This window comes from Curcuma longa, chromosome 16 (assembly GCF_044706935.1).
Source record: "Curcuma longa cultivar G26 ecotype Majalengka, Jawa Barat chromosome 16, ITB_CL_G26_1.1, whole genome shotgun sequence".
Lineage (NCBI taxonomy): Eukaryota > Viridiplantae > Streptophyta > Magnoliopsida > Zingiberales > Zingiberaceae > Curcuma > Curcuma longa.
This window is the reverse complement of record NC_133876.1, coordinates 8,616,035-8,757,470: the sequence shown is the minus strand read 5'-3', so window position 1 is coordinate 8,757,470 and position 141,436 is coordinate 8,616,035. Positions and strand designations below refer to the sequence as shown.

The 141,436-nt window shown below is 38.2% G+C and overlaps 14 protein-coding genes, 1 long non-coding RNA gene and 5 pseudogenes across 24 annotated transcripts in view; 9 read left to right on the top strand and 11 right to left on the bottom strand.

Moving 5' to 3' along the window:
- The first annotated feature begins 307 nt into the window (after nt 1-307).
- On the top strand, nt 308-976 carry LOC141847136 (uncharacterized). The gene is made up of 4 exons (XM_074735114.1): nt 308-456; nt 540-609; nt 687-794; nt 890-976. The coding sequence occupies exons 1-4, from the start codon at nt 341-343 to the stop codon at nt 974-976; spliced, it is 381 nt and encodes a 126-aa protein (XP_074591215.1). The 5' UTR covers nt 308-340.
- A 25,014-nt stretch (nt 977-25,990) lies between these two features.
- LOC141847345 (putative lipid-binding protein AIR1) lies at nt 25,991-26,471 on the top strand (annotated as a pseudogene).
- A 5,659-nt stretch (nt 26,472-32,130) lies between these two features.
- On the top strand, nt 32,131-32,937 carry LOC141847007 (CASP-like protein 1E1). The gene is made up of 2 exons (XM_074735006.1): nt 32,131-32,459; nt 32,598-32,937. Exons 1-2 carry the CDS (start codon nt 32,131-32,133, stop codon nt 32,935-32,937), a joined length of 669 nt encoding a protein of 222 aa, XP_074591107.1.
- Nucleotides 32,938-33,183: 246 nt separating this feature from the next.
- On the bottom strand, nt 33,184-33,941 carry LOC141847006 (CASP-like protein 1E1). The gene is made up of 2 exons (XM_074735005.1): nt 33,652-33,941; nt 33,184-33,529 (listed from the first exon to the last, which is right to left on the bottom strand). Exons 1-2 carry the CDS (start codon nt 33,939-33,941, stop codon nt 33,184-33,186), a joined length of 636 nt encoding a protein of 211 aa, XP_074591106.1.
- Nucleotides 33,942-35,779: 1,838 nt separating this feature from the next.
- On the bottom strand, nt 35,780-37,903 carry LOC141847005 (leucine-rich repeat extensin-like protein 7). The gene has a single exon (XM_074735004.1). It carries the CDS (start codon nt 37,901-37,903, stop codon nt 35,780-35,782), a length of 2,124 nt encoding a protein of 707 aa, XP_074591105.1.
- Nucleotides 37,904-42,512: 4,609 nt separating this feature from the next.
- Nucleotides 42,513-43,670, bottom strand: LOC141846872 (senescence-specific cysteine protease SAG39-like; annotated as a pseudogene).
- Nucleotides 43,671-43,916: 246 nt separating this feature from the next.
- LOC141848024 (uncharacterized) lies at nt 43,917-45,278 on the top strand. Of its 4 annotated transcripts, none has more exons than XR_012603451.1 (5): nt 43,917-44,234; nt 44,533-44,627; nt 44,719-44,771; nt 44,852-45,033; nt 45,164-45,278. It is a non-coding gene; the product is annotated as an uncharacterized LOC141848024 (long non-coding RNA). The 4 variants fall into 4 exon arrangements; XR_012603453.1 differs by having other exon boundaries at nt 44,526-44,627; XR_012603450.1 differs by lacking the exon at nt 43,917-44,234 and having other exon boundaries at nt 44,241-44,627.
- Nucleotides 45,279-46,106: 828 nt separating this feature from the next.
- Nucleotides 46,107-48,337, bottom strand: LOC141848079 (uncharacterized). Of its 3 annotated transcripts, XM_074736194.1 has the most exons (4): nt 47,727-48,337; nt 47,463-47,619; nt 46,541-46,621; nt 46,107-46,400 (listed from the first exon to the last, which is right to left on the bottom strand). In XM_074736194.1, the coding sequence occupies exons 1-4, from the start codon at nt 48,275-48,277 to the stop codon at nt 46,386-46,388; spliced, it is 804 nt and encodes a 267-aa protein (XP_074592295.1). In that variant the 5' UTR covers nt 48,278-48,337; the 3' UTR covers nt 46,107-46,385. The 3 variants fall into 3 exon arrangements, 2 of the variants coding, with proteins under 2 accessions (XP_074592295.1, XP_074592296.1); XR_012603459.1 differs by lacking the exon at nt 46,541-46,621 and having other exon boundaries at nt 47,463-47,597; XM_074736195.1 differs by lacking the exon at nt 46,541-46,621.
- Nucleotides 48,338-49,054: 717 nt separating this feature from the next.
- On the bottom strand, nt 49,055-57,800 carry LOC141846873 (uncharacterized). The gene is made up of 22 exons (XM_074734897.1): nt 57,599-57,800; nt 56,045-56,124; nt 54,367-54,453; nt 54,230-54,280; nt 54,015-54,132; nt 53,850-53,906; nt 53,645-53,709; nt 53,370-53,453; nt 52,279-52,329; nt 51,971-52,033; nt 51,784-51,830; nt 51,598-51,667; nt 51,455-51,517; nt 51,159-51,248; nt 51,040-51,078; nt 50,763-50,912; nt 50,589-50,666; nt 50,421-50,506; nt 50,188-50,236; nt 49,727-49,807; nt 49,550-49,643; nt 49,055-49,401 (listed from the first exon to the last, which is right to left on the bottom strand). The coding sequence occupies exons 1-22, from the start codon at nt 57,747-57,749 to the stop codon at nt 49,343-49,345; spliced, it is 1,713 nt and encodes a 570-aa protein (XP_074590998.1). The 5' UTR covers nt 57,750-57,800; the 3' UTR covers nt 49,055-49,342.
- A 7,658-nt stretch (nt 57,801-65,458) lies between these two features.
- On the top strand, nt 65,459-68,624 carry LOC141847768 (RAN GTPase-activating protein 2-like). Its single transcript, XM_074735852.1, has 2 exons — nt 65,459-65,565; nt 66,775-68,624. Exon 2 carries the CDS (start codon nt 66,807-66,809, stop codon nt 68,433-68,435), a length of 1,629 nt encoding a protein of 542 aa, XP_074591953.1. The 5' UTR covers nt 65,459-65,565; nt 66,775-66,806; the 3' UTR covers nt 68,436-68,624.
- An 823-nt stretch (nt 68,625-69,447) lies between these two features.
- Nucleotides 69,448-79,358, bottom strand: LOC141847473 (lysophospholipid acyltransferase LPEAT1-like). Of its 4 annotated transcripts, none has more exons than XM_074735525.1 (9): nt 78,750-79,358; nt 76,817-76,918; nt 76,677-76,714; nt 76,064-76,128; nt 74,887-74,955; nt 72,410-72,543; nt 70,445-70,585; nt 70,169-70,232; nt 69,448-69,800 (listed from the first exon to the last, which is right to left on the bottom strand). In XM_074735525.1, exons 1-9 carry the CDS (start codon nt 79,275-79,277, stop codon nt 69,781-69,783), a joined length of 1,161 nt encoding a protein of 386 aa, XP_074591626.1. In that variant the 5' UTR covers nt 79,278-79,358; the 3' UTR covers nt 69,448-69,780. The 4 variants fall into 4 exon arrangements, with proteins under 4 accessions (XP_074591626.1, XP_074591623.1, XP_074591627.1 ...); XM_074735522.1 differs by having other exon boundaries at nt 69,448-69,729; XM_074735526.1 differs by having other exon boundaries at nt 69,608-69,844.
- Nucleotides 79,359-81,735: 2,377 nt separating this feature from the next.
- Nucleotides 81,736-82,958, top strand: LOC141847475 (uncharacterized). Its single transcript, XM_074735528.1, has 4 exons — nt 81,736-81,879; nt 81,949-82,000; nt 82,086-82,153; nt 82,566-82,958. The coding sequence occupies exons 1-4, from the start codon at nt 81,736-81,738 to the stop codon at nt 82,956-82,958; spliced, it is 657 nt and encodes a 218-aa protein (XP_074591629.1).
- A 465-nt stretch (nt 82,959-83,423) lies between these two features.
- Nucleotides 83,424-84,795, bottom strand: LOC141847474 (uncharacterized). The gene is made up of 3 exons (XM_074735527.1): nt 84,681-84,795; nt 84,507-84,582; nt 83,424-84,421 (listed from the first exon to the last, which is right to left on the bottom strand). Exons 1-3 carry the CDS (start codon nt 84,720-84,722, stop codon nt 83,661-83,663), a joined length of 879 nt encoding a protein of 292 aa, XP_074591628.1. The 5' UTR covers nt 84,723-84,795; the 3' UTR covers nt 83,424-83,660.
- A 2,633-nt stretch (nt 84,796-87,428) lies between these two features.
- Nucleotides 87,429-89,966, bottom strand: LOC141847003 (uncharacterized; annotated as a pseudogene).
- A 3,051-nt stretch (nt 89,967-93,017) lies between these two features.
- On the bottom strand, nt 93,018-98,066 carry LOC141847002 (leucine-rich repeat extensin-like protein 7; annotated as a pseudogene).
- A 398-nt stretch (nt 98,067-98,464) lies between these two features.
- Nucleotides 98,465-110,673, top strand: LOC141847937 (PH, RCC1 and FYVE domains-containing protein 1-like). The gene is made up of 9 exons (XM_074736047.1): nt 98,465-98,749; nt 100,476-100,562; nt 102,457-102,546; nt 104,498-104,578; nt 104,727-104,921; nt 105,000-107,135; nt 107,811-107,957; nt 109,684-110,045; nt 110,313-110,673. Exons 1-9 carry the CDS (start codon nt 98,693-98,695, stop codon nt 110,443-110,445), a joined length of 3,288 nt encoding a protein of 1,095 aa, XP_074592148.1. The 5' UTR covers nt 98,465-98,692; the 3' UTR covers nt 110,446-110,673.
- Nucleotides 110,674-111,719: 1,046 nt separating this feature from the next.
- Nucleotides 111,720-114,990, top strand: LOC141847665 (mitochondrial fission 1 protein A-like). The gene is made up of 5 exons (XM_074735727.1): nt 111,720-111,885; nt 112,046-112,175; nt 112,338-112,459; nt 114,607-114,670; nt 114,743-114,990. The coding sequence occupies exons 1-5, from the start codon at nt 111,793-111,795 to the stop codon at nt 114,823-114,825; spliced, it is 492 nt and encodes a 163-aa protein (XP_074591828.1). The 5' UTR covers nt 111,720-111,792; the 3' UTR covers nt 114,826-114,990.
- A 1,457-nt stretch (nt 114,991-116,447) lies between these two features.
- On the bottom strand, nt 116,448-123,514 carry LOC141847936 (ATP-dependent RNA helicase DEAH13). 2 transcript variants are annotated; one of them, XM_074736045.1, is made up of 15 exons: nt 123,431-123,514; nt 123,116-123,212; nt 122,955-123,018; nt 122,777-122,842; nt 122,647-122,696; nt 122,488-122,548; nt 122,051-122,407; nt 121,579-121,824; nt 120,911-121,141; nt 120,403-120,516; nt 119,159-120,325; nt 117,579-119,064; nt 117,320-117,505; nt 116,782-116,865; nt 116,448-116,664 (listed from the first exon to the last, which is right to left on the bottom strand). In XM_074736045.1, exons 1-12 carry the CDS (start codon nt 123,462-123,464, stop codon nt 117,622-117,624), a joined length of 3,930 nt encoding a protein of 1,309 aa, XP_074592146.1. In that variant the 5' UTR covers nt 123,465-123,514; the 3' UTR covers nt 116,448-116,664; nt 116,782-116,865; nt 117,320-117,505; nt 117,579-117,621. The 2 variants fall into 2 exon arrangements, with proteins under 2 accessions (XP_074592146.1, XP_074592147.1); XM_074736046.1 differs by having other exon boundaries at nt 122,777-122,839.
- Nucleotides 123,515-128,393: 4,879 nt separating this feature from the next.
- On the top strand, nt 128,394-138,924 carry LOC141847423 (cysteine-tryptophan domain-containing zinc finger protein 7-like; annotated as a pseudogene).
- Nucleotides 138,925-140,096: 1,172 nt separating this feature from the next.
- LOC141847982 (cyclin-P3-1-like) overlaps nt 140,097-141,436 on the bottom strand; it is a 4,276-nt gene continuing 2,936 nt past the window's right edge. Inside the window, exon 3 of the mRNA XM_074736089.1 lies at nt 140,097-140,665. Within this exon, the coding sequence (XP_074592190.1) occupies nt 140,395-140,665 (271 nt within the window). The 3' untranslated portion in view covers nt 140,097-140,394. The remainder of the gene's footprint in view (nt 140,666-141,436) is intronic.

Here is a 141,436-nt window from a genome sequence, read left to right as displayed (position 1 = left end):
AATCACCGCGAATTACTAAACCGCCGCAAATCAAATTTAAACCGCCGCTAAAAAATTTGTTTTTGCGGCGGTTAATTGAACCCGCCGGGAAACCAGGTAATAGCGGCGGTTTTTAAAACCGCCGCTAAATAACCGTCGCTAAAAATTTGTTTTTGCGGCGGTTAATTGAAACCGCCGGGAAAACGGATAATAGCGGCAGTTTTAAGAACCGCCGCTAAATAACCGCCGCAAAATCATGATTTTTTAGTAGTGTGTAATGTCGGGTAAGTTGTAAATAATACATCACTTGCAATTTCTCCCTGTTGATAACTTATTTAATTGATGAGCTAATTATTTGTTTATGTGCAGTTGTCATTGGATTCTCACTGTCATTGAACCCTACACGGAGATTGTTTATGTGCTGGATTCTCTAAGTCATCGAATGCGCTATGAAGATTGGAAATATATTGTGGAAATGTGAGGTCAAACTGGGTAATTTGATTGAGCATTTCATTCACATGTTAAAACACTAATATATCATATTTTATTAACGTATGTAGGGCCTTGAGATTGTTTAATTCAAACAAGGGAAGGAAAGGTCGGAAAAAACCTGTGTGGGAAATACTACAGGTATGTGTAATTATGTTTGATATGGTCTTGATGTGTGTATTTGTCTTTTAACTGATAGTGGAGTCCAATTACCACAGGCTCCTCGACAACCAGATGAGAAACAATGTGGTTATTATGTGATGAGATTTATGAGACAGATTATTGCAGAAATTGAAATTATTGAAAGAGATGGACTACGATCAATAGTAATTGTTTAAATCACTTCAAATAAACCATTTATCATTTTGCAAAGTCAGTGTTGATTGTTTTTCCAATTAACTTAATCTATATGTGTTCATAGTTCAAGGCAGCTGAGTACACTCGGGGAGAAATTGATGAGGTGCGTTACGAGGTAGCAGACTGTATACAAGATCATATTTATGAGTAGGTATGGAATGCTGATCTCCATAATTCCATTTATTTGCAATAAAGATATTTATTTGTGATTCAAAGTTCATTGTAATGGTATAATTCTTAGGTGCTATTGTGCCCATATTTTGGATAAATTAGTATTATCTTTTGGCAAGTTGGTCTTTGGCATATGGACCTGCTGTTACTTGGTGATGCAGTTGTTGCGATTCTATTCTGCTGCTAATGTTGTGATGCACCTGGACATTATTCTGTTGCGTTGAAACATTTGTTATGGACCTGCTGCTGTTATGGAGCTTCTATGTTGGAAGTTGTAACTTGAATTTGTACCTTTATGTTATGGACCTGATGCTACAACTTTTGTATAAGTTGTATGTTATGGACATGTGTTATGAACTTGTATGTTATGAACCTGCTGTAACAATGGTTTTTGTATAAATATAAGTTGTATGTTTTGTATGTGATTTAGTAAATTTTGTAGTCAATGGTTTTGTATTTACAAAATATATTGGTTTCTTATTTACTGCTAAAAAAAATCAAAAGACAACGTTTTTTAAAACGTTGCAATACCCAAGCAATTTGTAACAAAATTACAACGCTTTTTAACCGTTGTAAAATGTGTTGTCATACCTATTAAAAACAACTGTAATATTTACAACACTTTTTCTGCGTTGCGAAGGTGTTGTCGATGTTAACAAAGACAACGTTTAAAAAGCGTTGTCGTTGAGGGACCCCTTTTACAACAGGGCCTCTTACAACGCTTTTTAACCCTCAAAGACAATGCGTTTTCCACATTGTCTATTAACATTTTTCTAGTAGTGGCGGCGCAGCGGATGACGAGAGCTAGCGATGATTTTCAGAATCGCCGGATGAGCTCTTTCTTTGTTGCCACCGGCGTAGTAATTGGGCGGAGGAACCTTCGGCGGAGCCGCCGCCTCCAAGTTGCCTCCGCCGTTGTATTGCATTCCGTCGAAACCACCGCCGTTCGGCCTCATTAAGCACTTCTAGTCAACGAATTGAAATTAAAGAGAAGACCTGTCCTGTGGCGAGTTTAAGAAGTTAATACAAGACCTAGCTATATATATATATATTTTCGAAGGTGTTTACCAACTAAGTTATCGGACACCTTCAACTTCACTCGTACGTCTAAAGTCAAACTATAATTTTATATTTAAATATTGTTTTTTTTCTAAAACAAATTAAACAATATTTTAACAAAATTTTAAATGCGATAATGCTCATAAAAATGCATGCCACTTAGCCCATTGTCAACCCTGACCTAGCTTTTGTAATGCGGGTCGAGTTTACTTTTGTTCACTTGTTTTTTTTAACGTTATCCAATAATTTTTTTTATGTGCACTTGTGCCATTTTTTTAATTATAACTGCATATCTAACTACTAACTTTGAGAATGATTGATTCAATTTTATAAAAAAATTTCATCGATTATCAAAATAAATTCAAAAGCGCTCGAATTATGGGAAGACAAATAGCTCAATGTTCTTAGTCCCAACCTGCAGGAGAAGAAATTCATCTTGCAGTGTGTTATCGTCGAGACTTGAATCACAGTCTAATTTTCTTAGTCCCAATATTTCATTAGAGGGAATTCATCCTGTAACGCGTCGCAGTTGGAACTCAAACCTTAAATGCTCGAAAGACTACGTAGGTCTTTTATCATTACGTTGTAGTCTGGAGAGTATGCGCCACTTATTTATGTTCTTTGGTTAGTGTGCTAGCACTATCAGAAAAAAAGGGCTTACCGGTGGTTTAAAAATCATTTTGCGGTGGTTTGAAACTGTCGACGGTTCATTTCCCGGGGGTTCACCAAACCACCGCGGATAACGGTGTCCTTAAATAATTTAGCAGCGGTTTTAGAGAACCGCTGGAATAACCGCCACTAAAATAGAATTCTCAGCGGTCTTCCTAGCGGTTCGTTTAGCGGCGGTTCGAAATAATTTCTCGGCGGTTCTTTTTGCGGCGGTTCGAAATGAAAACCGCCGGCATTATTGCTTTCTCGGTGTGCCGGCGGTTCTCGTGGCGGTTGTTTTAACGGCCGTTCGAAATAATTTTCTGGCGGTTCTTTTAACGGTGGTTCAAAATAATTTACTGACGGTTCTTTTAGCGGCGGTTCGAAATGATTTTCCGGTGATTCTTTTAGCGGCGGTTCGAAATGATTTCCCGATGATTTTCCAAACCCGTCGGGAAATGATTTTTCGACAGTTTTGGCTTTGAGTGTGAAATTACAGAATTTTCAGCATGCGGCGGTTCTTGCAATAAATGGAAAAATTAAACCAAAAATTATAATAAATAAAAAATTTTACTTGTATTAATTTCTTGCAAAACTAATGAACAAATATGAGTCATTACACACGAACATCAAAGTTGTACTAGAGAATAAAAGTAGTTTGCTTGGTTACAAAATAAGCAGTTACAAAATAAGCAATTTGCTTGGTTATAAAAAATCTGAAAAATCTCTCTAGTTTTCTCAGATGTCAGATCAGAGAAATAGATCCCTCGCTTTTCTTTTAATCAAATTGCAAATTCGTTACTTTTTAAAAAGTAGTCATCCTTGGAGAGCTCTTTAAACTTGTAAAGTAGTCATCCTTGCACAAATTAAAAAAAACTGTATAAGCTTCTCATAGAACATGTCCATTAACATTATCAATACAGTTTGCATGACGTAAATGTACTTTAAAGAAGATGACAAAAAAAAAACACACAAATAGACAAGCGATTAATCTCAAGAGGCTGACTGAAAGATGAATGCAGATTTGTTTGAGAGAAACAAAATATGAACTAGGAAAACACACCCAGAAAATATTAATTTCTTGTGAAATGTGTTTGGATGAGTTTTTTGTATTATAATTCTGGAATGATTTTTCCTCTGAGGGATGGGAGCAGGATATGGAGATAAGCCTTAAATAGTATGTTAACCATAACAATACAATATGAAGGGCTACAACTTCAAACACCCAAAGTTATACTTCTTGGAGAAACCAAAAGCACTACTGGGCTACTTAAAATCAAATTCGAGTTCCATGAGTGATATCAGCTAGCAAAATTTAGTTAGCAACTATAAATCTAATGATCTTAAACAATATCACTGAAATCAGACTGGGTTTAAGTAGAATGTGAAGAAATGGCATGGAATCTCAGGCCAGGAAAAATTTTATTTATTAAAAATTAGCTTAAGTCATTAATTTTTATAATTAATTTAAAAAATTAATATTATTTTTTACATGGGTAAGAATTAATATTTTTTTAGTAATATTTATTGAAGGTGATAATTGATACGAGTGAAATAAAAAGAAATGAAATAGTCAAGTAACAAAATAATATTTCTATAAAAAAATTATTTTCTGAAAAATTGATTTTTAGAAAATCCTGTTCCCTTTATTTCTCTTTATTTCCATCTCAAAAGAAAATGAAAATTAAAAAATATTTTATACGCAATAAACCATTTCTAATATATATATATATATATATATATATATATATATATATATATATAGGAAAATGATATCCTGTGCGACGTTGCGGTGAACGCCCGTGCGACCTCATCACTTTGTAATTATTCATTTATATCCTAGCTCGATATAAATATATAATTTTGCAATTATTCATGTGTTGTATGATGAATATATTATATATGTCCAAACAAACATGAAACCTGAACCCTTTGTTTCATATTTTTCCATAGATTGAATCAATTCTGATTGAGTTTGTTCAGAAACCCACATTGACTTGATCCAATCACACACCTAGATAATCCATTCTGAACAATGATCCTTTGCCACTATAAAACTTCATCATCCAGGGAAAAGATTGTCTTGTGTTTTTGACACAAAGTTTCTTCGTATTAAACCCAAACTGGCCAGTATTAATTCATTATTGAATTCTTCCATAGTGATTTGGTTAATAAATGTTGATGGATCAAGGATTAAAATTGTATTATTAGATTTTGTTCATAGAAAATTTTTTCTGATACGGCCGAGCCGAGTGCCGAATGGCCGAACCGCCGAGTGCCGAGCTGAGTGGCCGAACCACCGAGTATGAGTGGCCGAACCACCGAGTGCCGAGCCGAGTGGCCGAACCGCCGAGTGTCGAGTGGCCGAGGCCTGCGTTCAACGCAGTTTCCTTAAAACAGATTTGTCCCTCACGACGGACGTCTATTTCCCAGGATACAACGACCGGATTGTTTCGTCTACACCACAAAGCTATCACCATCAGAGAGGGGGAGCAGAGGAAAAGGAAGCAGTGATCGAGAAAAATTAATTTTTTTTTACTGTCATCGCTGCCTCTTTTATAACCTTGCACCGTTGGAGATTAATAGATTAATGACCTGACTTGATTCGAAAAGTTTGTAATTATGATCTGCTTGGACAAACTATGCCCTGACCGGTCTGACATTCGACGCGCGCAGGTCGCGCTCATACACAAGTTGTCTTGCGGGCAATGCAATCCGGGCCCTAGATTTGCACTCCCCCTACATGCCCACACATGAGAGAGAGCCCCTCCCCTTGCATTTGTTCACAACATTAATGCTTGTGATACAATAAAAACCAACCAAATAGCCCCTCAACTACCAATGTGGGACTAAACTCCTCCATATGAGGGTCTTCTCCATCTTTCCATTTCCATGTTTCCATTCACATTTCCAACAGATTGATCCAGGTTGCAATTAGTATATGGCACTTTGTGAACTGTGGTTTATTGAGTCTGATTCCGGAAGAAAAGGAAATAGCATAATATACTGGTATGCTGTCAGCTATGGACACAAATTGAACTTTTTACTGAGTTAGTATGGTTTTTGTATGGTAAACTTCTTCCTTATCTTCTTGCCCTTGGAGAGTTAGTAGTAAGTAGTGAGTATAGTACTAGGCAAATGACCACATCAACATGAACTTTAACTAAATGAGAATTTTCCATGCATTTGGAGAGAAAATTTGAAATATTTGTCATATTCATAACAACGAGCATAAGTAGTTACGAAGAGAGCAATGAGGATAAGATGTACATCGCACAAGGCATAGTTACTGGCAACCAAACTACAAGATTAAGTTCTTTTAATACTGAATTTTGTTACTAAATGATTACATGTGTATGCTTATATCTAAACAAATGAAGTTGCTTTTTCAATATTCTCGCTTAGAAACATGCATGATGCAAGCTTTCACTTTTATTCGATTTAACTAGTTCAGCTGATGTGGTTGTAATTTGTTTTCTTAATTTCAGAGGGAACTACTACAAATGGTGATTTTCTTCTTCCTTTCAAATCTGGTGCCTTCTTAGCCAAAGCACCTGTGGTTCCAGTTATTCTTAGGTATCCTTACCATAGATTTAGTCCAGCATGGGATTCCATATCAGGGGTGAGGAATCAGCAACCCACTTGTTGATTAATATTTTCCCTTCATTTTCAGCTTATTTAGTACATCTGCAAGATGCTTGGGAAGAGATTTTAATGATTTTGCTAGAATTTTTGTAGTATTAACTCAGAGTTTGTGTGCTTGTGTTTGGAGGGTGAGCCCCTGATCCAATGGCTTTGTTGATTGCAAGTCGATTGTTCAACAATAGTCTCCCATCACCTTGCTTGCAATTTAATAATAAATTTGAAACAAGATGTGTATATATATAATTAAATATATGATGAGTGATTTTTTATTTGATACTTGGACTATCTACACCTTTGCACCCGTCTTGGGCACTTAGATTTGGGCATCTACACTTTAAGTTAAATTCAATACCTCTACTGAGCATGTAACATGTGTAAGTTTTTTTTTTTTAATATCCATTTTAGACACTTAGACCCTTGCTTGTATCAGATACTTGTACCCAAGTCCAAGCCATGTAGATTTTTACCTTGTAAATTAAATTATCACTTTGAATTGAACTTACAATATACCAGTATGCAAGTAGTTTGGACCAAAAGTAATAATTGGATGTTATCATCTAAGTCGATGCCAAAAGAATCGTTACCCTTGAAGTGGCATGTGTATGTTATTCCAATTGCAAGCATTCTAATTTATAATGGTTTAAGTCAACTATTCTATAGCTATTTATAGCAAATGTAATGATATAGTGATGACTGTATATAAATATTGTTACTGCCAAAGCAACATAGATGTTTTCCTTGTAAATGGAATTATCACTTTGTATTGAACTTACATTATACCAGAATGCAAGTTGTTGGCATCAAAAGTAATAATTGCATGCAATCATCTAAATCGACGCCAAAAGAAATGTTACTCTGTAAGTGGCACGTGTATGTTATTCGATTGCAAGCATCCTAAGTTCTAATGTTTTAAGTCAACTATACTGCCACTTCAGTACTTTGACACTCAAATGAGCTGTTACCAATTGGTATCAACTAGACTGGTTTCAGTCAGTGTCAACCTACTAGCTCTCCATCTACTACATAGAGCTTGTTTTTACTGCAAAAGCCCATGAAATTGCAAATTATAAAACTAAATTCACTGAGACTTGAATGAAATGACACAAAAACTTAATTACATTATTTGATCAGTACCTTAATTTGTTAGTCAAAACCTCTTTGCTATTTATTTGGTGTCCCTATGTATACTTTGAGATGCGTCTAAGGCCCAGCTTTAATTATGAGTGCCAATGATTTTTGACATTTCAAATAGGGGTCCTTATTGGAATCCCCTTGTGTTCCCTTCTAATCAAACTGCTTTAGATTTGTATTCCCATTGGAACTTTGGCTTCGTCTGCTCCTCTTTGGGCATTGATCTTTCTTGCTTCATCTATCATAGCTTTGTTGTAGAACTCGTTGCCTTGTTTCTTAATCTGTCTTGTGTGTTGTTCTTAGTCAGCATTATTGTTCTCGAAGCTGCATAGATGCACATGTTTTTCTGATGGTTTTTGTGTTCTAGATTTCCTTGACATTCTGCTGGGTTTTGAGCATTGTATTAATCTGTATGAATATACAATGTGAATGACTTGTTTACAAATTCCACATCAATATTGTTTCCGCAGAACATCTGTTCTCATAGTGATTTATTATGAAGTAGATTTTTGTTTGATGATTGTTCATTCAACACGCCAAATGTCACGATGTAAGAGTTTTAAAAGCCATCCTATTTCATTGTCATTTTAACTGCACGGAAGCAGGTCACCCAACTCCATTTCGTGTTTCATGGATGTCAGTATTTTTTGTTCCTTTTGAAGTTACTACTCCATTAGCATCTTTAATAAACTTAGATGATGTTAGATTCATCCATGTTCATGTTAGTTGCCTGCAGCCTCTTAATTTACCCACCTGCTTATCTCTCATTTTATGGAAATTTGCAGGTACGCCATGTTTGTTTGCTTCTTTGTCAATTTGTAAATCATCTTGAAGTGATCCATCTGCCTGTTTATTATCCTTCCGAACAAGAAAAGGAGGATCCCAAACTCTACGCTAACAATCTGCGGAAGCTAATGGCAACTGAGGTATGCTTGGTCCCTTTCTAAGGCAGATACACTCAAAGATGTACGACTTGGCATGATATGAAAGTCCACTTTAGTTCTTTACATACTATAGTGGCCCTTTCTCTGAACACACATCAAAGATGTAGTGTTCTTCCACCTTTTTTTAAATAAATCTTTGCTTATCCTGATGTATCATTTTAATGGTGTCTAATTGCCGGTTCATTTTCTCCAGGGAAATCTAACGCTCTCGGATGTTGGACTCGCTGAGAAACGAATCTACCATGCTGTGCTGAATGGTAATAGTCTACCTCTTATTTTACGTTGGAAAGATGATTGAGAATTATTGAAAACCTATTACAAGACTTGTATCAATGAATCGACTCCATTGTTCCATATGTTATACTATCAACTACTATGGTTACATTTCACTTTCTAAATAAAAGATCAAGTGCTTATTCACCATTCTTCTACAGAATTCCCAAACAAATACTGTGTTTTATGCTGCCAATTTAAAAGTATGTATAAATGGAAATTATTCTAAATCCTCTGCTATTTTTAACCATCTTGTGTTCCTTTTTGTTTCATGGCGCGAGGTGATCGTTGCCAGACTGCATCACCAGAAACTAAACCATCTATCTGTTCTTATGCAGGTCTGCTTTTCCCAAGCTAATTGGGATTCTCTCCTTGTAGACTTATTTATTTATTTTTGTATAATCGATAGCAACAACCTTACGACATCCCACCCTTATCGCATCTTCTGCTCAGCCCTCAAACTACTGCAGCACCCACAAAAAATCTAAGCTAAAAAAGAAAAAAAAAATGCTTGAGGCGAAAATTCATGGTATATTTTTTCCCTTTATATTTAGCTTTTTATTTTGGCAGCCCATTCTTTTAGATTCAAGTAGCATCCCAGACACCCAAATAACTGTTTGGCCATCCTATAGTTGTATCCATATCCAATAGTTGTGCTTGTGCACAATAGAAGTTACTGACAAACCCAGATCAATACAATCTATCAATCGACACACATAACACACTTAGCTACATCCCCCAATCCAGATCTTTAACCAGGAAACGAAGCCAACTCACATCGACGACTGAAGAACCAACTATCGCGCACTCACATCGTTAATTCAATTCAATAGAAGTGACAGCCAATCCCAGTGAAATATAAATACTAAAAGCTAACCCCTCCGGCTATGCCATACCCTTAGTTGCTGCTTGCTTTCCCAGACCCATTAGATCCGAGGAAAGAGCAAGTGGATTTCCCCACTTTAGGCTAAAGTTTTTTCATTTCTTGAAGAACCTGCTCAACCAACTATCAGCTAAGATTCTGCTCGTGAGACTTTGAGTATAAATATACAAGTACTTGAACTATCCTATTGGAGTCTCCTACCTACTCTTGTCTACTTCCTATTGACTGGGCTCACCCCAGCTCCTTCAACCAGTGCTCAGGTGCTCTGCTTCAATTCCAATAGTGTTAGTCTAACATTCGTTGACAAACAAGAGTATAATGATAAATATATAGATTAACCAATTCAAATATCATCCTGCAAGCAAAAGCAATATTCACTAAATTTTTCATTTGTGGAACAGCAAATGTGGAACAGCAAATTTCCACATGATCAGCAAAAGCAATATTCATCCTGCAAGCAAGCAAAAGCAACAGAATAGAGCAGAAATTCCATGATCAGAAGTTAAGATTCTCAAGAGCAAGCAAAAGCTCTTGAGAAAAGAGGAGGGAAGCAATATTTCTAATTTTATAATTATATTTCATCCTGCAAGCAAGCAAAAGCAAAAGCAATATTCACATGATCAGAAGTTAAGATTCTCAAGAGCAGAAATTCCAACAGAATAGAGGAGGGAAGAAGCATCTTACTCACCGTGAGGAGGAGGACGAGGAGGAGGTCAGGGGCGGCGTGGCGGAGTATGCTAGGGTTTGCGAGGGTTTCGCACGCGCGCGAAGGAGGACGAGGAGGAGGTCAGGGGCGGTGGACGAAGCCTTCGAATAGCCGCCACGCGATCGTTCGCTAGGGCTTTGCTCGCGCGATCGGGGACGGGAGTTGGGTTAGAGGAGGAGCGGAAGGGGAAGCCTTCGAAGCTTGGGAAGCGGAGAGGAGCGTTCGCCAGGGTTGGAATCGCCGCCGTTCGCTCGCGTGGGGACGGGAGTCGGGTTTCTTTCGCTCGCGAAGGGTTGCGGAGGGGTTTCTCGCGGAGGGTTGAGGAGGGCTCGCGGGTATCTTAACCCGCGAATCAAGAAAAACCTAAGATTTTCTTGATTTTCTTGGTTTTCTTTTGCTATAGATGCCGATGCTGCAATATATAGCAAGAACTAGCTATAAAGATCATGGAAATATGACTGAATGAAGTGTGAGTGCACAGAATCCTGCAGAAAGAAAAATACAATTGCCCTTCATATTTTCTTTGTACAAAAAAAAAGCATCTATATCATTTGGCCTTAGCACATAACTAACATTAAAAGGGTAGACATTCAGTAACAATCTAACTAGTCATATGGTATAAATTAAGTTGAAAATTGTTATTTGAGGTTGTAACAGACGGAATTACTATTCTATTTAACAAGTATTGGCTGATAAAAATTGCAGATTAGAAAATCCAGCTCTTCTATAATTACTTTGCCTTTTTCAGTGCTATTTGTCATAGAAAGAAGGCAGACAAGGCCTCAATTGGATGCTACATGCCAAGATACGAGAAAACCACATGAAAACACAAAGGACTTATTAAGTGGGGATACTCATCTTCGGTTGATATATCCATGAACTCAATAAAATATCCATGCACTTTTGTAATAAAGAGAGAACGACGTAATAGAGATATTCAAGTTCTCAATTAGCCAAATGAACGATACCTGAGAAGAACGACAAACTAATAGGTCAGGAGTCAAACCTAAAGCCCTTAGTTCTCGTACACTGTGTTGCGTTGGCTTTGTCTTCTGTAAAGTAAATAATCTAGTCTCATGGGTGTTATTGTCAGCATATAAGGGCAAACAACAAGCAATTATGTTAGGGAATTTTGAATCTTGCATCCACAAAATTATTGTTGAACTAGTTTATATTTTGGGGGAATTGTAATGTGAGAACCTTGAGTGAAAGTCAAAGTGACAAAGGCAAGTAGGATATTTACTTGCTCACCAACTACACCAAGTACTGGCACAAGGCTCACATGAATGAGGCAGAAATTCTCTTTACCTGAAAGGAACAACTTTATTATGTACATGATAACAACAATGACATAAAAGAAAACTCAGAGAGAAAAAAAAGAAAACATTATGAATTTGATGGGGCTGTGAAAAAAAGTATGCACAACATCCAAATTCCTTTGGGATTACCTACAGAAAAAGATAACTGGCGTAAAAGCTTCAATAAATGGCATTGACTCAATATCACCTGAAACACATCTAGTTTCATTGGTTCAAGTATATTTTATTGTAAATGTTCGACAATGTTGAAAGTAGTCTTCACTGTTGCAGAAAAATAACTTTGCATATCCTACCAACCGTTCCACCCAATTCAATCACACAAACATCAGCTGCCCCTTCTTTGCCATCAACAGGTACAGATGCTACTGATTCAATCCAATTCTTTATCGCATCAGTGATGTGAGGGACAACCTATATTTGTGGTTAGAAATTGATACTTGTATTAATTAAGAAGTTGGGGATGAAAGATATTCAAACAGAACAAAAAGAAGGCTCGAATATATTTTACCTGCACAGTCTTCCCGAGATAGTCACCCTTCCTTTCTTTCTCAAGGACAGACTGAAAAAACATAGTGCATGCTAATTTACCAAGACCTTCAGCATAAAGCCACAGAAGACAAACTCCAAAAGGGGAGAAGGACTTGCCTAATAAATCTTTCCAGTGGTAATATTATTATCTCTAGTAAGAGTAACATCCAGAAAGCGCTCATAGTTTCCAAGGTCCAAATCCACCTGCATGTAAAACACATTAGTAAGTTAAATACAACAACAACCAAGTCTTATTCCATTAGGTGAGGTTGACTCCATTAGCAAGTTAAATATTAGGCAAAAACAGTATAAAGAAGACACAATACGAAGAATTATTCAAGAAACAACGATTATTTTGAAAGTGTCAAAGAGAAAAGGTAAAAAAAAAAAAAAATTCAAAGAACTCTTTACATCAGAGCAAACAGAGGTTAATAAATCCTATAATTATACACAGAAGAATATCAAGTTGTTGATAGAATGGGAGCATCTACACCTATTCTTCTTGCTACTTAAAGATTACAAGTTTTCTTGCATATAAGAAACCGTCAGTGATGCAACAGATAACTATTGATTCTGTTGATTCGAACACGAGTACTGAAAACAATGATGCAGTGGATAACTATTAATTCCATTGATTCGAATATGAATACCGGAAACAATGATGCAACGGATGATTATTGAATCCATTGATTCACACATGAATACCGAAAATAATTTTTTAAAGCCTATCGATTCAATCGAATAATACTAGGAGATAAGCAACTAAACTCAACGTTTAGGAAGAAACAGCCCGAGTACAAATATTATTGATTAAGAATAACTCGTCAAAAATAATAAAAAAACTAAAATTCTTGAACGGCCTTCCATTTGCTTTAGCAGAAGCGCTGGAAATAGAACACTCAAGCTATGGATCTGCTTGAGATGAGACAGTCAAAGAAAGCATTGGCGAGCGTCCTCACGTACAGAAAAGAAATAGCAGCGAGCTAGACTTGCTTCTTTTCTTCTATCGTTGATCTTTTCTTTCTATATGATGATTAAAAGGAATAGATAGAGTAGAATCAATCACTCCTATCAGACATCTATTTAAGCACTCCTTGGGCCTTAGGCCTGTGTTGAGAGTCATTCTTCTTCAGTGTCCCAGATGTCAAAGCGGAATCACAACTGTCTCACGAAAGAAGGGTCTCAAGCAGTGTTTGAATGGTCACTCCAAACAATGAATTTTCGGCATATATTTGTGTCGCTTTGCCTTTCCGTGCGTAGAGGGGATATCTTAAGTATGAATCTGCTGGTGGAAGGCTTGAAGGTTTAGCGTAGCCCAGAAGAACCTGTTGGAGGCGCTCTTAGGTTCCTAGGAGATTGGGGTATAATTTGCGGCAACGAGAAAATTAACTAATAGTAGATTTGTTGTTATCAATGAGAAAATGCGGTTTTGATGGTATATTTTATTCTATAACTTTGCTAAAGTTAATACCAAATTCAAAGTCTATGATAGTTGTTCTTTTTCAATAATTTCTAGTTTTAAGTTATTGCCCATGATCTGTTTTATTTAGATTTGTCTGGTTGTTATAAGTTGATGGATAAATAGATTGAGATGGTTCAGAAGGAAATTTGTATCATAATAATAACAAGAGCAAGCTCTCTTTGAAGTTGCATGTTTTTTGTAGGCAAATTTTTTTATTCCATTATTTGTTTTGGTCTGGTATCTAATTTTGTGCACGATTGAGGTATGGAACCATGAAAAAACATACAGATATTAGTTGGTCATTTGTATAGTTTATTGACTTGTTGGATAGTAGATTTATAATTTGATTCTCATTGTTTGTTTTGGGTGTACTTTTCTATGTACAGAAAATTATGGCATGCTCTGATGACATCAGAGTTTGCTCGACCAGATGTGTCTTGTTCCTTACAGTGGAGGATGTAAAATGCAAGATGATACAAAGAAATTTCTCAAATCTAAGCAATTTTTTTTCCTTTGTGAATACTCTAGCATACAGATATAAAAATTGAACTTATTCTTTGTACAGTCTTAAATTAAAATCATCTGAAACCAGTTTATTCATTTAAATTGGACTTATTTGTGCACCTTTCTCCAACATTCGTTTGTTCTTTTCCCATGATTCCAGCTCTCTCTATTTCTTATTTTTAGTTCCTTTTCTTTTATTGAATATCTTTTTTTCTCCCATGTGAAACTGTTGCATTGCCTTTATTTCATTGTAGTAATTTCTAGGCAGGGGTTCATTGAATCTTTTTTTATTTAATTTCTGCACAAAAATTACATGTTCTTCTTCTTCTTGTATTTAAAAACAATTACTTTGCGATCTAATTCCTGCGTGTGGTTGATAGGGGTGAGTATTCGATTAAAACCGAACCGAACCGAACCGAATTAACCGAAAACCGAATAAATCGATTTTTTTCGAACCAACCGAACCGACCGAATTTCCCAATAAAAACCGAATAAACCGAACCGATATTTTATCGGTTAATTCGGTTTTCAACCGAATTAACCGAATTAACCGATTTTTTGTAAATATTATAAAAATTTTACTAATAAATTAGAGATTTATACATTTATTTACTTAATATTTATAAATTATTTTTTAAATTTAATTAATTCGGTTTATTCGGTTTAACCGAATAAGAAAATTTAAAACCGAAACCGAACCAAATTAACCGATTTTTTTAAAAAAAATAACCGAACTTCCGAAATAACTGAACCGAATTAAAAATTCGGTTCGGTTTATTCGGTTTAACCGAATTTTTGCTCACTCCTAGTGGTTGATATGCTTCTTTCTATTTACTTTTCATTGCCATCGTGAAATAATAACTTTTTAGCTTGTTGCTTATTTCTCAGGCTAATTTCGACACTGTCATGGCGCCACGAAAAAGAAGAGTCGTCACCGCTACCACCCCGGCCGCTGCTGTTGCCGCCCCGGCCGCCGCCCCCGCCGCCGCTGCCCCTGCCGCCGCCCCCGCCGCCGCCCCCGCCCCCCGGTCGCCGCCCCGGCTGCCACCCCGGCCGCCGCCCAGCCGCTGCCCCGGCCGCCGCCCCCGCCGCCGCCCCCGCCGCCGCCCTCGCCGCCCCGCCTTCTTCTTGTATATAAAAATAATTACTTTGCGATCTAATTCCTGCATTTGGTTGATATGCTTCTTTCTATTTACTTTTCATTGCCATCGTGAAATAATAACTTTTTAACTTGTTCCTTATTTCTCAGACTAATTTTTGCGTTGCCGCCGCCGCCGCCGCCGTTGCCGCCGCCGCCGCCGCCGCCGCCGCCGCCGCCCCTGCCCCCGCCGCCCTCGCCGCCTCCGCCCGCGCTGCCCCCGCCACCCCGCCCCCACCGCCGCCCTGGCCGCCTCGGCCTCACCCGCCGCCGCCCCCACTCCTGCTGAGCTGGACCCCTTTGCACTTAATACTCCCCCACTTAAAACTCCCCCATGGCCACTTAAAACTCCCCCACGGTCACTTAAATCTCCCCCACGGCGACGGTTATACCAGTGGCCATCCGATGAAGAAACATTATGACTCTTAGGACCTTAACACCAACCTGAACATATATTTAAAACCTTAATATTAATTCTTAGGAACTTAACATCAACTCAGGACCCTTTGGGCTAAAACTGTTCTAATTATTTATATTATCAATTTTGGAAACTATTTGTTAGATATGTCATCTTCTCTCTGGATGCTTCCTTTATTTTTTTTTTTCTGGACACTGATCTTGTTGCTAGGGGTGAGTATTCGGTTAAAACCGAACCGAACCGAATTAATCGAAAACCGAATAAACCGATTTTTTTCGAATCAACCGAACCGACCGAATTTCCCAATAAAAACCGAATAAACCGAATCGAAATTTTATCAATTAATTCGGTTTTCAACCGAATTAACCGATTTTTTGTAAATATTATAAAAATTTTACTAATAAATCAGAGATTTATACATTTATTTACTTAAAATTTATAAATTATTTTTTAAATTTAATTAATTCAGTTTATTCGATTTAACCGAATAAGAAAATTTAAAACCGAAACCTAACCGAATTAACCGATTTTTTTAAAAAAAATAACCGAACTTCCGAAATAACTGAACCGAATTAAAAATTCGGTTCGGTTTATTCGGTTTAACCGAATTTTTGTTCACCCCTAGTGGTTGATATGCTTCTTTCTATTTACTTTTCATTGTCATCGTGAAATAATAACTTTTTAGCTTGTTGCTTATTTCTCAGGCTAATTTCGACACTGTCATGGCGCCAAGAAAAAGAAGACCACCCCCGCCGCACCGCTACCACCCCCGCCGCCGCTGCTGCCGCCCCGGCCGCCGCCCCGGCCGCCGCGCCACCGCCCCCGCCGCCGCCTCGGCCGCCACCGTCGCCGCCCTCGCCGCCCCCGCCTTCTTCTTGTATATAAAAATAATTACTTTGCGATCTATTTCCTGCATTTGGTTGATATGCTTCTTTCTATTTACTTTTCATTGCCATCGTGAAATAATAACTTTTTAACTTGTTGCTAATTTTCTCAGACTAATGGCGGCAAGGGCGGCAGCAGCTATATCGATGGAGGCGGTTCCAGCGACGGCTGCGACGGCTTCGGCGACGGATTTAGCAGCAGTGGCGTTGTCGTCGGCTTTGACAGCAACAACGACAGCAGTCATGGCGGTGACCATCGCCGTCACGGCTTCGTCACTCATTGAGCTAGACCTAGAAAGGAAATGCAAAAAGAGTTCTTCGCATTTATATATAAATGCGACCGAAAATTCGATCGCTAAATCCGATTAACGATCGATTAGCGACCGAAATCGCATTCGGTCGCTAATTAGCGATCGAATTTTATTTCGGTCGCTAATATTAGCGACCGAATTTTATTTCTGTCGCTAAAATTAGCGACCGAATCTGATTTCGATCGCTAATTTTAGCGACCGAATTCGATTTCGATCGCTAATATTAGCGACCGAAATCAATTTCGGTCGCTAATTAAGCTCTAGTGAAATCATCAAGCATCCGGGTTCGGTGGCGGCGGCGGCGGCGCCATCGTTGAATTTTCGGTGGCGGCGCCGGCGGCAGCGGTGGCGGCGGAGATTCACGCCGCGGCCGCCACCGAACCCGGATGCATCAAGATTTCACTAGAGCTTAATTAGTGACCGAAATTGATTTCGGTCGCTAATATTAGCGATCGAAATCGAATTCGGTCGCTAATATTAGCGACCGAAATAAAATTCGGTCGCTAATTAGCGACCGAATGCGATTTCGGTCGCTAAATCAATTTACGACGAATTTTTTAACGATTCTTTTTTTCGGTCGCTAATCGGTCGTTAATCGGATTTAGCGACCGAATTTTCGGTCGCATTTATATATAAATGCGAAGAACTCTTTTTTCGGTCGCCGTCGCCGCCACCGAACCCGGATGCTTGATGATTTCACTAGAGCTTAAATAGCGACCGAAATCGAATTCGATCGCTAATATTAGCGACCGAAATCGAATTCGGTCGCTAATTTTAGCGATCGAAATCGAAATCGAATTCGGTCGCTACCGATCGAAATCGAATTCGGTCGCTAATTTTAGCGATCGAAATCGAATTCGGTCGCTAATTTTAGCGACCGAAATAAACCGAAATTAGCGACCGAAATAAAATTCGGTCGCTAATTTTAGCGACCGAAATAAAATTCGGTCGCTAATTAGCGACCGAATGCGATTTCGGTCGCTAAATCAATTTACGACGAATTTTTTAACGATTCTTTTTTTCGGTCGCTAATTACTGTTTATCGGATTTAGCGACCGATTAGCAACCGAATTTTCGGTCGTTAATTACTGTTTTTTTTGTAGTGTATAAATGCGAAGAACTCTTTTTGCATTTCCTTTCTAGGTCTAGCTCAATGAGTGACGAAGCCGTGACGGCGATGGTCACCGCCATGACTGCTGTCGTTGTTGCTGTCAAAGCCGGCGACAACGCCACTGCTGCTAAATCCGCCGCCGAAGCCGTCGCAGCGACCGCTGGAACCGCCTCCATCGATATAGCTGCTGCCGCCCTCGCCGCCATCGGCATCGCCGGTTCCCACGCCGCCGCCGCCGCCTCCGCCGCCACCGCCGCCGCCGGCGCCGCTGCCACCGTCTCCGCCGCAGCCGCTTCTGCTGCTGCTGCCGTTCCAGCCGCCCCCGCTACTCCAGCCGCCAACCCTGGCTTTGCCCCCCCCCATCCACCACCCCCCCCCCCCCCCCGTCGCGGCCGCAACCGCGGCCGTGGTCGTGGTCGTATCGGCCGCGGCACCATCGCCGCCACCGCCCTCCGCTACGCCCTCACTGACGCCTTCAGTGCTGCCCAGGCACCGCCGCCGCCGCCGCCACCGAACCCGGATGCTTGATGATTTCACTAGAGCTTAATTAGCGACCGAAATCGAATTCGGTCGCTAAAATTAGCGATCGAAATCAGATTCGGTCGCTAATTTTAGCGACCGAAATTGGATTCGATCGCTAATTTTAGCGACTGAAATAAAATTCGGTCGCTAATATTAGCGACCGAATTAGCGACCGAATGCGATTTCGGTCGCTAAATCAATTTACGACGAATTTTTTAACGATTCTTTTTTTCGGTCGCTAATCGGTCGTTAATCGGATTTAGCGAACGATTAGCGACCGAATTTTCGGTCGCTAATTACTGTTTTTTTTGTAGTGTATAAATGTGAAGAACTCTTTTTGCATTTCCTTTCTTTTTTTTTTGATGAAGGTAAATATATATATCATCAAGCAAATAGCACAAAATATACAAGGTGAACCAATGACGCTATCTCATGTCATGTCTGACGAACTGTCAGATCTGAGTAAGTGTCATGGCCAGACATGTAAGTGCTCTCATGTGTACCATCAATATCAACATCACTCATGCTCTATCTAACATGTAGGTGCCTCAGCCTGGACAAACATCATGTCATGTGGGATGTTCCTGTACCTCCAGATCAGTGCCTCCACATCTCAGCAGCCTGCTGCTGTAACAGCCAGCATCACGTCAACATCAGATCCGCTACAGCATCACTGCACCCAGCCCTACGCATCAACAGCCTCTAAACAGTAGTCACAGCCTGTAGTAGTAGTCGCCGCCTCAATAGCTCCCCAGCCTGCTCACAACATCCAGCATCCTCCTCCATCCCAAAGGCGTCTCCTATCAAGCAAGGCCTCCTCCAGGAAGAATCTGCACACTTTTAGCAAGTGGCCAGCTGTCAACGGATTTGATGTGTCTTTACCGTAGCCGTGTCTACGGACAAGATGAGCCAAATCTGGTGGACTCATTCACACTCAAAGGCTTTTTGGCAAAGCCTCACCCTCAAAGGCTTTTTTGCATTTCCTTTCTAGGTCTAGCTCAATGAGTGACGAAGCCGTGACGGCGATGGTCACCGCCATGACTGCTATCGTTGTTGCTGTCAAAGCCGGCGACAACGCCACTGCTGCTAAATCCGGCGCCGAAGCCGTCGCAGCCGCCGCTGGAACCGCCTCCATCGATATAGCTGCTGCCGCCCTCGCCGCCATCGGCATCGTCGGTTCCCACGCCGCCGCCACCTCCGCCGCCACCGTCGCATCCGGCGCCGCTGCCACCGTCTTCGCCACAACCGATGCTGTTGTTCCAGCCGCCGCCGCCCCCGCTGCTCCAGCCGCCAACCCTGGCTTTGCCCCCCCCCCCCGGCCGTCGCGGCCGCAACCGCGGCTATGGTCGTGGCCGTATCGGCCGCGGCACCATCGCCGCCACCGCCCTCCGCTACGCCCTCACTGACGCCTTCAGCGCTGCCCAGTCGTCGCCGCCGCCGCCGCCACCGAACCCGGATGCTTGATGATTTCACTAGAGCTTAATTAGCGACCGAAATTGATTTCGGTCGCTAATATTAGCGATCGATATCGAATTTGGTCACTAAAATTAGCGACCGAAATCAAATTCGTCGCTAATTTTAGCGACCGAAATAAAATTCGATCGCTAATTTTAGTGACCGAAGTAAAATTCGGTCGTTAATTAGTGACCGAATGCGATTTCGGTCGCTAAATCAATTTACGATGAATTTTTTAACGATTCTTTTTTTCGGTCGCTAATCGGTCGTTAATCGGATTTAGCGACCGATTAGCGACCGAATTTTCGATCGCATTTATATATAAATGCGAAGAACTCTTTTTGCATTTCCTTTCTAGGTCTAGCTCAATGAGTGACGAAGCCGTGACGGCGATGGTCACCGCCATGACTGCTGTCATTGTTGCTGTCAAAGCCGGCGACAACGCCGCTGCTGCTAAATCCGCCGCCGAAGCCGTCGCAGCCGCCGCTGGAACCGCCTCCATCGATATAGCTGCTACCGCCCTCGCCGCCATCGGCATCGCCGGTTCCCACGCCGCCGCCGCCTCCGCTGCCACCGTCTCCGCCGCAGCCGTTCCAGCCGTCGCCGCCCCCGCTGCTCCAGCCGCCAACACTGGCTTTGCCCCCCCCCCCATCCACCACCCCCCCCCCCCGTCGCGGCCGCAACCGCGGTCGTGGTCGTATCGGCCGCGGCACCATCGTCGCCACCGCCCTCCGCTACGCCCTCACTGACGCCTTCAGTGCTGCCCAGGAGCCGCCGCCACCGAACCCGGATGCTTGATGATTTCACTAGAGCTTAATTAGCGACTGAAATTGATTTCGGTCGCTAATATTAGCGATCGAAATCGGATTTGGTCGCTAATTTTAGCGACCGAAATCGATTTCGATCGCTAATATTAGCGATCGAAATCAATTTCAGTCGCTAATATTAGCGACCGAAATAAAATTCGGTCGCTAATTAGCGACCGAATGCGATTTCGGTCGCTAAATCAATTTACGACGAATTTTTTAACGATTCTTTTTTTCGGTCGCTAATCGGTCGTTAATCGGATTTAGCGGCCAATTAGCGACCGAATTTTCGGTCGCTAATTACTGTTTTTTTTGTAGTGTATAAATGCGAAGAACTCTTTTTGCATTTCCTTTCTAGGTCTAGCTCAATGAGTGACGAAGCCGTGACGACGATGGTCACCGCCATGACTGCTGTCGTTGTTGCTGTCAAAGTCGGCGACAACGCCACTGCTGCTAAATCCGCCGCCGAAGCCGTCGCAGCCGCCGCAGCCGCCGCTGGAACCGCCTCCATCGATATAGCTGCTGCCGCCCTCGCCGCCATCGGCATCGCCGGTTCCCACGCCGCCGCCGCCACCGCCGCCACCGCCGCCGCCGCCGCCGCTGCCACCGTCTCCGCCGCAGACGCTGCTGCTGCTGCCGTTCCAGCCGCCGCCGCCCCCGCTGCTCCAGCCGCCAACCCTGGCTTTGCCCCCCCCCCATCCACCACCCCCCCCCCCCCCCCCCGTCGCGGCCGCAACCGCGGTCGTATCGGCCGCGACACCATCGCTGCCACCGCCCTCCGCTACGCCCTCACTGACGCCTTCAGCGCTGCCCAGGCGCCGCCGCTGCCACCGAACCCGAATGCTTGATGATTTCACTAGAGCTTAATTACCGACCGAAATTGATTTCGGTCGCTAATATTAGCGATCGAAATCGAATTCGGTCGCTAAAATTAGCGACCGAAATCAAATTCGGTCGCTAATTTTAGCGACCGAAATAAAATTCGATCGCTAATATTAGCGACCGAAATAAAATTCGATCGCTAATTAGCGACCGAATGCGATTTCGGTCGCTAAATCAATTTACGACGAATTTTTTAACGATTCTTTTTTTCGGTCGCTAATCGGTCGTTAATCGGATTTAGCGACCGATTAGCGACCGAATTTTCGGTCGCTAATTACTGTTTTTTTTGTAGTGTATAAATGCGAAGAACACTTTTTGCATTTCCTTTCTAAGTCTAGCTCAATAAGTGACGAAGCCGTGACGGCGATGGTCACCGCCATGACTGCTGTCGTTGTTGCTGTCAAAGCCGACGACAACGCTACTGCTGCTAAATTCGCCGCCGAAGCCGTCGCAGCCGCCGCTGGAACCGCCTCCATCGATATAGCTGCTGCCGCCCTCGCCGCCATCAGCATCGCCGGTTCCCACGCCGCCGCCGCCTCCACCGCCACCGCCGCCGCCGGCGCAGCTGCCACCGTCTCCGCCGCAGCCGCTGCAGCTGCTGTTGCCGTTCCAGCCGCCCCCGCTGCTCCAGCCGCTAACCCTGGCTTTGCCCTCCCATCCACCACCCCCCTCCCCCCGTCGCGGCCGCAACCGCGGCCGTGGTCGTGGCCGTATCGGCCGCGGCACCATCGCCGCCACCGCCCTCCGCTACGCCCTCACTAACGCCTTCAGCGCTGCCCAGGCGCCGCCGCCGCCGCCACCACCGAACCCGGATGCTTGATGATTTCACTAGAGCTTAATTAGCGACCGAAATTGATTTCGATCGCTAATATTAGCGATCGAAATCGAATTCGGTCGCTAATTTTAGCGACCGAAATAAAATTCGGTCGCTAATATTAGCGACCGAAATTAAAATGCGATCGGTCGCTAATTAGCGACCGAATGCGATTTCGGTCGCTAAATCAATTTACGATGAATTTTTTAACGATTCTTTTTTTCGGTCGCTAATCGGTCGTTAATCGGATTTAGCGAACGATTAGTGACCGAATTTTCGGTCGCTAATTACTGTTTTTTTTGTAGTGTATAAATGCGAAGAACTCTTTTTGCATTTCCTGTCTAGGTCTAGCTCAATGAGTGACGAAGCCGTGACGGCGATGGTCACCGCCATTACTGCTGTCGTTGTTGCTGTCAAAGCCGGCGACAACGCCACTACTGCTAATCAGCCGTCGCAGCCGCCGCTGGAACCGCCTCCATCGATATAGCTGCTGCCGCCCTCGCCGCCATCGGCATCGCCGGTTCCCACGCTGCCACCGCCGGCGCCGCTGCCACCGTCTCCGCCGCAGCCGCTGCTGCTTCTGCTGCCGTTCCAGCCGCCGCTGCCCCCGCTGCTCCAGCCGCCAACCTTGGCTTTGCCACCCCCATCTACCACCCCCCCCCCCCCCCCCGTCGCGGCCGCAACCGCGGCCGTGGTCGTGGCCGTATCGGCCACGGCACCATCGCCGCCACTGCCCTCCACTACGCCCTCACTGACGCCTTCAGCGCTGCCCAAGAGCCACCGCCGCCGCCGCCACCGAACCCGGATGCTTGATGATTTCACTAGAGCTTAATTAGCGTCCGAAATTGATTTCGGTCGCTAATATTAGCGATCGAAATCGAATTCGGTCGCTAAAATTAGCGACCGAAATTGGATTCGGTCGCGAATTTTAGCGACCGAAATAAAATTCGGTCGCTAATTTTAGCGACGGAAATAAAATTCGGTCGCTAATATTAGCGACCGAAATAAAATTCGGTCGCTAATTAGCGACTGAATGCGATTTCGATCGCTAAATCAATTTACGACAAATTTTTTAACGATTCTTTTTTTCGGTCGCTAATCGGTCGTTAATCGGATTTAGCGACCGATTAGCGACCGAATTTTCGGTCGCTAATTACTATTTTTTTTGTAGTGTATAAATGCGAAGAACTCTTTTTGCATTTCCTTTCTAGGTCTAGCTCAATGAGTGACGAAGTCGTGACGGCGATGGTCACCGCCATGACTGCTGTCGTTGTTGCTGTCAAAGCCGGCGACAACGCCACTGCTGCTAAATCCGCCGCCGAAGCCATCGCAGCCGCCGCTGGAACCGCCTCCATCGATATAGCTGCTGCCGCCCTCGCCGCCATCGGCATCGCCGGTTCCCACGCCGATGCCGCCGCCTCCGCCGCCACCGCCGGCGCCGACGCCGCTGCCATCGTCTCCGCCGCAGCCGCTGCTGCTGCTGCTGCCGTTCCAGCCGCCCCCGCTGCTCCAGCGCCAACCCTGGCTTTAAAGCCCCCCCCCCCCCATCCACCACCCCCCCCCCCCCCCCCCCCCCCCCCCCCCCCCCCCCCCCGTCGCGGCCGCAACCGCGACCGTGGTCGTGGCCGTATCGGCCGCGGCACCATCGCCGCCACCGCCCTCCGCTACGCCCTCATGACGCCTTCAGCGCTTCCCAGGCGCCGCCGCCACCGAACCCGGATGCTTGATGGTTTCACTAGAGCTTTCTTTTTATAGGTGTTGCTTCTTTAGCTCTTTTTTTGGAGATGATAGTAGGTGATAGCTAGACCGACTCGATTGGCAGGAGTTGGGTCATTAACTCTATTCTATGTCTTTATCTGATATAGCGAACAGGAAGATTTCACTGCGAATGACTGGACAACCTAACCTAACTATGATTCAATTACTTCTGTGGTTGGTCTCTTTCTGACTAAGCTATCGATTTTCTCTATCAGATGGGTCACATTCCTTGTATACAATGTTATCAGATGTACGGGGTGGATCACTAATTCGATCTCGGAATGCATTAACTCATGTTCTCCTTTGTTCGATTTTCGCTACCGCTAGCTAGCTTAATAAGGGGGAAGTTCAAATCTACAAATGAGATGTTCGGTCAGACATCAATGTCTGGTAAGATAAGGTGGTTCACCCAAGCCAATATGCTTATCGTTTCACTTGGAATAATTGTTTATCAGTCATTTTCGAAGTAATGGACCGGTGGGTGGGGAAGGAAAAGGTAGGCTTAGAACCAGCTCTAGCAAGAGAGCGAAGGTGCATGCGGAGTCCTCAGGTAAGGATTGAACCAAGTGATTGGGAAGGTTGTTATACCGTTGAAAGAGGGCGCCAAGTCATACTCATTTTTATACTACAATATGAGATGGTCCAGACTCATTCGCAATATAGGATGACCATTGAAGTCATTTTCTATTTAAGCGAAGGGTCAAAGGGAAGAGTTATAACCTGCCCTTCGCCGCCTACAAAGAAAGGCTCGGTGGTCGATTGATTAAGTCTTAATTCTGTCTTTATAATTTATAAAAGGGCTTGGTTTTTTGGTTCGGTTAGATGAATTAGGTAATAATCAGAATCAAGGTCTTTGGGGCAGGCACTGTAATCTCTTTTTGAACCCCGTGGGAAATCGACCACTGGTTCACTTCACTTCAATTCAACCTGCGAGAAAGGAAAAGCTCAAAATCGCAATAGGCGCAGGAGAGGAGGACGGCCGGCTGGCTTTGCTTCCTTTAGGTCTGGTGGCAGGCTTGGAAGTGGGATTTCTAAGGACCTAGATTGAATTGATTTGCTTATCGAAACTATGCTTTTGAACTCAACCTGCATATTTATGTTATGCTTGCCCGGAAAGGTGAAACTTCAGTAATTCAATTCTGGAATCTATTTTTGCCTTTTTTCGAACCTCAGCCTAGAAATATCCATCTTGGGTTAGGCTCCTAACTAGGTTCGACGGAGAAAGAACCCCATCGAAACTAATTCAATCATCTCCTTCACGTCACTGTCGTAGGTCGTGCCCTCCTTTGTAAGTTCGTTGGATTAGAACTTATATTATAGTAAGTGCGGCAGATATAAATTCCGCCATACTATAAAGAAATTCCCAATATATGTTAGGGCCAACGTTATTCAACCCTTACTATATATTTAGGATACGAAAGATCTATTGATTTAAATGGCAAATTACTAGTATTACGTCAATGGTGTACCTGATATGGTAGTTTTCTTTCCCTGCGATAAAAGAGCTCTTTCATTTCATAAAGGCAATATTGATGGACTAGACTCAATATCTACGCGGGTCAAGGTACATTCTTCCTTTAAAAAGGCTGAATCCAAAACAAATATACAGTAAGGCTGCGCGAGCGAAATAAATCCCTTCATTCTCAATACATACCCATTTCCGTACAGGGCACTGTCGGCAAAGACTCTCATCCATTGAGAGGCGTACAGGAGGAACCTTCTGATAAACTCAAGCCTATAAGAGGAATTCCTTTGCCGTCCTCTTCAGTTCACAAGGAAATTAACGAGAAGAAGATGAGGCTTTCAGCAGCGTTCCAGCTTGCTCTCTTCCTGACTCTCAACCTCACCTTCTTCAACCTCGTCGCTCCCTGCGGCGACTGCTGCCCGAGGCCGCACGAGTGCCACCACAAGCCTCCTAAGCCCGGGCCGCCTGCGCCATGGCGCGCGGCCGACTCCGACGCCGACGCCTCCGAGGCCACCGAGTCCGGCGCCAACGCCGCCGGCGGAGGCGAAGTGCCCGAGGGACGCGCTGAAGCTGGGGGTGTGCGCCAACGTGCTCATTGGCCTGCTGAACGTAACGCTGGGCACCCCGCCCAAGGAGCCCTGCTGCACGCTGCTGCAGGGGCTGGCCGATCTGGAAGCCGCCGTCTGCCTCTGCACCGCGCTCAAGGGAAACATATATCCTCGGCCTCCAGCTAAACCTCCCCATCAGCCTCAGCCTGCTCGTCAACTACTGCGGGAAGAAGGTGCCCACCGGCTTCCTCTGCTATTAAAGCCAGCCACTGCATGCATCGATTACTATGACATATGGTTCTCTTTGGGAAAGATCGCAGTGAATAATCTGATCGTGTATTCAGTTGAATCTGAGATTGCGAACGTTGAGCTTTTCTTTTGATTAAGAATCAATGTGGTTCTGCCCTTCTAAGTTGAATCTTTCAGGAAAAATAATTCTTGTAAGTTGAGTTTACTTGTCTACGAATCACTGTGGTGTGCTTTTAATTTTTTTCTTATTTAATCAAATCCTAAATTATTGCACACGTTATTATTTTGGTTGATGCATGTTTTGGTTAAATATCGCGGATGGTCAAGCCATCAATCAGCGAACTATCCGACGTGGATGGTCTTCGGGTTGGATGAAGGGGCGGATCTTTATCGGCCGAACCAAAGAAGAGATTGGACTGACCAAAGAAGAGGTTGGATTGATGCTGGAATTCGGCAGGCTAATCTAAACCAAATTAAGAAAAGGTTGGACTAATGCTGGGGACCCGACAAGATTGATGCTAAGGGACTCGATAGATCACTCTGACGTTCAAGTTAGGATTTCAGTGAAGATAGTATAAAACGAAGAAGAAAATAATATGAACAGAGTTTTAGATATTGAACCTCAAACACAACAAGGGGAGGATCCTTTTATAATATGTATTGGGTTCTTCCACATTGAATGAGGTGATGTCTTCTTAACCGCCTGTAGCCATCTGTCGAAAAGGAAAATTTCCTTCGATAATTATTCTCGTTTGGCCATATGTGCAGGAGAAAGGGCACTGGAGAGAACCAGGTCTGACAACTTTGTATTCCTCTTGGTTTTATGTGCAGAAGAAGGGATATCGGAGGGCACCGCGTCTGATAATTGCCATTGAAATCTTCTCCTATTGGTACATTCTCACACTAGTGTTGACCTGTAGGAATAATCATCCTCTCCACTGGTTGGCTACGTAATGTGCATGTATATCAAAAACCTGAAACAGGCACCTCGGATGAGACAGAACGAGATGGAGTGGCTGAGATCTTGAGATGGTCAGGATGAGACGACGAGAGTAGCCGTGATGAGTCCTGTCCGAGAGAAATACGACTGAGACAAGATTGATCGAGATGAATATGGTTGAGACAAGATTGATCGAATGACCAAGATGATTATAGTCGGGACAGTTGTAGCTGAGATAAAATTGATCGAGATGGATGTGACCTTAGGGTCCTAATTAGGTGGCTTAAAACTGAGCCTACGTGACATCCCTATTATAGTCTGAACTTAAGGCGCAGGTCATCTGATGTCTATTTATATATATATATTAGAAATTATATATTGCGTATAAAATATTTTTAAAATTTTCATTTTCTTTTGAGATGGAAATAAAGAGAAACAAAGGGAACATGATTTTCTCAATTAATGTATTTCTTTGAATTAGTTTTTGGAAACCAATTTTTTAGAAAATATTTTTTTTCATAGAAATATTATTTAATAAGTATTATTTTGTTATTTGACTATATTTCATTTCTTTTTATTTCACTCGTATCAATTATCACCTTCAATTAAATATTACTAAGAAAATATTAATTTTATCAATTTAAAAAATAATATTAAGATTTTAAATTAATTATAAAAATTAATGACTTAAGATAATTTTTAATAAATAAAGTTTTTAACTGCTTAAATCTTAATAAAATTTTAATTATATTTTTTCATGTCATTATGAAAACTATTCATTATAACATTTTTGTATTAATATTCATTATATAGATGTTGAAGTATTATATATTAATGTATTAATATTCATTATGAAAACTATTCATTATAACATTTTTGTAAGTCAAATGTAGCAATAAACTTTTCATATTTACTCAATATTATAGGCGTCTGGTTGAAATGTCCTTGTTGATTCGGTAAAAAAAAAATTAACGAATTTGGGTTAAGATGGGGAACAATGCAGAATGCAAGATTATGGGCATTGATGATGTCTACATGAATACAAATACTGGATGCAAGTTGCATCTGAAGAATGTGAGACATGTTCCTGAAATTCGCATGAATTTGATTTCCACTGGTATACTAGATGATATGGGGTACCATAGTTTCTTTGGTGAAGGTAAATGGAAGCTCACTAAAGGAACTTTAAATAGTTGCTAAGGGAAAAAAGTATAGTTCCTTATATGTGACAGAGGCTAAATCTTATGGGGGAGAAGTGAATGTAGTTGGTGATTTGTCTACCCAGCTATGACATTTGCGACTTGGACACATGAGTGAGAAAGGTATGCAGATGCTCTCCAAGAAACAGAATATTCCTGGCTTAAAGAATACAGATTTGAAGGTATGTACACATTGCATTGCTGGTAAACAACATAGAGTTTCTTTTAAGACATTTTCTCCGTCTAGAAAGACAGATTTGTTGGATCTAGTGCATACTGATATCTGTTCTATGGATGCTTTGAGTATTGGTGGTGCTCGTTATTATATTACCTTCATTGATGATCATTCTAGGAAGGTTTGGGCTTATGCTTTAAAGACTAAAGATGAGGCTCTTGAAAAATTTAAATGTTTTCATGCATCAGTTGAGAGAGAAACTGGTAAGAAGCTGAAATGCATTCGTTCAGACAATGGTGGTGAATATCGTCGGCCATTTGAAGAATATTGCAGAATCCAAGGAATCAAGTTAAAGAAGACAGAACCAAAAACACCTCAGCATAATGGAGTTGCAGAGAGAATGAACCGCACAATTAATGATAGGATTCGTTGTATGCTCTCTCATGCAAAATTGCCAAAGTCTTTTTGGGGAGAGGCAATGAGATTAGCAGTTGATGTGATTAATCTTTCTCCATCAGTTCCACTAAACCATGATGTACCGTTGAGGGTTTGGTCAGGAAAAGATGTCTCATACAGTTATCTGAGAGTTTTTGGTTGCAGGGCATTTGTGCACATTCCTAGAGATGAGAGATCTAAACTTGACAGTAAGACAAGACAATGCATTTTCATCGGATATGGCCACGATGATTTTGGGTATAGATTTTGGGATCCAGTCAACAAAAAGGTTATTAGAAGCAGAGATGCTATTTTCTTTGAAGATCAGACCATAGCAGATTTTGAGAAGTCAGAAGAGTCAAAGTCTAGCTGTGAAGGAGTTGATACAGGTATGGTGCGTCCACCTATGGTTTCTATTGATAATAATAATCATGTGCCTGTTGATGATCCGACTTTAGCTGATGGTGAGTCAGTTCAAGAGAACCCAAATGAAATGCCAGTTGATCATCAGATTATAAGAAGAAGCACAAGAGAGAGACAACCTTCTACAAGATACTCCACCAACGATTATGTGATGCTGACTGATGGGGGAGAACCAGAGACTTATGAGGAGGTTTTGTCTCACGAAAAGAAAGGTGAGTGGTTAGCTGCTATGCAAGATGAGATAGATTCCTTGCATGAAAATCACACCTATGACTTAATGGAGTTGCCTGAGGGCAAGAGAGCATTGAAGAACAAATGGGTGTTCAGATTGAAGACTAAGAGAATATTTTGCAACCAAGGTACAAGGCAAGATTGGTTGTGAAGGGATTTGGTCAAATAAAGGGAATTGACTTTGATGAGATTTTCTCACCTGTTGTGAAGATGAGCTCTATCCGAGTTGTTTTGGGATTAGCAGCTAGTCTGGATTTGGAGATTGAGCAACTTGATGTGAAGACTGCATTTCTCCATGGTGACTTGGAGGAGGAGATTTATATGGAGCAGCCTCAAGGCTTTAAAGTTAAAGGTAAGGAAAATCTTGTTTGCAGGTTGAGAAAGAGTTTATACGGGCTTAAACAAGCGCCAAGACAGTGGTACAAGAAATTTGATGCTTTCATGGAAGCAAATGGGTACAGTAAGACTACTTGTGATCATTGTGTATTTATGAAGAAATTTTCTGAAGGTGACTTTATAATTCTCCTGTTATATGTTGATGACATGTTGATTATTGGTCACAATACTGCCAAGATTAAAAAGCTCAAAGGAGAACTCAGCAAATTCTTTGCCATGAAGGATTTAGGTGCTGCTAAGAAGATCCTCGGCATAAAAGTCATTCGTGACAGGAAGAAGAAAGAACTTTGGTTATCTCAAGAGGGATATATTGAGAAAGTTCTTGAGAGATTTAATATGAGCAATGCAAAACCTGTTGTTTCTCCACTTGCAGGTCATTTTAAGCTTTCTTCAAAGGAATGTCCTATAAGTGAGCAAGAAAAACAAGAAATGAAGAATGTCCCTTATGCATCAGCAGTAGGGAGCTTGATGTATGCCATGGTGTGTACAAGGCCAGATATTGCTCATGCCGTTGGTGTTGTTAGTCGGTTTCTTTCAAATCCAGGAAAAGAGCACTGGGCAGCATTAAAATGGATTCTCAGGTATCTCAGAGGTACTTCTAAAGTATGTATACACTTTGGGAATGATAAACCTGTGTTGGAGGGTTATACAGATGCAGATATGGCAGGTGATATTGATTCAAGAAAATCCTTGTCTGGTTATTTAATTACTTTTGCAGGGGGAGCAGTTTCATGGCAATCAAAACTGCAGAAGTGTGTTGCTTTGTCAACTACAGAGGCTGAGTATATAGCAGTTACAGAAGCTTGCAAGGAAGTATTGTGGATGCAGAAATTCCTACAAGAGTTAGGCCACGAGCAAGAAAAGTATGTTTTGTACTGTGACAGCCAAAGTGCAATTCATCTCAGCAAGAATTCCACATTCCACTCACGTTCGAAGCATATCGATGTGAGGTATCATTGGATTCGTGATGTGTTAGAATCAAAGATGCTACAGCTTGAGAAGATTCATACCGATGAAAATGGTTCTGATATGATGATTAAGGCATTGCCAAAAGAAAAGCTTGTAGTGTGCCGAGATATTGCAGGTATGGGGGAACCTTCCTCCATGTGATCCGGAGGGGGAGATTTGTTGTGGTCCCTTCACATGGGCCACACTGGGGCTTTTACCCTAAGCCCACTTTGGTTGTATTCTGTTTAAATTGAGGATGCAGCCGTCGCAAGAGGTGCAGCAAGAGAAACAAAAAGGAGAGAAAGAAGGTGTGCAGATTTCTTCAGCGCAGTTTCGGAAAAACTCAGTTTGCCAGAGTTTCAACTGTTGGATCATCGTCAAATTTTGACAGCGTATTCGTAACATCTTGGGCATCATTCTAAACGGTGGAGATCGGATTTTGACATCTGTAAGTCTGTCCGAATTTAGAAAAATGAACTGAAAAAATCTAGGGTTTTCACAATTTTATGAGATTCTTCTTATTCCTAATTATTCTCTTATATTCATCATGATGATGATAATGATGATTATGCTGCTGTATTGAACATTGGAGTTCCCATTATTATTGGTGATACGTGGAAGATTTAAGTGGCCAACTCGGTTCCGTGGTTTTTACCCAATTTGGGATTTTCCACGTTAAAATTGGTGTCGTTCTAAATTTCTGTTTGATCCAGCTATTTATTATTGTCAGATTTGATTTATTAATTTACATTGTCTATTTGATTACACAAAGTGGGAAAAAAAATTTTTATTGTTCCATTATAAATTATCTGATAACAGGTTTATTGAGATCATTCTTTCTCAACACTTTACCATCAGTCTCTGGTTTCAGTATTTTACCATCAGTCTCTCGTTTCTCCATTAGTTGATTAATCAAACTAGTTCATGGGTCAGTCGTCAGAATACACAGGTAATGGTGGTTTCGACGGAGTGCATTACGGCGCCGGCGGTGGCAACGTGGAGTCGTCGGTGCGGCAAATGACGACTCCTCCTCCCACGTACGTTGCCGCCGGAGCTCCGACGACAACGTTGTTCACGATTGGCCTTGTCCTCCGCGGCCTCGTCATCGTGCTGACGTTCATCATATCGACGGTGGTGATGGGCGTTGCCAGGGAGAGGGAGAGTATCACCTCCGTCAACTATGACCCTGTCACCGGCGTCACGGTCAACGATGGACCCTACACGACCAAATCCACCTACTCCTCCGCCTTCGTGTGAGACGAGTTCATTTTATAACGTTGACCTGGCTTCGTACGAATGGTTAAAATTACATAGATCCGACGGTTGAATCAAGATCTTTCTTCGTATCTATTAAAAAAATTGCATATTTTTAATATTATCAATTGTAACAGATACTTCTTGGTGGCGAACCCGGTGGTGTTCGTCTACTCGGTGGCCTCGCTGGCGACGGTGATCCTGAACAGAGCCGAGTTAAGCGGCGTGCAGTTGCCGCTGACCGTAGGCGACGTGGCAGCGGCGGCGCTTCTTCTCTCGGCGAACGGAGCGGCGGCCGCGATCAGCGTGGTGCTGGGGAACGGGCAGCAGAAGCTGGCGGCCTGGTCGAAGATATGCGATTCCTACAGCGGGTTCTGCCGCCGAGTCAACGTCGCCGTCGTGCTCTCCACCGTCGCCGCCCCCGCCTACGTGCTTCTGGTGGTGCTCGGAGCCGTCAGCCTACGTAGATCTAATTAATTATTAATTAATTGTTGTATTCAAATTAATCATTGTGGTTTGTATTGTGACGGTAAGTATAATTAATGGTTGATAATGAATAAATAATGATAGATGTAAAATAAGAAAACGGAAGGTAATTTTTAATAAAAAAGATCACCACACTGCTTCCATACATCAATTAAACATTGTCCACGCACGAACCGCAAAATGAAAAGACGACGATTTATCTTTTTTTTTTGCACGATTTTAACACGACGTAATTGATTAATTAGATCGCCGGAGGGCGACGGCGCTGAGCACTGCTAGGAGGACGTAGAGGGTGGCGGTCAAGGTGGAGAGGACGACGGCGGCGACGAGGCGGCTACAGAATACATCGTATTTAAAGCACATCTTGCCCCAACCTCCCAGCTCGCTCTTCTGGCCGTTCTCCAGCAACGAGGTGATGGCCACCGCCGCGCCATTGGCCGAGAACAGCATCGCCACCACCACCACATCGCCGATGGCCAACAGCAACTTCAAGCAGCCGCCGCCACCGGCTCGCCTGAGGATCGACGCCACCAGCGAGCCCACCGAGTAAGCGAACACCAGCGGGTTGATCACCAAGAAGTATCTGCATGCAACAAGTAAATTTGAATATTTTAGGGTTCATTTGGAAAATTTCAGCCCAGTGAAGGTTAATTAGCACGTAAGGAAGGGGCAAGGGGTAGTGTAATTTCCTTTTGTGAAACTTACACGAAGGCGGCGGATTGGGTTGACTTTACTTCGACGTCGGCGGTGTCGCCGTAGTCATCGTTCAACGTGACCGTCTGCTTGGCGGCGCCCATCACCGCCGTCGATATCAACGTCAACAAGATGGCGGCGCAGCGGATGACGAGAGCGATGGTTTTCAGAATCGCCGGAGCTCTTTCTTTGTCGCCGCCGGCGTAGTAATTGGGCGGAGGAACCTTCGGCGCCGCCGCCACCTCCACGTTGCCTCCGCCGTTGTATTGCATTCCGTCAAAACCACCGCCGTTCTGCCCCATTAAGCACTTCTAGTCAACGAATTGAAATTAAAGAGCGGACCTGTCCTATGGCGAGTTTAAGAAGTTAATACAAGACCTAGCTATATATATATATATATCGAACGTGTTTACCAACTAAGTTGTCGGACACCTACAACTTAACTCGTACGTCTAAAGTCAAACTATAATTTTATATTTAAATATTGTTTTTTTAAAAAAAAAATTGAACAATATTTTAACAAATTTTTAAATGCGATAATGTATGGTCATCAAAAATGCATGCCACTTAGCCCATTGTCAACCCTGACCTAGCTTTTGTAATGCGGGTTGAGTTTACTTTTGTTCACTTGTTTTTTTTTTACGTTATCCTATAATTTTTTTTATGTGCACTTGTGCCATTTTTTAAATTAAAATCGTGTATCTAGTTCTTTGGATTAATTTTAAAAATGATCGATTCAATCTTATGAAATTTCTTCATCAATCATCAAAGTAAATCTGAAAACGCTCTAATTATGGGAGGACAAAAGCTCAACGTTCTTAGTCCCATCCTTCACCGGAAGAAATTCATCTTGCAACACGCTTTGACTTTCTTAGTCCTAAGCTCTCATTAGAGGAAATTCATCCTATAGTGTGTCGCAATTAGAACTCGAACCTTATATGCTACGGAAGACTACATAGGTCTCTTATCGTTGCACTGTAGTCTAGAGAGCTTGCGTCACTTATTTATGTTCTTTGGTTAGAGAGTGCTAATGAAGTAAAATGTAATTGAGGATTTCATTTTTAGTCAACACCACATATCTAGTTTTTAGAATCGATTAATTCTGAAGATGATTAATTTGACCTAACAAAAGTTTTTCATCGATCATCAAAGTAAATCCGAAAACGCTCTAGTGAAGTGCAAACAACCCAGTCCTGACCTTCCACTGAAAGAAAATTTATCTTGCAACACATTGTAATTGGGAATCAAACCACAATTTAACTTTTTTAGTCCCAATCTCTCACGGGAGGAAATTCATCCTATGGTATACCACAATTAAAACTCAAATTTTAGATGTTTGAAAAACTATGTAGGTGTCTTATCATTTTATGTTTTTTAATCAGACAGTGTGCTAACCAAGTAAAATGTAATTCATGAGGATTTTATTTTGAACTGTTTTAATTATTATTTTCAATTGCACCCATTTAAGATATTTATTTATTTATTTTTATAAAAAAAATTTTGTCCCCTTCTGTTAGCTATTTCCAGACAGGACATGAAATACCAAAGTAATGAAACATGCTCTCCATTGTATAATTGACTCTCATCCCATATTATATTATATTCCATGTGGTCCTTTATGAATTTAACCTTAGAAATGGAAGAGGAAATTAATATTTACAATATTTCTTCAGACTATTTACAAGTAAGTGCGATCCCTCTACACGATAAATATATATATTATATATGTTGACATGAAAAGGAACATTTACATTTGAAATATAATGTCGATCGAGGAGCATATGTGCATCATCATTATTGTTGCATTATCATATCGATTTAACTTGTCTATTAATCCTCGAAGATTAATGCTTGCTTGATAGAAAAATTACATGCTTAAAGAAACAGCTGTTAAGAAATTATATATACACTGTTTTTTTTTAAACAAATATATATATATCTTAAAACACATTTATATCTTAATTAGCGTTCATAAGAGCATGTAAAATAGTATTAATTAATCCTTTACACGGGATATGAGATAGATTAGTTACACTCCGTTAGCCTTGCCGCCTGTCATTCTTCTCCTCTTCTCTCGGCATTGTCGTCCACATCGGTCACGTTTTGAGTGGTTGTACGTATGCAAGCGATCGAGGGATGACTAATTGTACCCTTCGTAAATGGGCGGGGGTGGGGATGCATAGCTCAATCCACCGACCGGAGGAAGGAAGCCCTTGTTAGTTGGTGGAGCAGCGGTGGTGGGAGTGGGTGGAGGAGGAGGAGAGTATGAGACCAGTGGTGGTGGTGGAGAAGCAACTGGGGGCGGAGGAGAAAAGATAGGCGGTGGCGGTGGAGAAGCTTTTGTTGGTGGAGGTGGAGAATAGATTGGTGGTGGAGGGGAGCGGATTGGAGGAGGTGGAGAGTAGACGGGAGGTGGCGGGGAGTAGATAGGTGTTGGGGGTGGCGGCGAATGGACTGGTGGAGGTGGCGGTGAGTAGACGGGGGGTGGGGGTGTTGAAAGCACTGGTGGAGGTGGCGACGAGTAGACGGGTGGTGGTGGTGAGTAGAGAGGAGGAGGCGGGGAGCGGGTTGGTGGTGGTGGTGAGTAGAGAGGAGGAGGAGGAGGGGAGTGGATTGGTGGTGGTGGTGCGTACATCGGAGGAGGAGGGGAGTGAACTGGTGGTGGTGGTGAGTTGATAGGTGGGGGCGGCGAAGATACTGGTGGCGGCGGCGGTGAATGAAGTGGTGGAGGTGGCGACGAGTAGACTGGTGGCGGTGGCGAATTTACAGGCGGTGGCGGCGAATGAAGAGATGGAGGTGGGGGGGAGTAGGTTGGTGGCGGTGGTGGATGAAGAGGTAGAGATGGCGGCGAGTAGCTTGGTGGTGGTGAGTGAGCTATTTTCCCTGCAGGAGCAGGATACGGTGACGGCGGCGACGAAATAGGGAACGGAGGCGGTGAGTTCACCATCGACGGTGGGGGCGGTGAGCGGAAACGTGTCACCGGAGAAACACCATGTGGCACCGGCGGCGACAACTTTGCAGTTGGGCTTTCAGGCGGCACGTTGGGTTTCACCGGCGGCGATGATTTGTTAGCGGCCGGCCATCCGCACTTGGAGCGAGTACAATCCACAGGATGATTCACCACCGGAGTGCACAACCTCGACGACTTCTGCCCTGGCCTTCCGGAGAGGCAGTTGCTCGAATCATCATACGCCACCCTGGACTTCGTCGACGGCACGCACTCCTCCGCCTCCCCCTTGAAAAAATTATATGCAAATCCGAAGCTTGCCAGGTTGGGCAGTTTGCAGAGCCCCGCCGGAACGACCCCGGTCAGGATGTTGTGCGACACCTCTAGCTGCTCCAACTTTCTCAGCCCCTCAAAGCTCTTCGCTGTCAGTACTCCGGTGAGAGAATTTCCACTGACGTCCACCACCGTCGCATTACCTAACAGCCCCATCTCCAACGGCAAGCACCCGGTGAGGCCATTGTCGAGAATGACGAGCTCATTCAGCGTGGCTCCCATATTTCCGATGCTCCTCGGAATGCAACCGCCGAGCTGGTTGTTGGCGAGCACGACGACGGAGGCCTTGGAGTTGCCGAAGTTCTCCGGAATGCCAGAGGTGAAGCGGTTGTCGTTCAAGAATATGGCATCGAGGTCTTTGTCAAAGAGCTCCGGCGGCAGAGCGCCCTCAAAGTCATTGAACCGGAGATCAAGATACCTGAGCGACGAAAGCTGAAGGACCACCTTAGGGAATGGGCCGACGAACCGGTTGTTACTGACGTCGAACTCGTGGAGGAGATTGAGGTTGGAGAAGCTCTCCGGGATGACGCCGCAGAAACGGTTCGAGTTGATGTGGAAGAGAGCGGTATCATTCAGGAGGCCAAGCTCGGCGGGGAGGTACCCAGCGATATCGCCGCCGTTGAGGTCGACGCCGGCAACGACATTAACAGAGGCATCATCGAGGGCAGAGGCACATACAATGCCGTTGTAGCTGCATATGTCGGGGCCAACCCAGTCGCCGGTGAAGTTCTTGGGGTCCGAGTAGATCGCGTCCTTCCAAGCTTGGAGGGCAACGTAGGCGCTACGGAGGCGAGGGTTGGCGATCCGAATGCCGATCTTGATGTCAAACTCGAGGTCATTAGGGAGCTGGCCTTGGTTCTCGGCGAGGGCGGCGAGTTGGCGACGAGCGATGGTGGCGACTTCAACGTCGGAGAGGGCATCGGATGGTGAGAAAGAGAAGAGGAGGAGGAAGAGGAGGAAGAGAGAGCGGCCAAAGGCCTCCATTGTGCGCCGGCTAGATGGAGAGCCTTGTGGGAGTGAAGGGAAGGGGGAGGGAAGAGGATGTTATAGCCAAACGCTGAGGATCATCGTGAATGGTTTACCTTGTTTGCAGGCGGAGAGTAAGTAATTTTTTATTACTATTTCCGTTGAGTTTGTTTGTTTGTTTTTTGTTTTGTTTTTTTTTCAAGATGGAGATTGTCCATTGAAGAATTGGAGGTGTTAAGGAACCTTTCAATTCTTAGCTCACACCATCTTTGGAAAGGTTATTTTAGCATAAAGCCAAACAAACTATCCTCATTAATTAATAGTAGGGGGTGAGAAAATTTTGGTTAAATCGAATATATCTATGAAATTTAAAAATTCAGTTGGATTATTTTAAAATTTTAATTATTTTTTAAAATTTCTTATTTGATTAAATTGAATTAATTAAAATAAAAAATAATTTATAAATTTATAAATTTCTAATTAATTGATAAAATTTTTATAATATTTGAAAATTTTGGTTATTTCGATTAATTCAGTAGAAAATTGAATTAATCGATATGTTATCGGTTTGATTTTTATTTCAAAATTCGGTCGGTTCGGTTAGTTCAAAAAAATTTGATTCGGTTTGATTCGATTTTAATCGAATACTCAACTCTAATTAATGGAGAAGATAGTTAAAATAAATAGTTTAATTTAAAATATTATATATAGAGAATTTATAGTCACACTAATTGATTGATCTGTATTTAGTTTTTAAAATTTTATATATGGTTGGAGTTTTAGGAACACAATATTGTTGTTGTGTAAATATAATACATCTTAGTTAAATAGTAAATTTGTGTCACATTTATTTAAAATTATATAAATTTTAAAAAATTCAAAACAACTTATAAAATTATTTCATTTTTTGGGATTTTAAATATCTTTTAGTGTTTAAGTGAGATAGCGCGTGTATAGAAGAAGAAGGGGTATTTTTTTTGAACGACAAATGCAGATCGGGCAACGTGGTAGACGGACCATTGAATTAGAAATAAACTTGAAAAGACTAGACTAACCTTATGATTGGATTTTTTTTTTTGCAAGGGTGCAGGTCTAGATGTATTAGTTTATAAATCTTAAATCACGGTAACATCCAAGCTGTCGATGGCTCTATTCCTAAGATGAGATTGATTTTATGGTTGTGGATGCTTTGTATAACCCATAGATGAGTATGCAAATGTTATGATGTGTGGATATATAGGACTATGGTATCTTAGTGTTGATGTGTCATGAGTTTGATGTAGTTTCTTATGTAATAGGTCATATGTGTGTGTTCAATGGCTAATGCTGTCTGGCTATAATGCTTGTCTTTTGATTGTATATTTGAGGGGTTTAACCTCTCTTATTTTATTTTTTTCAAAAAAAAAAAAGGGGTATTTTTGAAAAAAAAATATGATTTAATAAATATGAAAAATATAATACATGATTTAGATATTAAGCAAAAATAAGGAACATGACTGAGTAACGTGTGCAAAAAGAAACAAATGTTGATTTACGCTTTTTTTTATATTAAATAATATTTATTACATTTAATATAAATATTATTAATTACTGCTATCAAATTTTTAAATAATATTTACTGAAATGATGGATTTTACAACATTTTGTATATTTCATTATCCTTTTTTTTTAAAAAATATAATTAAATAATTTAAATAAATCAAAAAAGAACAATGCTTGACCCGGGACCATTTCGGACCATCATGAGTGGCTCGTGTATGTGGGCCCTTAGCGGGCCCATCCTGTTGATACGGCTACCCTACCCTAGCCTTCCCCTTCCGCTCCTCCTCTAACAGCATACTCCGCCGCGCCGCCCAGGACCTCCTCCTCCTCCTCCTTCATGGCGGTGAGTATGATGCTTCTTCCCCTTCCTCTATTCTATTGGGATTTCAATCTCCAACCATTTCTTCTGGTATGATGCAAACTAGCCAAATCAGACTTCATGTGCTTCCGTTCCACGCGCCGTCTCTCTCATTTTGCTGCTTTTGGCGGAAACTCCTCGTTTTCTTAGTGAGTTTTTGCTGAGCGGACGGTGAGAAGACGTTGGTCGAAGCACTTGACTTCTCTGATGATAAACTGCGAGATTGGTAATTACTCGCTGACCAGATAGAAAACAAGCTCGTCAATCTGTCAAAGATGGAACATCTTTTCTTCTTTTGTTTTTCTTCTTACCGTTTCTGGAAATCTTTAGATGTGAATATTTGCTGCTGTGGTTTTGAGTTCGTTGATCTTTGCAAGTTGGGAAAGAACGGGGAGAATTGTAATGGGCATACGTCCAGTGGGCGCTCCCCATTGCCCTATAATCTCGTCATCGTCGACTCCAAGACCTCGCCGCCTCTCCTCCTCCCTATTTCGCAATCTTTTTCTCTAAAGTTTGGATTTTTCTTTCGGTACATTTTGGTACTCTCCCTGATTTCTTATTTCTTTTACTCCACTCCAATTTGCCCTAGGTATGTTCGGAGCTTGATGCATACCCTAGTCCTTACATCTATGGATTTTTGTTTTTTTACAATGGATTGGAACTCTGGCTTGTCGATTGCAGGAGCTGCTGAAGTGCTTCCGTTTGCGGAATCGTATCTGACGAAGATCTCATTGAGGCCTGCAATTCTTAATTTCTTATTCGGTAACTTCGTGGTTCTCAGATGCTAATCTTCGTTAAGAGTGTTGATTTTATCGATTGTTGGTGGCTTGTACTAGTAGTTAAAATTGCGCTTTCCTTTCTGATTTTCCATAAAAAATGGCATTGTCTTTCAGTTCATATCCAATGAAACCATGCGTATGCTGATGTTGCTTTGCACCTTGTTAACAACCACTAAAGGATTTGTTGTATCTTAATACACAGTACCAAGATGTTACCGATCTTATTGGACACATGCTTTTGAATTTGTGAGTTCATCTGGGACTTATTTTCCTCCTATAGGTGACTGATGTGGAATACATAGTCATGGAAGGAGATGAGAAATACCATGCAGAGATTTTGGTTAGTAGAAAAATGTTCTAGTTGGTTCATTGGGTGTACATAAAATAACATTTAGGGAGCATTTGGTTAGGAGGTTATCGTAGTTGATAATCTTGAAACGTTTGATTGACGGTTATCATCGGTTATCTATATAAGGTTATCAACATTTAATTCAGGTTATGATCCATTCCCAATTAATATAGTATCATTGTCATATCAATAAATGTATTATCTTCACATTAGCAGAATATGATTATTTTAGCAGTTTAAGAATTTTTACGATTTTGAAGGTTATCGAATTTTTTTCTATTATTATCTTTCAATTTTAAAACTGAGTTAATTGAAACTACTGTAAAATTTAATTGAAATTAAATTAATTAATTTAATAAATTTAAATTTAAATTTATTTTAAATTTTAAATAATAAAATTATGAAAATTTATTAATTCAATGAATTATTTTATTAAAATAATTATTTTAATAAAATATTTCATTAAAATATATAAAAATAGTTTAAATTTTTAAAATAAAAATAATGAATTATATTTATTAATTTAATAAATTATTTTATTAAAATAATTATTTTAATGAATTATTTTATTAAAATAAAATTAATAAATATAATTTATTAATTTAATGAATTATTCTATTAAAATAATTATTATAACAAATTATTTTATTAATATATATAAAATTATTTTAAATTTTTTAAAAAATAAAATTAATGAATAATATTTATTAATTTAATGAGTGATTTTATTAAAACAATTATTTTATTACAAATATATACATTTATTTTAAATTTTAAAAAATTATAAAAAATTTATATTTATTTTTTATATATATTATCAATTTATTATCATTATTAATATTAATATTATTAATTTTATTTTTTAAAAAATAAATTAAATCAAGAGTAATACAATAAATATAAAATTAATTATATTTTATTCTTTCTAAATAAATAAGTTGAATTAAACAATAGTAAATTATATTTATGTTCTATATCACATAATCAAAGTTATGTATGATAATTTGAATTAAATGTATCTTGATTATTTAGTTTAGGTTATCAATGATTTTCAAGTAATGCAGTATTATCTTCACGTTAGTAAATCTTAAAGTTTTTTATGATTTCAGATATTAATAAATTTTTTTTATGATTATCTTTCAATTTTAAAATTAAGTTAATTGAAATAGATAGTGCAATTTAATTGAAACGGAGTGAATTAATTAAATAAAATTTTAATTTAAATATTTATTAATTTAATGAAGTGTTTTATTAAAATAATTATTAATATATATAAATTTATTTTAAAGCTTAAATAATTAGAAATAAATTTTATTTATTTATTTTATATATTATTAATTATAGTTATTAATTTAATGAATTATTTTTTAAAAATAATTATTTTATTAATATGTATATATATTTATTTATTTTAAAATTATAAATAAATTATATTTATTTATTTTTTATACTATTAATTTATTATCATTATTAATATTAATATTATTATATGCACCATACTGGCACCCTGAAGAAAGACTATGCACACATGTCTCTCTGGGCACCGTGCTGTAGCCATACATACACATACTAATTGACAACGGCCGTCTTTGCATGACTTCAAGCTGTTGGGTAGGAAGCTCTCATGGCGATGCCACACAGCCCTTCCTTGGCGTCCACGTCCCTTTCCATCCTTATGTAGCCCTTCTCCCCCCAACCGGCCCCCCAAGAGTTCTTCACCAGCCAGTACTTGCTGCCGTCGCTCGCCTCGCCGTAACCCACCGCCGTGACGCCGTGGTCGGGATCAGTGCCGCAGTCCCCGGTGAAGACGCCGCCCTCGTAGAACCGGAAGTCTGACCCGCTGACGTCTATCGCCACCGACACCGGCTGGTGGGCCACGGCCTTGCGGAGTGCCGCCTCGTCGTCGGCCGGCACATCCTCGAACCCACTGATGGTGGCGGCAGAGGGGGAGGATGGGGGCGTCGGCTGGCACATCCTCGCTGCAGGTCCAGTCGATGCCCTTGTAAGGGTAGTTGGCCTCGGTGGCGAGGCCGCCGTTGTTGATGATGAACACGAATGCGATGTCCATGAGGCCGCCGTTGCAGCCGTAGTCGTCGCCGTTGACGTCGCAGTCCACCAGCTCCTGCTCGGAGAGGGAGATCAACTGGCCGGAGGTGAGCTGGGTGATGCCCTCCATCGCCGCCACTGCGGAGAACGCCCAGCCACTTTCTGTTTTGCTCGTGCCGTGCAGACTCAGATTCAGTTTGAGCAATAATAATTAACTAAATTGTTCCTCCAAATTATGCACACATATATATATATCATACCACACATCTCTTGATCTTTGACGGGAGTGACTGCTCCTTCGGCCCTCCAGTCGACGCTCGCCGGCGTTGCGGACACGTTCTCGTACCTGAATCCTCCCTTTCTGATCGGCCTCGCCGCGACCGTATTCTTGAAGCCGGTGTGGGAAGCTTTGAACTCCTCGTTGGTCATGTCGGCGAACTGATTGACGCCCAGCGAGTACTTGTGCTTCCCGGCAGCGTTGAACGAGTCGATGTGCTCGACGTTGGACTTGAAGATGTCGAAGCGGCGCTGCTTCTCCGCGTCGTCATGGTAGACGCGCCCGTGCTGCACCATCCACTGCTCGTACCTCTCCGCCATGGACGTGCTCTCCGGATCACTTAGCTTGTCCCCCCGAGCGGTGCTTGATACCACAGCGAACAAGGCCGCCAAGACGAGGAGGCATTGCTTCACCGCCGCCGGAATTCTACCCATTCGCAACGCAGTTAATTGATCAACTAATTGAAGCTTAGTGAGAGAGATTAAGCGATGGGCTTCGACTATTTATAGCTCGAGAAATGATAGAGAGCAGGAAAATGTAGCAGGAAACATAGCATGACACACGTGGCGGTCCACGTGTGTCATGCCACGTGGACTGCCACGTGGGTTTCATGTTCTCTCCCCCCTTCCCCCAAAATCCCGAAATCGAAGCCTCTTCGCCATTTCCCTCCTTCGGCGAAAACGTAAACCCTAACCTCGTCTCTTCCTCCTCCTCCTTCGCGCCGTCTCTTCCTCCTCCTCCTTCGCGCCGTCTCTTCCTCCTCCTCCTTCGCCAGCTTCCGTTTGCCGCCGTTGTTGCCGCCGAGAGGACCGCGCGTTCCTCTTCTCCGCGCCGCCTCCTCTTCTGCGCCTTTTCCTTCTCTTCTCTGCCGCCTCCTTCTTCCTCCTCCTCCTTTGGCGAAAAAAAAGGGCTTCCTTTTTCATCTTCTTCCTCGACGGGGAAGCACAGAAGTAGCAGAAGGACTTATAGTAGCTGCTAATTTCAGGAAGAGTTAGAAGGTTAGTTTTTCGATTCTTGTATATTTCTCGTGTTTTTTTTCCCTTTGTGTAGTGGATTCCCTTGAACCATAGAATTTTTTAATCTTACTCTGTCACTACGACTGTTTATTTTGGTGAAGAGTTAGGAGTTCACTTTATCAATTCTTGTTTGTTTTCGTGGTTTTCTTTTGTATGGTGAAATTGGTGAGGAATCTGGAGATATAGTGTTTTGGTGTCGGATCTGTGAAAAGATTTTTTGTCATTTTTTTTTGAGGAATTTGTTGAGCTCTGATGGCTTCGATTGCTTTGAAGTGTGCAGTTTAATGGTCGTAGGAGCTACTGTGCTACGTATAACCAAAGGGCTTTTCAGGTCATGGTTTGGTTATGGTTTTGGAGTGTGATTGATTGAAGGAGGTAAAGGTTTCAGTTCGGGCTTTTGGTATAACCAAAGCTTGTTATTTTATCAAGTTTAGACTGAATATTCATTACATTTCATCACTTGCAGGTTTCTGATATATGAATATATGGAGAATGGAAGCCTTAAGGATCATCTTCATTGTAATTCTTTGGCTTTATTGGTTCGGTTATTAATTAGAAGTTGCATTTTTTTTTTACTCAAATGCTTCATATTCATGCAGCACCAGGGAAGAATAGGTTAAGCTTGGAGGAACCTTAAATAACAAACTTCAAAAGCTTCTGGGAACTTGTCAATTTCTTTCTGAATTGAGCACAAAAAACATGTCGATTTCCTCCATTGTCTGTCCTGTTACAAGTATTTTTGTTCATCACTCAACACAACAATGCCTTTGTGGAATGAAACGTAGGCACCTGTCCATTTTCTATTGTCAGTAACAATCCTCCAAAGAAATGCATGATTTCTTATCAATTGTTTAGATCTTCACATGTTACAAGTTTTTTATTGTGCTGAAGGATTTGACATCTGTATTTAGGTCTATGAGGATCGAGATAATGGAGTGGTGTGCTTCAGAAACGAGAAAGGAGAAATTGTCTGTGAAGGACTGGATGAAGGACCGCGGTTCAATCGATCAGCTTCATCAGAAAAAGGATGCAGATGTTCTTCCTTTTTGCAGATTAGAGAGCTTTAGATCCACAGCTTCAATCGACCAGCTTTAGATCCTTTTTGCTTAACAATCTTAGCTTTTGAACAAGAAAATTAATGGCATTTAAGTATTTGGTTGTGTATGATGAACTTGTTTCTTGTGAGGACAGAAATAACTGCAAGGACCAACTTTTGTTTGAGACTCCAATGAACTCTGACTGCATATGACAATTTGGACAATCATTGCAAGTCATGGTAACATTTTTTTAACGTATTTAACTCTTCAATATGGAGATCAAAAGTATCGTTTATATTGGATTTCACTGATTGCAAGAGAAATAATTGATGGATTTGCTATCACCTATTGAACCTTCCCTCCGGATTTGTTAGCACCATTTCAGCAACGCATACTCCAGAGCAGTTCAACAAGCTTAAACCAAACCCCTAATGGATCATTGCTCGGTTATCAGACAGTTTCCTCTAGTAATCACAGGAGTGACTTATTTAAGATTCAATCGATATGCATGTAAGTTTTTTTTAAAAATTTATTTTCACCCCTTTAACCAACCAATTTACTGTAAATTGATTGCATCAATCATAGAAGAATGCAATTGACAAGTTTCAGTTCTAGCTGAAAAGTATAAGGTTTTCGTAAAGGGATCAAAAATCATTGAACAAATGAAGATTACAAGTTTCAGTGCTGCTGTTCTTAGTCTGCTCGAGATTGGCCAGCACGAGAGGAAAGGATGATGCCGACAATGAGACCATAGAGAGCAAGAGCTTCCGCAAAGATGAGTATAAGAATCATTTCAATTCCCCAAGACATTCATTGGATATATAGCATGGCCTACACATTGAATGAACCAGGATTCAAGAATCATGTGGCAATCACAAACTACTGAAACTTACATTCTGAAATTAAGTACACAATATGTTCTTTTTGAAAACAAAAATTGAGTACACTTTTGCACAAGATGTTTCTGTTCATGTAAACTACATCAACATAGTCATACAAGAGTTAACAAATATCACACACACTAGAAAGCCAACCAATCTCTGCGCAAATGCAACACCATTATAAACTTCTGCATTTCGGTGTATTAGTGTAGTACTTAGGCATTTTTAACCTGCAAGGACAAACATACTTTATAAATTACAAACTCCAAACACCACTAAAAAATTTAAACTTCAACAATATATGAATCAATTTGCATCATCACAATATTAACATACAATAATGAGATTAAACAAAAATCAGGCTACCAACCAAGTTCAAACCTAGCGTCAGCTCTAGGTGCCTAATGATGTTGGCAATCTTGAGAAAGAGCCCGTAGTCATTGCACAGAACCTGATGGGATTCATAGCTTAGGAAAAGGATGTGGTGAAAAACTTGACAGGAACTGGAAGGCAAGAATGCCTACCAAGACAGCCATGAGGAAGGAACATTTACAAGTTATAGAGGGAGATGTTGCAAATAATTATTTCTAAATGGTACCTCTACAAGGATTTGCCCTGGCTGATTGCAAAAAATTGGGCTTGCTAATAACAAGCATATCATTCAGGTCAGCCTTACAACAGGGATGCTTGCTGAATGAAGACGTACACCGAAAAATTGAATTCTAAGAGACTGATTGAGAAAACAGCAATTACAATTTTTTGTTCATATCATTTCATTGACCAGCCACATGAATCTTATCCCTCTAAAGACAATCATGATCAGAAAATACTGTACTAAAATACAGACAAATATTGGGGCTCTTTTTTGCCTAATTTTCAACCAACAGAACTTAAGCTTAAGATGCATAGATAAAGAAGCTACCTTTACATTTTAAAGATAATACCCCAAGCCAGAGTTTATAAAAGAGTAGCAATTAGAAATAAAACGGACAATGATTAAAAATTATCATTTTTTATACAAAGGAAGGCAAGATGCAACCTTAGTGTATGTATATATAATAAGAGAGGTCATTTAGTGTCTAATATACACTGCCAAGTAACAACACAGTTGCACAAACACAGCTATATAATCTCTCCAAAAAGACGGCAGCATTGCCAACCACTTGTAATACTAGAGGAAAATTTTCAGTGGCATATATGACAATGGTAAAAGTGAAAATAAATTCTTCAATGATCAGCATCATAAGATAAACATACCCAATATTAGAATGTCTAGGAGTCTAATTTTATACCTTAAGAGCAAAAAATTGGCTTGTCCACTTGTTACGAACAAGCTGAACAATTCCACCACTACCCTTTCCAACTACTTTCACCGCATCCAAGTCATCCAAACTCAATGTATTATCCAATGGTTTGATAAGAGGTGGCTGGATTACAATGCAAGAAATACTGTGAGACAAAGCTACAGATTCAGCAGAAGGAACCAATTGTATACAGAAAACTTAGGTACTTAATTATGAACATGCAAAAAAAGGTTAACGATTGACATGTATTACCATGAAGCAGCGCAGAGGAGGAGGAAGAAGGAGGCGGCGCGGAGAAGAGGAGGCGGCGCGGAGAAGAGAAGGAAAAGGCGCAGAAGAGGAGGCGGCGCGGAGAAGAGGAACGCGCGATCCTCTCGGCGGCAGCAACGGCGGCAAACGGAAGCTGGCGAAGGAGGAGGAGGAAGAGACGGCGACAGAAGCTGGCGAAGGAGGAGGAGGAAGAGACGAGGGTTAGGGTTTGCGTTTTCGCCGAAGGAGGGAAATGGGTTTTCACCGAAGGAGGAGGAGGAAGAAGGAGGCGGCAGAGAAGAGAAGGAAAAGGCGCAGAAGAGGAGGCGGCGCGGAGAAGAGGAACGCGCGGTCCTCTCGGCGGCAACAACGGCGGCAAACGGAAGCTGGCGAAGGAGGAGGAGGAAGAGACGGCGCGAAGGAGGAGGAGGAAGAGACGAGGTTAGGGTTTGCGTTTTCGCCGAAGGAGGGAAATGGCGAAGAGGCTTCGATTTCGGGATTTTGGGGGAAGGGGGGGAGAGAACATGAAACCCACGTGGCAGTCCACGTGGCATGACACACGTGGACCGCCACGTGTGTCATGCTATGTTTCCTGCTACATTTTCCTGCTCTCTATCATTTCTGTTATAGCTCTGCTCTGTTGTGTTCTGTTCTAGCTGCTGCGTGCCGTGGAGTAATTTAGTTGGAAGGCTCCGTAATCGTGAGCGAGATCCGATGATATTACACGTCTCTTGTTGGCGAAGCTCTTACGCAGAGTTCTGTTCGTGATTTAAGAGGTTGGTAATTAGTTAACAATTAATTCAGAGGCATTCATGGAGCATCTAGCTAGTGCTATAAATCTTTGCACTAATCTTAAAGCGCTCAAGTTCAGTAAAATCAAATGCTCACTGGTGGTAGAAATACCACAATAGAACGGCAAAATTGTTGCATAGACCAGTCCCAGAACCCAGACAGAGAGAGATCAATATATAAGTTTATACTCAGAACCTATGTTAAATTTGATCAAGTGATGATCCCATAAGCTCGAGTTGTTTATATTTTTCGCGTTAGTTATGCCGACAATTCAGTAAACAAGACAGTTTGCTGCTGCATTGCTGTTCTTCTTCTCTGGTGCCTCAACTTCTCGGTCATCTGATTTGGATGTCATTGACAACATAGTTTTCTCAAGAACGGATGAGATTTTAAAGCAGGAATGAAGAAACTGAAGAAGTATTATGTATTTTTCAGAATGATAAACTGCCAACTGCTAATTAAACTCTGGAATTCAAGTAATTAAGCCACAGTTACAGAACTAATGGTTAATTGCAAAAATCACTACACCATAGAATTAATATGTTTCTCCTGCGATAGCTAGATTGCAACTGCTAATTAAACTGGAATTCAAGTAACTACAAAACTGAATGGTTGATTACACTGCACAATTGCTGCACCATAAAGTTAAGCAAACCTTGAGGCAACAACTATGGTTCTATTGAGTTCTATATATATTCTTTTTTTTCTAATCTAATTCAAGAAAGAAATGTAACCAGGGAACGACCTCAACTTGTAGCAATTCAAATTAGAGAACAAACAACAAACTTTAATTCTCTTTCCCTTCGAAAGCACACCCTTAGGCGGAGTTACAATCTCAGTCTATCTAAATAGGACTGCAGTTGCCCAGTTGCTGCCAATATAAGACCTGCAATTAAAGAGGATAAAATTATTTTAATTCAATAAGTAATCCAGCAACTCCGATAAGTCCAAGAAGTTGTTCAAAGTATGATTATTGCGGCAACAAACATAGATAAAAAAGACAATCAACTCTGGATTTAGTCTCTTAGGATTACCTAAAAATAAAGCAGAAGGTTTTGCTGGTCTTGATTTAAACTCTGGATGAAATTGCACTCCTATGTAATAGGGATGGTCAGAAAGCTCCAAGACCTGTCGAAAGATCGCAAAGGAATATGATGTTGAACTACTAGTTGCACAAAATAAGTTAGAAAACTGAATAGTGTGCACAATACCTCCATTCGAGTCCCACTTTCATCGCTGCCAACAAACTTGAGCCCTGTACTCGATAGCTTCCCCACATAGTTTGGGTTCACCTATTTCATAGCATAAGAGATTAGCACTAACATATGTTGTGGGTACTTAACTGATAAGTTGTGGATAGTTGTATTATTCAAAAATGCAAATGACATGCACGAGACATAGAAAATTTTATCAGTAAAAATAAACTTGAGCCTTTTAGCATGATTTGGCTGTTTCAGCTAAGCAAGCAACGACAACAACAATATAAAGATAGTCGTTAAAAGAGAGGAGATAAGGGAATGCTTCCATGATCGGTGAAGATAACATCTGCATACCAATCATCAAGCAAAATGAAAACATGCATGGATCTTTTTTCTGTATGAATCATAAAGATAGAAAGAACGGAAAGTGCTGCTACATAAAGTATTTCATAAAGCATAAGTTCAACACTGACCTCATATCTGTGTCGATGTCGTTCATCCACATAAGAAGCACCTTTGTAGCTAGCAATTGACAAGCAAACAAGCATTGACAATGTTAAAAATGCTCTAATGCTTGGTTAGTTGATGGCTTCAATCCATAGATTCAAATTGATATTATAGCACACATAATGGAATTCACAATCATAATCTATCAAAATAAACACATGAAATAAGTTTCTTAATGTTAAAATTCTCTTTGTCATACAGTTTAGAAGTGACACAGTCAGGTTCTTTGATGAAAGTTCTCCGGGTCCCCAGTCTCATTGTACTTCCCATGTGCGTTCTAGAACCCTGCATACAAAGCCAAAATGACAAGGTTAGACTAATCAAAGTTCCAAAATTTATGTGGCGAGGAAACCATAGTCAAGCATACCTCAGGCATGAAGATTACAACAGGGTCTGGTGTTTGAGGGTCAAACTCTTCACTGTTTGCTCTTTGTAAACCCAAAATCTAGATATGATTCAGTTAACAAAGAAAGAGAAAAAGTTATGTTGCAAGATCATCATTGTAATTAAAACAAATACAAAATTACATTAGGAAGAATACCCATCTAGAGATCTCAATCACAGAAATCTGCATTCCCAAGCAAATGCCAAGGTATGGAATTTTGTGTTCCCTGGCATATTTTGCTGCTAATACCATTCCTTGGACTCCACGATCACCAAAACCACCGGGAACAAGAATGCACGAAGAACCCTATAGTTTCATAGCAACACCATCATTTAAGTATTCAGTAATTTCAAGTGAGTACAAATATAACACAAATTAGGATGCTCCAAAACTGTTTGTGAAGAAATACACTAATGGAAAACTAAGTCATCACCTTCAACTTTCGCCATGCCAGCTCATGAGCTTCCGGAGTCTGAAAGAGAAGGAAATTCTTCATATAACTAACTCATTTCAATAGAAACAAAAGCAACACTGGATTTAAAAAATTCATACTACTAATGCACTCTCATCTTCAAGGTCTGACGCTGCAATCCATTCAATAGATGCCCTCAATGAGCATGCAACACAGGCATGTAAAAGAGCCTGCCACCAGGAATCAACAAAGCAACAGATTCACGGTATTGCGTTGACAGGAGGAGAAAAAGAATTGGAAAATAATCGTGGGTGCATTTACAAAGGATCTTTTTTTCCTAAAGAGAAAGAATGTCACTGTTTGTTTGCCTAAATGATAAAATTGTGCAGAATTAGAAGAAAAGTATAAAACTGTTTGTTAAGAGCATCAATCGCACCTTTGTGACAGACAAATATGAATCAGTTAGACCAGTATACTTCCCAACCATAGCAATCTTAACCTTGAAGTGAAATCGGCATATCAATATGTGCATAAAAGTGAAGCAGGAAGGGAATTATAATGCAGTTAAAAAACACTCACTGAGTTAGTGAGGTTATCATATGTTTCTGCCATCTGTGTCCAACTCATTAAATCAGGAGGAGTTGCCTTACTGAAAACAAAGCCTCCCAAATCAGTTTAAGAGGTTGATAGAAGTAGAAAAATCAACTATAAATAAATATGCAAGAAAATTCAACCAGTACAATTAAAACTAAAATGTAAACTTGCCTGAAAAGATTCAATTGCTTTACAATAGCTTCATGTGCACCTTGACTCTATAGGAAAACATACTATCTATCAGTCTTACAAAAGCAAATTGGAAATGTATGTTCCGGAAAGAAAATTTTCATTGATTGCAAGAGCACACATTATTCGGTTGAAGCAAAAATTAAAAAAAATTGGTATGATAACTGACCCGGAGTAGAAGTGGAACATGCCAAATGTTTGGAACATCATGGATATTTAAGATGTTAGAAACCTGTAGGAGGACAGGAGAACATCAAAATAAAAAAACAAAAGTGATTGAGACCATTAAGAAGTTCGATAAACATTCTGAGGATCCAAGTGCCAGTCTATCAGGCCATTACAAACTGTTGTGTTGAATGGTATACTAACCATACTGCCTGGGATATCGATGGGAATCAACAAAAAACAAACAACCATATACAAATGATTATTTCAAACCATAAATAGTCTAGAATATTTCAAGCAAAGAAAACTCACCGAGACATGACAAAATTGTGAAAGTTTGACTCTAGTATTTTCTTGTATAGGCTGTATCAACAAAGAAATAGTTCCATGTAAGGTTAAAACTACATAAATAAGAAAATATGTGACGATGTCTATCATCAACTATAGATATAAAGATCATGTTTATCAATTTTTATGTCTATGAAAAATGAAATGATGCTAAATAAGAAGAAGAAGAAGAATGCTCATACTGCAACATATATCAAGAACTGGATATAAAGATCATGGAGACATGACTAAATGAAATATGAGTACACAGAATCCTGCCAACAGAAAAATAGGTTTCCATTCATATCTCTTTGTTACCAAAAAAGATAAGCATCTGTAACATTTGTCCTAGCACACAACTATTGCTAAAAAGGTAGAGTTTTGGAAACAATCTAACTCAGAATACGACACTATAAAGTACGTGGAAAATTGTTATTTGGGGTTATAACTTATAAGAGATGGAAATACTATTCTATTTAACAAGATTGACAATGATGGAAATGAACTATAGATGCTGATGCTGCAATATATAGCAAGAACTAGATATAAAGATCATGGAAATATGACTGAATGACGTGTGAGTGCACAGAATCCTGCAGAAAGAAAAATATAATTGCCCTTCATATTTTCTTTGTACCAAAAAAAAGCATCTATATCATTTGGCCTTAGCACATAACTAACATAAAATGGTAGACATTCAGTAACAATCTAACTAGTCATATGGTATAAATTAAGTTGAAAATTGTTATTTGAGGCTGTAACAGACGGAATTACTATTCTATTTAACAAGTATTAGCTGATAAAAATTGCAGATTAGAAAATCCAGCTCTTCTATAATTACTTTGCCTTTTTCAGTGCTATTTGTCATAGAAAGAAGGCAGACAAGGCCTCAATTGGATGCTACATGCCAAGATACGAGAAAACCACATGAAAACACAAAGGACTTATTAAGTGGGGATACTCATCTTCGGTTGATATAATCCATGAACTCAATAAAATATCCATGCACTTTTGTAATAAAGAGAGAACGACGTAATAGAGATATTCAAGTTCTCAATTAGCCAAATGAATGATACCTGAGAAGAACGACAAACTAATAGGTCAGGAGTCAAACCTAAAGCCCTTAGTTCTCGTACACTGTGTTGCGTTGGCTTTGTCTTCTGTAAAGTAAATAATCCAGTCTCATGGGTGTTATTGTCAGCATATAAGGGCAAACAACAAGCAATTATGTTAGGGAATTTTGAATCTTGCATCCACAAAATTATTGTTGAACTAGTTTATATTTTGGGGGAATTGTAATGTGAGAACCTTGAGTGAAAGTCAAAGTGACAAAGGCAAGTAGGATATTTACTTGCTCACCAACTACACCAAGTACTGGCACAAGGCTCACATGAATGAGGCAGAAATTCTCTTTACCTGAAAGGAACAACTTTATTATGTACATGATAACAACAATGACATAAAAGAAAACTCAGAGAGAAAAAAAAGAAAACATTATGAATTTGATGGGGCTGTGAAAAAAAGTATGCACAACATCCAAATGCCTTTGGGATTACCTACAGAAAAAGATAACTGGCGTAAAGCTTCAATAAATGGCATTGACTCAATATCACCTGAAACACATATCTAGTTTCATTGGTTCAAGTATATTTTATTGTAAATGTTCGACAATGTTGAAAGTAGTCTTCACTGTTGCAGAAAAATAACTTTGCATATCCTACCAACAGTTCCACCCAATTCAATCACACAAACATCAGCTGCCCCTTCTTTGCCATCAACAGGTACAGATGCTACTGATTCAATCCAATTCTTTATCGCGTCAGTGATGTGAGGGACAACCTATATTTGTGGTTAGAAATTGATACTTGTATTAATTAAGAAGTTGGGGATGAAAGATATTCAAACAGAACGAAAAGAAGGCTCCAATATATTTTACCTGCACAGTCTTCCCGAGATAGTCACCCTTCCTTTCTTTCTCAAGGACAGACTGAAAAAACATAGTGCATGCTAATTTACCAAGACCTTCAGCATAAAGCCACAGAAGACAAACTCCAAAAGGGGAGAAGGACTTGCCTGATAAATCTTTCCAGTGGTAATATTATTATCTCTAGTAAGAGTAACATCCAGAAAGCGCTCATAGTTTCCAAGGTCCAAATCCACCTGCATGTAAAACACATTAGTAAGTTAAATACAACAACAACCAAGCCTTATCCCATTAGGTGGGGTTGGCTGCATTAGCAAGTTAAATATTAGGCAAAAACAGTATAAAGAAGACACAATACAAAGAATTATTCAAGAAACAACGATTATTTTGAAAGTGCCAAAGAGAAAAGGTAAAAAAAAAATTCAAAGAACTCTTTACATCAGAGCAAACAGAGGTTAATAAATCCTATAATTATACACAGAAGAATATCAAGTTGTTGATAGAATAGGAGCATCTACACCTATTCTTCTTGCTACTTAAAGATTACAAGTTTTCTTGCATATAAGAAACCGTCAGTGATGCAGCAGATAACTATTGATTCTGTTGATTCGAACACGAGTACTGGAAACAATGATGCAGTGGATAACTATTAATTCCGTTGATTCGAATACGAATACCGGAAACAATGATGCAGCGGATGACTATTGAATCCATTGATTCGCACACGAATACCGGAAACAATTTTTTAAAACCTATCGATTCAATCGAAGAATACTAGGAGATAAGCAACTAAACTCGAGGTTTAGGAAGAAACAACCCGAGTACAAATATTATTGATTAAGCTCAAAAAACCTGAAACCAACTAAATAATGATTTAAATAGACTTAAGGCCCTAACATTGCAAAGATGAAAAACCCTCAAAATTTTAACTCGACAAAAATAATAAAAAAACTAAAATTGCTCTTCTATTCCTGTATCATTCTTCCTAAAATGGAGAAAATTCATCCTCAAATTACTAGTCATATCATCATCAGAAGCGTTGTTAACGCGTTGCTGTCTTCTCGGTGGCATGCTGACACAAGATCAGTTCAAATACCAACTGATGCAACAAATAACTATTGATTTCGTTGATTTGAACACTAATATCGAAAACAATGATGCAACAGATAACTATTGAATCTGTTGGTTCGAACACAAATACCAAAAACAATGATACAACGGATAACTATTGATTCCGTTGATTCGAACACGAATACCAGAAACAATGATGCAACGGATAATTATTAACTCCGTTGATTTATGCACGAATACCAAAAACAATCTTCTAAACCTATTGATTCGATCGAAGAATAGGAGATAGACAACCAAACTCAACGTTTGGGAAGAAACGGCGCGACCACAAATATTATTGATCAAGAACTCAAAAAACCTAAAACCAACTAAACAATGATTTAAATAGACTCAAGACCTTAACATTGTAAAGGTGAAAATACCCCCAAAACCCTAACTTGACAAAAACAATAAAAAGACTAAAATTGCTCTTCTGTTCCCGCATCAATAAGCCTTAACTAAAATGATTAATATGTATAATTCTTAAACATGTATCAGTACTGAGTTATTTTTCCTTTTTAACTTGTAAGTTGACTAAATGATGATTGTTATGTATCCTCTTCAACCACTCTACAAGAGGATAGCCAAAAAAATCAAACCTTAATTGCCAGGTAGTTACTAGACAGCACAGCTTATTTGGCAATGAATATGACATGATTTCAGAATATTTATGACAAATGCTTCAAACTATACTTGAATTTAGTGGAGGAAATGTACCTCGCCCCCATCATCAAGAACAAAAACCTCTCCATGTTCAAAAGGAGACATAGTCCCTGCGTCTGTATTCAAGTACGGATCTGCATGCAGTAGAAGCATGTACATAATGAGATGTGTGGTTTAAGGAACAGAATGAGCGTAACTGAAAGTAGGAAATTTGTCAATGTAATGTCATCTGTCAAGATCATGATCCAACAAGAGTTTGAAAATTATGGAGAACAAAAGCAAATTCATTATCCTTGTAATGAACGATCATCATCATTCAGACCAAGAATTATCAAAATTCTTAAAAGCAATGTAAACCATGAGAAAGCAGACAATATGAACAAGTATAAATTAGGTGCCTGGAGTATGTCATTCAGCTCATTTAGACTAAAGGAGTGGGTCGTACTCACTCCCTCATGGCATGGAGAATGCCATCTGCTTACCCTTGGCAACGTCTCAGAGACAACAACTGCAGAAGATAGCTAGATTCCTTTCATTGAACTGGGGCTATGGAGTGATAGGAACAACATGCTTTTCCAGAATCATACAAAACTCCTCTCCAATTTTTCCTCTAGTTTTCTCACTGTGCTTGTATCTAGCATGAATAACTTCCAAAGGGCATCGATATATAACTAGATATTGCTACTATTAACTTTAACTTATGTAACATGCTTCTCACGCAACCTATTTACACATTTAATGATTTTTCATAAAAAAGTAGGCATTTCACCTTCCTACTACAATGTATCCCACAGTTTTCTAGTCAGAGTTCACAGATGACTGAATGAACTGTTATGAATAATAATATACATTAGGATGCTAATAAAGAAAAATCAAAACAAAGAGTTGGAAAAGGAAGAAATTCTTATTATTCTTGAGGAAATAAAGAAGAAAGGTAACCTAACGCTGAGATAACCTCATAATGTTTGGTAGATAGAGGTCTCTCAATTCCAAAATAGCTGAATATTCAAATGGAGTTTGGAACGGCAAATCAACTGTAATAAAACAGAGCTTCATGCCTGACCATCAAATGCCTGGTTGTTGGAAATCCGACATGAAGACAACAGGGTTAAACATATCTGAGAATCTGTGAAATGGCTCCTTGTCAAACAATCTCTTGCTAGCTGCTCAATGACGTTTGGAAAAATCTTCTAGTTGAGTGGACCATGTAATAAGTATATATGCAGATAAAAAGGTATCTTCTTTTATCTTCTTTTAGCATGCAAATTCACACGTTGTCAAGATGTTTAAACCAATCTCATTGGCGATTTGTAATATACACCTAAAAGTATCCCTCATTCAATGTGATTGGGTACGCCATCTCCTACCCAATTTCCATCTCATTAAATTTCCTAGATTTATGCCCGACGAGCGGGTGGGGGACTCCGCCAAGCACATTCTTGATGTCCTCTCTCTTTACAGGACCGAGCAATTGGAACCCTTCCAATGCCCGATCCACTACCTTGATAACCCCGAATTCAGCTCAAAAGAAGCTGATTTTTTTACGCAAACAAAGGGACAGCCGCAAGAGAAGATTCGGTTCCACTAACGAGAGGGAATAGAACGAACCTATTTTGATGGAAGTGACACGAAGCCTGCAGGATTTGAGGACGACCCCGATGCTGCTGGCGGTGACGCCCTTCCCCAGCCCGCTCACCACGCCGCCCGTCACCAGCACGTACTTCATCGGCCTCTCGGCGCCTCCTCCTTCGCCCTCCATTTCCAGAAAGTCAACAGGATGGCACAGCCCCTTCCCTCCGCCGCGAGAGCGCCTCCAGAAATCCGGCCGCTGGAAGTGCGACGCGGTGCGTGAAGAGGCGGCTCGCGTTCCGTTTTCAAGACGACGCCAAGCGCCGGGATTAAAGAGCTTGTATCTACTTTGCCAATCGATCTGAGCCGTTCGTTACTTTCCATAATAATAAAATAAATAATAATAATTATTATTAAAAAGACATCTTTTTAAAACTTATTTATTGCGTTTTATGAATATAAAGGATTGAATTTGCATAAATTATATTATACTTAAGTAAGGGTGGAAAAAATACCGAATTTTTGGTATACCGCACATACCATACCGATATTTACCGTCCATATCAAAAATTTCGGTATACCGAAAATTTCGGTACGGTATAATACCGTACCGAATTTTTCGGTATCGGTATCGGTACGAAATTATTATTTTTCGGTATTTCGGTATATACCGAAATACCTATTATATATCCTCTTATAAATTATTTATTATTTATTCAGGATTTATGCGATCAGTTCATCACTAGGGGCCTAGGGCAGACTGCAGAGCTCCATTCTTTCGCAAGCGGCAAGCGACTGCTCGACTCCGTTTTTTCGCAAGCCGACAGGCGATCATCAGTTCATCACTAGGCAGGGCTTCGTTCTTTCGCAAGCGGCAAGGCGACTCCGTTCTTTCGCAAGCCGACTCCCCTCCATCGCTTTTCCTTTCCTCTTTTCGAACTCTTCACAGGAGACATGTGTTGGAAATAGGATACAACATGAGTGACCTAGTTCTTTTTAAACCCTAATCCGAAACCATCTTCCTCTTCATTCTTATTTCTCTTCACGAAGTCTTTGCCCTAAGCCCCTAACCAGAGGTTGTATGCACCACCAAGTTGGGATCTATTCTTTCGTTGGTCTCTAGTCTCCACCAAGTTTGTTCTCAGATTTCGACAAGAAAGCCAAAGGTTTGATTTCTCTAATCCAACTTTAATTTCCAACATTTTCTATCTATTTTATGGTTTCAGGCTTTTAGCTCTTTTTTTTAGTTTTAGCATTGTATATTTGTATTTAATCGTTATGTTTCAGATCATATTTTTTGTTTCCACGTATAACGAATCATATGAATTAATACCTTTTTCCCAGATGGAGTCTAATACATTGCCATGTTCATCCCAAACATCAAATGCAATAGAATCTGAAATACAGAAGTCTACGGGTCAAAAAGGATTAAGAAAATCTTCAAAATCAAAGCCTCCTATAGGTCCTAAACAATCCAGGAGTATATTTTGGAATCATTGTGAAAAGGGAAAAAGGAAGTTGTGTGATGGGAGTGAACAACAAATAGGGATATGCAAATATTGTAAAATTGAGATCCCATCAGTTTACGGAAGTACTAGTGGGTTAAAAAACCATTTAGTAAAGAGGTGTAAGTCAAGCCCTCTCTATGAAGCGAGTGAGAATGATAAAAGTCAACCTACATTAACAAATGAGACTATGGGACAAGGAAGTGCTCTAATTCCTCATACTTTTAATCAGAAAAGATGTGAATTGAAATTGGCAAGGTATGTGATTGTCGATGAAGTATCTTTTAGGGCTGTCGAAGGGAAGGGGTTTGTAGAATTATTACATGAATTACAACCGAGATTCAAAATCCCTGATCGAAAGAAAGTTGCAAGTATGGTTTATGATCTATTCTTAGTTGAGAAAGCTAAGATACAAAGTGTGATTGGCGACCAAAGGGTAAGTTGTTGGGATCGTCCCGGTGCAATGCGCGTGTCCTCACGTTTCGTAAACGTGCGCAGCGGAAATATACAGATAATTAAAACTAATTATTATTAAACACACGCATGCAATAGCAGGAAATAACATGTGTACAAGGCATGATAGGAAATTAAAATTTTCTGAATAAAATTTATTCTACTTGCACAATTAAAATTTGCAGAATAAAGATTATTCTAAACATGTACCTCGCGATGACAATATCTGAATGTCGTTGAATCAATCGAGCGGTCCTCATCGAAGTCCCACCTCTACTGGTGATCCACGCCAAGCTCCCGTCTGAACGGCTTCGGAAGCCACGAGTCGCGTCATCGTCTTCGGTACTAGCCGATGATCGATGATGATCGAATCGAGAGAAGCTTTGTTCCGGAAACTTCGCAACAACGTGTGTCGCGATCGTTCCGGAACTTTCTAACTATCATCGAGAATCGTATTCCCGATGTAGTTTATCGATGGTCAATCGTTGGCCATCGATTCAGGACAAATCGATCGGAACCTTTCCGACGATGATGGAAAATTCTTCGAAAGCTTCGCAAACTCCCGGCAAGCTGATATATGATTGTCAAATGATCTAAATCAATCAACAGTACCAGAAAACTATCTAATAATTGAAAACAATTTTTCAATCATCGAACAGAGTATTCTGATAATCAAATCATAGTACTATCCTTCCCTCTTCTACACAACCGAAACCGAGCATGAACAATTAAATCACAACTTTCCCTGCTACCACCAGCCGAAACGGAGAACCGTCTCCTCATCCTCTCCCACGGCAGATAAGCAATCAAGCTTATCCTCTTAGCAATCAAAACAGAGAACCGTCTCCTCATCCTCTCCCACGGCAGATAAGCAATCAAGCTTATCCTCTTAGCAATCAAAACAGAGAACCGTCTCCTTGGCTATCATGCTTCTCGGCGAAACAGTGAGAGGACGGCGCTTTTCTTCTCGACAAGGCAGGGAGAAGGAGAGGTGCTCCTCTTCTCGGTGAAGCAAGGAGAGGCTGGCATCTTCTCGGTGAAGCAAGGGAGAAGCCAACGGCTGTTCTTCTCGGTGAAGCAAGGAAAGGCCGGCGGCTCTTCTTCTCGGTGAAGCAAGGGAGAAGCCAGCGGCTGTTCTTCTCGATGAAGCAATTAGGAAAGGCCGGCGGCTCTTCTTCTCGGTGAAGCAAGGGAGAAGCCGGCTGGTTGGGAGCTAGGTTTCCTTCACCATCCTCACCGCCGACTAAGGCTCCACACGTGCTCGGTTCTCTCTTGGCGGAGGAACCAGAAGAAGGAGGAGCAGGCGACATCGGCGCGTCCACTGCTCGCGTGAGGAGGAGGAGAGGGCGGCGCGTCGCGAGGTGGGAGAAGAACAGCAACCCGAAGCCCTGTTCTGCCTTCCCTTTTATCGCGATGGAGAAGAAACCCTTTTAGGTTTCGGTTAAACCGGATCAGGTGGTGCGGGTTGAGTCGAACCAAAACCAAAACCCAAAGAAAACCGGACCAGCTTAAAACCCTAAATCGGGTTACTGTAGCGAACCAGATTCAAACTTGGTTCGCATGGTTCACTAACCAAACGAATTCCGATTTGACCCAAACCAGTTTTGTTCGATTCGTCTTCGCAAGACAAATCTACTCATCTCTTCCATTTTGCCAAAACCTCTTCCATCACGAACCAAACCAAGTTGGTTCAATTCGGTTCAAAATCGAATCATTTGGTTCAGTAACCAAATGGTCTCTGATTTGAACGAAATCAGTTTCAATCATTTTGTCTTCGTAAGACGAGTTCCATCATTTTGTCCATTGTCTGGTCCAACCAGATTTTATTTCTCTTGTTCTGAGAATCCAATTCTCAAACTCGTTTTAAGTCCTTCGGAGAACTTGTAGTGCGTGTGACCCAATAGGTTCCCGGTTATGTTGGTCGTCCGTAATTAACCATTAATTATGGAACGATCATGAGTGACACCTAGTAGTATATCATGATCCCCAATTGACCGAAAAATCAATGATTGATTCCAGAACATTTTCTAAACCCTTCAGCAGCTACACTGAATCGTGCCTCGTTCCTTTCACCGTCTTATACCCGCTTGGTTCAGGACATGGTCTATGTGTCGGTCCCCACTAGGCTGACTACGTCACACCTAGCCCAAGCTGCTTTCTTGTCCTGTGGATTCAAGTTACTTGTACATGTGTCTAAGAGTCTCGTACTCTTAACATGTAATGCTTTGGCCAAAGACTTTTAGTAACAATCCTAACAAGCGGCCGCAAGGTATACGTCTCCCTTTTCAAGGAGCGGTGAATCCTCTGTGGGCTATTCAAACACCTTCGGACACTTCGACTTATACCCAATCATCTCGGGTCTACACCTCCTTGGAGATGCTTACTTAAGATGTCAAAGTATAAGCCTCCATGACCAAGGTGACTTGAATACCGCAAGTCAAAGGAAACTCGCACTTAAGCTGCATTGAGATCTTCATTGACATATATATATAACCATATGAAGTCTCAAGACAGGTCACTCCAATGAACTGGTTACCTTTAACCAACATCCACGTTTAACTCTCAGCATCTAATGTTGACAGTAGTGAGATCAGCTGCTTGGCTAACCAAGGAGTTCAAAACGTGCTAGTCTCGACAGAATCGATGATGTCCGTACTCATCAATCCTCGACTAGGGATAATTTCAATACATTCATAATTACACGTGTAGAGATGCTCACTAGTTGTGATCCAATCACAAATTCTCTTACGCTATGAATCGTATTGCGGACATTCAGTATTTGAGTTTAAGATCCAATCAAACACATATGGAATGTGCACTCAAATAGTGAATTGTTATTTATCCAATAAATAGTATAACCATAAGGCGATTGCCTTAGGACACCTCTCAAATCTAACATAAATCACAACTGATACTTGGACATCCATTCAAAATATAAATTATATGGTAGTGACAGCTCACTTTTTGGATAGTGATTGGAAATTACATAAAAGAATAATTAACTTCACAAAAATCACTAGTCATGTAGGGGAAGAAATTGGCAAGATGGTTGAGGTTTGTCTCAGAGAATGGGGGATAGAAAAAGTCTTTTCAATTGTAGTCGACAATGCTTCCTCTAATGATACGACAATTAATTACTTGAAAAGAAGAATGAAAAGTGAAAAATCATTGTTATTTGAAGGGAAATACTTGCATTTGAGGTGTGCGTGTCACATACTTAACTTAATTGTCAAGGATGGTTTGAAGGAGCTTAATGTTTCAATTAAAGCTATCAGGAATGCAGTTGTTTTTATTCATTCTTCTCCATCAAGGTTGAATAAATTTAGAGAGTTTGCTATGCTAGCCAAGTTTTCTAGTACATCAACAGTACCTATGGATGTCAAAACAAGGTGGAATGCAACTTATAAAATGCTCGAAGTTGCATTAAAGTATAGAAGGGTGTTCGAACGGATGGCCGAAGAATGGTTGCCTTTTATGAATTATTTTTGTGAAAAAGATGAAAAGGGTAAAGAAAGGATGGGGCCTCCAATTGCTGGTGACTGGGAGAATGCAAAGGTTTTTGTACACTTTCTAAAAAAGTTTTATGATGCCACTTTGGAGCTAAGCGCATCAAAAAGTCCTACATCCCAATTGATGTATCAATCAATGATTGCACTACAAATTGAGATTGAGAAAAAAAGAAATGATGATTTAGATCCAACTCTTCAAAAGGTAGCATGTGCAATGAAATTAAAGTTTGACAAGTATTGGGGGAATTGGCATAATATAAACCCTTTGATATTTATTGGAAATATTTTAGACCCGAGGAACAAACTTCAAATGATCAAAGTTTGTGCTAAAAAATTTGGAGGTACTCCTACAAGGATCCAAGAGTTCGTTGATAAGACAAAACAAAACTTAGTAACTTTGTGGACAGAGTACAAGGGAATAAATGATATATTGAATGTTGAGAGCCAAAGTATGCAAATAGAGGGTGATGGTGGAGATCATGGTACTAGTGGTGGTGGTGGTCTTTGTAATGAATTGTTTGATGATGTGGAAGCACAAAACGAAGAAGAACAATTTCAAGAGATATCCAATGAAGTGGATAAGTACCTAGCTGATGAGATTGAAAAACGATTTAATCAATCTTTCAATCTTTTGGAGTGGTGGAGAGGAAGTGAAACTAGATACCCAATCCTTTCAATTATTGCCAAGGATATTTTTGCAATTCCATGCTCAACCGTTGCTAGTGAGTCTGCTTTTAGCTTAGGCAAAAGAGTTGTGGATCCTTTTAGAAGCAGTTTGAGCCCTAAAATGGTAGAGGCATTGGTGTGCACTAGTGATTGGCTAAGAGCGGAGGAACTCAATTTTTGGAAAGATCCAACGGATGATGACCTTGAATTATACAAGGAAATTGAAGAAATTGAAAAGAGTAAGAGTTTTTTATTTAATTAAATTTAAATAATATCTCATTATTATTCTAACATGAATTATATGCTTCTTTTTACAGCCGCAAATGTCACTCAAGACGGTGCCAAAACTACTTGTTCTACTTCCGCCTCCACTTTAGTAATCTGATAATTGATAACATGAATTTAGCTTCTATTGCCCCTTGTTTCTTGAATCGGCAGATGTAGTGGTCCTCTCCAAAAATAGCTCTGATCCCATCCACGGTATATTTAGTTAAACATTTGTAGTGCTAGTGTTTTCTTCAGCTATTATATGTATTCACGAAAATATTTTTTTTTTGCAAGAACCATGTTTTAACTTCAAGTTTTAACATAATACTTTGCTTATTATTTGTTGTTGTCAATTATCAGATTACTAAATTCACACTAGATAATGCTTTGCTCTTTTTTTTTCTTTCTTATTATGATATTTAGATTTCAATTCTTTCTCAAGAATAAGTCAAGTTCTTATTTTGGGTAGTTGCTGTGAAGTGTGAACTGTACGAGAAAGTAACTTTTTAATTTTCTACCCTTACAAGAAGGGATAAGCTTGATCTCTTTTGCAAGTAGTGGTTCTAAAAAATATTTCAAAGCAAGCCATGGAGTTTTTCAATGTTAAAGATGATCACCCAAGGAAAGGATAATAAAGTATAAGTGACCAAGGTGAACCTCTCTTTCTCCCTTAATACACACATATATCATGTTTTTATTAGTGCATTAATCTAATGTTGGTAATTACTTCAAATGCTAGTTGTTATCAATGAACTTTCTTTTGTAATAATATTTTAATTGTTGTTAATTTTTGTAATTAATATTTTAGTTATTAATTTTTGTAATCAATATTTTAGTTGCCGTTAATATAATGTTGATTGTGTTTAATTAATGCTTTGTTATTATGAAAGGGATATTATGTTATTATGTGGCTTTTGAATTTTGAATTGATTATCTTTTATTATTTATTATTTTTGTCAAAGTGAGTTTCGGTATACCGAAATTTTGAGTATACCAACATTTTTCGATATGATCGGTATGCATTTTATACTATACTGAAAATTCGGTATACCGAATTTTCGGTATGGTAACGGTATAGATTTTTTTATGCCGAAATTTTCGATATGGTATACAGTATCGTATGCAAAATTCGATATACCGTACCGACCCAGCCCTATACTTAAGTCATTCAGTTGATTATTAAGTGATTTTGTTGTTTAAAAATGTTGAGTTCAAATATTATCAAAGAAAAATTTAATAATTAATAATTAATTTTTTTAAAAGAATGAAGTAATAGGGCGTTTGGTGGGAATTTTATTTATTTATTTAATTATTAAATGAAAATTTTGAGAAGACTTTTTATAGATTTGAATTGGAGTCTCGTTGAAAGGCCCGTCAAAAGCCCACGTACCAACCCTAATCCCGTCAAAATCGCCGCGATCGCTGGCTTCCACTCGACGGTGCCGTCGTTCCTCTCTTTCCACCAGAGGCCGGTCACAGGTTACCGATGGCCGTCTTCCATACCGCACGTCGACCCAGGTGCGTTTGTCTTCTTCAGATCTGGTGAAGAATTACAGCGCCACGCCCGAAAGCCATCGGCATTGTTGCTCGCTTCTTGTTCGTCAGCGTAAGAATTGTATTTTTGAAATATATATATTTTTTTCTGAACTAGGGTCGTGCTATCCCATTCTGTTGGAGTATGACCTGATTGGTGAACTTTGCATCGTGCGCTGGTGTCAGTTCTTGTAGCATTCTTGTAGATTAGTGTTTTCGTCCATATTTGTTTTTTCCTCTGTAAAACAAGCACAACATTGTTACTAGTTTTCCTTCATTGTTTAAGATATGAGAGTTATACATCGTCTCGAAGGAGTTCTAAATCATCCAACTGTATACTTCAGTTCATTGTATGCTTTGTGCACACATCGATTGTTAAGTGAAATCCCCCCAAAGTATTTCTGAAGTGTAATGAGAACATCTTTCAGGACAATCGGAGATTGGGGTATAATTTGCGGCAACGAGAAAATTAACTAATAGTAGATTTATTGTTATCAATGAGAAAATGCGGTTTTGATGGTATATTTTATTCTATAACTTTGCTAAAGTTAATACCAAGTTCAAAGTCTGTGATAGTTTTTCTTTTTCAATTATTTCTAGTTTTAAGTTATTGCCCATGATCTGTTTTATTTAGGTTTGTCTGGTTGTTATAAGTTGAAGGATAAAGAGATTGAGATGGTTCAGAATGAAATTTGTATCATAATAATAACAAGAGCAAGCTGTCTTTGAAGTTGCATGTTTTTTGTAGGCAAATTTTTTTATTCCATTATTTGTTTGGTCTGGTATCTAATTTTGTGCACAATTGAGGCATGGAACCAGGAAAAAACATACAGATATTAGTTGGTCATTTGTATAGTTTATTGACTTGTTGGATAGCAGATTTATAATTTGATTCTCATTGTTTGTTTTGGGTGTACTTTTCTATGTACAGAAAATTTTGACATGCTCTGATGACATCAGAGTTTGCCTCGACCAGATGTGTCTTGTTCCTTACAGTGGAGGATGTAAAATGCAAGATGATACAAAGAACTTTTTTCCTTTGTGAATACTCTAGCATACAGATATAAAAATTGAACTTATTCTTTGTACAGTCTTAAATTAAAATCATCTGTCACCAGTTTATTCATTTAAATTGGACTTATTTGTGCACCTTTCTCCAACATTCGTTTGTTCTTTTCCCATGATTCCAGCTCTCTATTTCTTATTTTTAGTTCCTTTTCTTTTCTTGAATATCTTTTTTTCTCCCATATGTAACTGTTGCACTGCCTTTATTTCAATGCAGTAATTTCTAGGCAGGGGTTCAGTGTTTTTGTTATGGATCCTACTGCACAAGAGTTTCAAACTCGCACATTCTCCATTAAACTATGGCCTCCCAGTGCAAGCACCAGAGCGACGCTTGTGGACAAGATGACAAAGAATCTTTCCTCGGAAACAATCTTCTCCAGGAAGTATGGTCTGTTGAGCAAAGAAGAGGCCTATGAGAATGCCAAGCACATTGAAGATGAATGTTTTATCGCTGCCAGTGAACATTTTCAGAATGAACCTGACGGCGATGGAAGCTCTGCAGTTCAGTTCTATGCAAAGCAAAGTAGCAAGCTAATGTTGGAAGTTCTTAAAAGAGGTCCTAAAGCCAAAGAAAATGGGGAAGTCACAGCAGTTGGTGGGCTTGCCAAAACTGTTGAAACTTTGTTTGATATTTCCGGCGGAAAGAGGACATTTATCGAGGCCGAGGAGGCGAGAGAGCTTCTTAGGCCGCTTGCTGTGCAAGGAAACTCATACAGCAAAATTTGTTTTAGCAACAGAAGCTTCAGTGTTGAGGCAGCTCATGTTGCAGCTCCGATTCTGGCATCTCTTAAAGAGCAGCTGACCGAAGTAAATCTGTCAGATTTTGTTGCAGGAAGGCCAGAAGATGATGCTCTTGAAGTTATGAAAATATTCTCCTCTGCTTTGGAGGGTACTGTTCTCCGATATCTTAACCTGTCTGACAATGCCCTAGGTGAGAAGGGCGTCCGAGCATTTGGAGCACTTCTAAAATCACAGAACAGCTTAGAGGAGCTTTACTTGATGAATGATGGAATCTCTGAGGAAGCTGCAAAAGCTGTCTGTGAGTTGATTCCTTCAACCGACAAGCTTACAACACTCCATTTCCACAACAATATGACAGGAGATGAGGGTGCCATTGCGATTTCCAAGCTTCTGAAATGTTCTCCTTTGCTGGAGGATTTCAGATGCTCATCGACAAGGGTAGGCTCAGATGGTGGAATTGAGTTGGCCAAGGCTTTGGAAACCTGCACTCATTTAAGGAACATTGATCTCCGTGATAATATTTTCGGTGTCGACGCCGGGATAGCCCTCAGCAAAGCCATGGAAAAGCTTGTTCATGTTACTGAAATCTACCTTAGCTATCTCAATTTGGAGGACAAGGGAGCTGTTGCCATTGCTAATGCACTGAAGAACTTCGCACCTTCTCTACAAGTCTTGGACATTGGCGGGAATGATATCACTCTACGTGCCGTCCCAGCATTAGCGGATTGCATCGCTGCCAAGAAATCGCTCAGGAAACTCTTCTTGTTTGAGAACGAACTGAAGGATCAGGGTGCGGTTGTCATCGGCAAAGCATTGGAAGATGATCATCCTCTACTCGAGGAACTCGATTTGAGTAGTAACATGATAAGGAGGGTAGGGGCAAGATGCTTGGCACAGGCAGTTTCAGATAAACCTAACTTTAAACTGCTGAACATAAATGGGAATTTTATCCCGGATGAAGGCATCGACGAGGTAAAGGAAATACTAAAGCAGGGCAAAAACTCTGAGGATGTACTTGGTTCGTTGGACGAGAATGATCCAGAAGGCAGCGAGGACCAAGAGGAAGAGGATGGTGAAGCTGAAGTGGAGCAAGGCGAATTAGAGTCTAAACTTCATCATCTGAAAGTAGAGGATTAGATAGATTATTAGTCCTGCATGAGATGGGAAAATTGATCTTGCCATCAATTTAAGCAATCTTGCGATTGCATTCTGCTTGTGTACAACTTTTGTTGAACAATGTAGTTTAGCATCATTTCTTTAGATGGTCAGGGAACATAATTTTGGGTTCCCCTTGCCCTAAGATTGTCCAAAGTTATTTGAGGATGACCAAGTTGATGAAATCTGCGCTATTTGCTAGATTTCTATGCCCTTATTGTTGGCTGATTCAGTACACAGATTGTCACATTGATTTGATGTAGTCCGTTAAATAAAATTTCAATACTGTAATTTTAAAATTAATTATTAAATTAATTTTGATAAAATATATTTACATTATTTATAAATAAATTATCTAATCCGAACCAAATCAAGCTACTTGATTTTGTCTTAAGGTAATAAATTAAAAACATAATTCAATTAGCTATGTTATATTATTCAAATCTAATCAAATTAAAATTTCATCTATTTTTACCAAATCCAATTGAATTAATTGACTGTTATTATCATAAGTTAAAGAAGTATGAATTCAGAAAAAAAAAAAATTCGCCGGATTAAAATAGAAGTCCATTAATATAATTTTTCTTTCTATATGTTTCTCTTAAACCTAATTTTATTGATCGGTTGCCAAGTATTTTACTTAAATATTACATAATATTTTAATGTATTTGACTTGCCATGCTAGTTTCATTAATATTTTATCTTACTATTTTTTTTTATAATTTAGATATTCAACCGATTAATCTTGAATATAACCAACATAATCCCATAAAAATTTTCCGCCAACCAATTAACCTCAAATGCGCTTCTTTATATTACTCATGCCTTGCTTATGTCCTGGGGGCAATATTTCATCTTACTAATATTTCATATCAAGGAAGCAACGTGATAGAATCACACTTTCTACAGTTCTTTCTAATCATTGTAGAAACACAACATTAAGGTTAAGAAAACGAGAAAATCTCAGTTGATGATCTAGGAAACACATGAAACATCTCAGCTAATCTCCATATTTATCATTTCTGTGAACTATTCCTTGTACTCAAAAACAAAGTTATAAAATAAATGGCTGATACAGAGTTATCACTACAACCAAAAAAAAAAGAGCAGCTAAATATAAAGGGGGAAAATAGCTACCATCAATTTTCGCCTCGAGCATTTTTTTTTCTTTTTTATCTTAGATTTTTTGGGGGTGCTGCAGTAGTTTGAGGGCTGAGCAGAAGATGCGATAAGGGTGGGATGTCGTAATTTTGCTTCTTTCGGGTGGGTTTTGTTGCTATTGATTATACAAAAATAAATAAATAAGTCTACAAGGAGAGAATCCCAATTAGCTTTGGAAAAGCATACCTGCATCAAGAACAGATAGATGGTTTAGTTTCTGGTGATGCAGTCTGGCAACGATCACCTCGCGCCATGAAACAAAAGGAACACAAGATGGTTAAAAATAGTAGAGGATTTAGAATAATTTCCATTTATACGATATACTTTTTGAAAAATTAAAATTGGCAGCATAAAACACAGTATTTGTTTGGGAATTCGGTAGAAGAATGGTGAATAAGCACTTGATCTTTTATTTAGAAAGTGAAATGTAACCATAGTAGTTGAAAGTATAACATATGGAACAATGGAGTCGATTCATTGATACAAGTCTTGTAATACGTTTTTCAATAATTCTCAATCATCTTTCCAACGTAAAATAAGAGGTAGACTATTACCATTCAGCACAGCATGGTAGATTCGTTTCTCGGCGAGTCCAACATCCGAGAGCGTTAGATTTCCCTGGAGAAAATGAACCGGCAATTAGACACCATTAAAATGATACATCAGGATAAGCAAAGATTTATTTAAAAAAAAGGTGGAAGAACAATACATCTTTGATGTGTGTTCAGAGAAAGGGCAACTATAGTATGTAAAGAACTAAAGTGGACTTTCATATCAACCCAAATCGTACAACTTCGAGTGCATCTGCCTTAGAAAGGGACCAAGCATACCTCAGTTGCCATTAGCTTCCGCACATTGTTAGCGTAGAGTTTGGGATCCTCCTTTTCTTGCTCGGAAGGATAATAAACAGGCAGATGGATCACTTCAAGATGATTTACAAATTGACAAAGAAGCAAACAAACATGGCGTACCTGCGAATTTCCATAAAATGAGAGATAAGCAGGTGGGTAAATTAAGAGGCTGCAGGCAACTAACTTGAACATGGATGAATCTAACATCGTCTAAGTTTATTAAAGATGCTAATGGAGTAGTAACTTCAGAAGGAACAAAAAATACTGGCATCCATGAAACACGAGATGGAGTTGGGTGACCTGCTTCCGTGTAGTTAAAATGACAATGAAATAGGATGGCTTTTAAAACTCTTACATCGTGACATTTGGTGTGTTGAATGAACAGCCATCAAACGAAAATCTACTTCATAATAAATCACTATGAGAACAGATGTTCTGCGGAAACAATATTGATGTGGAATTTGTAAACAAGTCTTCACATTGTATATTCATACAAATTAATACAATGCTCAAAACCCAGCAGAATGTCAAGGAACTCTAGAACACAAAAGACATCAGAAAAACATGTGCATCTATGCAGCATCGAGAACAATAATGCTGACTAAGAACAACAAACAAGACAGATTAAGAAACAAGGCAATGAGTTCTACAACAAAGCTATGATAGATGAAGCAAGAAAGATCAATGCCCAAAGAGGAGCAGACGAATCCAAAGTTCCAATGGGAATATAAATCTAAAGCAGTTTGATAGAAGGGGACACAAGGGGATTCCAATAAGAAGGACCCCTATTTGGAATGTCAAGAATCATTGGCACTCATAATTAAAACTGGGCCTTAGACGCATCTCAAAGTATACATAGGGACACCAAATAAATAGCAAAGAGGTTTTGACTAAGAAATTAAGGTAGTAGTAGATGGAGAGTAGGTTGACACTGACTGAAGCCAGTCTAGTTGATACCAATTGGTAACAGCTCATTTGAGTGTCCAAGTACTGAAGTGACAGTATAGCTGACTTAAAACATTAGAACTTAGGATGCGTGCAATGGAATAGCATACACGTGTCACTTACAGAGTAACAATTCTTTTGGCGTCGATTTAGATGATTGCATGCAATTATTACTTTTGATCCCAACAACTTGCATTCTGGTATATTGTAAGTTCAATACAAAGTGATAATTCAACATCTATGTTGCTTTGGCAGTAACAATATTTATATACAGTCATCACTATATCATTACATTTGCTATAAATAGCTATAGAATAGTTGACTTAAACCATTATAAATTAGAATGCTTGCAATTGGAATAACATACAACAACTCTTTTGGCGTCAACTTAGATGATAACATCCAATTATTACTTTTGGTCCAAACTACTTGCATACTGGTATATTGTAAGTTCAATTCAAAGTGATAATTTAATTTACAAGGTAAAAATCTACATTGCTTGGACTTGGGTACAAGTATCTGATACAAGGGTCTAAGTGTCTAACATGGATATTTAACAAAAAAAACAAACTTACACATGTTACATGCTCAGTAGAGGTACTGAATTTTAACTTGTGTAGATGCCCAAATCTCAGTGCCCAAGACAGGTGCAAAGGTGTAGATAGTCCAAGTATCAAATGAAAAATCACACTCATCATATATTTAATTTTTTATATATATATTACATTGTTTCCAAATTTTATTTTTGCATATTATGCATCTTGCTATTAAATTGCAAGCAAGGTGATGGGAGACTATTGTTGAACAATCGACTTGCAATCAACAAAGCCATTGGATCAGGGGCTCACCCTCCAAACACAGGCACACAAACTCTGAGTTAATACTACAAAAATTCTAGCAAAATCATTAAAATCTTTTCCCAAGCATCTTGCAGATGTACTAAATAAGCTGAAAATGAAGGGAAAATATTAATCAACAAGTGGGTTGCTGATTCCTCACCCCTGATATGGAATCCCATGCTGGACTAAATCTATGGTAAGGATACCTAAGAATAACTGGAACCACAGGTGCTTTGGCTAAGAAGGCACCAGATTTGAAAGGAAGAAGAAAATCACCATTTGTAGTAGTTCCCTCTGAAATTAAGAAAACAAATTACAACCACATCAGCTGAACTAGTTAAATCGAATAAAAGTGAAAGCTTGCATCATGCATGTTTCTGAGCGAGAATATAGAAAAAGCAACTTCATTTGTTTAGATATAAGCATACACATGTAATCATTTAGTAACAAAACTCAGTATTAAAAGAACTTAATCTTGTAGTTTGGTTGCCAGTAACTATGAATTGTGTGATGTACATCTTATCCTCATTGCTCTCTTCGTAACTACTTATGCTTGTTGTTATGAATATGATAAATATTTCAAATTTTCTCTCCAAGTGCATGGAAAATTCTCATTTGGTTAAAGTTCATGTTGATGTGGTCATTTGCCTACTATTATACTCAGTACTTACTAATAACTGTCCAAGGGTAAGAAGATAAGGAAGCAGTTTACCATACAAAAACCATACTAACTCAGTAAAAAGTACAATTTGTGTCCATAGCTGACAGCATACCAGTATATTATGCTATTTCCTTTTCTTCCAGAATCAGGCTCAATAAACCACAGTTCACAAGTGTCATATACTAATTGCAACCTGGATCAATCTAATAATACAATTTTAATCCTTGATCCATCAACATTTATTAACCAAATAACTATGGAAGAATTCAATAATGAATTAATATTGGCCAGTTTGAGTTTAATACGAAGAAATTTTTGTCAAAAACACAAGACAATCTTTTCCCTGGATGATGAAGTTTCATGGTGGCAAAGGATCATTGTGTGTGCTGCTAACCAAGCAATAAGTGGAGGTGTTCATACAAATTATTGTTCAGAATGGATTATCTAGGGGTGTGATTGGATCAAGTCAATGTGGGTTTCTGAACAAACTCAATCAGAATTGATTCAGTCTATGGAAAAATATGAAACAAAGGGTTCAATTCAGGTTTCATGTTTGTTTGGACATATATAATATATTCATCATACAACACATGAATAATTGCAAAATTATATATTTATATCGAGTTAGTTTTGAGTTTTCTAGAAAAAACTGGGAACCCTGATAATTGATATCATAGCTTTTAAAATCTGAAACACACACACACACACACACACACACACACACACAAAAAGAAATTAGGTCGATTTGAGGCCCCTGAGTTTTTTGTCCCAATGTAGTAGCATCCCACTAAAATGAAGACAATCAGCCACATAGAAAGAACCTATTGATATTAAAGGAGCCTCTCAGCAAGGAAGGGCAATGAAAGCCACCAATTTGCCCTAAAAATCTCTAGCTTAGATTTTCCTAATATACTGATTTGGCAATTGGCTGGGGAACCCGACCAAGCACATTCTCAGTGTCTTCTCCTTACCTTATAAGATTGGAGGATCCAATATGGGAGATTCCTTTTGTGTAATGCAGAGTCTATTCAAAAGATCCATGCATTTAGCTATGGCATCTAAGTACATTCTTATACCTAGAGGCTAGAAATGAACGTGATTAGCTGATGCAAATTCTACTGACTAATCCATTAAAATATTTAAATGATGAAGTATTCCAAGAACATTATCCTTAAAAATCTCTAGCTTAGATTTTCCAAATATACTGATTTGACAATAGGCCGGGTAACCAGACCAAGCACATTCTCAGTGTCTTCTCCTTACCTTATAAGATTGGAGGATCCAATATGGGAGATTCCTTTTGTATAATGCAGAGTCTATTCAAAAGATCCATGCATTTAGCTATGGCATCTAAGTACATTCTTATACCTAGAGGCTAGAAATGAACGTGATTAGCTGATGCAAATTCTACTGACTAAGCCATTAAAATATTTAAATGATGAAGTGTTCCAAGAACATTATCCGTTATCCGTTGAATGACTATTTTGCAGAAACTTATCCAGTCCCATGTCAAAAAGGGATGGTTTTTAAGCTCATTGTCATACTTGGAGCCCAATGCTATGAGAAGACGATGGCTTCTAATCAATAATCGGTCAATAAACCCAACTTCCTCACAATATTGACCCTAGCAATCAATCGAGATTAAATGGTGTATCTTTTATCAAAAGTATTCTATATCAGAATTGCCACCTAACTATCTGGTCTTGCACTAACTAGATCACTCACTACATTAAAAAGAAACTGCAGGAGTCCACCATGTTCTGAGTAAGTTTGAGCAGCTTATAAGCCCAGTGTTTTATTTTTTTGAAGAGCAAGAACCCTGCATCTATCCACTGTTTCCTTAATAATGACATGATTCCATAATAATGCGATAACATTTTGAATTGGAAAGCAATTCACACCAAGCTGTTGTCAACCTAAAAAACCATATGGTTATTAAAAGTCAAAGATAAGCATGAACAGTATTGCATGTTGACCTGGAAAGAGCAACATCATTGGGCAAAGATTGTCTTTGTGGGATTTCTGGATTCTTTCTGTGACAATACCTAAGAAATAAAACAGAAGGCAATTAAAGAAGCATGCTAAACAATGGAGGAAAACTGAACCAAAAGATTTATAGTTATGGAATGCTAAAGATGCTAGAAATATCAATATACACCAAACAGACAGAGGTTAACAACAAAATATCTTTATTACAGACATAGACATTTGTTTTTAATCATTTAACTTCTTCTAATACTCGATTACTACACGTCCTTCACTATAGTAAGCCATGATGATTTTGGCACACTATAGCTTACAGTCTTCATTATAGCTATAGATCATTACCAAAAGTTTTTTTCCTTTACTTCTTGTTTGTTGTTAGGTTAGTTGTCTTAAACAGAAAACCAACAACACAACAATATTCATATAAACAGATCAAGGGTCTGAGTAATCCAGAGTCTTCTCTTTTTGGTGAGATCTGTTTAAGCAAGAACTTCATTTTCAGAAAGAATTGGAGAAGAAGTACTCATTCCAACTTCTTCCATTAATAATCAGTACCTGGAAATACTCTGCTCAGTAGAGTGAACCAGACACAGTGTTCAGAGTTGGTTTTGTTCATCCAACAAGAACATTTTTGCATTCAGTTCTAGGACCAGTCTTTTGTTATGTTTAGTTTCTGTGCACTGTACTTCCCTGGGCTTGTACGGATTGCCAACTTTAGATCTTCTCTTCTTAAGGAAGAGACAAGGCAGTAGTAACAAGACATGCACAGAGATACAACTATCCACCAATGGAACCCCAGGGGGGAACAAATGACATAGTAGTCCCTAAAGCATCCTGTGAAGGTCATTGGAGGATAACCAGAATGGCATCCAAACATACAAACAAATGTGAGGTATCACAGAATAGGGTTCCTAAGTATGGCAAGTAATCACTATTTTCCTCCTTTTGAGGTCAGCAAACTGATTTTTCATGTCATACCACCAGCAGAAACAGTGCCCTTTTGGTTATTGTTTTAACTAGTGAACTAGTTTCTAAATACACTGTTCAGCATATCTATTCATCCACTTTGTAACATTAAAGATCAAGAATTTTCTTTAATGAATACCACGATATTGTCCAATACATGTATGCTACTATGATCCATGTAGATTTGCAGTGAAAACATACCTGAAACCCCTTTAAAATCAGATGACTTGGACTCCCGTTGAACATAGACACAACCAAGACACTTGCTGCAAAGAAAAGGAACTAGTACCATCATTCCATCTAGCTCATTTATACTAGTAATGAGAGACATAAAGCATAGTACATAATCTTGTCTATTGTTATTCATAAATCATGATGATCTTATTTGACATTTAAAGATATAGTGAAAAATCAATCTTGGTATGTAACAAGAAAAAGGAAATTCACTGCTGTTTCTATCAGGTATGTGCAAAATCCATGTTGGGATGTGATAAGAGAAGATGCACTTCCGTTTCTACCATATATATTTTAGCTTGTAAAATCTGGTAAAATGAAGCTTCAGTTTCACAAATACTTTATGTGCAAAGACATGGAGAAAGTAGAAAATGAAAGAGCAGGAAGAAATGGAGAATAATATAAATTTCTCTTCATCAAGATTGAAAAATAGATTTTCTAGAGAAAAAAGCTTGATAACTTCACATGCACGAATAGACATAATACCTGGATCCAGAGTTATAGTAACTTCGTAATTGTCAAATAATTAAGGATTTAGTAAACTACAAGTCTAAATGAGAAAATAATAGAAGAATAGTACCTGATGAGACCAACCAAGGGAAGATTAGCTACTGATCTCTTCAGCAGAAAGTGACAAAGTTCAAATATGTTAGCTGAAAAATTCAAAGCATAATATCTTCATAGTTTAGCTATATTTGTTAAAAGAAAAAAATAACACACCTTTGCAACAAAACTTGGAAAGGCTGATGACATATGATAGAGAATATCCACATAAGAAATGTGATTTGAAACAATGGCACCTGGTCTTTCAAATTCATTGACCTGATTTCGAAGATTGTGGAGTTTAGGAAAATAATATAAGAAATGTAATGCTCCATAAGGGTACCTACATCTGGAAGAGAAAGATCTCCTAAGCATGAAGACTTGTATTTGTTTAAAAGACCAGTACAGTGACTTTATTACAATACAAATTAACACAAAACTTTACGATTCAACATAATTCATGAAGTTAATAGAAGTATAGAATTGATGAGAGAATTTTATTTTTCTTGGGACCCTGCATAATTCTAGTCCTGCCTGAAGTAAAATTTCAACTCCCTTATAGTTAGAAGAATTAAGGTCGTACTGACCCAATCTATATTAACATAGAACGCAAAGGCGAATAGTGAGTATACTTCAGAGTCCAATCTGAAATAGCAACCAACACAAGTGATATTCTTAAGCAAATTAGGAAATGAAACAATCTAGGACAAGTTTTCTTAAGGTATAATCATTGACATAAATAATAGGGCAGCTAGGGTAATAAGATCCATAATTTCAGTTATGCACAATAAGTTGATTATGCTTCTCATTTTTTGCGATTTCATCTGTTCGCATTTTGTCAATTAGCTAAGTTTTCATTGTGTTAATTTGTTTAAAATTCGCATCATTCAAATAAGTATAGATCACACTCCTTAAAAGGGATACAGTAGCTTAACTATAGTTACTAAAACCAGATTGGTCGTCCAGTCTAATTAGCAAACAATTAATCTGGTTTTGATCTGGGCCTGTTGAATAAGGTATAGGATCTGCATTCTATCTGGATAAAAACTGGTTGAACCCACCAGTTTTTGTCATACTGGTAGAACCAGCCAGTTTTTTAGAAACCAAACCAGTTTGTTTACTCCCAAAAAATTTCCAAATTTCCACCAATCGACTTTCACATTAGATGGGCAAAGGTATCTTTTTAAAATTTTGACATAACAACAAATAATAACATTAAAAAATACAAAAACAACTTATTTATTCACCTGGCTGCCCTATTTGTCTACTTTAATATTAGATGGGTAAAGATGCCTTTATATCGATACATATTTTTTATGTTCTAACAAATTAGATATGTTAATTGGATAATGTCTAAAGATGATTTTTATAGAAAAAAATTGGATCGTTGCAATAGTTATGCAACTTGGCAAGTTAATCAAGGTAACTGAACTATTAGCCCCTCAGTCAATTTTAGGATTGATAATTCAATATGTGATTAAACTATTTGACCTACTGGATAGCCTAATGAACCAGTTACCCCAAGTTTTGGTGATTTTAATAACTATGAATGTGGACTATTTAAATATCAATTATGAATAAAAATATTGCATCTTCAGTCATTTACATTATGCTAATTATCTAAGTATCACAGTGCTAGCCTTTTCTTATAACTTCTAACAGGAGCAGAATCATAATACCAAAAAATTATTTTTAGTTAGACTGTCATGGCCATTGATTATGCACATAAGGTTGAATCTACTTCAGCATCACCTCATTTTGACGTCACAAATAATTAGTATTAGTTATTGCATTTATCTACTTGACCATCTCTCTTTGACATCACTCTTCATATACCTTCTGATTCAGGAAAACAAAAAACTTCGCAAATCAGAAGGTATTCATATAACTTCATGATTTTTTTAGTAAATATGGATCGAAGTTGTCATTACAAACATAGTTTTAGAAATTTGGTATTTAATAATAATAATAATAATGTTCTTTAGGATGAATACTATATATTTAACGGCATGAACTGAACAAGATAGGACAGTCCAAACAAACACAAAAAAGAAAGAAAAATCGACAAGCAAAAACTTGGAGAGAGATTTCTACTTCGATCTGGTAGTACCTCATTACCAAGGCCCCGGCGAGCCTCTTTAATCCAGTAAAAACCAAACGCGAAGAGCATTGCCCTAGAGGCAAATCTCCCGCATCGCACAACCACCTCCCTCCTCCACCCAGTCATGTGAGCGTAGTCCTCCTGGCCATTCTCCCGACTCGGAGTGGAGAACAACGTGCATATCCGACAGATAAGATAGTAAAACACAAGTATCAGCACCCCCGCAACCACGCGAATAGGCACCAGCGTCACCGCCGCTATCCCTAATAAGATCTTCTCCGTCAGAGGGAGCTTCGCCATTCCCATCGTGCCGTAGGCGTCCCTTCGCACGTAAGGGGCATACTTCCTCTCCAACTCCTCGGAAGAAATCGGTACCGCGGCGGAGGCCAAGGCAGCGGTGGGGGAGGAGTCGGGTTTGAGGAGCGGCTGATCGTCCTTGGGCGCGGCCGAATCGCCTTCGTCTCCCGGCGGAAAGAGGAAGGAATTGGATTCAGATCCATCCGCTCCGGCGAGATCGGTGACGTCGGACGACGACATGGGAGGAATATTTAACGACGGTACCGCGAACGGGAACGGGAAACGGGAGTGGGCCGTTGGTTTACATGATAAAGAAGAAGAATCGAGAGACTGATTTGATTGGAGTACAACAGCGCAAGCGGCAATATAATCATTCTGTTAATTAATAAAAAAATCCAAAAATTTATATATAAAATATTATTATATCAAAATATTAATTACGAAATTGATCAAAATTATTATAATTATAACTACTTCAGAAAAGTTTAATATTAAATAAAAGTTTTTTAAATAAGAAATTTCCTAAAATAATATTTTTAATATTTATTGAAGAAAGAGGGACGTCTTTATTTCTTTATTTTTGCCCACGTTTCATTAATAACGAAACGTTTCCTCTAGGATTTTTAAATTTAAATGGCTCGCGGTATTTTGAAGTAAAAAAGAAATTTTTTAGGAGATATTTTTATATAAATAGAATCTTGAGAGTCAATTTAAAACATATTAAATCCTGAAGGATATTTTCAAATTACTCTAAAAAATTTCACTTATTACTAATTGATACTAAACTCATTATTTTAACCCGACTATCACATGATATCTTAGATTTTAATTATTGTATAAGGCAATGGATCTAAATGTATTGCGTTATTTTTAATTTTATTCAACTATTCACATGGCCTCTACAATTTTAATATTTTTATCTATTATTTAAATATATATATAGTGATAATATCTTGTGCATCTTATAATAATGTACAACTCGATAAAATATTCAAGACACCAAAAATAAATAATAATATTTTTTATTTTTTAACTTACAATTAAATTATTTAAAATATTTCTTTTAAAATTTTAAAATTAAATTATAATACTAAACATATAAAAAATTTTATTCAACTATTCAATTATAACACATGACCTCTACAATTTTAATATATATATATGATTATTTAATGTCATATTTCATTGTCATGCGTAATGGTGGAAATTGAAGTTGGGGTATTCAAAACATGATCCGACTCCATCGGATCAGGTAATTATTATAAAAAGTCAGATTCGAATAATTTTTTCTATGTAAAATGTATTCATCGTTATATATATATAAATTAAAATTAATTTATTCACATTTATTTCATAAGAAATAAATATTATTCATTGACAATAATGTGAGTGATTTTCAAACCTCTATATATGTATATCCTGTGTGTTTTAAAATATGTGACCGTGTGCGATATCAAAATCGTGATGCTTGAAAATATTTAGGATGTCTAGAACAGTTAATAGTATCATTTTATTTTTTTATTATTTATTTTTTAAAAAATTATGATTAAATCATTTAAAATTTATCCTTTAGAATTTAGGAGTTGAGTTATAGTATTAAACATAAAAAAATTTTCAAAGCAAAAAAAATTAATTATTCACAAGGTATGTCAAGTTGCTATTCTACATTTCTTATCTGGCACACTCTGTCAACAATTAATTTTTTTTGTTTTAAATTTTTTTTATGTTTAATACTATAATCAATCTAAGAAAAATCTTAAATGACTTAATCATAAATAAAATAAATAAATAAATAATAAAAAATATAAAATGATATTATATACTATTTCATGTATTCAAAATTCTTAGACGTCATAATTCTGATGTCTCACACTATCATATTTTAAGATGTGTAAAATATCACTCCTCTTGTGTAGAGATGATGTCCAAATTAATTTTTTAAAACTTTTGTCAGATATGTTTAATTTATCTATCAGGTACCAAACATTAAGCATCCGATATTACTCGGATGAGTGATGCTACTTGTCACAACATATTCCTGTCACAAATTTGTGATGGGAATCTGGACCGTTCAATCACAATCATCCATTCAATCTACGATCAGGATTTAATCTTAATTTTAAAATCCAACGGTGCAGATTCCCATCACAACATTTGTGACGGGAATTCTATTGTGACAAGTAGCTTTAGCGTACTCGGATACCCGACTTATGGGTACCACCGATCATTTTTTTGTTCCTATCCGATAGGTGAAATACTTGATTATAAAACTATCCGAAGATAAAATCCAACTAGGGGCCCACTCTTAGTCATGCGTATCAGCGGTTCCACGCTGTTCCATATTCCAACTCCAATAAATCACTCAATTAATGCCCGCAATTAATCGATGTTTAACTGGCAATCCCATTAATTAATTGCAACATTATAGAGTTAATTCACGAAGACTAAGGTAACGGTAAACCCGAGCTTGCTCAACCAGGTGAAGCCACGTGTCCATCTCAACGGTTTCTCCACCGTCTTCCCCTCCGCTCTTCCACCAAACTCGCTCGGCCCGCTCAAACTCCTCGCAATTAAAGCAAAATAGAGGGGGGAATCAGAAAAAAGACGGAGGCGATATAACTTTGACTGATTCAAAAGGCAAGAGATCAAGATCTCAAAACTTTGCCTTTGTGTTTCTCTGCTCTTCGCCGATCGATCCATGGCGAGAGAAGAACGAGTTCCGGATTCGAAAGCACATCTCGTGGAGGCGATTTGCTCCGCTACCGCCGCGTTCTCCGCTTGTGTTCATCGACGAAATGCCTTCGCAATGCCGGTGTTTGTCGACTGGTATCTCATCCTCAGGGTATGTACATCACTACACTCTACTTCTACTTGCCGTTTGGTTGAGTTTCAACGATAGCTTCGGATGTAGATCGATGAGGACGCAAAGGTGGATGTGATCCGTAGGCACTATCGCCAATTGGGTAAGCGCATAATTCTCACTTGCAATGATCACCTTAGATTGTTATCGAATGACTCGGTTTGTATTTGGGTGGAGATTTATCGCAGCATTGCAACTTCATCCGGATAAAAATAAGCATCCCAAAGCTGATGAAGCATTCAAACTTGTCTCAGAGGTAAAATGAAACAAAATGTCATTTCGATTTATGCAAGCATTTGGAGGAAATGGTTTTAAAGATATTATTCTCAACTCATTCAGAAGCCCTCATTGATCGATAGTTTTAACTTTAGTACATCAAGCTAACATTGGAACAAGCTCTTTTTCATGAAAAGAAGCAAAAGAAACAAACTTGAATGAATGTTTCCTTTGCCTTTAGTCCACAAAGTCCTTTAACTTCAATGTTAAAAGTAGCAAGTGTGGCTTTTGAACTCGAGTGAGGTTGTCATAGTTGAATTTTTATCGAAAGATAACTCGAAAAGGAAGGTAAAACTATAGGCAGATGATGTGAAATTGTCATTTTATTTTACTTCACTTTGTTTGTCATAACAAATTGGACTGGCACTGATGAAGAATTGTTTGTCTTGAAGGCATATGCATGTCTCTCTGACAAGGCCAAAAGGCAGGCATTTGATTGTGAGAGGAGGAGCCACTTTTGCAAGGAGTGCTATGAAAGGTTCAATTGCAGGGGCCATGGCAATAAGGGCAGCCATGAGAAGAAGCACACGAGGCAAACTCGTTTGAGACAAATGCAGATGAGATTTAGAGAAGAATTCCAAGTAGTAGAAAGATGTTTGAGAGCTAACCAAGCGTACCGAGATGAGTCACCACTGTTCGACCCTTACAAACAAGGGCTATCGTACCCTCACTCGAGGAGGCAGGCCATGGAGAAGCCACTGAAACACCAATGGCACTATAGTTCAGCCTGTGAGTCGCCTCTTTATGAGATGGGGAACAATAAGCATGTGAAAACTGAGACTTGAACAGGTCCAATTGCTACTTTTTCTTTTAGCATAAACTTGGAAGAGTTCTAACAGTTTGTCCTAAACTTGTTTATGTGAAAACTAAACACTGAATGAGTTTTTTTCTTCTTCTATCTGTTTGATTTTATGACCTCTTGCACAAGATAAACATACATCAACTCAGTTTTTTTTATAAACAAAGAGTCAAAACAGGCGGCAACAAGTGAAGTCATCATCTATCTCATTCTTATCATCCTCTTTGAATATTGCTCAAAAGTTTGTTTGCTGATGCATCAACCAACCCCAAGCAATAATATTCAATTCCCACCACTCTTCACCTCCATTATCTCTAGATCATGAACTATTATATTGTACGAATTCGGGACAAATCGGGCATGAAAGCCCCCCTTCCCTTGCAAACTAGTCATTCTTACAAACCACATGCGTTCAATGAAAAGGAATCCAATCCCAATCATGCAAGCAACAAAGCCATCAACATGTTTCTTTATTTCTCTTTGTTTTGTGTTCTTTAAGAAAGGGAGGGAGCCAATATTTGCAAGGATCAATCTCAATGAAGGTGATGTTTCAAGTTTTCAAGATAAAATTGGATATATGCACCATGCATGTTTGACTAACACAACTCCATCAACTTGTACAAGTAGTGCTTGTATGAGATTGCAACTCTACTCGGTGTAATTCGGGTTCGGGTTTCGGTCGAAAAGGTCACATTAGACTGCAACTCGCATTCGGGTTCTCGTCGCTGAACATGATGTTGTATGGATCAGCTGCTGGCTGATGCATGTAGGCAGTTGGATCCGGGTGAGCCTCAACCGGGCCATCGTAGTATCGATGATAATATGGATACTGATCATCGTAGGTGTGCCCTTGAGACGATGCGGCTGCCATGGGAGTAACAAAGTGGGACTGGCTCATGCTTTGTTGGGCCATGTTGTAGCTCATAACATAAGCCGGTTGCGGCGGAAAGAACTGCTGAGGGATGTGATCACCTCTGAATTCTACTGCACTTTTGGCCTTATTGTCATCAACTTTCTTTGGTGCTTCTACTTCTCTGCTTGCAGGTTCAGGAGCCTTCTCAGACTTATCGGCGGTGGCCGGTGGTTTCGAAGTTTCAGAGCTCTTCTCATCCGCCTTCATCTCCACCTTTTCGGGTTTTCTGGTTTCGTCTTTGGCTTCTTTGGCCTCGCTAACAGACTTGTCGACAACTGCTTCAACTTTCTCAGCCTCAGGACTCTTCTTGGCTGCAGTACTGGGAGAAGAGCTGCTGCTTTCGACGACGATCTTCTTCGGTTTTTGCGGCGGCTTCTCTTTGGCCTCCTCATGCGCTTGAACACTTGGATTCACCTCCTGCAAGAGCTCAGCGTGCTTGCCGTGCTTCTTCAGTTTCTGAATCAGTGTTTGGGCATCCACCAGAGATTTAACAGTCACCTTGTTTTGCCTGATATCGATACCTATGGAACCAACACCTGAGAGAAAGAAGAAGGAATTTATCAATCAACTTGAAATTTCTCTGAAAAAAATATAAAGTTTGAATCTTTGGCGAGCACACACCTTCAATTTTGCTCAAGATTCTGGCAACTTTCTTCTTGCATCCTTCACAGTGGATGGAGACCTTCAAAACGACAGTCTGAGGAAGAACAGAATGTATTAATCTTGGACAAGGAGAAAATTTGCAAAAACACAAACAAAAATAAAAATCAGAAATCGTGATGGTGAAATTTGCACCTTGTAATTGGCTTCTGGGGCTTCTGCTGCTGCTGCCGCCATTGAAGGAAAGCAAAAGAATGAGGTTGGATTTGGAACCGAGAGGAGGATGAGAGATGATAAAGGACGCAGAGAGAGAAACAAACAAGGAGGATTGCTATTTGTGTTTTGTATCGGAATGAAAGGGAAAGGGTTTGTTTTCATTAGGGAAAGGGAAAGGGTTTGTTTTCATTAGTTGACGGATTAAAGTTTCCTAAAGATGTGTATTTTCAAAAAAGCGCCCGTAGTTTTATTAATGTCGAAGTACCCCTAGGTTTTCATTTTATTGTCAACATGCTAATCACCCTTTGGTAATTTTAAAAAAGGTAAAATAAATATTTTAAGTCTTTTGATGATAAAAAATAAGTGTTTGGTTTGTGTTTTCAATTTCATTTTCTGGAAAATATTTTATTTTAAAAAAAAGGCTAGATGACATTAGGATATTTATTTATTTTTATTTTAAAAAATACTCTAGATTCATGCTAATCATTTTATTCTAATATTGTTTCACTTTGTTAATTAGGAACTTTAGAAAAATTAAATAGAAATTTTAGTGTCAGATATATATGAGACGATTCAATGATAAAATAAATAAAAAAAACTTAAGGTAACATTATGCATATAAACTCGAAAGAAAGGATATGAATTGGGGATTAAAAGTTTGAATGGCATTTCGCTAAAAGAAAATATAAAATATAAAAAATAGAGGGGGCAAAATGACATATCGTTGAAACTTTTCTAATAGAAGAAAAAACGTTCTTGGTGTGGGTTAAGAGTTAGTGAAATAAAAAAAATTAAAAAAAATAATAATTGAATTGAGTGAAATAGGTAGAAGGCCACTTGGTTTTTAATTGGAGCAACAGTACAACACGATCACATGAGGTGTTGATGACTCATAGGGCCCCACCTCTTCATAATTGAATTGAAGTGTGGTTCACAACATCACTCAAATAACCGCTTAATCAATAAGTATTTTTAGATTTTTTTAAAAAAAATAATTCTGTTGTTGGTAGATATATCCTTTTGATTCACCTGCTATCGAATAAACTTGAATCAGAAATTAATTTTGAAAATAATTTTGATCCTCTTTTTTATTATTCTTCTAAGTATTTTATCTTTTAAAATCCTAGTCCCATTTTAAAATTTTTATAAAGGAAAAAACGTTATTTGTGTGGGTTAAGAATTAGTGAAATACGTAAAATTAAGGCCACTTGGTTTTTAATCATGAGGTGTCGATGACGCATAGGGCCCCACCTCTTCCTAATAATTGAAGTGCCCACTTAATTTCATAATTGAAGTGCCCACTTAATCAATAAGTTTTTTTTATAGATTTTTTATAATAATTTATGTCGAAATTTTACCCGACTCAATTTTTTTAGATTTTTTATAATAATTTATGGAAATTTTACCCCACTAATTTTATTGAGGTAGATCTTTTAACTCATTATTAGATAAATCAGAATTAAAAATGGATTTCTAAAATACTCATTTCATTTAAAATATAAATTTTGATCCTCTTTATTATTCTTCTATTTTACCTTTTAAAAAAAATCGTGATCCCATTTTAAAAATTTTTATAAAACAGAGTAAGAGGAAATACGTGAATTGTGATTCATTATTAAAATTGTCATAAAACTTTTCTATCCAAACAGTCTCATAGACTTTTAGCTGGGTAAGTGATATTCTTTCCCATGGAAGTTTTTCACCAACCACCAGGGTAAATCGGGAAGCGTATAGGCGGCCAATCCAAATGTCCAGCATCCTTTGATTGTGTTCCCCATTTGAAAGAAAATTCTTACAAATACACCGTAACTGGAGATCGAACCATGGGTCCCTGGATCACAATCCGGATGTCCTACCGTTGCACCATTGTCGCGAGGATTAAAATTGCCATAAAATTTTAGTGCGACTATAACATTTAAGCTAATTTTAATAAATCTTTAATGCTCCTTATCTTATACATCATCATCATCGTGAGTGCTTAAATTTTTTTTCATTTTAAAAGTTTTTTATATTTAATACTGTAACTGATCAGCTCTTAAATTTTAAAGTCAAAATCCTAAATAACTTAATCACAAATAAAAATAAATAAATAAAAAAATCTTGTATTATAAAGAATAATATTTATCAAATTATTTTATAAAAAAATTGGTCAAAAAAGAATATTTTGACTCAATGGACATTTTCTAGTTGCCAACTACACAAGATAAGGAAAAAGTTAATGCAAAAATTGAAATGTGATTTTCCATTCTTTTTCAATACGTCGCAATCTAAAATTTGAAAAAAAAAGATTTTTATATGCACCGTAAAAAAAGGAAAAATATTTAAATATTTCTTCCTTATTTTACATGTCAAATAGTACCTAAACAAAAAACAATAAAGACCATGAAAACTTAGACGTGTATCAATTGTCTACATGCTCTTCAAAACATGAAGTTGATAGGCAAAGAAAAGGTGTAGCTTGGTGAGATAGCAAACAAGGTCAAACAAGAATTGTAAGGTCTTTGGTAGGTGCACAAGAATGTTCAAAATGTGACCTAATTTATTTCTATGACAATACACACGATTGGATGGAGATGAGGATGAGCACCGGACGCATCAAAGTCGAGTTGGATTGAGTGAGACGTCAAGGTATACTCGACTTGATGTTTCAAATGCATATGAGGAGTATGTGTGAACAATTCTATATAAGTCTCCTACTTAGAGGAGGTGCTTATGGACAAGAACGTTTTCTTTATTGTTAGATCATAATCAAAATCATCAGTCTTTGGCAGAAAGGATTCTTTTTGACAAGTATTGCTTACGGTCCAAAGTTGAATGTTCTCATTGATTTGAAGGAGTTAATGAAGAATCAAACTGCTGCATTGCCTGCTAGCACTGTGTCGAAGTCCCACTGCTTTGTTCCGACAAACCCACATTCAAGAGCTTCGAAAGCTTTGGTGGTTACAGGTTGGCTCCTGATGCTTTGTCTTTGAGAATTTGCAGAAGTTTGCAGCTCAGTTGAGTTTTCAATGCCTAAAAAACAACCATGCTGCTGTTTTGTTTCTGAGTACTCTTAACTTCCACCATATTTAAGTAGTTCAGTGTCACCTACCTCCAGTCTAGCATTCATGTGAAACATTTGGAAGTATATTGAAATCAATCAGAGTCCTGTCAGATGGTTTGCCTCAGATCTAGCAGTACTGCTACAATGTCCTTCCCTAGAAGAACACTTGGTGTAACTCATCTGCACAAATATTATTTGTAACATTGGGATCAGTCTTTCCCACATGAGTCAGGCTCTAGGACAGTATTCTTGCTTGTTTGTTGTGGTGTACTCGAACTTAACCATCTTTGTCTTGCCATAGGTTCTAAATAAGAAAGTCAACCAGACTTTACCTTGCAGCTGGATTCACTGTTTATAAGCTTTTCACTGAACTCTTAAGCACTTTTATCCTTTGAGATGTGGTCATTAGGTGGCAATGTTGTGCTAGCAAATTTAAGCTCATTCTCAAACTGAGCAGAATGAAGAGCCTTGCTGCTAGTGCCGTTGCTCTTTACCCCAGACTTGTTGTCAGATAGTAGTAACAGTATGAATATAGCCATTGCCTTTCACAAGCTTTTTCTGGAGAGTTTCTAAGGAATGCTCTGAAGCAACGGCCTAACACCTTTGGGCTGCTCTGAGTTACACCCCCTGGCTAGTAGACGAGACTGAACTGCTTCCCAGAATAGATCATTTGAGTTTGCCTTGCTTAACCTGAAATCACCTGATGTCCCTGGATGTAAGAGAAGAGCACACCTTGCCAACAGGTATCTCAGATCTGACTGCACCCAAAATGATGCCAGTGAGATCATACTTTCCATTACCAATTCTGACTGTAATCTTTAAACTAGAAGTAAATTCTTCCAAGGAAAAATTTTCCCTTGATCAATACATTGGTGGCCTGGAAAAACTAAATTGTAACCTTCAATAGGGTAATGAACATTATATCAACAAATAGAATGTCTTAATTCTAGAACAATATCACATATCACAGGTACGCTGATCAAGTTGAGATTCTAAAAGGTAACTCTAGAATGAAACAACAGAAACCATAGCATAGTAAGGGGGCATAATATACTCCCAAAATATGAACAGACTAAATACATCAAAAAGATGTTAAACTAAACCATCAACCATATGTTAGAAATATGAAGGCGGGTTTGAGAATGACTCTTGAACACTTCTTTATATAGTACTTCAAGCTAAGTTATAACAATTGAAATAACACTAGTTGCTTGTCTAATAAAACAATCATATGCCCCACATGGTTATTAGTGTGTGTGGCATTTTTCTTGGATCTTATACGCATGTGAATAACATTTACATGTAAAATCATGAAAGAGTCTCGAGTCCATCTATCGTTGAGAAATGTACAACAATAGTGTGCAATATATTTTGCAATGGCTTCTCAAAATGATCTGTGAGCTCCTCGGAGATAAGCTTAAGAGCAAAAGTGGATTAAGCTGATGGGCAGGGGGCAGGAAGTCATTAACAGAATTTAAATTCGTAAATTTTAGAATCTAGGTGTTTTATAGAATCTTTTGTGTTGTTTCCATATCATGGTCAAATAGCCCGGATGAATTTTTGGTTATCATTGGCAGTGTGTAAGGAGTACCTTGATCTTTTGCATACATGAATTCTGTCCAAATGTCCCATTGTCCGTGAACACCTGTTGTTTGACTAAGTGAGGAGGCAGCCAATATGTAGAAGTCAATTGTTATTCTGCAGTTTGCCCAAGAACACTCCTCTGTCGTGTTGGAGTTTGTGTTGGAGTTTCAGAGATATTGCTAGTGTGAAGTCCTATTCATAGGACCATCACATATCCTTCCTCACAGATAGATAACACATCTTTTCACTGCATATCATCTTTATTCCTGCTTCCCTTGGTGACTTAAATCTGGTGTGACAAGAATCATCACTGACTCCTTCCACTAAAAATCTGGTGCGTCAAAATGCATCTCCTGCATCTGTGGTATGCATCAGATCTGTAGAACCTTCCATAATAATAGGATAGTATGTCTCCCATATTCTTGCAACCAATAAATTTGTTCACTTGGACATGATTCTTTCCAAAGATGTACAATCCAAGGAGAGAACTTTGTTTTTTCATTGTAACTCTGGTGCAAGGTTCTGTACCAGCCAAGGGGATGTAAGTGTCACTGTGACTAGGTTGCTGCAGAAGAAAACAGGTATTCACCTTATTATCTGATATATTGCTTCCCTTGATACTAGATCCATCAGATTTTGTTATGTGATCTGCTAAGTTGGTACATTGATCTTGACATGCAAGGTTATTAGCACTGGTAACTCGAGCTCTGTTGGTAAGTCCAGTGATTGCGTCCTTCAGTGACCTACCTATTGCACTAATGCTGGAAAAATAAACTTCTTTCTATTCATGTGTGGTAAATTTATCCATGTGGCTAATCAACATAGTGGGGATGGTTAATCCTATTCCAACATTATAATCAATAGCAAGCAAATTGCTAATACTAGTCATGCATGATTTTAGCAGAATGCATAGTGATTCTGTTGCTAGCTTTGGAATCTTCAGTTGACACCCATCTCCGATGCGAGGACATAACAATGGTGCATCATAATAACCATTTCAGACAGGGGAGTCTGCTGAAGGTAACTGATCAGAAAACATGTCAGCAATGTGCTCCTCTTCAATGCGGTTAAGTTTGTAATAACCCTTCTATCAACACATTGAATAAATAATGTTAGGATCCTGCACAATTTCATGACAAATTTGAAGAAGAAATATCCAAATAACAATGCATAGTGAAACAATAGCTATTTGAGTTGCTGATTTGCAAGTATTATTCATCTTTCACCAAGAAAAGTTCATAGACGAAAACACTTTATTGGCATGATATATGCAATGTTCTTTAGTTAAGTTCATCTTAAATGAATTAAATTAACACATTGAGCAGAAATTATATAAGCACAGAACTTGCTAACTGCATTCCAACTAAAAAAATGTAAAATTAGGAAAGTGGTGTTCATCAGATAAGCTTATTTAAGCACTAAAGATAGGAGCACTTTGAAGCGTGTGCCTCTTACAAGATTTGAGGCTAAGATCAAAAGGTCAAGTTTCAGGTGGTTCTAATCACAATTTCTAAATTATCCTTCGAATGAAATTCCTTATGGGGACGGTCACAATCTTGACACGCTGCCTCAGCACAATGTGCCTTTCAGATAGTGATGCACCTTGCATGGTTGCAATAATGCAGGGTGGTTGGAGAGGCAAGTGCCCCTAGAGGATGCCATAGCTGAAAAAAAGAGCTCACCAGGATGGATCCTATGTAGAGCTGACCAAGAAGTTGAGTGTAGCAAGTCAACTCGAAGAAACTATGGATTCAGTCAATACCTTTATATGCACAAATTGTTGAGGATTTAGCATACCAGCATGAACTTTGGTCCAAATAGAAAAAAAAAACTTGACTAGCAATGTCAAAGATTTCTCATGACTTGAGAACACTTATGACGACAGTTGGATTGGTATTAAACTATGTGGTATAGATTGAATACAGTGTGAGTTATGGAAATAGATGCATGATGAATGTTTCTGACAATGTCATATTGGTCGAATGAATAAGTTATGTGTTAATGGCAAGTCATCGCAACAGGACTATCAATATAGGGACACAAATAACTGCCAACATCACTGTCAACACCTCCTATTGTAAACTTCATATGCAGTGACCATTTGTAGTAGCAGGAATTAGAAACCACTATTAGCGTCAATTAAGAAAAGTAGTATTACAGAAATCTTTTAAAAATCTAATCTTTGATGTTTTTTCCAACCTGAAACTTCGAACAGGGTTCAGTTCAACTCGAAGTAAAAGGATAAGCAAGGAAGAGTAATCACACCACTGATGCAGAAAATAGGAAATTAAGAGCAAGAAAGCAACCCTAATATTCAGTATGAAGAACACGACAACGACCGCTGCCCATCGACAAAACCCACACACAAACACTTGGAATCCTCCCACAACTATTTCCTCCAACAACAATCTCCGATCGACCAATTGACAACCAAAAATAAGATCCCGCAATCCTCGAATAGGTCGCTCTGGTTCTACGGTACTGTGAACCAAACCATCAGCCCTACACACTGCGCCGGTCCACATTCCAGAGAAATATATAATAATAAAAAAAAATCACATTTTGATGAGGATTTGCGTGACGATTCATGAAATTGCACACAACAAGAAGAACAGCTCAAAATCATAGCGCGAGCACAGCTTGAGAAAAGCAGGAACTGGAACGCTTACTAACAAGAAAGCACAGAAAGAGAACGAGATCGGAAACAAAGCTCCGGTAAATGGTATGCCGATGGCTAGGCACAGATTGGTTTAACGAATGCTTTGTGTTCATCACTCGATTGATCGACGAGACGAGAAGAAATTAAATAGATATTTAATTTTTAATTAAATTACTTTTTTGTTTTATTGCCCGAATATTTTCTTTCTATTAATAATAAAATATTTAAGGAATAATTTCAGAATATTAAAATAGATATTTCACTAATAAATCTTAGAGAACATTTAGAAAAGCTGATAAATATTAAATGTATTTTAAAATTATTTAGAATAAACTCATTTTTAAAGTACCATCATATAAATTTAAATTCAAAGAAATTCTTAATTAAGGAAAAAAAAAATAGTAAAAGAAGTGTTAATTTATAATAAATTAGCTAAATCTGATAGCATGTTTATTTTAATTTGATTAATAAATTTATATTTACTCATAAAAAAATCAGTAAATTGAATGGAGTATCGCATGAATCAATCATTCACAAAGGTTGAACACAATCCTTGTTCCAGCTCAATCAATGAGCTTCTCTAATGGCTGAAGGTTGCTGTTGCGACGTCCTCCTGTGCACCGCCACTGCCGCAGCCGACGACGACGACGACGACGCTGTTGAAGAACCACTCGGATGCGATGCCGAGTGCAACGGAGACGTCGTCGACGGAGTTGAAGTTGAAGCAATCGAAGAAGAAGAACTCGATGATTCTTTCTTCTGGTCGCAAATCGTCGAGAGATTACTCACGGAAACGTCCACGCATTCTCCGGTTGCTCTTTATTCTCCTTCTCCGAATAGACAATTCTTCCGGCCATCAAATCCAATCCTTTTCGCGCATTCTGGTAACCATCGATATAGTTCGACGAGGCGGTGAAGTTAGCGATCTTCTTCAACCGGCATATGCTCTCGGCCGACAAAGCTCCGGTGAACTTATTGTTCGCCAGATTGAGTTGCTCCATGCTTTGCAGCCCCTCGATGATCTCCCCCGTCAAGGCTCCGGTGAAGGAGTTCGAGTTGAGGTCCAGCACGGCAGCACCGCAACGTTTCCGAGCAACCGGAGCCGCGAGGGCAAGCAACCTGCGAAGTGGTTGTTGGATAGGACGATCTCATTCAAGGTGGCATTCATTTTTCCGACGCTTTTGGGGATCTCGCCGCCGAAGTCGTTGTTGGCTAAAACGAGAGCAGAAACCTTGGATTTGCCGAGGTTCTCCGGCAAGGAGCAGTTGAAGCGGTTGTCGTTCAAGAACAGGGCGTCGAGGTCCTTGTCGAAGAGCGCCGGCGGCAAGGGGCCGCCGAAATTATTGAAGCGGAGGTCGAGGTACTTGAGCTCCGGCAGCCGGAGGAATCTCCTCCGGGAATGGCCCACAGAAGCGGTTGTTGCTGCAGAGATCGAGCTCCCGGAGGCGGACTAGCTTCGAGAGTGTTGGATATTGGGATCTTAATGGACTAATATAGTTTTATGAAAAAATCGGAATACCATCAATTGATGAAAGTCGTAATTAACTTCAAAATCGAAATCTTCATTTCACGTAGATAGATTTAGACTATTAATTTGCACAAAATCGATTAAGGGTGAATGAGAAATTAATTGTTTAAAATCGGCCCGAATAACATTAATTATTCATTAATATTATATATAAGGAAATGCATAAGAGAAAAGTCCCACATCGAAAATTTTCGATGTGTTTTCTTTCCTTATTAATGATGTTGTGTTAATGGAGTTAATATAAAAAGACCAGGTGCTCTCTTCTCAGGGGCGAGCAGGTGCTCGCACCTGTGAGCCCACCACCCGCCACGCGCGCACGTGCGCAATGGACGCTTTGTAGGCGCACTTTGCACTTCGCACGTAGCATATGTGGCATCCACATGGGCAAGAAGAGATGACTGGACTGTTGATTGGGCAAACGGATGACAACCGTTGATCAAAGAGGTGTGATGGATTGCTTGTGATGCAATCTGGAGCATTGGATCACGAAAAATCACAATCTGACCGCTTGGAATGAGACTTGACCTGAAGCGTCAGATCGAATGGATCATTAGATCCAGATCCGATGGCTAATGACAAGATGAGAGATCTGAGGGTCACAACCCTTCGGATCTAATGGATGAGAATAAAGTGGGTTATGTAAAGGGTTACAACCCTTCAGATTTGACGATCCAGATCGATCCAGATCGATCCAGTCCAAAGAACACATCCTCTCACCCAAAGGACATTCAACCTCTTCATTTGGTATAAATAGATCCCTCCAGATTGGAAATATCATCAATCAATTCATCGATTCCTCTCTTCCTTGTGCATTCATCTCAGTCGTTGTATCTTGGGAACGAATTGCTGTCATCCGTTAGCAACGAATTACTGTCATCCGTTAGCACCGTAGCAGAGCATCAGTCGTTGTATCTTGGGAACGAATTACTGTCATCCGTTAGCACCGTAGCAGAGCAATATCATTTACGGAGATAGTGTTGAACACTAGCCTCGACGATCCGTATCAGTTTGCGTACTTCCAAAACTACCGGAGATAACAGAGAGATTCCCGAGGACGCGGCCGGCAAATCGGTTGGAGTTGAGATGGATGAGAGAGACCTCGTGGAGGAGCGCGCGCGAGCTCATCAGGGAGGCGGACCTCGATTCCGGCATCGTTAAGGTCGATGCCGACGGCGGTGTGTTGTGGTCCCTCCACATGGGCCACACTTGGGCTTTTACCCTAAGCCCACTTTGGTTGTATTCTATTTAAATTGAGGATGCAGCCGTCGCAAGGGAAGCAACGAGAGAAACAAAAAGGAGAGAAAGAAGGTGTGCAGATTTCTTCAGCGCAGTCTCGGAAAAACTCAGTTTGCCGGAGTTTGAACCGTTGGATCATCGTCAAATTTTGACAGTGTGTTCGTAACATCTTGGGCATAATTCTGAACGGTGGAGATCGGATTTTGACATCTGTAAGTCTGTCTGAATTTAGAAAAATGAACTGAAGAAATCTAGGGTTTCCACAATTTTGTGAGGTTCTTCTTATTCCTAATTATTCTCTTATATTCATCATGGTTATGATAATGATGATTATGATGCTGTATTGAACATTGGAGTTCCCATTATTATTGTTGATAGTTGAAGATTTAAGTGGCCAACTCGGTCTCGTGGTTTTTACCCAATTTGGGATTTTCCACGCTAAAATTAGTGGCGTTCTAAATTTCTGTTTGATTTAGCTATTTGTTATTGTCAGATTTGATTGACTGGTTTGCATTGTCGATTTGATTACACAAAGTGGAAAAAGAAATATTATTATTCCGCTGCAAGTTATCTGATAACAGGTTTATTGAGATCATTCTTTCCCAACACGGTGCAAGATCATTCTTTCCCAACACGGTGCAAGCGGGATCGCTCGGCCAAGGGGTACAGATCACTCCGTCGTAGGAGCACACATCGTCACTGCCCCAGTTGCCGGTGAAGTTGTGGGGGTCAGAGACAATGGCCCTCTTCCACGCGAAGAGCGCGGTGTGCGCGCGCAGGAGTAGGGGATCGCCGGCGGGGACAGTATTCGGAGTGAAGGTGCGATCATCCTCGAGCGTTTGGAGTTGTTGGTCGCCGTCGTCGTAATACGTTCCGACGATAATATCATCAGTGTCAGGTGAGGAGACAGTAAACGGTGGAAGGAAGGAATTGAGAGGGAACAGGAGGAGACATGTTTCGAACTCCGAAGGGAAAGGAAGGAATTATTAAGAACGATGGTTATGTTGATTTTTATATATACATACTAATTTGACTTTTTATTTTGTCAACTAGCAAACATGCGCTGGCAAAACTTAAAATTAACTATCTATCGATCGTAACTTCTCGATTTATCTTCTTACAGATAATCGTAAGGTCGATCGTGTGAGATCATTGTCCCACCCCTGACATCGCACCCCCCTCTCCCACTTCCTCTCTCTCCCATTCTAATGACATTTCTATCCTCTTCTTTTTATTTATTTATTTTTTATTTTTTTTAATTTTTATTTAGTTTTATTTTTAATTAATTTTATTTAAAAATAGCTCTCATATATTTTTAATTTTATTTAGTTTTATTTTTTAATTAATTTAATTTATTATTTTTTCATCAATATGATATTTTTTTTCAATTTTATTTAATTTTTATTTAGTTTTATTTTTTAATCAATTTTGTTTATTATTTTTTTATCAATACTTTATTTTTAGAATTTTATATAAATTTTATTTAGTTTTATTTTTAATCAATTTTGTTTATTATATTTTTTTAATTTTATATAAATTTTATTTTTTAATTAATTTTATTTATTATTTTTTTCATAATACTTGTATTTTTTCAATTTATTATTTTTTAAATTTTGTTTTTTATTAATTTTAAGTGTCGAATTAGGAAGGTAATTAAAAAAAAGAGATTCTAACCTATGTTAAAAATTATATAAAATAAAAAAATAAAAAAAAATTGATAAAAAAATAATAAACAAAATTGATTAAAGAAATAAAACTAAATAAAATTTAAATAAAATTTAAAAATAATAAACAAAATTAATTTAAAAATAAAACTAAATAAAAATTAAATAAAATTAAAATATATATATATATATATATAAGTATTAATGAAAAAATAATAAATAAAATTATTTTTAAAAATAAAAATTAATTAAAATTAAAAATATATATATAAGTAAAATAAAATAAAAAAACAAAGAAAAAAAGGATAAAGATGTCATTTGAATGGGAGAGAAAGAGGAGGGGAGGGGGGGGGGGTGCGATGTCAGGGGAGGTGAGAAAAGCAATTTGCTAGTCACAAAACCATAGCTACTAAATTATAAGTTACAATTATTGTAATTGTAGCGGTTATGAAATTATAGTTATTACAATCAGTTGTAGTAGTTATAAAATTATAATAACTATAATTATATAGTTGTTATATTACCACTATAATAATATAATAACTATAAAATCGTAACTACTATAACATGAAAAATAATCTTAAATAAGAGGATTAAAACTATTTAAAGCATTCGAAAAGTTTTTAAACATTGTTTTTAAGCCTAAGATTAGCTATTACGATTGCACTTGATAACAAACGTAGATATCTGATCGATTTATATATTATATGTTTTGTTATTTAATTTAAAATAAAAGTTATGATCTTTCAAAATTTATTTAATATTTTGTAGCAACTACAAGTTCGTAACTGTTATAATTATGTAACAACTACAAAATTATAGTTATTACAACTATGTGATAATTCAGTTGTAGCAGTTATAAAATTGTAACTACTATAATTGTGTGATGGTTTAGTTGTAATAATTATAAAATCATAACTACTTTGATTGTATAACAATTATAATTTCATAATTGTTATAATGTATTTTCGATTAAGATTTAGGGAAAAATAAAAAAGAGATAATACTAAAAATAATATAATGGAAGATAATTGAGTAATTGGACTTGTGATAAGATATTGTTTTAATAAAAAAAAATTAAAATGAGATTTTTTTTTTTATAATTAGGCAAATAAACTGATGTCTTTTGATCCTTGCCCAATATTTATCACCATATATATATATATATATACAGTCACGTGAGAATATGCTATGTTATATTTAGATTGAGCATTGCACACAAGGAGACCAATCGGTGGTCAAGCACGGAATCATAAATACAATACCTATAATTTTAATTTAAAAACTAGTTTAAAAGTATTTTAATTTATCTTTTATATTATTATTATTATTATTATTATTATTTAAAAAAATCTGATCGAGTAGGATCAGATCAGTGTCGAGCCAGATTGACACATCCGGACCCAGGCCGTTGCTAATCCATTCACACTTGTGACTTGAAATAGTCCCAATGATCAGGGCTCGTCGCTCAGGTCCCTTGCCAACTCACGCTTAAAAAGAGCAAACCCCATCGTCATTATTATTATATACGAACCCGCCTTTGCACTCACCCGCTTACCGGCGGTGATTTGACCTGCTTCCCCCTTTCGGCCACAACGACGCCGCGGAGGACCGCACCATAACTAATGGGGCCGAAGGGTTCCTTTTGCATTATATAAACTTCTATGAACCTTTTTGCAAGTGCCACCGAAGCTTCGCTGACTTCAGGTCACCCCATAAATTTATGGGAACCATTTGCACTTTGCTCCTCCAAGTTATTCATTCTAATACTCTTAATTTCTGTAATGTAGAAGTGATCTTATTCGAGAAGTATTAAAGTGAAAAACCATCGTGTAAATATTTGATTAAATATTTTTTTTAAAAATTTGAAATGTATTTTGGCACAATTAAAAAGTATGGGTTCGAATGTAAATTCAAAAATATTCTTTTAGATTTTTACGAGGACTTAATCGCAAAATACCATCTCGAGCAAATTGCTCTATGAAAAAGGAAGCTAAGCGGAGCGAAGCAGAACGCGACTCGCTCCTCTTTCTCCTCTGCCTTGTTCGATCCCAATAGTTATTAGGGCGCTGGGATCTTCGCTCAGGGTCTCGGAATCGAGGAGGGTCACTCGATAATTCGTTGGAGCAGTTTGTGCATTCCGCGTCACTGTGCTGTTCCCGTCAGTGACTTTGATCAGGTGAGCGATTTGAAGCCCTGTCGATGATGTGATGGGCGTTTGATTTGTGTCCGATGGAGCGGGAGGGTTGAGTGATTATATTCGTTGCTGATGAAGGCATGGCGGCTGCGGCAGATCATGGGAGAGCAGGCAACGTCGAGAGGGACATCGAGCAGGTAAGGGTATTCTGCGTAACAATACTGCTCTTTTAGTTTGTTTCGTGGAAGAGAAAGAATTTGGTGTTTCAAGTCTGTAGATGTGAGGCTGATTAGTGTATTACTCACTGTAATTTTCTTGTTAACGCTGCAATTTTCTTTCCCTGTAAATTAGTAGCTTAAGCCTGTGGTAGTAAAAATCTTTCTCACAGATATATTGAGATTTACTGGAATCTGATTTCAAGCTAAATGCTCGTATTTAAGTGCTCAGTTCATGTAATAAAATCCCAGTTCCTGAGGCATAAGTGTTTCATGTTGCTGTTATATTCTCTCCTTTGAGACTTATTGTGATTGCTGCCTTGTTTTTCTGTTAGTAGCAACTCTTCCAAAGCCACAAGGAAAAAATTGCTCTGAATTAGTTACCTTTGCTGCTTAAAATAGTTCAGTTTAACAAACTAAACCGACATGTTCAAACATTAAACGGAAACCAAATCATATGCCTGAGGAAGTTCTGTAATCAGTAAATGGGCTTTCTCTTGTATGCTCACTGTATGATGGCATGTTCTGAAGTAAAAGTTTCAGTAGGAAGAATAGACAAGCTGCAAACTTCATCAGATCACTACTCCAAGTTAGATAACGTATGTTGTTAATGATGATCATTGTCCAGGAGGTCAACAATTATTTTTCAGAAAGTTTTGAATGGGTAAGATTGAAATAGGAGGATTATATAAAGATAGAAAACAGGATTTTGTAAGCCAGTGGTGAAATTTGTTGAGGTAAGTATAGTGTAATCATGAAATAAGTGTTGCTAGCAACCAAAATCTTTGTGCTTGTGAATCATAATAGTATTATTCAAGGCTATTTGGCTACCAAAACTTTGTCATTATCAGATTTGCTGGTTAACTAATTAGACAACTGGTCTTGGCAAGGATAAAATTAATGCATACTAGAAGGGGATAAAAATTCAAAGGCTCAAAGCTCAAAAAATTACTTTAAATTCCAAAAGGCTAGCTCCCTGTTAATATTTATGCTGTCTGATTAGGGTCTTCTGACAAATCAAAAAAAGTTAGGAGATAAATTACTACTGGCTGTACAACTCTGAAACATTATCAAAATACTTTATTTTGTTTATTCTGGTATTTGAACGTTGTTAATGACACATTTCCTCTAGTGTTTCATATTCTTTGTTATTGACTATTCCATCTAATTTTAATATTTTTGTCTGGATTTTTGTGCACTATGGTCTCTCTCTCGAGATGATCAAATTGTTTTATTGTGAAAAGAATAGAAGATAAATTTCACAGTTCTTGAGAGAGTATATATTATATAAAACAACCCACGATACATACGTGATTCCTACACACATCTAAAATGTGTCTAAACTTTTGTTCCTCTTTTCAACCCTAAGTGGTCTTAGGTCTGGCTGACTTCCTGTTCAGGATAGGCAGTAATTGGCCTCAATTATACCATTTGCCTTATCTGATTTGGACTTTAACAGGCTAACCTGCTCAGGAAGTTGCTCAAGGACCCTAAACATGTCCGTCACTTCACCATTATTTATTACCACTCCTTTTATTAGGCTTTGTGCAAGTACACATCATGGTGGAATTTTAGCAACATTTTTCTAGTTTGTGAATTCATTATGATTGATTTGTGTCTTGAACTGTGCCTTTTCTAGCTATGCTTTCAGGCTTAATAAATTTGTCTTGCACTTAAACAATAGGATCTTTAACCCCATCTCTAACAGGCTATAACTGCATTGAAGAAGGGAGCATACTTGCTAAAGTACGGGCGCAGAGGAAAACCAAAATTTTGCCCATTCCGATTATCCAATGTAAGCTCTATACCTACCTATGAGTAAAAGTTAGCTTTTGACATTTCCATGATGTTAACTTATTGTGTAGTTGCATGTTAAGATATACTTTTCTCTTTCTGTGCTACTAGGGCAAAAATATTCATCCAACAATTTCTTTGGCGTTATGTTTAGCTGCATAGATTACAAATAATCAATCAATACACAATTAATTTTGTATTCAGAATCTAGACAAACAATAAAGGTTTCATATTGTATAATAATTGTAATTATATTCTTTTATGCAAGAAACTAGACTTGAAATATCATAATTTTCATAAAAGATCAAAGGAATTAAGCATAGAAATAATGAATATCTATACCAAGTCATTGTTCAAGTGACTCTGCGGATCTTCTCCTCAACCTTAGTTCATCTACAAAGTCATGTTTAAATGCTCGATCAAGGTTGTGCCATGTGTCATGTATAGTCTATACTCTATATAACTATGCCACCCCATGAGATAAATTTGGTTAATAACACGGTCTGCCATATACATGCTTCTATTCTTTGTATAATAGTCAAACGTTAGTAACAACTATGTAATGATGTTACTCACAAAAAAATAATATGATAACACTAATTGTTCTCTCCTCCATCCTCTTCCAATCACTCTTTCTTGTATCTGATGATTTTTCTCTCTTTTCCAAATAGAGTATCCAACTGACTTTGTGCATCAATATATTTGATATTCTCAATTGTCACAAAGTGAAATGAGACCTCCCATCAAATCTTTAGATAGAGAATTCTTTGATGCTCATTGAACTTCGTGCCATGCTCACATAATCTGCTTGTTCTGTGTCAATTACTCTACCCACTATGAAGCGCTAGGCAAACACTTCCAAAACATGACAGCCACACTTCTAATATCCCTGACACCATTGGATGAGGTTGGAGATAACTCTAGCATTGTTGGTTGGTTTTGCCACCTTAGACTACACATTTATAAATTCAATTTTGCAAGTCCATGTTCAAACGTCGTATATCAGGCCTCTGAATCCTCCCTATACTCCTTTCTCAACATCAATAGGAGAAAAAGCGAAAAATGTTACTTCTAGCACTCACTAATCACCAATAAGCTTTCTTTAAGAGTAAAATACTCTTTTCGACAAGTTTGCTGGTCTCCCACAACTTTCAAATGCACCCCATGATCTATCCTAGCCTTTGGAATGCTCAACCGGTGAGAAATACGCAGCTGCATTGAAATATCAGCTGTCACACTACTGAAGTTATTTAAAATCAGCCTAGAATCTCTAAGGATTTATTTGTCACTGCTGGTCCAACTGGGCCCAATACTAGATTTCTAGCCCAGTATTGAATTGAACCATATAATTATGAAGTGGCGGTGCAATGTCTACATTGATGGGCATGAAGGACTCTCAACATAATGAATGGAAGATGATGTGAATTGGTATTGACATGGTAGTGCTTACTGCATAAAGTTGGTCATGTGGAATTTACATTTTATACACTTGTGTTCAGGGAAGATCCATGTCTCTGAGTCCTAGTGGTATCTCTTTCGGAACTCAAAGGCCCACAAAACTGCCTAAATCCCCCTTCAGCACAAATTGCGTGAGACAATAAAACCTTGAGTTTATGCTTGTGATATTTTTGGGCATAAGTTTATTTTGCAAAATGAAGGTTGCAGTTAAATAGCACTTTGATCTCTCTCTCTCTCCCTCTTGGCTGGCATTTTTCCCTCAGTTTGGAGGAGACCCTGATGGGAGGATCATTCCTTTCTTCCTCATGACAATAATCATACTAATAGCATCTTCGATATCATTTAACATTTATTGTTAATTACCTTTATTTTGTTAACCATACTTTTCATGTATTGTTCATTACTACTGATTCATTGTGCCAATCTGAGATTTGCAGGATGAGTCCATAATAATATGGTTTTCTGGAAAAGAGGAGAAACATCTCAAACTAAGCCATGTGGCTAGAATCGTGCCTGGACAACGCACTGTAAGCGCCCTTTCTGACATGAAAAGCATTAACCAACATAAAGCTCTATTGTAACTCACAGTCTAACACCTATGGACTTATTGTTTCTTTTGACAAATACTAAATTTTTGTATATTGAGAGAAAATGGGGAAAATCAAATGACATAGTAAATGTAGTATAATAGTATTTAAAGTGACTATAAGTCCTTGCTTGATTTCCTATGTATAACCGTAGGTCAAATACTGAGAAACAGCACCAAAAATATTCTCTTTCTCCTTGTTAAACTAATAACAAGTGGAGGATTTTTACTGTATTATTCCAATCTGAGAATACTCAACATAGTGAAACCATATAATCAAAAGATAATAAGTGACTTAAACCATTACTAGCATGCACTATAGTTTAACTAGTGTAGCAATTCCAGAAGTATTTTAGTGGCAGATATTTTCTTCTTTAATTTGGTGATAAAATCTAAGAATTGGTTTGAGATCTTACTTTCCTAATTGCCATCTTTTTTCTTAGGGAATTTTAATCTTTGTTATGGAAATCTCTGAGGAAACTATTAAGAACTAGAAAACTGATACTTTGTTGTGCTAAGTTTCAATCAAATGTCTGATATTGAAATGTAATGAACCAAAAGAATAAGTGAATATACTTCCTGATCCTGCCTGACAGTGTTGTGAGATAGTATGGGAAAACACCCAAGAAGTATTAGTCATATTAAGAAGGCAAGATTATTGGAAGGATGATCGTTAAAGTAAAATGGGGTAGCCTGGGAAGACAATATAGCTCACTGAAGACAGGACTAAAAGAAGCATGATGTGATGATTCAGTGTGACCGTCCACCATTCTCCCCTCATTCATTTTCATGAATGTCATAAGGGAAAGGTTTTTCCCATGTCAGCTTGGTTCGTAGAAAGAAGATTAACACTCATCTTAGATCATATTTTTCACATCAACAAAAATGAAACAGGTTTAGGTTTGTAAATTTCAAAAACATTCCCTTGCTAATAGTCTAGTTTTTCTAGTTTGAGTCATGGGCTATACCAGTGCTTATTGTGACCAACAAATATGGCTACTTATGTGCAAGCACAAATGAGGCTGAAATATTTGAAGTCAGGGGAATTATATATCTACCCGCCAGACTATTCATGGAATATATCGAATTCACCATGATCAAAATTTTAAACAACATATGCAGGGGATCCTTGGATTGGTCACAGTGTAGCTCATAACATGACAATTGATTAAAATCATTTGAAGCGATCATATGTAGCTACAAAAAGATGAAACCTAGAATGAATACATTAATTGGTTTTAACTTTTACAAAATCAATTGATATAAACAATCCAATGAAAGATGGTTTTCACGGGGTCTACCACTTGGTGAATAATAAATATTAATGGATTTGCTTTGAGTACGATAAAAGGTTTGGATAAGGTGGAGCTTTGTGATGGCTAATGGAATGTGAAGTCACGATCATCATCCTGATCATTTCCTCCCTAACTGATTTAAACTGATGAAGGTTGCTTTTCAGGAAGCTTCTGGTGAGACATGAAGACAAATGATTAGGGTAACCTTCTCTAGTTTCTTTTAAGGTTTCATAGATTAATGAGGAAAAATTACTGATTGATCTGCATTTGACACTAACAGAATTTCTCTCAAATTGCAAGATCACCTTTTAATCCACTTACAGAAAGGATATTCATTCCTTGGATTTTAAAATCATAATCAAATGGTTAGTCCTTTAACCTACAAAGAGTTACTCTGTCTTTGGAGGATCAACCCATACCAAACACTAATGATGAATGACAAAGTAACTAGAGATGAATTAGAAAAACAAGAGTTCTGCTAAAATTTTATGTCTGTCGCAACCGTTTTGAATAATTTAGCAACAACAATGATTGAAGCATTACTTTTCTGTAAAAGCATTTGGATCATGTAATGACTTCTATATTGTTGACTTCCAGGCAATTTTTCAAAGATATCCCCAACCTGAGAAGGAATGCCAATCATTTTCTCTTATATGCAGTGACAGATCACTGGATCTTGTAAGTCAGTCAAATCTTCCTGATCATTTCTTAACATGTCCTTGCATATTTACAAAAAATATCATGCCTTTATATCTTTGCTTCTTTTGTGTTTTCTTGTTCTTTGGTTGCATATTGTTTCACTAAAATTCTTCATTTTCTATTGAAGATTTGCAAGGATAAAGATGAAGCTGATGCCTGGTTTGCTGGATTAAAAACATTGATATCTCGTAGTCATCAGCAAAGACGGAAAACAGAATCTAGAAGTGATGGAATATCATCTGCTACAACAAGTCCAAGGACATACACACGTAGAAATTCCCCTTTGAATTCCCCTTTTGGTAGCAGCGATAGCATGGCTAAGGTGCTCTGCCTTTTGGCAAACATTTTGTACTTTTAAATGTTTCTATGCAAGGAAAATTCCAACTTGTGCATTTTCCAGGATGGCAGTGAAACTCTTCGATTTCGAAGTCCATATGAAAGCCCAACAAAGAATGAACTAGACAAGTCATTTTCTGATGTCATTGCATATGCTGTACCTACAAAGAATTTCTTTTCGTCTGATTTTGCTACTGGGTCAGTCCACTCTTTATCTTCTGGGTATTCAGATAGTGTAAATGTGCGTACGAGGGGAATTTCTACGGATGCATTTAGGGTAAGTCTCTCAAGTGCAGTCAGCTCATCCAGCCAAGGCTCTGGTCATGATGATGGAGATGCTTTAGGGGATCTATTTATTTGGGGTGAAGGAACTGGAGAAGCAATTCTAGGCGGTGGAAGTCTTAGATTCGATAATTATTCAGGTGTTAAAGTGGATTCTCTTGTGCCGAAACCTTTAGAATCTGCTGTAATATTAGATGTTCAGAATGTTTCTTGTGGTGGAAGGCATGCGGCTCTTGTAACCAAGCAAGGAGAGATTTACTCTTGGGGTCAAGAGTCTGGAGGTAGGCTTGGGCATGGAGTAGACGCTGATGTATCTCAACCAAAACTAATTGATGCTCTTGCAACCACAAATGTTGAACTTGTAGCCTGTGGGGAACGCCATACTTGTGCTGTTACACTTTCTGGTGATTTTTACACTTGGGGGGATGGTACTTCTGTTTTTGGGCTTCTTGGTCACGGAAATGAGGTGAGTCACTGGATACCAAAAAGGGTCAATGCACCCTTGGAGGGAATCCATGTTTCATCAGTTTCTTGTGGACCTTGGCATACAGCTGTTGTAACTTCAGCTGGGCAATTGTTTACTTTTGGAGATGGAACTTTTGGTGTGCTAGGTCATGGAGATTGCAAAAGTGTATCGATACCTAGGGAAGTAGAATCTCTGAGAGGATTACGAACAGTTCGAGCTGCTTGTGGTGTTTGGCATACAGCTGCAGTTGTAGAAGTAATATCTGGAAATTCAAGTTCTAGCAACTGTTCTTCAGGGAAGCTGTTTACATGGGGTGATGGTGATAAAGGACGACTTGGACATGGTGATAAAGAGAATAGACTAGTGCCTACTTGTGTTGCAGCTCTGTTTGAGCCAAGCTTCTGTCAAGTTGCATGTGGACACAGCTTAACTGTTGCACTTACAACCTCAGGCCATGTTTACACCATGGGTAGTGCAGTTTATGGTCAACTTGGAAATCCAGAAGCTGATGGAAAATACCCTGTGTGTGTTGAAGGGAAGCTCCTTAAAAACTTTGTTGAGGAGATCTCTTGCGGTGCCTATCATGTTGCTGTCTTAACTTCAAGAACTGAAGTCTACACATGGGGTAAAGGAGCAAATGGTCGATTGGGACATGGTGACACTGATGACCGAAATTCCCCAACATTAGTTGAAGCTTTAAAGGATAAACGGGTCAGGAGTGTAGTTTGTGGCACTAATTTTACTGCAGCAATTTGTATTCACAAGTGGGTATCTGGAGTTGACCAGTCTATTTGCTCAGGTTGTCGCCTTCCATTCAATTTTAAGAGGAAGCGACATAATTGTTACAATTGTGCACTTGTTTTTTGCCATTCTTGTAGCAGTAAGAAATCCCTTAGGGCTTCTATGGCACCAAATCCACATAAAGCATATCGTGTATGTGACAACTGCTTTATGAAGTTAAACAAGTCCTTGGAATCTGATTCATCATCTCATTCTGCAGCTAACAGGAGAGGAAGCATAATTCAGGGATTGACTGAAATGGTTGAAGATGATAGGTTGGACTCAAAATCAACTGCACGATTCCCTATGTTATCTTCACTGGAGTCTTTTAAACAAATAGAAAATAGATCATCTAAGAAGAGCAAGAAGTTTGAATTTATTGGCAGTCGTGTATCACCAATTCCAAATGGAACTCTGCGTTGGGGTGGCCTTAATATTTCAAAATCTTTCAATCCAATGTCAGGACCTTCGAAAAAGTTTTTCTCTGTATCTGTTCCTGGGTCAAGAATTGTTTCCAGAGCAACATCACCTATTTCAAGGAGGCTCAGCCCACCTCGTTCTACCACACCAACACCTACACTTGGTGGACTTACTTCTCCAAGAATCATTCCTGACAATTCAAAAAGTGGAACTGATACCCTCAGTCAAGAGGTTATGAGGTTAAGAGCTCAGGTATATATGCATAGTAAATCTTCTATGTGGATATATTCATGTTGCTTTGAGAGATCTGTTCCATTTTCCAGTAGCACATATCTATAAAATTAAGTATTTGTTCATTTTAATTAATCTAGTGGTAAGTATAAGCTCTTTCAGGGGCAGAAGGGGCAGGTGTACCTTTCTAATATGGGTAATATGTCCAGCAGAATTTTTGAAAAGTGTATATCACTCAACCCATCTTGGGTCGGTGGGTGGAGGATGTTATTAGTTATAAGGCACTCACCTTAGTTATAGATGCTGCAATGGCTGTCAAGAAATGACAGTGTTAGAGTCGGTAAGTAGCTGATAATTTTCATGCTAGGAACATGAACTCAAGCTGTTTATTTCTGTCTATCATGATTATCTGGCATATATCTCACTATCAATTCAATTCGGTTCAGAAGTATTTAATCACGGTGAGTAGACCTGAAAGAAAGATATTATTGTTAGCTAGATTATGGCCAAGAAACCACATAATACGTAGAACCCATGTTGGTCTGTTGACCATTGCAAGCAAATTATTGGATAACATGATACTTATATAGTGCTTTTATTAAATATAATAGCGTACATTAGTTTCTCAAATGCTGCAATCTATATATTTATTGTCATAATAAATGCAACATTTGCATCTTTATCTCAAATTGATAGGTGACAAACCTTACTCGGAAGGCCCATCTTCAAGAAGTTGAGTTGGAAAGAACAACTAACCAGTTGAAGGAGGCTATTTCAATTGCGGCTGAAGAAGCTGCAAAGTGTAAGGCAGCCAAAGAAGTAATCAAGTCACTTACTGCTCAGGTAAGAATCATTTAATATTAGATTGTACTTTCACTTTTTTTTATAACAATCACTCTTCTGAAGTATTGTGCATAAGTGGAATTTCAAATAATAAATGTCACATTCCATGAGAGCCCTATCTTCCAATATTTGGGATTTTTTGCTTCTTAGCTTGTAAAATGCAAGAGCAAAACATTAAAAAAAAAAAGTGATTACTCCATGCTAAGTAATACTTCATGAACTATTCAAAGTTTTATACAGCTTCTTTCAAGCCGGTCCTATTATCCTATATGTTCCTGTAACAGAAAAAAGCTTCAGATTATAAATCTGGAAAATATAAGCTTCGGATTATAAATCTGGAAAATATGCATATTTTCCTTTGACCATCTGATTCTAGTTTATGAATTTCTAATTCTCAGATCTTCATGTGTTCTATCTATATTATACATTTTTATTCAAATTGTCTAATAGAGTTCAGGTGTTGGCATCAACATCTCTTCAGCAGCCATGAGCTTGAAACTGTATTTCAGCAGCGTGTGCATAAGCTTCTTAGTGATTGTAAACTATCATTCTTAAATGCATGCATAGTATAGGTGAAAAACTTTTGCATCTTAACCAAGGTTTAAAATTTTGAGTCGTGCTAAAATTTTGATTTATGACCAAAATGATATGGGTTTGATACTATATTGTGACATGCCGATATAGTTTGATACTTTTTTAAATATAAATATATTAATTTAAAAAAAATTATCAATTTTTTATTATTATAGATACTTATTGAGTAAAGTTAATTAGTTAAGTCCACTAAGTAGGCATGGCATCAAGTACATTTAAATTGAATTGAATTTAGATTTATTTTGATCAATTCAAAATTAAACTAAATTTATATATATAATAATGTAATTGATAAAAATATATTCTATAAGGTTAGAAATTATATTATTAGGGATTCTTTTCATGGATAGATAGAGGAAAAAATAACCATTGTTAAAGATATAAAGAGATTTTTTCCCTTCTCTATTTATCCTTATAGACGGATGAAAGAGCAAAAAAATTAACAACAAAAGAGGGAAAAAATTAATGGATCAAGGATAAACAATTAAAAGAAAAAAGGGAATGAATTTAAATTGACAATTAGAAATGAAAATTAATAAATAAGTAAATTTTCAAATAGAAATGAAAATAAATAAATTTATGAAAAATGGAGGTAACTACGACCTCACGGAGGATATCGCGAGGTCGTGACTTCATCCATGATACCGTGCCAGTCTATGGGCGGAATATAAAATTCCGCCCGTGCTGACCGGCACAACACAGTTTTTGAATCCATGATCTTAACTATGCATAATCTCATATATGTGCATATGCATCTTAGATGTTTAAGTTCAATTTAGATTGTTGTTTTCAACATTTTATGTCAGAGATTTGTTATAAGCTAAAACTTTCATATCCTTTTATGTGCACTCTGGATAAACATCCTAGACTGTTCCTCAGCATATAATTTGTGGAAGAATCAAACCCAAATCTATAGGATCAAGAGGCGAAGAGATTGCTACAAATTATTCCATTAGAATTCCAGAAGCTAATAGGAACAATTCCAGGTTTTGCAAAAACATATCAAGAATAACATTTGATTTGCATAACTCAGTGCTGAACATTTTGAGCGGTCAACTCACCAACATATTCAATAACGTGCACTAGCTAGTGCTTAAGCATGCTTGCTAACATTTCTATGTTGTTTTGGTAGCTGAAGGACATGGCTGAAAGATTGCCAGCAGAAGCAGTTTCGACTTATAAACTCCCTCCCTCGGCATCCTTCAATTCTAGTCCCACCTCAAGTGGTATCTCAGTTGCAGCTGTAGAACGGTTAAGCAGCTCATTAAGTTCTTTTGAAACAGATGCAAACAGTGCCAATGGTGCGCTAATTCCCAATGGACCAAGTTCCACTGGTCGGAATAATGTAGATAACTCTGCAGAAAGAAATGGAGCCAACGTAAGTGATCCAGATCCCAACCATGAGACTGAATGGGTTGAGCAAGATGAACCAGGAGTGTATATTACCCTCACTTCTGCCGGCGGTGTGAGAGACCTAAAACGGGTTCGCTTCAGGTTTGTCCAACTTATCTTTCTTTCAATATATATATTTTTTAATATGGCAATTTACAATTCTAATAACAACATTAGAAGAATAAGACTAGTCATAGGGAAAACCTTAGTTAAGTTACTTAAGTATAGAGGAGTTTTTCAAGTAATGTTTCATCTTCTATTCATGATGTTTGAAGATATGTGATCATCAACAACAAATATGTCAATGCTCCACTGAATAAACTATGAACTATTTGCTGTCATATGTACCATTTACTTTGTTTCGTGCAGTCGCAAACGGTTCAGCGAGAAGCAAGCAGAAGAATGGTGGGCCGAAAACCGAGCAAGGGTTTATGAGCAGTATAACGTGCGGATGGTCGACAGGTCCTCCGCAAATGCTGCAACTAATGAAACATCCCATTGAAGTTAACTCGGAGAGCATCTGCTTTTAGTTTGGAGCCAAGCCAAAAGGGGATGAGAAAGTTCTAACGTAATCAAATTAGTACTTGTAAATGCCAGTATTTTTTTTACACCCTCGGGAAACATTGGAGGGCCTGGTTATAAAGATAAGTGGTTGTTAGTCACCATTTTTTTTTTAAAAGGAAAAAAAATCGAATATTTTGGGAATGTAATTCCTCTATTGGTCAGCTTAGTCTGGAAGATGAATACAATGCCTGTGACTTGTTTTATTTAAAATTTGATTCTTTTATTTATTTTCTTAAATATTTTATGTTAATTATTAAGGAGTGTGAATTAACGGTGTAAACAACTAAGGGATGTGATATTAATAATTAGGGGCGTTTTTTTAATTTTAAAAATTTAAGGAATATCTTGGAGGGGAAAAGTATGATAATTTTTAAAAAGGAAATTTGTCATCTTAGCGGTTCTATGATCATTTGTGAGCAGGGGTGAGGATTCGGTTAAAATCGAATCGAACCAAACTGAATTAATCGAAAACTGAATAAATCGATTTTTTTTTAACCAACCGAACCGACCAAATTTTCCAATAAAAATCGAACAAACCGAATCGATATTTTATCAGTTAATTCGGTTTTCGACAGTTAACCGTGGGCCAAAATTTATAAATTATTTTTTTAATTTAATTTTTTTTTTTATCAATCTCTAATTTAAACTCCCCCACGGCCACTTAAATCTCCCCCACGGCGACGGTTATTATGGTGGTCCTCCGATGAAGAAACATTATGACTCTTAGGAACTTAACATCAACCTGAACATATATTTAAAACCTTAATATTAATTCTTAGGAACTTAACATCAACTCAGGACCAGGGGTGAGTATTCGGTTAAAACCGAATCGAACTGAACCGAATTAATCGAAAACCGAATAAACCGATTTTTTTCCAACCGAACCGACCAAATTTCCCAATAAAAATCGAACAAACCGAATCGATATTTTATCGGTTAATGTGAATTAGGGGAATTTTTTTAAATATTATAAAAATTTTATTAATAAATTAGATATTGATAAATTTATTTACTTAAAATTTATAAATTATTTTTTTATTTTAAAAATTTAAAATCGGAATATCCGAACTTTAGAACCGAATTAAAAATTCGGTTCGATTTGAGGTTTATTTGAAAACTATGATAATTTCCTAACTTCAGACAAGCATTATCAAAAATAAGGTAAATATTGAGGGCAAAATGAAGATTTTACATTGCTAGCTCATCTCTTTTTCTTCGCCCCCAAGCGAGTGTGTCTCTCCTTTGCATCTCCAGATCGGCCTCCAAATCGCTCTGCTGCATCGCCATGGACGCGAAGATCCGCGAATTCTTCGACTCCGTCGGCTCGTTCTTCACCGGCGGCGACAATATTCCCTGGTGCGACCGCGACATCATCGCCGTAAGTCTTCCTGCCAATTCCCCCCTCTGGCTTTCTCGTCATGGTATTGCTTGTTGATCCGGACAATTAGGGCTTCCTCACAACGCTATGCTATTTCTTAGATCAGATTACCTTCTTTATTTGTTTTCCTTTCCTGATGACTGTTCTCCGCCTTTCCCAGGGGTGTGAGAGAGAGGTCGCGGAGAGTGACAGTTCGGAGACCAAGAATGAATGCCTCATGAGATTGTCCTGGGCGCTCGTTCATTCCAGGTACCCGGAAGATGTGAATCGTGGAATCGCCATGCTTGAAGGTACCTTTATCACTTGTCGCCTATGGGAATTCGCAAAAAAAAAAAAAAATCCCTTGTACATTTCTGTTGGTCATATGGTCAAAATCTTGCTGTCTTTCTTAGACTTTTTTTTGGTCATATCGAACTGCAATCTTGTTACACTGATAAGTTACCTGGTTGCAGCTTCTTTGGATAGTTCAGCAAGTCCACTGCAAACTAGGGAGAAACTGTATTTGTTGGCTGTCGGGTTTTACAGAAATGGAGACTATTCGAGAAGCCGTCAGATCCTGGAACAATGTTTACAGGTATGTTGTTATTGTGATACACGCTTATTGCCAAAGCTTTATTTTAATCAATATATTTTGTACTACCTAGCTGTTTAATTTTTATATAATGGATACATGGGAATGCCATAGTTCAAATACTTTTTCCTAGTTTAGGAAAAAATGAAATTGCATATGCTATATGCTATGTAATTGCTCCCTCTACACACCATAATCAAATCATGACTTAACATAATCAATTATCAATCTAATTAGAATAACTCGAGTATAATCAACTAGCTAAAAAAATACACAATAGATATTTAATTTTTTTTTCAATGAGGACATCATAATTCAAATGATCACCTCTTTTCCTATTCAAACTAGACATCATTAAACATCAATTTTGTTAAAATATTTTGAATACAAGCATGCAACTGTAAAACCTACAAAACAATCAAGGGTAGAAAGATTTTGGTGATAGGAATGATTTCAATATCTACCAAAAATATAATCAATTTGCCTTTCTCATAGTATAAGACATGCTATGCGAAACAAATAAAAAAATTGATAGACCATTCTAACAAGTGTATTCTAGGGCATTCTAACAAGTGTATACAAAGAATAGTTTTTACAATAATAAAATATTCTTATATAAAATATTTTATTTGGTTTGTCTAACTTACACAATCTGCCTTGTCGTTATGGACCAATAATCTATCTTGCTTGACTGAGCCAATCAACCTATTGGTTTGCTCTCCTGGTCTGATTGGCTTTATTGGTCTCATTGGCCCTAGGCTTGACCAACTTATAAAACTCGCTCAGCCTGCTTAACTGGCCAGTTTGCTTGGTTGATCCCACCAAGTGCTTGACTGGTTGACCCGCCTGACTAGCTTGGCTTATTTTGTCTAATTTGTTTGGCCATCTCGATCGGCCCATTTTACCCCAACTTGCCTAGAATACATCCAGCCTAACTAGTGTGCCCAATTGTTAATTCCATGGGAATTCATAGAGAATAGAATAGTTATTCTCATGACCAAAATGCACCATTAAATTCACTTTAACTGGTTTCTGAACGTATTCTTTTTTTGTTGTGCTCATCAAACCAATTGCTTTACATGACTTAGGTAGGTTATTCTTTTAAGTTCAATTTAATTGGTTTCTGTATCCTTCTCTTTCCCAGATGTCATAATATTCATAAGTTTGTGCAAAACATCCTGAGATGCCTTCATTTGAAGTTCCACTATTTATGAAGGATATAATTGTCAATTCCTTAGTCTGATTGAAGCAATCATAAAACTGGTAATATTACAAATGTATTACTAAGGTGCACAAAAGAGAACAAGAGGACATTTTTATCGCAAAACTAGAATCTCCATGCACAAAATCTGAAATAAATATCAAATATTGTCCAACCACCTACTTATTTTAGTTAATTGAATGGTTTGAGATTAACTTTCCCAAATTGTTGATTAGTAATACAAAGGGTTTGAGCGTTGTTCCAAGCTGGGGTTTTGGTCCATGGCCTGAACAAAACAAAATGTGTGGCAACACTCGTATGTCACTGGTATTGGAGAAAGCTTTGCTTGATGTGGATGAAGCCTCAGCATTTCCTGTCACATCGCAGAGGGTGCAAGCCCTAGCGCACCAAAATTGTATTCTTCACATGGCTGCCAATTGACACCCCAACTCTCTGCTCATCCTCGGTGGAAATAGGATTTTGAAAACCCCTAGTATTGGGTGGAGGGGAACCCAAGGAAGGATCATGAGGTAGAATCCTGAAGAACGTTGTGTCAAGCCTGCATACTGAAGAGGAAGAAGCCTCTTTCTTACCTGCTGTCATGTCGTACTGATGCCCTTTCTGTTTCTCGGTGCAAGAGTAAATCTCATCTGCGATGATCAGCCCTGCACGATCTCTAATCCATGTGCTAAACCAAAAAATCTCTAGAGAATGTTTTTGAGTAAAACACGGATCTGACTTTCACATTTTTACCAAAGGAAAAATGTTTTATTTGGTTCAAGGCGTGCTAAGAATTGAAGAATTGGATCATCTATCTCACTATCTGTATAAAGGCCACCACGGTTTAAGATTTCCTATCCAGTTTTCTTGGATGAAGCTTTTATCATTTACAATTTTAATTTTTAACTCAGTTTTTGTTTTGTTTTGTTTTGTTTTTATTCATTTGTAGATCGCACCGGACTGGGGGCAAGCCCAAACTCTGAAGAAGGTAGTGGAAGATCGAATTGCCAAAGGTAAAATAATACATCCACAAATTTTCTATTCACTTCTGGGATTTGTAAGTTGAATTTTCGTTCTTGCAACAGATGGTGTGATTGGTATCGGAATTGCGGCAACTGCCGTGGGGCTTCTGGTGGGTGGGATCGCCGCACTTGCGGCTAGGAAGTAGTTGGTTCCTTAAATAACTGTCGCAAACAACCTGCTCTTGTTCTCTGAATGCTTTTGGAGTCATAGTTCCAACTGCTGTATGGGGAATATCCTCTCGTGACAAGTGAGTGCTAAAACTCTGGTAACTCGTTGAGCGAGAGTGAAGGGTAAAATTTTCAAGTCCTAATTCTCTTTTATCCAATAGAAATATGAATTTTCAAATATATATAAAAAAAATTATATTTGGTTCTATTGTTATCTACAGAATTCGAACCCAATTTTTTTTACGATTCAATTTGTCCGTCTTTTTTTTTTTTTACTTTGTTTCAGATGAGTTATGGGGGGTTTTGTTTGTTTTGAAAATGATTTTTTATAGAAGTAAATTTTGAAATTTGAAAAGAATAAAATAAACATGCAGCAGTATTTTGGACAATTAATTAGTGGTATTCAATTGTATGACAAACGTTTTCTTTTAAAAGATTGTAATATTTTTTATTTTATTTTTTTTAAAAATATAAAATATATAAAATTGGAAATTGAAAGTTTTATTTGAAAAACTCATGTGAAATTATTGAAAAAAATAGAATATGTGATTTAAATATTTCAATTTTATTCAAATCCGTGATCTCTACTGATATTATGATATAAATTATGATGTTTAATTTATTAATGAGAAATGATTCACTGGTTTTTGTTTTCAAAGCGCTACCAGCAACGTTATAGTGACCGCCAGCCTTGGTTCATGTGAGAAAAAGGTCCTGAATTTTTGAACCAATTATACTAAATTGGTTCAAAATTATATCGTTGATAATGTTGGTGTGGCACATTCCTTGGAAAACAAAAAATCTTGAATCTAGTATATTAAGTATGATCTAGCCGACAAATTAAAAGTTTGAAATCATGTGACCACATAGATGCCATCTGGTGCACGTGTGTGCATCTATAGGTCAATTGCAATATGATAGTGCAACTGCTTTTCAGAATAATATTCAAGAAGCTATCTTTTCAGTTACTTTTTTTGTGCAAAACCCCCACAGTAAGGGGGTGTTTGGTTTAAAGTTCCTCTAGACATAAATGTTCCGTTGAGTTCTCAAAATTTATACAATAGACAGATGATGGATGTTTGAATTTAGATGATGAATGTACATATGAAGTTGAGGTAATCAGAAAATTGAAGATTAGCAAAAAGGACCTGTGAAGATCCTTTTTGCCAACCTGAAAGTTCAAATTACACATCTATCCTTGTGAAAAATATATAAGAATTTTTTAATTTTCTTAATAAGGGTAAATAAGTAAATGGACATCCAAAATACAACTCAACCTCATATTCACCAAACACTCCATTTACATTTACATTTTCTCAACCTTTTCTCAACCCCAACTATACATTTACATATTTTCAACCCAACTTTCCGTTAAAAAAATACAACTTAAAACCAAACACCTCCTAAATTTGCAAGAGGGCATTGACATATTGCTTGTGAATGAATCTCTTTTAGAGTATAGCAACGAATGAAGCATGATCCTGCAAATAGGTCTATGATGTTTTCAAACAAAGAATGCACTAGGAAAAGGTATTGTTGCAAAATTGTGCACTATGAAATACTTTACATGAATCATCATCAACAAATACTCAATCCTACCTGCCCTAAAAATCCTGTTGTTCCACTTTCAACCAAAGGGACTTCAGCAGCCAAACAAAGACGATTAACATGCCGTCTAGTATCCAGGTTATCCAGACCATTTAATACAACATTAAATTGATTTAAAAAATCTACGTTAATTCAGCATCCTTCACATTTGCATGGTAAGGTGTTATATTAATGTGAGGTACGAACTTCAAGACAGCATCTCGAGCAACCTGATATTAACAGAAATGTTATGAAGGATCCAGCATTACAACAAGTACATTGTGAAAGAGGACTGAAAAATATTAACATGAATATCACATTAAAGAAAAACAATTCAATCAACATACTTTGGCCTTGGACTGTCCCACATGCTCTTGTCGAAATAAAAATTGTCTATTCAGGTTACTGACTTCAATGGTGTCCATGTCAATCTGCATAATCCAAACAACACAGAGATGCACAATAATAGCTAGCATGAGAAGGTATAGCAAAACTACTACAAGTTTAAAACTCCAACGAGATGACAAATTGTCTCACAAAATACTCTTCTTTTTTTTTGCTTTCTGTAGATAGCACCTAGTTCACAATACCAATTTATTATTTTGGTTGAGATCGCAAGATTAGTATAGGTATTGGAATTGTGACAAGAAAAAGATAGATACGAGAATATTTTGAAAAATAAAATTAAAACTAGTGAAATGTGATAAAATGGAAGGTAATCTCATTTCCTAAAAGAGAAAGAATCAGATTGGAATATCTTAGTGTAGTAACCAAACATTTTTATCACCAAATCCATGATGATGTTATGATAGTTTTGATGTATTCTACACCCAACATTCTTCATAAGGTCAGTTCCAGAACTAAATAGGAGCAAGATGAATTCACCAGATAAGGGTTGTAGCTTGCATAATTAGCAGCAACATCTTCCACCAGATCATCGCCCACCTCATAGATAAGGGTTGTAGCTTGCATTACCATGGGGAGATCCATGCCCAATTTGACTTTTAGTATCTCGTCGACGATATCTCTCAGTGTTGCTGTTCGAGTGTTGACTTCAAGTAGTAAGGGTGTCTGTTTACAATCAACATTGTTAAAGAAGATAGAGAAAAAAACAAAGAAAAGAAAAGTGGATGGAGAAGCTCACCTCTGAACAGACATAACAAGATTTGTTAGGCTCCAAAGGCTTACTATTTGTTTTTTTTGTCCTTCTTTGCTCTTTTAGGGAACAGTTCATATCCCTCAAGATTAACCTCAATATGCATTCGTTCCCAAAGTCGGTCAAAATGATCATGAAACATCTTTTGGTACCACTGCTTAATCTCGGAGTACAAGAAATGAGGATTCTCACTCCAGGCATCTTGCAACTTGGCTCGGGTATCAATTACTTTTGAACCAATTTTGAGTCGGTTCAAAAGATCCCCAACTCGTCTTTGGCCAAGTGCTTCAGGGCTCAGCATGCTTGATGGTGGAGAGGCCAAGAACTTCTGAACTGATCTTAGACATGGCAGAACATTCCCTTCCAGTAGTGCCGAAGCAAATACCGACAGCCGAAGGGTAATATTCTTAATGGGTATACTGTGCAATGGAAGCTCCCAATTATGTGTGCCAAAAGTAGGAGTCACCCAGCACAAGACCTGGTCACTGAGAGGCTCATAATAGGGTTTTGGATCTGTAAGAGGAGCTGAGAAAGTGCAAAGAGAACTGGCATATTTTACAAGCCAATCCGACTTGACGGTAGTCGCTCCATATAGATATGGTCTTTTCATCTGAAGAAGCTCAGTATAAACCAAAAATTCCGGTGCAGCTTGAGCAACAGAAGACCACCGGTTCAAATATACAACATCCTTCATGTTGCAAGATAGATATTTGATAGCACGGATCATCGTATCATCCTCTGAAGATTGCTTGATTGTACGAATGCGCTTTGCAACTCTATCAGCCCAACCAGCGAGTATTGATTGAGATATGAGCTCTTCTTCCATCATTTGCAAGGGGTTCTTGTGCGAGTGCATCCTCCAAGAGCATTCTACATCTTCAAGAGAGCCATGATTCCACGAAAATTCCTCACAGAACTTGCTCTGGTGAAATAGAAGTTCTAGAAGCTGTTTCCTTAATTTAGACATCTCTTCCATTGTTTTCATATGCAACAAATTATCTCTGCAGAATATAACCGGGTTTTCAGAGATCTCAAATAACTGCAAAGCATATGCAATAGTTAAAGCATCACTACTGGGATTTGAAAGTCTTGCACGTGCTTCTCTGGCCATTTTTTTGAACTTCTTTTTCCTCAGTTTCTCCTCTTTGTCTTTCTCAGCATCAGTATCCCCATTGGTCGATTGGTTCTCGGTGAATTGTGTGACTAAGGGATTTGGAAAGCTTAATGCTGCAGCAGCAGCAACAGCATATCCCAATACAAGGTTTGCCCTGTCATATGCTCTCTGATTCCGCAAGATTTTGATAACTATTAGAAGCATTCGAGAATGACGAGGACTAATGGGATATTGTATCATTGCTCTACCCATTGGTGTAAGTCTACCCTGCACATCAAGGGCTTCAAGAGCTCTTAAGCAGCGTTCAGCATCCAACAAAGCTTCACCGTCGGGACGAGTTGGAAATGGGAAATTTTCAACCTAAAACAAAACATTTTATATTAACTTAAAATGAAACAAAAACTATCAAAAATGCAGAAAAATATATATTCAGAAACTTGTTGCAAGTTTGCACCTTATCAATACCCAATGACTTCATCAGAAGGGTAACTCCATCGACTGGAACTTTGGATATCTCAGGACATGAAAATTTAGGGAAAATCTCATCTTTACTGAAAGCTGCAGATGAATACAGGCGGTAACAATGTCCTGGTGCAGTTCTCCCTGCTCTTCCCGCACGCTGAGCGGCTGATGCTTTGCTTATCCAACTAACTTCATACGTGGCCATTCCATTGGAGTGATTGTAATTCTTGATTTTTTCTTTCCCTGTATCGATCACATATTTTATACCAGGAATAGTTAAAGAAGTCTCGGCCACATTAGTAGCTACAACTACCAGTCTTTCACCCTCAGGTACATCTTCAAACACTCGAAGCTGTGAAGAAGCAGGGAGCATTGCATAGAGAGGCAAAACATACAATGGGCTGACAGGAGGATGAACAGATTCTACAGGTTTTCCCAAGTCAAAAGTAGGTGGACATGATTCAGCGCCACAATTAGGTTCACATGAATTCCCTGATAAAGCGTCAAAAGAAGATTTCAATGAAGACAGATTCCCAACTTTTTCTAGAAAACCTAACATAGACCCACTGTTCTTTGGTTCTGCTAACTTGGCAATGCCTTCATCTTCTCTTTCATATTCTAAATCACTCTCAGTCTCTGAGTCAGTTGCTTCAGAATAAACAAAATCAGCTTCGTCTTCATAAGAGCTAACTCTATCATTTTGCTCAGTCAAATCATTTTCAACCTCAAATGCCTCGTCAATTTCCTTCATATTTACTTCTGAGTTTTCAGTTGATTCATTGTCTACCTGTTTTGAACTCCTAGTAAGTTGTTGTGAAGCTTTCCGTAATTTCTTGCACACAAACTCAACTTCCCTCTGCCCAGTGACAAACACAAGTATTCCACCTGATGGAAGCTTCTTATGGATGGCAATAACCTTCTTATAAGCTTGTCCTAAGTAATCTTCAGAAGTTCTTTTGGAAAAGTGAATCGTCACTGGAAATTGTCTAACAGGAACCTGTATAATAGGTGGGCTCTGATCAAACAATTTTTTGTTTGCAATGAAGTCCTCAACTTGTAAAGTAGCACTCATAAGCACAAGCCTTAACTCAGTGACCATGTTTTCAGGACTAATTGTTGCTCCAGACAGTATCTTCCTTTGCTGATCAGCATATAATTTCTGCCATTTTTTTTTGGTTAATTGATGACAAACAACTAAAGTGTTTATAAGTAAAAAAATATGTACATATTTCTAACCTGGCGAAGTTTTATAATTCGAGAAAGCATGCCAATGAGTATATCAGTATTCAAGCTCCTCTCATGAGCCTCATCAAGGATGATTATAGAGTATCGCTTTAACAAGAAATCACTCTGCAAACAACAAAGCGCATTGAAGAAACAAAAAAAATAAAATATAACAAAAACATAAATAGTTTGTCTGTTACTAAAAATGTAAATAAAATTAAAGGATACAATGGATCCATATCATAAATGTGGCGATCAAGGTAATTCCAACTAAAACATGATTTATAACATTTAACAGTTGGGGAAAGGCTTTGCCCCTAGAACACTGAAATGCATGATAATTCAATGATATAAAAGAACAGATTATAATCAACAAAAATTATGTTATACTTCAAATTATTATATGATTTAGAGGATACATCTTGGTATCAAAAAATTCCTTTTCTGCATTGTATCAAACACCATATTTAGCAATACATATATTTAATAAATAAATTTCAGGAAAATGTCATGCAAGAACCTGAATTTCTCGAAGAAGAATTCCATCCGTCATGAATTTGATGGAGCAGCTTTTTCCGATCATTTTGTCATGCCTAACTTGAAAACCAATCTCTTTTCCAAGCGAGAGTCCTAATTCAAACGAAACGCGCTTGGCAGTAGCAAGAACTGCAACACGTCGTGGTTGAGTCACCCCAATTAGTCCATTTCTATCACCTCGAATACTTGAACCATAGCCAGCTTCGTATAGGAACTGTAGCAATCCATTCCAACAAAACAAGGTGAATATTAGCAGCAATATACTATGAAATGAAAATATAAGGTTAGATTATATCATATTTATCGCTGAAGGAGTCTCTTATGCTCCATGTACACCTTCCTATTTCAGAGTCAACACATTATCCATTAATTTAAAGCCATGAGAATTAAATATACAAATTGAATAACCAAAATAAATCAAAAGACATATTTAGAGTTTTCATAAATTTTCATGTATAAAACTAGAAGATTAATTTTGTGTTGATACAAATTCCAATAGTAATTTATTTTATGAAGTTAACAATGGACTAAAATGTAGATTTTGGAACTGGAGGGCGTACACTGGATACCCCACTTCAAATGGGTAGATATATGTTACCGAAAATATTATTGGCGCAAGAATATGTAACTTCTGGAATAAAGATTCCTTACCTGGGGAACCTGTGTAGTTTTGCCACAACCTGTTTCTCCACATAAAATTACTACAAAGTTTTCATTAATAGCTTCCATTATTTCTTGTTCCATCATGATTATAGGGAGATCTTTCCTTTGTTCTTCAACTACCTCTGGCCGTGATACATGAACCACAGTGGAAGGATTAGCATCTTTCCGGCCAGTTGAATCAGTAATGTCTTTTGTTTCTTCACACTTTTCTACTGAACCATCTGTAATATTGTCCTGAAAGAAGATTAAAAAGTTAGATGAGTGAAGCAGGTAAGAAGAAAGTTATTTTAAGTGGAGAAAGAAGTCTTTAAAGGAAAATTGTTTGACCCAACTTTATCTGAGGAAATTTAACCAGATTAAATATTATCAGATTATTGTTTGGACCAAATAGATTGAACATCTTTTATGGTAAGAGAACAAAATGATCAAAGTTCAGTTTCCTTTATGCATAAATGTTTACCTCTGTAATCTTGTCATGTCCCTCACAGCTGCATGAGATTATAGAAGAATGATGCTGATCAACTATCATGCAAGAACTTGCATTTTTTTCGCCAACTTCTGCGGAAAGTGAATCCACATCAAGAGCCATTTTACTAGTCTTGTCAATTTCTTCCCCACAATTTGTTGGAGGCATGAGGCTATCAACACAAGCATGATCTAGTAGATCCTGAACAGAACTATCTTCTAAATAAGCTTCAGTCTTGTGAGTGTCAGTTTGATTGTCCTTTCCATTCAATGCAAAAACGTCCTCAGGCACCTCTAGACCAACTTTCATGAGTTGCACGGCACGAAAGCGTCTTTCCTTGAAAGTCTCAACCTACATCATAATTTGTTAGTCAATAAAAAAACGTACTATCCGACAATAACCTCAGAAAAAACATTACTGGATCTACATACTCGACCAATAGTTCCTGAAGATTGAAGAAGAGAATATACACTATCTGATATCTTATGCTCCCTGCAACATGTGCTCAGGTAAATTGAATGATCAGCGTCATAGTAATAAGCCAAACATGATAGAAAAAAAACTGATGAAAAAGACTGAGAAAAGCATACTCGAGAATCTTAATACTTTTTTCTTGCAAGATCTTTTGTTGTTTCTCTGCCTGGCATGACCCAATTTAAATTCACAGAATGCATAAATCATAAAAAAAGACCAACAAATAAAGGAAATAATGTAATTCACCTCCAATTGTTTTAGCTTCCTTTGCTTTGATTTGCTCAAAGTTGAAGGTTCCTTCTTTGAATGCTTCTTACAAGGCATAAAACAAAAGCAACAAAATTTTCACTACTAGAGAAGGAAAGAGTTGAAACAAAAACAAAAATGGGAAAAACATGTGATTAATCATTCAATTATTTAGTACCTTAATCTTCGACTTGTCCTTTCTCTTCCCTGGTAAAATAATCGCATTGCTTCCGTCTCCTTGACTGAAGAGGAAAGAAACCCACAAACTCAATAATTTGATTCCTACAAACACTACCATATCAAATGAAAACAGAAAGTCAGGGGAAAAAATGAACATACTTCCAACTTTCAGGAAATTCTGGTGGTATGCTCAATTCAACAGCTTCATTCCAAGGTTGGCCAGGGTTATTTGCATTGAACCTCATTTTCCCTTGATCTGTCTCAAACTTGTAAAACTTCAATGGCCAGGTTGATGAGTTCAAGAATAACGCTAATTCAACCAATAAATTTTTAATATTCTAGAGAAGTTGGGGGAAAAAATAGAGGAAAGAAAACAATCCTTTTTAAGAAAACAAACAAGGTGAATGCGGAAAAATCCATAATGCAATTCCAAATATAAGAAGGAAAGGAGTAGAAAGTCAAATGGGAAAAGACCTTTGTTCGTGGTATTCTTCTTCCTCCGAAGCATTCTTCCTCCGAAGCGTTCCAACTATTTTCCCCACCCAAATAGACCCGTAACAGGATAAAAAGGGCTTTCAAGCAAACAAAAGTTGTCCAGGGCGACGAGGCGGCAAACTCAGGCAAGCGGTCGGTTAATGAGGCGGCGACCACTGATGGCACTCAGGAAGGCTGATGGTACTCAGGAACGCGGAGGGCAGAGCTCACAGTCCGTGACAGGCGGAGGTCGCGGCGGCGGCGACAGAGCGGCTAGGCAAAACAAACGGTTTGTGTTTGTGTTTGATTGATGGTAGATTTTAGGGCTAGTAAATAAAGCAAAGAAAATAATAATAATAATATTATTTTTTAAAAGCGCACCTAAATTTAAATTTTGCACTCCAATCTATTTTTCCTAAATATCACACATTTGTTACATATCCAAAATATCCTTTTCGCTAAATAAAATTAAGCCCTATTATTTCTAAATTTTTTAGGGCTGAAATTTAATTACTTTTGATAAATATAAAATTAAAATAGACTAAGTGAAAATATGATGAGTCAAAATTAACAGATGATTTTTTTTAAATACAAGTGTTTAGATTTCATTCGATTAATCATATAATTAGATAGGGGTGAGTATGCTTTAACCCTAATAATTAAGTCTTATCCTACTCGTTAAAAAAAATGTCAAAATTGTCACATATCTTTTTATCCCTTTCACCCCTTTAGATTAATATATACTTTTTAAGAGAGAGAATTGGATGAAATGTAATGAATTTAGAAACTACAGGCGGTAAATTGTTTTTTTTTGTTTTTGTTCAGAAAAGCTAAGGGATGTTTGGTTTGACCTTTTCTCACTTTCATTTTTTTATTTTTTAAAAATTATTATTTATTTTATATTTTTCAATTTCATTATCTAGAAAATAAAAAATAATAAAATATTATTTTCCATGAAAAATAAAACTGCGATAGATAAATCGAAAACACGACTACATTAACGCGCATGCCCTAACTCTCCGTCTCCAATCCGACTCGCCTTACCTCCAGTGTCCTCCGATGTCTGGAAACGACGACAACGCTGACGTCCCCGTTTCTGAAACGCTGGGAAACGTTTCCATCAGTGGAAACGCTAAATTCCACCTCGAAAACGCAAGCTCATCTGCTCCTGGTTCGCTAGGCTCCTTGTCTGCCCCTTCCAGTGGCTCCCTCCTCATCAAATCCGCCAGCGCGAACACCCCGCCGGAGTCCATCAACGTCGCTGCCCCTTCGTGGCACCCCTTCGCCCTGCCGCCTTTGCCAGGCCCCAGAAACGCAAGCCCCTCTGGCTCATAAAGTATAGCGCTGCCATGCAGTGCTCCTTGTCCGCCCCTTCTAGTGGCTCCCTCAGCAAATCCGCCAGCGCGGACACCCCGCCGGCGTCCATCAGCGCCGCTGCCCCTTCGTGGCACCCCTTCGTGGCACCCCTTCGTGACGATTTGATGAGGTCTTCGACGTTTCCAAAATCTGAAAACTTCAATTTCCCGTCCCCGTTTTCGTGTTTTCCGTTTCTCGTCTCCAAGTTTCCAGACAGCATAGTGGCCCTGTCGCTTCCATGCTGTGTTCCTCCATCCTATCCCTGACAGTTCCCTCGCCTCCCGTCTCCACTCCGCTATCTCTGCCAACATGAGGAGGCGCACTGGAGACTGCCCCACCTGCAGCGGCTGTGGCAGGCACGAGGGACACGGTGGCGAGGATGGTTCCTGCCTCTGGAGGTGCGGCGTCGTCAATTTGGATGGTGTTGGTGCGGATGATTTCACAGTCAATGACTTGCTGGATTCAACACTTGGGGGAGCGCCTGCCAAGGAGTGCGTAGAGGTTGGTGGTGGGATGGTTTACACGGTTGTGGTTGTGGAGTGAGAAGACGATTTGGGAGTGAGGGTTGTCGTGGGGAAGCATCGTCATGCTTGGATTGTCGGGAAGATCTCTGAGAATGATGTTGTAGTCTGTTACATCGTAATCAACTTAGCTATATCTCGAAGGCCGATGTTGTCTCACTCATAGAGAAGGTGTTTGTGAAATACTTCATGAACGGGGTAAGAAGGTAGGGGAGTTGGCTAAAGGGATAGGAGACTTCGTACCTGTTGGTGCGGATGGCAATGTAGTACTCTCATTTAGCCTATTGAATGCTAATCCTAGTGACTGAGTTTATGATTGGTAAGTAGCCTGATCTCATACTTCCATGGATTAGTGAGAAGGATGAACTTTTTGAGGTATATTGCTTCAGGCAACTACCTTTGGATAAATTGCTCATTCATTTTACTTCTTTTTTTTTTTTTTCAGTGAGAAGAATATCTGAAATGACTATAAGTGAAAATTCTGTTTCTATTATTCATTGTCATCTCTTCTCTTCCTTTCATTGTACTATTATATGGTTTCTTTGCGCTTCTTGAATAGCTAAACTTTAAGTAGGTCTAGATGTTTCAACTCCCCAAAATTATGTTTCAACTTTAAATAGGTCTAGATGTCTTGCGTGCCAATTATATTTTATTTTAGAGATGTTTGTTGGGTATGAGTTTGTAGAGCAATAATATTTATTTTTGAATTTCTTAATATTCTTCATGCAAAGTTTTTCTTTTTTCATGAATGAGATAGTCTTTTTATTAAAAAATTATTTTATTTATAATTTTTTATATTAACAAACTAAACATATTTTTTATTTTTTATAAAAAAATAAAAAATAATATATCATACTAAATATATTTTTTATTTTTAAAAATTAGATTAAAAAATAAAAAATTGAAATAAAAAATAAAAATTGAAAGAAAAAAAAATCAAACCAAACGCCTCTTAAAGTTTACAATAAAATTGAGAAGACAAAGTGTCCACATTCTCACATATTTATCAAATTTTGGCTTCGCCTCCCTAGTTTGAAAATTAGTACCTCGGGGCATAGCTAAGTTGGTTACGACGTAGCAGACTTGCAGAAGAGGACAAGGATTTGAATCCTGACGAAGTCAGGCAATACCCTCCTGCGTCGTGATCAACTGTAATTTTTCGATTTATCTCCTCACAAATGGTCGTGGGGCCGACCGTGTGGAGCTGTTAAGGTGGCGGATTCCACCTTTTTGCAGAAGAAAATTAGCATTTTACAAACCCAGAGGAGAGGAAGAGTTAGCTTAAAGGGAAGCTGATGACGCCCTGTTTCTAGAGCCTCTTCTCCCTTTCCTTCTCTGCCCTCTCCAGCAGCTCCTCGTCGTCGTCGGCCTCCAAGACAGCGGCGGAAGTAGGCCTAGCGAGCGAGAGGGTGAGTGCGGCAAGGCAGCCGGAGAGGCCCAGTTCCTGCCTTCCCACTGCCACGACGGCGTTGGGCGGCGCCGCTATGGTGGTAGCTGAGACGGCGGCTGCGGCGGCGGTGGCATGGCGTTTAATATTATTAGAAGTGTAATAATATCAATTTGATAGGAATTCAAAGGCTTCAAGATTATTAAAAAATTTAAAAGGACATGTTTTTGAAAAAATAGATAAAAGCAAATGTTTTAAAAATACAAAAAGTACGATACACATTTTTAGTGTTCGATAAAGTTAAGTACTAAATTGCCATATTATTAACTCTTTAATACTTCAAGTAAATGCTTGTAGCTTAATTTAATTTTTTAATATTAAATTAATTTTTAAAAAATTAAAGTGCCTTAACAATGCTATCCAATGATGCATAACAAACTATTCAAACAGAATAATATAGTGCGATAATAAAAATATTTAAAAAGTAAATAAAAATATGTTCGAATTTCAATAGTGCTTATTTTTATCAGAGTTTTTTTTTATGAGTTTATTTTTTTTTATAATTTTTTACTAAGAGGGGGAAAAATATTTAAAAAATAAATGTATTTTAAATATTTTTAAATGTTGAGTATCATCGAATTTGCCCCTTGCCCCTGAGACATATAGTTGAATTAGTTATGAGACATATAGTTGAATTAGTTATGACGGATCGAACTTGCTGCAGTAGCTGAGAGTTGAATTTCGATAAAGCTGAGGCAATTTCCTCTCCCTTCGTGATCGATTATAGGACTGATCGTATGGGATCATTGGGATGATAAGTTTCACCTTTTTTTTTTACTAAGAATAAGAGTATCCTCGAATTTATAATTACATTTTTTTTTATTTCCAACTAAATTAGGCGTAAGTGGAAAAAGAAATGAAATTCAAACGTTGAATAAGTACAAATATGTAAATAAATTTATTGATTTCCTTTCAATTCAAATCCAACTAAATAAATCAAATAGAGTACCATAAAAACACAATAAATTAATTTCTTAAAAATATTTTAATTTTTCTCTTATTTTCTAACCTCCAAGTAAATTATTTTTATAATATTATTTTAAATTATCAGAATATTTTAGAAAACAGTATTTATTTATTTATTTATTTATTTTTGCATACATCCAAAGTTGTTTATTTGACCATGCTTACGTTCGGTTGTTTACTGACGCCGTCTCATTCTAAATAGGGTTAAAAAACAAAAACAAAGGCGAAAATAGGTTAAAGAACATTTCAGTATTTTATACTATTTTCCCTCGCCGTTTTCTCGAGTTCTCGTTCCCTCTCCGTCGCCGAAGAGCACCCGCCCACCGAACGAGAACGAGATCGGACGGAAACGAACGCGGGGCGATCACGGCGATCGGTGCTCCGATCTCGCCTTTCAGAGTATCGGCTCTCGATCCTTGGGGTTGTCCATCCGATTGTTTATCCGGCGAGCTGATCGCTGCCGCACTCAGAAGTCGCCCTCCGTTGGCGAGGGATTCTAGGGTTTCGGCAGCAGAGGCGGTGTCCGACTGCCGAAATTGGAGGGAGAGAAGGGTGCCTTTTGGTCTTACGATCCTGATTTCTGGATTTTGGCGTGAGGTGCGGAGGTGTGGGGGGGGGGGGGGGGGGGGGGGGGGGGGGGGGGGGAGGGGAGGGGGAGGAGCAGTGAGATTGGATGCTGGCGGCGGGGAGGAGGAGGGAGGATGGGAGGAAGGGGTTAGGTTTCGGAGGTGGAAGGGGCATGGAGGAGGACAACGAGCTCGAGGAAGGCGAGGCGTGCTCAGGCGTGGAGGCCGACCGCTTCATCGACCCGGATGCTCTCTCCTACATTGTATGACCCCGCAGTTGGTTTCTATCTATGCAGTTTGAATTCTCGTCCTTAAGGATTAGTCCTGGAGATTTTGACATTGGGATATTTATATCATGATGGAACTTTACTGAAATCAGTAAACCTATACAAACACTTTTCTGGTTTTGTTTTTCAATGTCATTGATTAAGGTTAACGGAATTTGTTAATTTTGAGCATTGATGAATGATGATCTTTCTAAAGCTGGATCCTTTAGGTTTGAGAATCGAAAAAGAACATCACTTATAGAGGGAAACCACGGAGATCCCTTCCGATACTTTGAACTATCCTTCGATAAAGAGTAGTGACAATCTGAAATGTCCTCAGAACTAAGCTCTTGTTTCCAATACCATGTCATCAGAGCATTTCGTCGTAGCATGAATTCCTGCTAAATCTCCAGCATCTAAGGGTTTTTTTGTTGCATGTAAAATATTCCTAGGAAAAGTTTTTACTAGCAAAATTGAGTATTTTCCCCTTTATGGCTGTGATACAATGAAGACATTTTTCTTCCTTTTCTCTTTCCATGAGGTTGGAGTTGGAGTTCCCTTCTCGCATGCCTACTTGCCGCCACCTGTGGATCACTGAGAGCTGGGGTTTAGACATGAGGTTGGTGTTGCCAAATGGGTTTCTATTGGAGGTGATGATGGTTGGGTCGCTTTGGTAGGAAGAGGGAAGGGGTTATTTGGTGGAGATGTGATGGAGAGGGAAGTCGATTGGGTGATTGGTGGAGATGGGATCGCCGGGCATAGATTGGCTGGATGGGATGTGAAGGCTTGGATAGAAGGCTAGTCAGCTAGCTGTTCATTGTTGATGAGGTCTCCAGCAGGAATGCCACCTACTGGGTAGGTCTCGGTGGTGAGGAGGGGGAGATTTGGTTCAGGGGAATGATGCTGATAGGGTCACACAGGGAAGATGCAAGTTGTTTTTTTGAGTGGTTCGACAATTGGGTCTTAGAGAAGGTTGATAGTGGAGAAGGGGATAGAGCTGTCTGAGAAAGTGTGTTCGGCTTGCTATTCAATGGCAATGAAGTCGGCTTGGGTGGTGGTGGTGGGGAGGGTGCCCTCAAAGGAGGGACATCAGCTGGTTGTTCAATGGAGACTGGAGGGTCAGTGTAGAGAGGTTGGGGTGTGATGGTTTGGCTCACTTGGGATAGGAATGGGTTAGTGAGAAAACTTCCACTCATTTTGAAAAAAATTGTTTTATCAAAAGAGAAACAGACTATTTTTCATTAACTAACATGATATCTTCCATTGATCTAGATTTTACATTACTGAAAGTTCAAAAATTGGGGGGGGGGGGGGGATTTCCAAGAAAATAATTATACAAACAAAGGACCATGAACGCATAGCTATTTACATTTGCCTTGGTCTAGGGAAACTATCCTTCCTATGTGGTTTGGATGATGCTTAATCAAATGAATCCAAGGTAATTTCCTTAAAGCATCTAAAGTTGTTATCTAGATGGAATTCATGCTTACTTTCTGAAAACTTTGTTGATTGCAACCATTTTCATCACAAGCTTTTTTTCCTCAAATATTTGGTGATTGTAACCTGTTCGATTATGATTTTTTTTTATTTTAATTTATTTTTATATTTTGCAGGATGAGAAATTACAGAATGTCTTGGGACATTTTCAGAAAGAATTTGAAGCTGGTGTCTCTGCAGAGAACTTGGGTAGGGCAGATAGTCTCCAAGAGCTTGTTAAACATCCAATTTGTACTGGTCTCTTGACTCCTGAGAATTCAACTAATTTGTAGGCGCAAAATTTGGAGGATATGGTTCATTTCTACCTACCTACCAACGTTCTCCTGCAATTTCATGTCACCATAGAAATCCACATAAAGTGGAAATTCAAACTGCCATCAAATCTTCCTGCAACATGCCAGTTGAGGTACACTTTTTTATTTAAAATGATGTAAGTGGTATGTTGCCATTAGAATGGAAAGTTTACAATATATGATACCTGATTTTTTGCAAAAGAATTATGGCTATTTGACATCATGCTTTTCCTCACTAATTATGCCAAACTGCATATGTTTTTCTGATTCAAACAAAAGGAATCATTCACAGGATCCATGTCAGTTGCTAGATGATGTTTGGTAGTAAATAAGATTCTGAGTTCTTCAGCTTATACATACAGGTTACAAACCCGAAGACTTCAGTGATATTGAGTTCATCTCTTCCTAAAATTAATGCTGCAGCCGTATCATTAAAAGAAAATTCATGCAAACAGGACATCTATTTGAGTAATCCAAGTATTCAGGACCCTAATTTGCCGCTAACTTCGTTTAGCAAGACAACTAATGGATCTGACCACAAATCACTGAAGCTTCGCATTAAAGTGGGTCCTGACAATAACTTGGCTAGAAATAATGCTGCTATTTATAGTGGTCTAGGTTTTCCATCTTCATCATCTGAGGACAGTCCTAGTGGGAATAATGGAATTTCTCCTGAATTACAAAATGACTCAGATGAATCTCCTATGACTATTCTGCAGGTAATTCTGATATTTATCCATGGTAATCTTGTGTTTTATGTTTTCTGATTCTTAGTTAAACCATTTAAGCAGGTTATGACATGTTCTCCAGTGCCTGATCTCCATTTACTTTCACCTCTGCAAGATTGTTTTTGCCAATTAATTGAAAAGGATCTCTCTGTAAGAAAACAATCCAAAATAGGAAAATCCTCCAAGGGAAGGTCTGAGATTATTGCTGACTTTACTGGCTTCACTGTACATTCCAGAGAACTAAATGGCCAGCCTGAGAAGCCAACTAAATTGAGCCAGCCGAATGGGAGAAAAGGTGAAACAAAGTATTTAGAAGGCAAAGGTATTATAGATAGGGTAACTTGTGTTGAAGCTCAAGCAGAACAAGGGCTTGCTTATAATTCTTTCAATAGGGTTTCCTCCATTTCAGAAAATACTAGAAAAGCACATGGGCAGATAAATGAGAACATGATAAAGACAGAAATTAATCCGCTGGATCAGTTTATGAAACTCAAAATGGCCTCGTCAACAGACACAGCCAATTGCTGATTCAGCTAAGGATAACATTGAGTTAGTTGATTGCACAATAAATCATGGGGCTGGCTATTCATCAAACAAACCCAATCAGTTGAAAGGTAAATTGAGTGAAAAAACAAGCATCACAGCAAGGGCATTGGAGAACCAAAATGCAAATAATCAAAAGGATTGGGAATTTGATATGCAGAGAGAAAGGAGGATCAAGATCGATAAGGATTCTGATTTTCCAAATAGTGACTCAACTGGAGAGAAGAGAAGGAATGGACATTCAGTTGAAGCTACTGAAAACATTAAGCTCACATCTTCTCCATCTAGAGAGAGAATATTGCAATGGAAGGAACAAATATCTGACAAGAAAAGGAAAGTGATTAGTCAAACCAATTCTATAGAAGTTATGAAGGACAACCTTAGTGGAAGCTCATCTGCAACACTTAAAGAAAAGAAGAAAAACACTTTTGCAAAAGCCAACCATGTCGAGAATAAGTCCAAAGGTCTAAAATCACATAAAGAGTTGAATAAATCCAGCATCAAGGAATTTCATGTAAATAGAAATTGTGATGTCAAAGATGAAGAGAATGGAGCTCCTTCATCTAATCATTTAAAGATTAAGAATAAGGCTATGAAGCGTAAGCATGAAGAATCCATTGTGCTTAGTCAGCCTCTCAAGAAAAGGTCTGGTGGTAAAAATATTGAGAATGATGCAGTTTCAGGCTTATCTGTTAGCGAGCCAGTACCTGTACCTTTGACATGCAATACCTCTGCTACAGATGCAACTATTGCTCCTCAAGTCCCTGTTGTTATTGAAGAGAATTGGGTATGTTGTGACATCTGCCAAAAATGGCGCCTCTTACCATACGGGACAAATCCAGGTGATTTACCCCCCAAATGGCAGTGCAGTTTACTGAATTGGTTGTAAGTCTCTTTTCATCAACAACATGGATTAATTCTTTTCTTTGGCTTATGATTGCATTTCCCTTTTATTTTAATAGTTTGTAAATACATTGTGTAGGCCGGGGATGAATAGTTGTCATGTCAGTGAGGATGACACGACTAATGCTCTACATGCACTGTATGCGGCCCCTGCTTCAGAAAATAATGCTAGCTTAGATGATCCGAAACTTCCTGCTGCTAGCACACCGTTGGCTAGAGGAGATCATCTTGGTGTGCCTGCTATTGTGAAGAAGAAAAGTGCTCAAAAAGATGCTTCAAATATACTGAATCAATCAACAACCTCTATTGCACTTCCTAATGTTGTAAAGAAGGACAATGAGTTCTTTGTTAAATGTAAAAGTGTAAATGATACAATTCAGTGTCTACCTGCTGAGGCAAACTTGTTGAATAAAGGTGGGATTGGTACTTTAGGCAGCTCAACTGGTTTCAGAACACAGAAGCATAAGTCAAAGCAAAAAGACAAGCAAGGAAATCATGAGTGCCATTCACACGGGGGTATGTTTTTGCTTGTCGATCTTTTATAGCCTTTGTAATTATATTATATATTTTTTTCTTGTCGATCGTTTGTGGAGATGTAATCAGACATTATTACCTGTGTATGCTATATGTTTTAGGTGAACACAGCAGGAAAAATGAGAAATATCCAAAAGCCAAAGTAAAGAGAATGACTGATCAAGATGATCTTAGAGCATCGAAGAAGCATAAGAATGAAATCTTGCAGAACTCAGAATGCAATATAAAGGATTATCCCTCTACATTATCTAACGAAGCTCATGATGATGTTTGGCTTCTCACTAATTTTGAGACCAATGAACATTTCAGTGCTTCAGATATAAAGTCCCTTTCAGAAAAGGAAAAAGTTGACTGGCAAGATAATCAGCAGAAGGTGCTTGTGACTAGCCAACATGAGGATAACAGGGTTATTGCCAAAGCAACTTTTGGTCAACCAGACTATCCTCCAGATAAAAATGCTGATGTGTCTCTCTCCAAAGGAAAGAGATGCAAGATAACTAAGCATAATAATAGGATGGAGAAAAAACTAACTAAAATGGTTTTGGCTACTTGTGGAGCACCCAGTGAACTGGATGAGGCTATCAATTTTGTCGATAAAAAGCACCACAATCTGGAATTTGGCTTCTCAAAAAGGGATTTCAAAAAGAGGGATGCCAGCACTGTGCAACCTGTAGTAGCAGCTATTTCAAGTTCTTCAAAGGTTTCTGGTTCCCAGAGAAGTAGATCCAATCTTCCAGAAGCAAAGGGTTCTCCTGTTGAATCAGTTTCTTCATCACCTCTGAGGGTATCAAGTAGGGAAAAGCAATCATGCAAAAGGATTTCAGATAAAAAGTATGATATGATTAATGCTGATTATTCTGCATTGAGAAGCCCCAGAAGATGTTCAGATATTGAAGTTGATGGGGGAAATAGACTTGCAAAGTCTAGGGAGGAGATGGGCATTTATGTTCAAAAACAATCATTGGACAATCATAGGGCAACAAATACAGGTCTTCTGGATTCATCAATGGGGACAGTCGATCACTTGGGGAAGCTGGCAACCCAATCAACTGCTGGAAGATCTGATGAAAAAATGCTTGTGAAACAGGGTGCTCATGATAAACTTTTGCCTATAGAGCATGGAGAAAATATATACAAGGATGATTATCAGGATATGATGAAAGTCAACAAGCACTGCCAAGTGATTGACCCCACTCAGCTGAAGTCTAGTAAGAACTCTTCAGGGTTTAAAGAAAAACATAGAGGTTCAAAATCTGATTCATGTAAGAATAATAGGCCTAAGGTTTCAGGCTTTCATGTTGATTTGAAAAATTTGAAGCCTCCAAGCAATACCAAAAGCTACAGACACGAGCTTACTACTGGTTCTTCTATGCTTCCCAATCAACAAAGGAATTTAGATTCTAAAATTCATGAAAAATCAATGAATCACCATGGATCATCTAAGATACATAAGCCAGCACTATTGGCTGGACAAGTTAATTCAAAGTTCAAGCTAGCCTTGAGGAATAAGCAAGAAACTCAAGGTTTGGATTTGTCACCTCTCAAGGAACATATATCAAATGCTGAGATAGATGATACAGTAAAATATGATGCATCAAAAGTGGTGAAACAGCATAAGCATCCAGATAATTATAGTGGATCATGCCATAATAATATGAGACATGACACTCCTAATGGCCCTGTTGCATCCAGTCCAATTAGAAAGGAAAACCATTCTGTTCTTATTAAAGAAGCAAGAGATCTCAAACATACGGCCAATCGCTTGAAGGTAAATAAAATACTCTCATATATCACTCTGCCTATATTTTTCAATATGATTGGAAATAAATTTCTTCCTTGAAATGGCTTTGCAGAATGAAGGACTAGAGCTTGAAAGCACTAGCCTATACTTTGAGGCTGCCTTGAAATTTCTCTATATTGCTGCTCGTAAGGAATTTGTCAATTGTGATTATGCTAAGATAGAAGCAACACAGATGTACTTTGATACTGCAAAACTTTGCGAGTAAGTTGAGTTGCTTGAGCACCTAACTGGAAGTTCATGTAGCTTAGCTCACATTTTAACTTAGTATCCACAAGGACAGTCATACTTATATCACCAGTTATTATATTGCACCTGGATGTAAGGACCGTTTTGACTCTGACAGTCTGACATATTGCAGACTTTGTTTAGGCTAGAATCATCAACATTGATTCGTGTTTTCTTGTTTTAGTAGGTTATTAAGCATTTACATGATTAAAGAAACATATTATGCTGTTTGCTAATCCTAGCAAAGGTAAGATGAATCAATACCTAGTTTGTTACTGATTTGAAACAACTTCTTGCATCGTATTGTATTAGTTATAGACTAGGCAGGGCAATAACTTATGTTGCCTAGACTTGCAAAAAAGTTAATGAAACCTGAAAAAAAAGACTAATAGTGAACGATATTGGTTGGTGCTAGTCCTTGTCCAGATTTGTCTTATTGTAAGTACACGCACTGGTGTCTGAAAAGATGTAGTATGTTTAAATAAAGCAAGCTCAATCTGATAAGTTTTTTAGGATCTTTACTATATAATCTTAAATTCCATAGCTAGGATCCTATTGTTTTCTTCTGTGCCAGTACTGGTAACACTATGCAGCATATGTCTGTTCACCATTGATTCTGTTATGTCTATATGACCAAGCCCACCTATGATCTGCTTTCTGTGATTTGATCTGGTTGCATTTGTTCCAGCAGTGGACTGGGTGTAACTTGTGTTTAAGTTCTGTTGTTTCTAACTTTCTAGTCCAGTTATGTGTAATTGAATCTGGTAAGTTATTTATGTGAATTGTTTTTATTTGCATGTGAATGTCGTCTGTTTATGAAGTAGGGAATCATTGTAATTGTTGGTGTGGGGTGGTGACCTAGTGGGAAGCAAATGACTGCATTATCAGGGAAACCCTGTTCTAGATAATAGAGAGTGTCTTGGTTGGACCTATGTAAGAATTATTTGTACATGAGAAAAATGATAGCCTGGGATGTGTATCAGATTCCATTTCAATCTCATGCTCATCACTGCTAAAAACAGGAATATAATAGTTATTATAAAATAGGAATACTCAAGTATTATCTTGGAATATAAACTCTTCCATGAATTAATGCAATACGACATCACAATCAAGATGAAAAAGCTATCTGAGGCATTTATTGAGAGAGATAAATGGTTGGTCTTAATTTTGATCATGTTAATATGGTAGCGAGCGAGTAATTAGACTGTGCACATATTCAGTACAATGGAGTTGATGTGCATTTGGGAGGGTACATAAAGGATCTATTTAGATTTTAGGCAACATTTTGTGTATGCATCGAAGTGTGGAAATTTATGCCAAATAATGAAGAGAAAACTAAATGCTGTAATGAGAACAATGATGCAATGATGCTGTCCTATTTTAATATCTAAGTGATAATGAATATAAATATACAAAGCCAAAAATCATAATATCACACTATTTTAACAGATATGTTGCCCATGAATATGAGAGAATCAAGGACATGGCTGCAGCTGCTCTAGCATACAAATGCATTGAAGTAGCCTATCTGAAGGCTGCATACTGTAAAAATCCTAATGTGAGCATAGATCGACATGAGTTGCAAACTGCTTTGCAGCTTCTTCCTCCAGGTCTGTGGAACTTGTTGCACTTAAAGTAGTTTTGTGTCGGTGGTTTATTAAATTTTTCTTGCAAACAATCAGGCTAATGTATGTGATGCTTGGAATTTTTTGCTTCTAGGATTATATTGAGAACACTTGCTTATTTGTTTAAGGTTCACCATAGCTATGCGAGTTAGGTTATGTTATTAGCTATATATAGGTTTTAAAATTCTTTGAAAAAAAGAATCATGCAATGGACAAGTTGCTAGCCTTTTCTTTACGTGCACCACAATATTTTCTTATAGATAGTTTTTAATGTCCATTTTTGTAACTCTATAGGTTGTAATCAAGATTTATGTTGTGGCAAATGTTGCAACTTGCTACTTGAGTGTCTTAATGGAACCAACAATAATGGACAAGTATTCTTCCAAAAAAAATTCTATTTAGTATTAACTGAAGGAACCTAGTTGAAACTATAGTGCGTCAATGAAGCTTTTGTTTAGCAAATCCCTGCAAACAAGCTCATGTTTTTATTTTATATTTCGCTGTGAGATACAGTGAGGTGACACATTCAAGTTCAATAGAGACCTTTAAATACAATAGTTATGAGATGATTTGATGATGTAAAGTGAGGTAGAGTTAGACCGGGAAGATTCATTTTAAATGCATGAAACAGAGAGAGGATTGATGACATAATCAAATGATGCTCTTTCACTTTAAACATCATCACAGTTGACTCCAAACACTTAGAATTTTTATAGCTCACTGTATTTAGTGAATGATCATAGCTTTGTTGTTATCTTTGCATACTTGCTTCTTGTCCATTAATAATATTAGTACACTTGTAGTCAGATTATGTAGATTTTACTTTTCTGATTAACATTTTTGTTATATTTTCTCCCTTGAATATGATACTCAGTATGTTGACTTGTTTAAATAACCACTTACCAACTCCTTGATTGTTTCTTCATATTGAGGATTCTGGTCATGAATTTTTTTAGTCTGATGCTTTGCAAAAGTTCTCATAATTCTCTTTATTTAATCATGATGCGACGTACTTTCAAAACTAAAAGTATAATTTGTTGGTCGATTTACTAAAAGTATAATTTGTTGGTCGATTGTGATTGTCTTCGCATTAACACATTCTCTTCAAATTTATTCCTCTAATTTTTATTTTTCATGGAATTGCAGATTATTCTCATGCTAATTAGCCTTTGATGCACTGATCTTGATTCCCCCCTTTGTGTTTTAGGTGAATCACCATCATCTTCCGTGTCTGATGTTGATAATTTAAACAATCAAGCATTATTAGGTAAGAATGCTTTAGCTAAGGGTGTTAGTTCTCAAGCTTCTGGCAACCATGTTTTAGCTGCCCACCACCATCATCAAGTTATGCAGTTACTTCATTATGTAAGTTAGCCAATTATTATTTTTAATTTCGTACTATGATTTGAATATGCTCACGATACTTATCAATGCTTTTGAGAAAAAAAAACATAACATAAAGATGACTGGGTCATTATTCCTTCAACGTGAAGCATGTTTTTCATTGTTTTGTAAAAATAACTCTGCCATCTCTTTGATGATAGTTCATTTTTTATTATTTTTTCTTTATTTTTTTGTATTAATATCAGCCCAAACGTTCTTGATGGCAGACAAATGACCTAAACTGTGCATTTGAAGCCACTAGGAAATCACAAATTTCCATTGCAGCTGCTAGTGCTAACTTGGACAAGGATAAGTTGGATGCTTTATCGTCAGTGAGAAAGGCTCTTGATTTCAACTTTCATGATGTAGAAGGGTTGCTAAGACTTATAAGACTCTCCATGGAGTCTATCGGCCGTTAAAAGTTTTGCAGAGAGTACTTCTGTGAATAAGACCTGTAGACTTCAGTCTCTTTTTTGGTTGACATGCAGTGGTCAGAACTTTCCCTACTGCTTCGAATAATGTTTGCCCCTGAAGAGACTGGCAATTTTTTGGGCTCGGTCAATGGAAAATCCATACGGAAAAACTGGCTCACAATTTTTCTTTAACATAGTGAGCTTTGCATTCTTGATGTTTTAGATACTGACAATGGTTAGGCAACCAGCCAAAAAGTACAAGAGGAAAAATGGATACATGCCCAGATATATTGACATGTTGGGGTTTCTTTTCAAGACGAAATGGATTGTGCTTTGCAGCCTCACGCATATTTTTTCTGGCAAGGTTCCATGATCAGATATATTGACATTAGGGTTTTGTTACAAAACATCGGCATTCCTGGAACCATTACAGTGTACATGAAAATAGCATAACAAAAAGAGCCAGCGTTACATACACGGTACGTCCCCACATGTGTTTGCAACTTCTAACACTTCGAATTGTTTTACCACTATAAACTTCTATTATACCAAACATTTGACATTCTTGTCATGGAGACAGATTGACATTTTTTTTATCTGAAGTGGTTTCTGTCAGTCCGGTTTGTAGGTTTTCTAATGAGAAATTTCTGCTGACGATTCTGCAAGAGGTAAAATCATCAAAAGCCCTGATTTTAGTCTTGATTTCTTTTCAATGATACTAGAATTATCGTTTTGCAGGGTGTATGTATTTTTGATGCGAAACATTAACTAATGCTAACTGAGCTGGGGACGAGAATGAAGCAGCAAAGAGTGTCGTGGAAGCTGCGAAACCCCGGAAATATTTCTATCAATAACAAAGTATTTACAGTTATATATATAGTAAATGAATTATTGTTAAGCTATTCTAGCTCTAAAACATGTGCATAAGCATAGAGAAAATCACAACAATAGACTGCACCAACAATTCCTTTTTGACCCCCAATCAGTTCACAATTGTTTCCTTCCCCACCAAATATGTTATTTTATTTCAGGATAAATTACTATATACATTTGCAATTTATTTATATAGACCTACTCAATTTATTGGTGATATTCCATGTATATCTCATTTCTATTTTTTTTCTTAAATATCTGAGTTCATCATGTAACATTTAGTTTGATAAGAATAGAGTGCAATTATCAATAGTTACTTGGTCTAATCCTAATTTGAACTCTCTAATGTATCCTAGATGAGATTTGAATCTTCTTGTCTAAGAAATCTTTCTCACCTCTTATCATCGCATTATAGTCCTAGAGCCTTATATCCTACATGTTCATCTTGAATATGCATGATAGAAACTTGCAAAAGTCATTCTTTGAATTCATAGGCCGACTCACGGCAAGCATCATTGGTAGTGGGGTGTAGTTGAAACCCTAAATCACACCAAGAATTGCAATTGGGATCAATAGGCTCAAGCTTTTGACAAGGTAAGCTAGGGAGAACTGAAATCTTAGAATTCCTTTTCCCTACCTGGGCTGGGTGAACACAACCTAAAGCAAAAGCATTGGATATTGTTTTGAACCACATGGATCAATTATAAAGTTAGTATTAAAATATAAATAAATTAATCAACATTAAAATAAATCACAGTAAATTGGACAATTACAGTGAAGCCCCACTAATTGACTCCACTGGTTCTTCTTTGGCTAGGTCTCTAATTTCAGAATCCATATATAGCCAAATTTGTTTCTTGTTTCCAGGCTCTTGATATTATGGATATCCAGTGCAAGAAACAATACAGAAGCATACAAAGTTTTTGTTGCATGAATGAGATCTGAATAGTGAACGATGCTGGCGAAGTAATACATGCAATATTCCCCCATTCGTGTTCAAGCACTCTGAAGAAACAAACGTTCACAGTGTACTGCAACTGTATCTCCGAACCACTGCTCCTCGGCTTTTTCGATCTTCTATGTTTGTCCACTCATTTCTGAAGCAAGTCTTGATTGGCCGCTCGACATGGTAGGTTTTGGCTTCCTTTTCTATCCGCAAACAATATGCATCGAATGTGCCTACAGTCACATGAAGTCTGAAATCTAAACTGACTAAGAAGTTGAGCTCTAGTCTATTCATTTCCAGTGTGCTGATCCCTCCAACTCTTGCATAATATGCGTTGCTGCAAAAACTGCAGCCAAATAAACATGAACGTCACTCACATAACACGCATGAAATTCTCAAGTCATTACAGATAGTGTATACAGAGCCAAAAATATGTTTGGAATTATGAGGAATCAACAACAAAGAACTCTTTAAAAGCAAAAGTTTCTGCTGAAACAGAAGTAATCTCATTTTGCGACCCATTTGATGACTACAACATGAAACACTAATCTCCATGCAGAAGTTATTAAGTTAATCGCAACCAATTGATCTTGTAGAACACTTAGGATTCTCATTTAAACCATATAACAGACTGCAATAATAATACTTAAAACAAAGACATTTTCTACCACATCTTTAGATTACACTATCAGCTTTTATATATATATATATACAAGGCTTTACATTAATCATTGACTAAATAGAGTTAATAGTTAGGAGTGAAATGACCAGAGTTGAAAATTCTTAGGGGCATTTTGAGAAGGAAATACACTTTGGGGGTAAAGTGAAAACTACCATACTTATGCCTATGGAAAAACAATATGCATGGCAGGTTCTTGTGAATTTCTCTTCGCTTGCTTCCCTAAGGTTTTCGCAACAACCATCAATCAGGATGTGGCACATTAACATGGCTAGACCGAAATACATCAGAATGCAATATACAAGGTTAGTTCACTTCCTTAAGGTAGCCAATTTATAGAGCTGGTCTTATTCCTTTGAAATAAAAGATTAACATGATCTTGCTAATGTGAAACATAATATGAGATATTTATCATTTTATTTGATATTTTAATCATTT

Coding starts and splice junctions, on each gene's coding strand:
- LOC141847136 (XM_074735114.1), top strand. CDS start 341: ATGTGCAGTTGTCATTGGATTCTCACTGTCATTGAACCCTACACGGAG. Junction 610..686: donor CTGTGTGGGAAATACTACAG/GTATGTGTAATT, acceptor CAATTACCACAG/GCTCCTCGACAACCAGATGA. Junction 795..889: donor GAGATGGACTACGATCAATA/GTAATTGTTTAA, acceptor ATGTGTTCATAG/TTCAAGGCAGCTGAGTACAC.
- LOC141847007 (XM_074735006.1), top strand. CDS start 32,131: ATGGGTCAGTCGTCAGAATACACAGGTAATGGTGGTTTCGACGGAGTG. Junction 32,460..32,597: donor ACCTACTCCTCCGCCTTCGT/GTGAGACGAGTT, acceptor CAATTGTAACAG/ATACTTCTTGGTGGCGAACC.
- LOC141847006 (XM_074735005.1), bottom strand. CDS start 33,941: ATGGGGCAGAACGGCGGTGGTTTTGACGGAATGCAATACAACGGCGGA. Junction 33,530..33,651: donor ACCCAATCCGCCGCCTTCGT/GTAAGTTTCACA, acceptor TGTTGCATGCAG/ATACTTCTTGGTGATCAACC.
- LOC141847005 (XM_074735004.1), bottom strand. CDS start 37,903: ATGGAGGCCTTTGGCCGCTCTCTCTTCCTCCTCTTCCTCCTCCTCTTC.
- LOC141848079 (XM_074736194.1), bottom strand. CDS start 48,277: ATGCCACGTGGACTGCCACGTGGGTTTCATGTTCTCTCCCCCCCTTCC. Junction 47,620..47,726: donor CTCCTCTGCGCTGCTTCATG/GTAATACATGTC, acceptor TTTGTCTCACAG/TATTTCTTGCATTGTAATCC. Junction 46,622..47,462: donor GCCAATTTTTTGCTCTTAAG/GTATAAAATTAG, acceptor GAATCCCATCAG/GTTCTGTGCAATGACTACGG.
- LOC141846873 (XM_074734897.1), bottom strand. CDS start 57,749: ATGGAGGGCGAAGGAGGAGGCGCCGAGAGGCCGATGAAGTACGTGCTG. Junction 51,668..51,783: donor AAGCAATTGAATCTTTTCAG/GCAAGTTTACAT, acceptor CTTTGTTTTCAG/TAAGGCAACTCCTCCTGATT. Junction 49,644..49,726: donor AAAGTGGGACTCGAATGGAG/GTATTGTGCACA, acceptor ATCTTTCGACAG/GTCTTGGAGCTTTCTGACCA.
- LOC141847768 (XM_074735852.1), top strand. CDS start 66,807: ATGGATCCTACTGCACAAGAGTTTCAAACTCGCACATTCTCCATTAAA.
- LOC141847473 (XM_074735522.1), bottom strand. CDS start 79,277: ATGTCGTCGTCCGACGTCACCGATCTCGCCGGAGCGGATGGATCTGAA. Junction 74,956..76,063: donor TGATTTTAAAGGGGTTTCAG/GTATGTTTTCAC, acceptor TTTATTTCTTAG/GTATTGTCACAGAAAGAATC. Junction 69,730..70,168: donor CTACCATGCTGTGCTGAATG/GTAATAGTCTAC, acceptor TATAATCAATAG/CAACAAAACCCACCCGAAAG.
- LOC141847475 (XM_074735528.1), top strand. CDS start 81,736: ATGGCGAGAGAAGAACGAGTTCCGGATTCGAAAGCACATCTCGTGGAG. Junction 82,001..82,085: donor TAGGCACTATCGCCAATTGG/GTAAGCGCATAA, acceptor GATTTATCGCAG/CATTGCAACTTCATCCGGAT. Junction 82,154..82,565: donor CATTCAAACTTGTCTCAGAG/GTAAAATGAAAC, acceptor TTTGTCTTGAAG/GCATATGCATGTCTCTCTGA.
- LOC141847474 (XM_074735527.1), bottom strand. CDS start 84,722: ATGGCGGCAGCAGCAGCAGAAGCCCCAGAAGCCAATTACAAG. Junction 84,583..84,680: donor CCCCAGAAGCCAATTACAAG/GTGCAAATTTCA, acceptor GTTCTTCCTCAG/ACTGTCGTTTTGAAGGTCTC. Junction 84,422..84,506: donor AATCTTGAGCAAAATTGAAG/GTGTGTGCTCGC, acceptor TCTTTCTCTCAG/GTGTTGGTTCCATAGGTATC.
- LOC141847937 (XM_074736047.1), top strand. CDS start 98,693: ATGGCGGCTGCGGCAGATCATGGGAGAGCAGGCAACGTCGAGAGGGAC. Junction 98,750..100,475: donor TCGAGAGGGACATCGAGCAG/GTAAGGGTATTC, acceptor CATCTCTAACAG/GCTATAACTGCATTGAAGAA. Junction 104,579..104,726: donor GTGACAGATCACTGGATCTT/GTAAGTCAGTCA, acceptor TTTCTATTGAAG/ATTTGCAAGGATAAAGATGA.
- LOC141847665 (XM_074735727.1), top strand. CDS start 111,793: ATGGACGCGAAGATCCGCGAATTCTTCGACTCCGTCGGCTCGTTCTTC. Junction 112,176..112,337: donor TGGAATCGCCATGCTTGAAG/GTACCTTTATCA, acceptor ACCTGGTTGCAG/CTTCTTTGGATAGTTCAGCA. Junction 114,671..114,742: donor GGAAGATCGAATTGCCAAAG/GTAAAATAATAC, acceptor TTCTTGCAACAG/ATGGTGTGATTGGTATCGGA.
- LOC141847936 (XM_074736045.1), bottom strand. CDS start 123,464: ATGCTTCGGAGGAAGAAGAATACCACGAACAAAG. Junction 123,213..123,430: donor GAAGAATACCACGAACAAAG/GTCTTTTCCCAT, acceptor AGTTTGAGACAG/ATCAAGGGAAAATGAGGTTC. Junction 122,408..122,487: donor CTTCAGGAACTATTGGTCGA/GTATGTAGATCC, acceptor ATTATGATGTAG/GTTGAGACTTTCAAGGAAAG.